This window comes from Equus przewalskii, chromosome 30 (assembly GCF_037783145.1).
Source record: "Equus przewalskii isolate Varuska chromosome 30, EquPr2, whole genome shotgun sequence".
NCBI classification, from domain to species: Eukaryota; Metazoa; Chordata; class Mammalia; order Perissodactyla; family Equidae; genus Equus; species Equus przewalskii.
This window is the reverse complement of record NC_091860.1, coordinates 16,699,057-16,843,235: the sequence shown is the minus strand read 5'-3', so window position 1 is coordinate 16,843,235 and position 144,179 is coordinate 16,699,057. Positions and strand designations below refer to the sequence as shown.

General features: G+C 37.7%; 2 protein-coding genes and 1 long non-coding RNA gene across 6 annotated transcripts; 2 read left to right on the top strand and 1 right to left on the bottom strand.

Annotated features, from left to right (window-relative positions):
- Positions 1-25,611: 25,611 nt before the first annotated feature.
- Positions 25,612-45,506, bottom strand: HACD1 (3-hydroxyacyl-CoA dehydratase 1). The gene is made up of 7 exons (XM_070601352.1): positions 45,202-45,506; positions 36,745-36,862; positions 36,555-36,573; positions 36,390-36,478; positions 33,604-33,725; positions 28,660-28,838; positions 25,612-25,788 (listed from the first exon to the last, which is right to left on the bottom strand). Exons 1-7 carry the CDS (start codon positions 45,456-45,458, stop codon positions 25,706-25,708), a joined length of 867 nt encoding a protein of 288 aa, XP_070457453.1. The 5' UTR covers positions 45,459-45,506; the 3' UTR covers positions 25,612-25,705.
- A 514-nt stretch (positions 45,507-46,020) lies between these two features.
- Positions 46,021-65,045, top strand: LOC139080506 (uncharacterized). The gene is made up of 3 exons (XR_011535063.1): positions 46,021-46,149; positions 53,235-53,312; positions 64,691-65,045. It is a non-coding gene; the product is annotated as an uncharacterized lncRNA (long non-coding RNA).
- Positions 65,046-65,579: 534 nt separating this feature from the next.
- Positions 65,580-140,188, top strand: STAM (signal transducing adaptor molecule). Of its 4 annotated transcripts, XM_070601350.1 has the most exons (16): positions 66,283-66,298; positions 83,584-83,668; positions 105,735-105,839; positions 105,915-106,219; positions 108,828-108,903; positions 108,985-109,080; positions 110,654-110,800; positions 115,435-115,525; positions 117,355-117,547; positions 118,773-118,867; positions 126,195-126,283; positions 128,153-128,240; positions 128,709-128,763; positions 129,317-129,470; positions 131,230-131,405; positions 138,868-140,188. In XM_070601350.1, exons 5-16 carry the CDS (start codon positions 108,853-108,855, stop codon positions 139,091-139,093), a joined length of 1,461 nt encoding a protein of 486 aa, XP_070457451.1. In that variant the 5' UTR covers positions 66,283-66,298; positions 83,584-83,668; positions 105,735-105,839; positions 105,915-106,219; positions 108,828-108,852; the 3' UTR covers positions 139,094-140,188. The 4 variants fall into 4 exon arrangements, with proteins under 4 accessions (XP_070457448.1, XP_070457450.1, XP_070457449.1 ...); XM_070601348.1 differs by lacking the exon at positions 105,915-106,219 and having other exon boundaries at positions 66,038-66,298; XM_070601347.1 differs by lacking the exons at positions 105,735-105,839; positions 105,915-106,219 and having other exon boundaries at positions 65,580-66,298.
- The last annotated feature ends 3,991 nt before the right edge of the window (positions 140,189-144,179 follow it).

Sequence of the window (144,179 nt, the reverse complement as noted above, 5' to 3'; positions counted from 1 at the left end):
CCCAAAATTTGTATGGGACCACAACAGACCTCTAACAGCTGAAACAATCTTCAGTAAGAAGGGCAAAGCTGGAGGAATCATAATTCCAGATTTCAGTCTATATTTCAAAGCTATAACAATCAAAACAATGTAGTATTTGCATAAAAACAGACACAAAGATCAACAGAACAGAATAGACAGCCCAGAAATAAACCCATGCATTTATGGTCAATTAATTTTCAACAAATGTGCCAAGAAGACACAATGGGGGAAGGATAGTTTCTGTGATAAACAGGATTGGGAAAACTGGGCAGCCACATGCAAAGGAATAAAACTGGACCCCCATCCTACATCATACACAAAAATCAACTCAAAGTAGATTAAAGCCGTAAACATAAGACCAAAACTGTAAAACCCCTAGAAAAAAACATAGAGGAAAGCTCCTTAACATTGGTCTTGGCAATAATTTTTTGGATTTGACACCAAAAAACAAAGGCAACAAAAGCAAAAATAAACAATAAACAATAAACAATTGGGACTACATCAAACTAAAAAATCTGCACAGAGCCAGACCTGATGGCCTAGTGGTTAAAGTTCAGCATGCTCCACTTTGGTGGCCCAAGTTTGGTTCCCAGGTGCTGAACAACACCACTTGCCTGTCAGTAGTCATACTGTGGCAGTGGCTCACATAGAAGAACTAGAAGGATTTACAACTAGAATATACAATTATGTACCGGAGCTTTGGGGAGGAAAAAAAAGAGGAAGATTGGCAACAGATGTGAGCTCAGAGCGAATCTTTCCCAGCCACAAGAAAGTCAGCACAGCAAAGGAAACTATCATTGAAACAAAAAGGCAATCTGTGGAATGAAAGGAAATATTAGCAAACCATATATCCAATAAGGGGTTAATATTCAAAATACGTAAGGAACTCACACAACACAATAGCAAATAAAAAACAAATAATCCGGTTAAAAAGGGGCAGAGGATGCAAATAGACATTTTTCCAAAGATGATATAAAAATCGCCAACAGGAATATGAAAAGATGCTCAACATTGCTAATTATCAGGGAAATGCAAACCAAAACCACAATGAGAAATCACCTCATATCTGTTAAAACATCTATTATCAAAAAGACCAGAGATGACAAATACTGGCAAGGATGTGCAGAAAAGGGAACCTTTGTGCACCGTTGATAGGAATGTAAATTGGAACGCTCACTACGGAAAACAGTACAGAGGTGCCTCAAAAAATTAAAAATAGAACTACCATACGCTCCAGCAATCCCACATCTGGGTATATATCCAACAGAATAAAATTGCTATACAAACACATATCTGTACTCCCATATTCATTGCAGTATTATTCACAATAGCCAAGATAGAGAAACAACCTAAGTGTCCACTGACAGATGAAAGGATAGAGATTTTGTGATACACACACACACACACACACACAAACACAATGGAATATTATTCAGCCTCGAAAAAGAGGAGAATTCTGCCATTTGCAACAACATTGATGAAACTGGAGGGCATTATGCCAAGTGAAATAAGCCAGATAGAAAAATACAAAAGCTAAATAATATCACTTATATGTGGAGTTTAAAAAAAAAGTTGTACTCAGAAACAGAAAGTAGAATGGTGGTTGCCCGGGGTTGGGGGTGAGGGAAATGGGGAGAGGTTGGTCAAAGGGTGTAAACTTTCACTTGTAAGAAGAGTAAGTTCTGAAGCTCTAATGTGTATCACGGTAAACTATAGTTGATAATGCTTTATGGTATAATTGAAATTTGCTAAGAGAGTTGATCTTAAGCATTTTTGCCAAAAATAAAAAGATAACTGTGTGAGGTGATGGATGTTAATTAACTTGATTGCTGGAATCTTTTCACAATGTATATGTATAACAAATCATCATGTTGCATGCTTTAACTATGTTATAATTTTTTTCACAATTATACCATAATAAAGCTGGGGGAAAAAACATGTTTCTCTACCACAGATACCAAGTATAAAAAATAAAGTTGTGTTTGTCTAATAGTATGAGTTGGGAATCATTCTCTCTTTCTCCTAATCTGCTATTTTTGATGTGGTAGCATATGTATATCAATTAGGTCAAATTGGATGACCACAGACATTTACCGTATCTCTACTGATTTTGATGTTTGTCTTCTTCTTTTATCCTTTTATCATCTTTATCTTCAGTAATACTGCTTGCCTTTATTTATTATGTTTTATCAGTATAGTCACACCAACTTTCTTTTGGTTATTGCTTGCCTACTATATCTTTTTCTGTCTTTTACTTTTATCCTACTTGTGTCTTTTTCTTTAAAGCATGTATCTTGTTATCAGTGGGATATTTTTACCCAGTCTGATAATCTTTATGTTTTAATTGGAGTGTTTGGTCTTTTTACATTTAGTGTAATATACTGATATCATTGAGTAAAAGTTTACTATGTTGCTATTTGTTTTCTATTTGTCCCATATGTTAATTTAGTCCAGGAGTTGGCAAACTTTCTCCATAAAGGACTAGATAGAAGTATTTTAGGCTTTGTGAGCCATGTATCTTTCTTGCAATTATTCAACTCTGATATTGTAGCACAAAATTATTAGCCATAGATGAAATGCAAACGAATGAGCAAAGGTATATTCCAATAAAACCTTACTTACACAAAGAGGGTGAGCCTGATTTGGCCCTCTGACCATAATTTGCCAACCCCTAATTTAGTCAGTTTTATTGTTGCTCCTTTGAATGCAATGTGTCTTTTTTTCCTCTGGCAGACTTTAAGATATTCTCTTTGGTTTAAGATACTCTCTGTGGTTGTCAACGGTTTGACTATTATGCACCTAGACATAATTTTCTTTATTTTAATTCTGTGGCGATTTGCTGAACTTCTTGAATCCATGGGTCAATATTTGTTTTTAATTGTAAAACAATTATTGACCTTTATCTCTTCAGGTATTGCTTTTGATCCCTTCTCTTCTCTCTTTCTCATTTACACGTTTTCTATTTTTGTGTCCCACTTCTCTATTTTTAAAACATTCTGCCCTTAAATTCATTTTCTTTCTCTTCATTTCAGTTTAGATATTTTCTGTTCATCTGCCTTCAGAGAAATAATTGTGTCTTCCTCTGTGCCAAGCCTTCTACTACATTCATGCAATGAGTTCTTAATCCTGGATTTTTTTTTTAAGTTCTGGACTCTACATTTGATTTTTTTTTTTTTGTACAGATGCCATTTCCTTGTTGAAATTCTCCATCTTTTATTCCATTTTGCCATCTTTTCCTCTATGTTCTTCAACATGTTAATCTCAGTTTTCTTAAAGTCCCTGACTGCTAATTCCAATTTCTGCATCATCCATGGGTCTCCTTCTGTTGTCTGTTTTTTCTCTTGATTGTTAGTCACATTTTCCCACCTCTTTGAATGGATTTTGTTTCAATTATATGCTAGAAATGGTGCATAAGAAAACCACAGGGACTAAAATTGACGTTATTATCCCCTAGGGAAGTTGCCTATTGGCACTTTCCTCTGTTAGGCAAATAGTGTGAAAGGAGCTGATCACCTCAGCTCAATCAGAAATGAGCTGATTTAGGGCTTGATTGAACCTTTACTTAGAGTCCATTCACCCTGGTTTTCAATTTAATTTCTTTTTTCAGGACCATCCTTCCACCAGGAATCTGTATTCTAAGCATCCTGAAAATGAAGGAGATTTCACTCTGTCTTTCTAGCCCAGCTCCTTGACCTCCTCTGCAAAAATCCTCCTGGTAAAAATAGCCACATGTTTGGGGTGCCTCTGTATCCCATTCTGTCGTGCCAGCCTATGTGGCCATCAGAAATTTCACTGGTTTCTTGTTCCACCAGTAGCATTTCTCCACCTAGGCCAAGCCAGATCTCCAGTCTTTGGCCACACTCAGCAGATGTCCCTCAGGGAGAAACTGGGTAGTGATCCCTGCTTACTAGGAAGGGCTCTTCCCTCTCTGAAATTTTATTTCATCTAGTCCAGCGTGGTCCCCAGATCAGCAGCATCTGGGAACTTGTTATAAATGAAAATTCCCTGACCCCAACTCATGCCTACTGAATCAGAAACTCTGCAGAATGGAACATGGAAGTCTGTTTCAACAAGCTCTCCAGATGATGCTGACACGTTGAAATTTGAGAATCATGGATCAGTACTCTTCATTTGATCAGCTCTCCAAGGTCTTTAAAAATACAATATTGGTAATTTCTCTGCTTTTCTCCCTAATTCTTATGGCAGGAGCCCTGATCTGCTGCTACTTACAACATCCCACCCAGAAGCAAAAGTTTCCCACACTTTTCCTTAATTGTTAGCAAGGTAAAAGACCAGAATATTGCTATTTGATAGCCAATATCACCTCCCTTTTCTTTGAGGGTACCAAAGTTTCCTTAGAAAATTGTATCATCAACCACATAGTTTGGGTGGTTTAAACTCATCTCCAGCTCCAGAAATGGGCTCTGATTGGCACAACTGATCAGATTAATTCCATCCATTCCATCCACTTGTCCATAGCAATTGGCTCAAGACACATAAACCCACCAAATCCAGTGATACCTGAGGGTTTCTGGAAGAGCAACATTTTCTCCACTTCTACTGGTTTTCATGAAGTGAGAACATAAGGTTTGAAGCTTGACTTCTTTTGACTAATAATGAGGAGCATGAAACTATTAGTGACCACTTTGTAAAGCCTGAGAATGCTGCCTACCCAAAGTGTACCTGAGAGGTGGGATCCAGATGACATTATTTGAGCCCTGAAGCAAGCCACTCCTGAATCCTACTCTATCTATGGAATTTTCATGTGCAAGTAGGATGACCAACCATCCTGGTTTGCCTAGGACTGAGGGGTTTCCCAGGAAGGGAGACTTTCAGTGCTAAAACATGCGAAGTGCTGGGCAAACTGGGGTGACTTAGTCTCCTTAGACGCAAGAGATTTTTAGAATTAATATATCTTTATATTTTATCATTGGGAATAAGATACAAATTGTCCCTACAAGAGAAGAGCAGAGACTTTTTTGTGATGTAGTTTTTCTCACTAGATTTTTCATTTCCTTTTTTTTCATCCAAACCTTTGGAAAGATGATGCATTCTAAATTTAAGTCACGACATTCCCATTTTCTGTTGCAAAATTGCTACATGGCTTTTAAGGAGACTAAACCATATAATATATTTATCCAATCCATTTATCAAAATGATGAATGAGGAGGAATGCATTTAAAACACATCGTGAACAGTTTTCTGGGAAAGTATTAAGTTCACTTCCCTAGGAAGTAATGAACTAAGGATGACAAAACTGAATTTAATACTAATAAATTTAATTTGCATAATGTCTTATAAAAATTGCTTTCAAAATACCTGAAGAAATGTTTGTGAAGCACATAGAGTAGTAGAAGCTGTGCCATTTGTTAAATTAAAGGTTAGGGAATACAATTCCAATTTTTATTCCGTTAGCCCATATGACTTAACCTTTATCTGTATTTGTATCCTTGGATGTTCAATAGGAATAATGTTAATGACCTACTGCATTTGGCCATGATAATGGAAAAACTAAGACCATTTCCTCTAAATCACAAGATGAATATAATTACTGTCTGATTAATAATGAATGACTCAGCCAGGTTGCTTTCCCTATGCTGACATCTCAGATTTCCAAGACTGCCTTGGAGGAGCCTTTTGAAACCTTAAAAGAAATAGCGCTATAACTCAAAAGTGTGAAGTTGCAAAACCCATTATTTTAAGAGCGTGATCCTAATACAGTAGCACAGAATAAACCTTACCTTTCCTTTTCTGTGACACAGCTGGTATCTCAGCTTTGACCGTGACTGTTAATTTAGTCTATGACTACTACGAGTCCAGCTGAGCCAAAGAAACTATAGTTCATTAAAATCCCTTTCTCAATTCAAATAACTGCCAACCATACAAGTTGTCCCTGCAATTAAGGAAATGTAAAGTGATCTCCCATAGAGAGGAGCGAAGTCAAGTCAGAAGCTAAGCCAACAAATGGCTTTCTCCTTACAGCTTCCCAGAAAAGCTTTGGCAGAGGACATGAACAGACCGTGAACTAGAATAAATAGATGAAGATTTATTTCTATCATGACTCTATATAATAACCACACAAAAAAAGGTTTTCCCTGTTTGTAGATTCTGGATTCTGTCCAGATTCCATACACTTCCAATAACTCTGCTGCAATCAAGTTTTATATTATTAAGAAATCTGGAGAGTCAACAATGTTCCCAACATCGGGTAGATCAAGTCTACACCACTTTAATTTTGAATTCCCTTCACTATAAATTCCAATAAGCCTCAGGCAGCTATAATTGTGTTTTTCAATGCTTTCTTATAACTGAACTATAAACTTCTTTGCACTTGAAGTAATTCTTTTTGTCTTTCAGCATAAGAAAATGTGAATTCTGCACACAAGGATGGCAGTATTTATTCAAAAAGTCATTTATCCCATGTTTTCCTTAAAAACAAAATTATTTTATTGAACACCGCCCTGCTATCCTCCTGATGGCATTTTGGTACATCCTTAATTTTAATTCTCCTCTATGTTGTTTGTGATTAGTTTTAGGGAAAATATGAGAACCAGAATTTAGTTCATTGCCATGAATGACTCATTTTGAAATGTTGTTTAAATCAGATTTTAATAACCAAATACAAAGTCACGCTCGTCAAGTCTGACAATTCAGAAGCTGCTTGGAATCTATGACGTCAATACAGAAATGTAGAATAATTATTGCCTGAACCCCAAACAATTTACCAGCTCACCAGTTCTATCTCAATCCGCCCATAATTTCTCACCATCTCCTTTTGTCATTCCTCACCTCTGCATCTTCCTGCCGTGGAAGGATACACATGTACTTATCCATTATTTGAGAGATTTACATCAACCTAAGAGGAAAATTGTATGCAGAAAACTAAGTGGTTGATTCCTTCTTTCATCACACACGCCATCCCTCATCTCTGTAATATCTTTCAACTACCTACTGGGCAGAAGTGACACAAAGATAAACTCATACACCAATGGAATAAAACACAAAGCCCCAAACAGATCCTAAGATATATGGATTTCTGTGGTTTCAAATAATAGAGAGAAACTATTAGAGCCACAAAGGACGATATAAACAGCATGTGTACACAGAAGCACTTGTGTCCATTCAGAAGGGGATGTGGGAAACCTACACTTACAAGAGACAAGAGAGAGGAAAAGAAATTACAGTGAAACCAATAGACAAAGATAAGTATCTCTACCGGATAAACAGCTCTTTCAAATTGATAAAGAGAACTTTGAGAATTCCATAGATGCAAACAATGAAAAAACATTTCTCTTAGTAATCAATATTAAGACAACTCTGGAGTACCATTATATACATTTCAGAAAACATTTTATAAATGCTGGTGGGGCCAGAATAAAAGGGTAAAGCTAATAGCACTGAAAATTAGTGTAAACTTCTGGAAAAGAACACAATGAAAAGAATGCATACAAAATTGTTAAAACATTTGTACTATCGAGCTCAGTAATGCAACTGATCAATATTTATTCTAAGGAAATAATTCAACAGAAGAAAAAGCTATCTGCTAAAATGTGTTCACTTCAGAATTATTTTTATAATAATGTAACTGTATAATTATAAGAAAACAATGTAACCCATGAAAATATTATCTGCTAGAAGTTGCTTACCATATTTCTAGAAGTGGAGAGGGAAAGCCAAATTAATATCCAAAAAAGAGAAATTATGTCAATAATACCAGTTCCATGAAATATGTTATAGCTATTTTAAATAACTATAATTGCTATACATAAATCTTAAAATACCAATAAAAATTATTTGTTTACAATATATTAAATTATAGAGTGGAATTATGCACTTTTTTCCCCTTCAAATTTTCTTTGATTTTTTAAAATAAAAATAGGGGGCTTTTTCTAAATAGGTGCCAATCCATAGTCACCTTATGGTGAAGCAAATTTGTAGTATGTCTATTTCCTTTGAGAAATAAGTAAGTTCCTCCCCAACTTGTTTCCCCTTCCTCTTGGGTACCAGCATCTTTAACAATTTGCTTTGGTTCTGTGGCTAAGTTTTGCCAACGGAACTGCCACATCTGGCCCATAAAATCTTCCCACATGTGAATCTGTGTGTCTCTGCTAGCTTGATATCGACAGGCACGTAGACCCAGGAAGCCATATGTGAAATATGGCACAACCATAGGACAGAAGGAGCCTGGGTCCCTGAGTCGCTGTATGGGGTGAGCTGCACACCAATCCACTTCTGAGTTTACCGTAAGCTCCTGAGACTTTGGGACATATTAGAACAGCTGGCTTTCCTCTGCTACCCTCTGACCTTCAGTCTGAGGATTTCTAATTGGCTTTAGCAAGGAATTTGTAGGAAACAAGCTGGAGCTCAGCTATTACCAAGTTAGGACTTGGTAGCTCCCATGCAGATAACCCTGATTCTATTCTTTCACTTCCAATAAAACCATTCCATCCTCTCATCTATCACCCCCCTTCTTTCTGTTTCGACTTTATTTTTTCACCTAAGCAAAAACTCATAATTTTGGTGTCAAATTATCATACCAATAAGCATTTGAAAAGACCCTATGCAACATAATATAGAAGGAGCATTATGGGTTGATTACTCTGCAGCCAATTAAACCAGGTGAGCATTTGGTGGACATAGGTCAACTGTCTAGCAGCTGAAGATCAAGCTAAGGAAAAGGAAGTCTGAGAGCTTATGGTCATGAGATGCATTCACATGCCACAATTTAGTCTCTGGGTCTCAGCTGACTCAAAGAATTTAAAAGTCAATGTGGTCACCAAAGCATTGCTTCCGAAAATTTCTAGGGTTCAAAGGTTTAGCGAAGAAGGCAAAGAAGAGTTTTCGAATTTCTTGCTACTACCACCAGACTGAATTGTCAGAGTTTATTCTCCTCAGTAGGGAGGGCAATGCTTAGAGGACACAGGCCAGCACTGGCTATCACATGCCCAAACAGATGTCGCAATGATCTTGGCACTCTTTCCAGCTAATTCTGAAGCCTCGGTACAGCCCTGGAGCAGCCACTAACACCCAGTCAATGGTAGGTGAGATGAGGGACTCCCATCTCCGCTCCAAAGGCTGGGAATTCTCTTTAAGGACCTCGCAGTTGTAGTTCAAGGCTACTTGCCCTCAGGCAGTGGAAGGGCCTTATGGAGCTGACAAGATGATTTAAATGCCCTGAAACAGGAGTAAAGAATCAGAAATATGAACTCTTGAAGAGAAAAAACAAGTATTTTATTCTCAAACTTAACCTATGATACTTGAGAGCTTTTTAGGAAAACTACTATTAAAAAGTAAAAGCGGAGCCAGCCCCACGGCCGAGTGGTTAAGTTCACATGCTCTGCATCAGCGGCCCAGGGTTTCACCGGTTCGGATCCAGGGAGCAGAACTAGCACCACTCATCAGGCCATGCTGAGATGGTGTCCCACATGCCACAACCAGAGGCACTCACAACCAGAATATACAACTAGGTACTGGGGGCTTTGGGGAGAAGAAGGAAAAAAAAAAACAAAATTTTTTTTTAAAAAAAGTAAAAATGCATTAAAAGTAAACTTTAATATGTCAACATACATGCATTGTCTGATGCTCTCTTCCGTATAGTCCCAATTCTGTCAGTGTGCCCTGATCAGAATGACCATACACATGTGTTTTGTACCTCCTCCTGCTTCATAATCTGGGCTCTGCCTATGCCTCCATCCTCAGCTTTCGTCTCTTCTCAGAGGCTACCTTGTGTACCACTATGCAGAACTACTTGGACTTTCCTAGCTCAACTTCCTCGGGAACTGTACGCCTCTGCTCAGGTTGCAGCTGCCTCGCCCCGGCTCGTCTTTTCCACTTCCGTGGAATCAACATCATCCTTCAAGACTCAGCTCCAGCCTGGCCTGCTCTGCGGGCTCTTCCCCGGGTTGGCTGCTCCTCCTCTGTGCTCCCACTGCATACTCCAAAGCACTTGGCACATGCATTTTTAATTACACGCTTGCAAGTTTGTTTTTCATTTTTAACAGACTATAAGCCCCTTGGGGGCAGGAACGACCTTTCATCTTTACATGCCCAGAGCACAGTGATGACATATAGATAGTTGTTCAATAAGTCTGTTGTATGATTGATTCAGTGAATTCTGCAGCTTAGAGCTGATTTGAAAAATGATGCCAAGGTCACTCATTAACCTAATCCCACACCACAAAGCTTCTTAGTTTGCTAGAATGCAGTCAAGTGGCGAGGTTACTGAGATGGTGGAGAGATTAGATTTGTTGAGACAAGGCATTTTCTGCCAATTACAATTTATAAATAATTTACCAGAAATTCCTAACAGGCTGCTTGTCTCTGCACATCAGATGCTATGTTATAGGCAAGTGTTGACAGTGGGAGCATCTAGTGCACACCTGTGAAATTCAGTCTTTCGTTGATAGAATTCATTCACTGACTTGTTCAATAAGTATTTCGATGCCTGCTCTATGTCAAGCTGTTCTAGGCATTGGAGACACAGCAATGAAAGAAAATAGAAAGACAAAAAAATAATAAGCCTGCCCTCATTGAGTTTACATTCTACATAGGGGGAGACACAAACTATATAGATATGTATTTTGTCAAGAATTATGAAAAAAATTAAGTTGGAGTGGATGTAGGACGCAGTCGAGGGAACAGGGTTACTGCTTCATTGGGTAGTCAGGGAAGGTCTCTCTGACAACTTGACATTTTGAGCAAAACGTCAAGAGAGGAGAGAACAGCAAGTGCTATGGCCCTGAGGCGGGAGTGTGGTTGGTGTTTTCCGGGAACAGCAAGGTACTAAGTGCTGCTGGCACAAAGTTGCAAAGGAAAGTAAGGTAGGAAGTGACTGCGGCCGTGGAGAAGAGGCACAGATTCCAGAGGGCTTTTAGGCTAAGGTGAGCACTTTGGCTTTTACTCTGAGTGAAGTGGGGAATTACTGGAAGGTTTTGAGACGAGGAATGACAGCATTTTACCTTCGTTTTGAAGATAACTGTGACTGCTGCGTTAAGAGCAGACTAAAGCGAGCCAGGGATGAATTGGAGAAAGTAGTTCGCAGACTGACATCATGATACAGGCTAACGAATATGGCGGCCAGACCCAGCCCAGTATCAGCAGCAGAGACATGAAACGTTTGTGTTCCGGATACATTCTGAAGGTCAAGCCCACGAATTATGAGTTATGAGAGAAATGATACATGAACGATGACTGCAAGGTGAGGGGAATAGTACGATCGACTTGCCATTCACTGGCATGTGGGATTCCATTAATGCGTATCTTTGGGGAAAATGTAGACCATGTCTTATTTTCTTTTCCTATTAGATGATAAGGTCATATTTATAACATATGCTTAAAAATTCTGAGGATTATTTGAAGGGGCACCTTTTCCTCATCCACTTCTCCCCAGTCATCACACCCTGAAGGCTTTTTCTCAACAACGTCTCACACGTCCATCCACCGTTACTTTCTCTCTCATGTTCCCTCCGTTAAGGCTCTCAGGACTTCTTGCTAGGAATAACGCAGAAGCGTCCTAACTGGTCTCCAGCCTTTGGTCTTTGACACCTCCAGTCTCTCCCACGAGATGAAAGCACAGGTGGAATTGTCCCCAGCACGTTCAAATCTCTCTGATGGCCTTTGTCTACCCGGTGAAGAAAGACCACGCCTCTCTGTGGGGCAAGAATCCACACAATGTGCTGTGTCAGCCTTGCCCCGTTTCTGTTGGATATGCTCCTGGCCTGTTCGTTTTATTAGTTAGCACTACTCCCTCTTCCAAATTCACCCCAACCGCCAACTCACTCCTCACTGTGCATGCTGGAATGTTCCCCATCCTTTCATATCCATCATTCCAATGAAGCTTTCAAGCTTCACGCAGGAGGAACTAATTTTTTCCTCCCCTTTGTGCCTCTGCTTAGGCATTCCGTATAGGTTATTTATGTATATATCTCTGTATGTTCTTTTGGGTGGCAGCCTACTGTATGGGAATGCAGAATTTGTTTGATTAAACACATCTCTACAGTGCTCAGCAGAGCACTGCTCGAAATAGATCCTCAATAAATATCCGCAATGGGTTTAAACAGCAAATTGCTGCTGCGATGAGAACAGTCTCGATATTGGGAAGAGATTTGCAGAAGTTTTGCTGGGTCCCCACCCACACATAACCGGTACACACACACATTATTTTTTAAATGCATTTTCTTTTATAGGCTATTGTTATTATGATACTCTGTTTAGAACAAAACTACCAAAACAACCTGAGTATTTTAAAGGTCATATTCAGAGACTCGCCATAAATATAAGCCTCTCTGGGGCAATATTTAGAAAACATTGTAAAATAAATGAGGTGTTTTGTTCCTCTGAGGCCAAGTATGTTTTCATTTTTGTGCGCAAATAAAAAAATATTGATTTTTCTTTTTCTTTCCTGAAAGAAAAAATTCTTTAAAACACACTGAGAAGCTGTTTGTGTGTTGCAGAAAACCAGATATCTAAGGGAACTGAAAGAGAGAAATTAGCACCGTGTCTCATAACTTACAGATATCTTAAGAGAAAGCTGGTGAATGTCGTGATTTGGGAACTTGAGGCAAGTCAGTCACTTTCCGCTCAATATCAAGAGCGCCTCCAGGACCCGCTTCACTGCCATATATTAACATTATTGATATAAATGTCTATTCCTACTAGATTGCTGCCCTCAGAGCCGCACTTCACTCCTATTAAAATTATTCGTATACATATATATTTCTTCAGATTATAAATTCCTTAAGGGTTATATTCCCTAAAGTTACTGGTATTTATAAATGTGCTTTTCCCCACTAGACTTTAAGTTCCCAGAGGGCAGGAACTGTCCTTTATTTATATTCCACCAGCTCTTACCATAGAACTTTGCACATAGCATTCACTCACCAAATGTTCGATTCATCTGGCCTCTTGGCTAAGTCTCCATTTGACCTTTGTTCTTTGCTAAAGGGCACTACAAGCTATCCCTGATTTAGAATCTTGTATAACTTGAATGTAGGTTCCACAATAGCAGTAGTTTACACAGTCGAGGTGTAAGCTTCCCAAGACTGACTCCTGTAGTCTAGCCTACCTGCACAGTGGCTCTGGGTGACAGTGTGTGGTCATGCAGGATGTGCACTGCACCACTCTATGGGGTCCCATCCACAATTTGGTCTCCGAGAATGGTGCCCGCGGGACTAGTGTGGTGTACAACTGCCCAGCTGTATTCAGCAGCCATGTGGCTGCTCCATGGTGGTACAGATCCATGCTCCTTTCTCCTATTGCTCCACTATCCCAAGGGAGTTCCAAGATGGCTCGCTGCCACCACAGCCACATTCCAGTAAAAGCACGCTTACTGGAAGGTGCATGTGTCACTTCCACTCACATTCCATTATTGAGAACTTAGTCATACAGCCATGCCTAGCTGGAAGGGAGACTGAAGAATATCTTTATTCCCAGAGCCAAGTCAAAACTCAAGGGTTCAACTACTATAAGAATGGAGAACAGACTTGGGGGACAATTCGAAGTCTCTATTACAGAGCAGAATGCCACCTTTCATTTTGTCACTTACATTTTGATTTCTGCAATCTTTGCTACAGCTATCATTTCTTCTTTATTCCTGATAACCAGGAAGACTTTGTTGCCTGAATTTCTGCAATAGCGTCTGTGAGTAATGACAGTTGTGTTTCTTTCTTCCTCATCCTTATACCTTCTCCCCCCATTATTTCACTAGCCAGGCTCTCCAGAACATTGAACTGAATGCATAATAGTGAATGTTTGTCTTGTTACAAGAAGGAAAGCATTCACTATATCACCCTTCAGTATGATATTTGCTATAGGCTCTTTGTAGATACTACTTATTAGATTAAGGAAATCTTTTTTCTCAATTTGAAGGAAAAGGCATCTATAAGCAAGAGTTTTTGAGAGAGAAAGTATCTTTGGGACCTCCAGCATCCCTCTTCTGAACCCTCTGAGACATCTTCAGATGCTTCGAGATTCAGTCTTCTCCGTTTTGGCTTCTCTATCAAGCAGACTCTTGCTTTCAGTCATTAGCGTGTAAATTCAAGCTATTTTATCTTCATCAGTGATAACAATGTTTCCGTGGTGTTTGTTTCATTCATTCATGTATTCTGTATCTTATTTTACAGAAGGTTTTAGAAGATTCATAAGGACTATACATTCAACTGGAAAAGTAGACATAGATGGTAATTAACCTCACAGAAAATACAGCTAGTGTGGAAAATCACCACCAAGGCATAGTTAACACATAAATGCATGCAGGTCATATCCTACAGTATGCTTAATTTGACCCTCACATTTTTCTGTGTTCTTTATCATAAGTTTTGCATTGACTCTAAGAAACAAGCCTATCAATTCCTCACAGAAAATTAAAACTTCCTAGCACTAGGATTTGAAAAAAAAAACTTCTTTTATCCTCTTCACATAGGTAATGTAGAGGCCAATATCCACAATTCTGAAAGAAGGGCAGAAGCAGAGTGCTTGGGACTGTTTATTGTAGTTTCCTCGAGGTAAACAGAGGGCATTATTCCAAAACAAAACTAACTAAACACAATTTTTCAAGCTACCCAAATATTTTGCACTCAGTAACCTGCTACCGATGCTCTTCCTTGAATCACGAGGGGTGGGGGGCGGGGGATAGGGCATTCACATTTTTTTTTAATATGAATTGTGCAGTGGATATTTTAGTTATAATTAATTCCTGGCAAAGGCTTACTTCCTGTGGCTGATTCATGATGGACATAAATGATTTGTCACTCTCCCTGTCAGGAGTGGCCTTATTTCCCCTCCCTTTGAGTCTAGGCTGGCCCTGAGCCTGCCTACACGACAGAATGTGCTGCAAGTGATGCTGGACCAGTCCTGGGTCTCACCTTTATGAGGACAGCTTCTCCTTCCTTCCTCTGGGGATGCAGCCTCTCAAAATCCAGCCAACCTGGAGAAGCCCAAGCCATACAGTCTGTGTACGGGAAAGCCAGCTGAGAGCCCCAGCTCAGCTCTCAAATGCCAGCCACGTGTATGAGTCATCGTGGATGCTCTGGCCCAATTGAGTCCTCAGGTGATTGCAGTCTCAGCCAAAAAAAAGCTTCATGGAGCAAAAAAGTGCCCAGCTGAGCCCCCAGTCAACTCTGAGGATGGTGAGAGAGAGTAAAATGACTATTGTTTCAAGCCACCACATTTTGGGGTGTTTTCTTAACTCAGTAATACATAATGAAAATACTTCTCATTCACATTTCAATCCACTGCAGGCAGTCTTGCTTCTGCCACTAACACGCCAAAGGATCTGTTCCGATCACATTCATAATTTAACAAATCATTGGGAAATGTAATTGGCATCTTCCCATTCTCACTGTACTGAAATTCCTGCTGCATTTGATTGCTGACCACTCCCTCTTTTTTTAAAAAAAAATATGGATAATACTTTCACATGGTTCAAAAGCTAGAAAGTTTCAAATTGTCATGAGTGAGAAATCTTCCCCCTCCATTTTTTCCCACACCAGGCAGTTCCACTCCCAACTCCACCCCCAATGGGTAAAAACTATCCTTATTTCCTCAGATCTCTTCCTAGAGTTTCTGTATATACACACAAATATGTTTCTCCTCTTCCCCCTTTTTAAATAAAACATGCATCCTATACACACTATTCTACCCTCTTGTTTTTTCCCCTATTAACAATATATCTTGGGGACTTTTAAATGTAGGAAACTCAATTTTAAAATTATATTCCTGGGCTGGCCCAGTGGCAAAGTCGTTGAGTTCACATGCTCCACTTCAGCAGCCCGTGGTTCACAGGTTCAGATCCTGGGCGCAGAGCTAGCACTGCTCATCAAGCCATGCTGTGGCAGCATCCCACATAAAATAGAGGAAGATTGGCACAGATGTTAGCCCAGCAACAATTTTCCTCAAGCAAAAAGAGGAAGATTAGCAATAAATGTTAGCTCAGCGTCAATCTCCCTCACCAAAAATAAACAAATAAATTATAAAATAAAATAAAATAACTTTCCTCCAAAATAAAAACTTCTACCATATTGCTAGTTCTAGGTTAAAATGCTGTTTGTCCCACTGAAGGATTTCTAGATAGACTGCAGAAAGGTAAGAAATTTTAGAACATAGGTGGCTCTCTTTCCTCTCTAGATTCATAAATGGCCAAATATGCCATTTCTAACTGATATTTACTCTTACAAGAAAACATAATCAATAAGTAGGTCATAAATGGATTTTTCCTATTTCACCTTGCAGTGTCAGTGCCTGACAATTAGCATGTTTGATTGTAATGTTAAGTGCCTGATATTAAGCTTTTGGTTGCCTAGGCATCCACTTCAAAGACATCCATTTTGAATATACACATTGCCAGCTACACAACTGGATAAAGAGCCAGGCCACCCCACCCATGAAGTTCCCCTTTTACAAAGCCCAGAGTGACCTAGAAAACTGACCATGAGTAACCCAGCTTTTCCCTTACCACGCTTTAATTCCCACTCTTATTGTTTTAAATTCACCAATAAAGAGTGAACTCTCGAAACCCTAGCCCTCCCACCCTTCAAACTCCAATAAGGCAGAAACGCTGGTCCATGTGCTTTCCTCTCTACCTTCAAGCTCATGTGTGGCCCCTCAGACGTGCTGTGTACCCTCCAGAACCTGTGAGTAATATACCTGATTTGTTCAAAGTTCCCTGACGGTTGTTGCTGAGGTTCATCTTGCAGTTATAACAAGAACCACAAGGGCCGGACCAGCCACATCACTGGCTCCTCCTTCCACAATCTTGGAAATGTCTGTGGGGCTCACACAAGTAGCACCAGCCCAGGGGAGTGTCGCCAGCATTCCTAGCCAACAGCACCACTATGGATGGGCTGAGACACAACACATACCTCCACCAAACAAATATTTCAATTTCAGAGTGAAAGTAGGTTCATACTTGTGTTTGAAGAGACACAGAGACAAGAATAGAGGAAAGAAGGGGAACTGAAACACACAAATCCCCTACACGTGTGACAAGTCCAAGAATCATTTCCTTTGTCTCATAATAGCAATTGTATATTCAGGTAACCTCAAAATGAAAAGTTTTCCTGACATACACCACAGACAGCACTCCACTTTGGTGAGCAGATGGTGGGGTCTTATTCAATGAACGCTGTTAGAATAATTTGAGATTCATGCAGGCAAAAGACAAATTAGATTCCTTCCTTACACCATAACACTCAAAATTTCAAATGAAGAGAGTTACACAAGCCATAAAAGAATAAGGAAATAAAAGAAAGTGTACTTAAGATTTTGAGGTCTCTAGGTCTTTTTAAGCAAAACATAAAATCAGGGACAAGATTGGCATATTTTATGCATAAAAGTTTAAATCTCCTATAAGAGAAAACCCATCATAAACAAAGCTAAACATACGTACTCAGTGGAAAGAAACATACATGACAAAGAATGCACATCAGTAACTTAAATATGCACTTACAAATCAATAAAAAAGACTAACAAGTCAACTCAGTAGTGGGCAAGTAATATGAAAGGGCAATTCATAGAAACCATGCAAATAACCAATATGAAAATATGTTCAATTTTAATAGTCAGGTAAATGAAAATTGGAAACTATTAAACGACTTACACTATTTAGTGCAAGAATACGAGGAAACAGGTGCTCCCATACCTTGCTGTTGGGATTGACTTGAAATAACTTTTTTGGAACATGATTTAGCAGCATCTACCGAAACTTAAAATGGGTGATCCCTTTCACCTAACAATTTTACACCTAGGAATCTCTCTCACATATACAAAGGTGCGCTGTGCTTGGTTGGGCCTGTTACTTCACCTCTCTGGGACTCATTGCTCATTGGTAAAATGTTTGTTATCATAGTAGGTACCTCATTTGGTTGTTAACTTTAAATGAGATAAATTAGCACATGGCCTGATACTCAATAAATTTCAATAAATGTCATATATTGATATTACTATTATCACTACCATTTTATTGAGCCATCTTTATGTAACTATAAATAATTATAAATTGCAAACAAAATGTCCATCTATGGAGAAGTATATACTACAAAACAGCATGCACACATATGTACACACACACATGATCCAAGCTGGGCAAGCAAAATCATATAAAATATGTATAGATTATTTCCATTTATTTAACAATCTGTGGGTGTATGGGGGGTGTGTGTGTGTGTGTAAAGGGAAAGAGAAAGAGTGAATTGGTGTTAATAAAGGGCTACAAAGATACCAGCTGCTATTAATGCCTGAAGTATTAGAACAGAGGGAGAAAGTGAAGAGAAACATACTTTTTAACCCTGTCATTCTGTACTTTTTGAATGCTGACCTTTTTGAACAGCTGCTGGAAGCTGCCATGCTCCCTCCAAACCAGTGAATTGACTCATCGGAAACCCCAACAGCTGGACCACATGACCTCAGTCAATTCTACCCAATTTGCTCTAGTTTTCCAGATTAGAAGTGATAGAAGATAATTTGTAACCTAGATTTTGCACACCATCTAGGATGATAAGAGATTTACAGCTAAATTTTTAAATGAGGACTTGAGATGAGCTTAAGTTTTTTTTGGAAAATTATCTTATTGCCAAAAATGGCAGATTAGTGAGGCATTTCTGAACAAAACTATTTCACCATATTCTGATTAAGGGACTCTTCATTTGATAAACCTATAAAACTTGTATATTCTTCAGTTAATACTATACAAATTATAAATAATATGCTGACAGGGGCTGCCTGGTGGCACAGCAGTGGTTAAGTTTGCACATTCCTCTTCGGCCGCCCGGGGTTTGATGTTTCGGATCCCGGGTGCAGACATGGCACCGCTTGGCAAGCCGCTGTGGTAGGTGTCCCATGTATGAAGTAGAGGAAGATGGGCACGAATGTTAGCTCAGGGCCAGTCTCCCTCAACAAAAAGAGGAAGTTGGGCAGTAGATGTTAGCTCAGGGCTAATCTTCCTCAAAACAGGGAAAAATAACAATAATAATATGCTGACAAAATAGAATTCTCTAAAAGGATCTCCTGTTGTAAAGATGGTGGTCACATCCCCTCAGTCCTGGGACTCCTGTCAGTGGATCAAAGCCCCTCACCTCCTTCCCAAGAAGCACTGCCAGGGGGCCTGGCTGGCTGGAAAATATTTGAAATACTCACAGCCTTCAGGGTACCACATGTATCCCAAAAGACATCAATTTATAGATAGCTCCTTTCCACTGTTCTATGAAATCCACCTACACCCTTCTACTTCTAGATAAGAAAAATAGCTAAATATAAGCAATCTTTTAGATAAAAATAGAAAATACACAGGGAAAGAAAATTTTACCAAAACAACTCTCCATGATATGAAATTCTACCCAAGAAATAAGTGGGTACGGTATGACTTCAGAAATTTCACCTGGCACAATATAGTTGTTATAAAACCATTAAAAGCAAATTGTCATTAATAACAACTAGCTATTATTTATATTCCAAGCTCTGTGTTGCACAAAGATGTCATCTCATTTGCAACTCAGACCACCTCTTAACCCATTTTACAGATGAGGACTCTGAAGCTTAAGAAAATGAAGTACTTTTCCCTAAATACAGCAGAGGTCTCACTCCCAGGCCCCAGTTTTTAACCATTACGCCTGTCATCATTCCACCCCTGAAAGTGGCTGACAAGACAATTTAAAAATATCTGTTATCAGAATCTAATCATCACATCCTAAAGTATTGTTTATAATTTTTCATTTTGTTAGTATTTGTCAAGAAATAAATCCATGTACTTTTTACCCCAAAGAAATATTTATAGCTTTAAATTAATCCATTTCATTCACTACAAGACCAGAATTGGCACTAAAAGAACTCAGTCTTAATTCCACAAAACTTTAAAATAAATGTGGTAATGACTTTTTTCTTCTTTTAATGTTTACCCAACCTTTTTTTTTTTTTGGCTGAAGAAAATTGGCCCTGAGCTAACAACTGTGCCAACCTTCCTCTACTTTATATGTAGGTCACCACCACAGCCTGGCCAACGAGTGGTGTAGGTCCCTGCCCAGGATCTGAATCCATGAACCCAGGCCACCAAAGCAGAGCACACCAAACTGTAACCGCTATGCCACAGGGCCAGCCCCAAAGAACATATTTTAAAGTAAGGAAACTCAATGAGTGTTTACAAAGTATATACGCACCGAAAGTTAATTACAGAAAATATTTAAAAAACACTTTTTCAAAAACTATCTGAATGCATTTACTTAATGCAGATAACTCCATAAGTATAATAAATAATTTGGAATTCTCCAAGCCCGAAATGCTTCATACCTATGAATGTGTACAACCTGTAAAATAATGAACATTTTCACAAAACAATTTTTAAAAGACTTTTTGCTGGCTCTGCTCATAACTAACTTTTGCTACCTATCACATCGTTAGTTCATACTATTACTACAGACAGTATCAACTCTTTAGCAAAGAAAAAAAATCTATCCTGAAATTCTGAACTTTCTGAAATTTTAATTTTCATTAAAAGATGTAATACATTTTTAAAGCTACAAAATCAGTTTCTATAAAAATTATCTCATATATGTTGATTTTGGAATTGAAATAAAAAAGTAATAGATTTTAGAGCAAATGCTTATGCATACAAGTCACAAATAAAGTCGCAGCTTTGAAAAAATTAATATTTGATGCTCAAAAATTACATTTTCCCAGCTGAAAACTTAGTCATTTTTTCTTCTCGAGTACACTTAACGTAAATTAATCCTTCCATTTCCTCAGTTCTTAAGATTAATTCCTGTTGAGTTTCAATAAAGTTCAGTTAAAGTTTAACTCAATAAAACCAGCTTCTGAACACATTAATTTAGCCAAAAACCTATTTTAGTCAACGGATGATTACATTGTAAATCATTCAGGCAAATTATAATTACTTTCTGTCATGCATACTTCTGAAAAACAGGAGCATATATGTTTTTCACAATCTTGAATATATTCCTAAGGGGGGGTGGTGTCTGAGTGTGGTTTATTTACCAAAAAAAAGCAAAGACTAGAAGTGTTAACAATACTACTAAATTAAAATCTTTTAACATAGTTGCTAACTAACGATGTCCGTTTATTGCATATCATTAGATTCAGTCCAACAGAAACACCTATTACTCCGGACTTTACTACTGTTATCTGTCTTACGCTCCACACCATGTAAGTGATTGGATAGATCAACTGGATGGCTATAAAATAATATATGCTTAAAAAACACACACCAAATGTCTTCCTACTTCATACTATGTAAATACCAAGTTTTCATTTGTATAAACGTAAACCTCTGATGTTCATTTTGATTAGAAACAGAGGGAGGATGTTGGAAATCTCACTTCTTCAGTTGCGTGGAACATGGCACTGGTCAGACGTCATCTCCCTCTGCGCCCTGAGGTTTCCCTATTGCAGCGCTTCTAAAAGCGGGTAGAACAACTATCCGGCCTGCAGCAGACTGCCGAGCACCTTGCTAAAAATGCGGACTTGTCAGCCCCATAGCCACCGATGCAAAATCTCTGCGGGAGGGACTCCAGGGTCCTGAGATGACTTAGAAAAGCTGTGGGCTGAAAAACCACGCTTCTACAGTCATTATCCTCAAAGGAAAACCACAAGGTGTTAAGTGGATTTAAGAATAATTTTTAATTTTCAAATTGTACACACTACATTAAAAAATATAGGGACAGGGCACTATCATAAATCAAGAAATAACATGTACTTTTACCGCCATCTCAATCTTGCATTATATATCATTTTAGTAAAGCAGAATAACATGGTAAGAGTATATAATAACATAGAACAAAATGCTGTAGTTAAGAATTTTCCAGCAAAACCAAAATATATTAATTACAGTTTTAGTCTAAGGGCATGAGAGTCAATATAAAGGTGAGTTGTTAATATGACTGGAAACTACAGGTGTCAAAAAAACTTAGTACTTTTTAAGCACTTAAAATGACATCGATATCGATCTTCATCTATCAGATCACAGGCATATTAATCAGGTAAAAACAATCCCAGTGCCTCACTTCAAAGCCAAACTCGAATGAATTAGAGCAAAAGGCCTTCTATTAGTAAAATATCTATGAAACCAAACATTTAAAAACAGAAACACTAAAACATCAAAGTTAATATCACCAGTAAATGGAACAAATCAATATTCCTGCCAGAGGGTGCATAAATTTAATCATGAAGAAACATCAAACGAAACCAAATTGAGAGACTGTCTGCAAAATAACTGGCCTGTACTGGTGAAAGAAAATGTCAAAGTCATGAAGCACGAAGAAAAACCAAGAAACTGTTTCAGACTAAAAGAGATGACAAGTAAAGGTGATGCCTGACTCTGGATGGATCTTGACCCACAACACATACGTGTTCAGAACATCCATGATGATTTGAATAAGGTCTGTAGTTTAGCTGAAGGTGTTCTATCAGTGCTAATTTCCTGATTTTCGTCATTGTATTGGGGTTATGTAAGAGAACATCCTTGTTCTTAGGAAATACACACTGAAGTAATTAGGGGTTAATGTTTTCAACTTATTCACAAATGGTTCACAAAATATTATGAATATATAGAGAATGCTAGAGAAAATGGTACAAAATGTTAACAAGTGGGGAATTCAAGTGAAGACTTTCTAGAATTCTTGCAGCTTTCCTGAAAGTCTGAAATTATTTCAAAACAAAAAGTAATATAAATACTTTTAAAAGCTTAGCAGGAACATAAAAAGAAAATCTAAAACTTTTAGAATACATTTTTAAGCTTCATATCTCAAGGAACTACTTATGTCTATTTAAGATGTTTTGTAAATTTAGACTAAAAATATGAACAAATTAAATTTTCAATTCCACTTACTGTCTTCACACTAGAAATTACAAAACTGTATTGTTCTTTTTATTCCATCAATTACATGTATATTCCAGATCTATATATAGGTTAATAGAAAATACCTCTACATTTTACACATTCCTTTGAAAAATATTTTGAATGTTGCTTCTTGTATTTTTCCTTCAGTATTGTGCCTTAATGATTTATTTTATCAGTTTCATATTTCTAATTGATTTTGTTTGTCTGAAAGTAGTTTTAGCATTTAGCAGTGCGCTGATATGCTTATACACACATAAGTAACAAAGAACCCTGCCTCATCAGATTACCAACGCACAATGTTTTGTCAAAGCACAGATAATTATTTCGCAATGTGATTCCCTAACCAATGTAACCTAGCAATTGTGTCAGAGGTTTCCTGTGTAGGGGAGAGACAGAGATGATTGGAGGAATATGTTAATTTCCTACAACAGTACCTGGCACACAGTAGGCATATATTTGGGGGGAGGAAAAAAAGGATGATTGCATGATTCCATATCACTTGCAATGTATCACTAGAAACCATGAGACAGTGGCATAATAATCAGATGCTTAAAAATCTAAAGATGCAAAAATAATGCTTCTGAGAACCTACAGATGCAAGTAACAAAAGCTTTTGGTGAAAATGACTTTTTTATATTTATTTGGGCATGCTTTTTTAATTAAGTTTTAACTATCAGGGATGTTGCTGTATTATTATCAAATTAAGACTGTGAAAAGTAAAAATAAAAAAAAATGCATGGTGTACATATTGTGTACTATATTGAGCTATAATGCTATGAAACATTTAAAACCAGAATTTTAAGGAATGTCACCAAATCCAATCGAAAGTTGCTAGCATCAACTTTCTTGATACATGTCTTTGAAATGCCAGAGTCTACAGGATTGAATTCAAGTTCTATTTGATGCAAGCCCTGACTCACCTACTGAGAGGAAAGACAGAGTGACTTGGGAAGAAATGCAAAAGATGCAGTCAAAGGGCACAGCATAGAGGACTTTCAAACACTCTCTCCTTTTAAAATCAAACCACCATTTAAGCACTTTATTCTCTACACAAGGACGGTTTAGAATTAGTTGAAATAGAAGATCCTGAAAATAAAGTGAATCTCCAGTTTAGGCGTACTTTGAGTATATTAATATAGGTCACTGAATAGTCTGATGCATTTTCGTTTTTACTAAAGTTAATCACAATTCCTACTTCGAGATATTCCACAACTTAGGGGAAAAAGGAGGGTTACAGATGCTGGAAGGGAGCGCAAGTTGAACTAATGCAAATTTCAGGAACAGGATTTAAAATATTTTTTATAAGACAGGCATCTAACAAGATAAATATGTGAACTTCTCACACTATGTTTGCAAAGGGAAAGGCTTCCTGAAAATTTCTTCCATACAAAAATGCAAGACGAAAATGGATCAAGCCGTGTAAGCGCAGATGAACATCAGCCTTTGAGAATTAGTAACCTAATACAGATGGCTCGCTAAAACATTCAGCTGCAGAGGAAATATTAAAATGTAATGTAATAAAAGAAATAGCACCTTTTAAAAGTCAAGTGATCTAAAAAGAAAGTGTGCAAAACTACTCTGAACTACAAATATCCACATGAAATAAGTTGAAAAGGAGGTGGTAACACAGAACAAGCAATTCTGAAAAGTGTAACGTTCCATGGTGACTGTAAATGCAAACAATACCGAACGTGTAAAGCCAAAATTACAGCCATATATGTATAGCAGGCACAAAGTTCCTTTTCTTTTAAAGTCACATATTTCACATTCTCTCTAAACTGGATCAGTCAAGCAGCATACCTTAATATAAGCAGGAAAATTTCTAAAGCACCTACTTAAGAAAGAAAGCAGAAAAATGCCTTCATTGCATCTTTCATTAAACATGTGGACAGGAGCTCTGCTATTCAATGGAATTCAGAATAAAATGAATCTGTTTCAGATAATATCCCAAAAGCTTTAGTTACCTAGGTACCACAATGGGATTATCATAACATGATTTCTATTGAATTTTTCCATGGTATAGAGCAGCCTTTCTCAGCCAGAGTTCTGAATATAACATTATGATCAGATCCAATGTTATTTTTTTTTACAAGGGAGGCAAAGGATATACTTATATTTTTTCTAATCTCTGAAACTCCTTCCTGTTGAAAAGGTTGTCCTTGAGTGGTTAATTCAAATAAAAATAAATTTGCTTAGGGGTATAGGTAATTTCAATGGCCTAGACATATGCTCAAAGAATATTTTACAATTCTGACATCTACTTGAATATTTTTGGTTTTTTATATGGCTACCTTACCTATATCAAAAGTGTTACCATAGCAAATTATGTCCATGCTTCCAAATTTATTAATCAAAAATGCTGCCTTATAACTTGAAAGAAATAGATCTTGGGTTCAAGAAATACCAATACATTATTAACAAGTTATCATAACTCTGTATTTACCTTCATTTATAAATACCACATAAATATCACTGGCAGGGATCATAATGTGAAATCATTAAACTAATTTCTAAATATTGATTTAAAAAGCTAGCGCATTCGCTGCAAAAGAATTTAGTGAAACTAAAAAAAACAAAAGTTTTCTTCCAAGTGATCTACCCAATTATTTTCTTAATGATCCTCATCTACCCAGGAGTTGATAATAAATACTTGCACAGTTCTTGTAGAAAACAGACCTAGTACAATGCAAAGACAAATATTGGCAAATACCATGTGTCTCAAGTTATATTTTAAGAAATAATACAATCCGTCATATTTCATGAAGTTGTTTATTCTTGTTATTAAAACTTGGACTCAAGTGATCCTGATTGTTCTGGAAAAAGCACCGTGTTTGTAGGGATCATTTAATCATCCTTTTCTACAATCACCTCTCCGTGAAGCACCTTTCTTCTTTGACGTAACATATGAAAATAGAGTTGTGGAAACACTTAACGGAAAAAAGAAAACAAAGAAAGATGAGTTATTGTTGGAAATTACTTACATTCAAAATCTCTTAAATGTGGCAAACTCTGAGAGCGAGCACATCATATACCACCACCATCCCCAAATATTTACAGAGCCCAGGGTAGGAGTACAAATGGAAGCCCATATACCATATACCTAAATATTTTAATGCCATAAACTGGTGGGGATTTTTTTTAGCAAACTTAAATATCTTGATAAATATACCTTCGTAATGACCTGGAAGGTCATGTTTGAATTCATAATTCTGCAACGCTTTGGAATACTGTGCCAGAACGTTCTAACACAAGGAAAGCTGCCCAGCCTGGCCCCTTCTCTCTGTTCTATCTGCCGTACTGTCCCATGAGTGGTCTCATGAACATACGTGGGGACACCCAAGCCCACACAACCCAGCTTCATCCACATGCCTCACAAATGGCTGCCCTTTGATCTCAGGGATGTGTACACTGGTGACATGGTTAACCCTCAGGAGAACAGATTGGGGAAGACAACTCTGCAGTCCCTAGATGCACCCATGCACCATTTGGGTAGCAAATTCCATGGCCCCAGGTTTCCAGAGTGTCATCTAGAAGGGAAGGGGGCCTGTGTGGAGGGTGATCAATGGAGGGCCAGAACAGGGCCCTCTAACACAGGACCCAGAGAAGCCCCTCTTGACTGGGTAAAAGGATAGTCTGTTACATATAAACACATAAATGTGTAGGTATTAGGTCAGTTAGACAAATGGTTTTCTGCTCTGTCAAATTTGGAGAATTATTTTGACCCAATTTGAACAAGTGCTTTAAATTATAGTGTAAATGTTGGTTGATGAATAAATTAACGTCAGCTATAAATAATATAAATGTAAAAAATCTCTCTGAAAATGATGAACAGAACAACCAAAATCAATGAACCTAATGACAAAACAAGCATTGACTATCTTGCTTGGGCAACTCTGGATAAGTCTTTCTAGAACTTAGCTCAAATGGAGCAAAAATGCACAGGAGATCTTGTTTTTTTAAATTTAGGTACTACCCATCTTGATAAATGTAACCACCACATGATACCTAGGGGCCTAAATATACTCAGCTCATATATACTTAAAGCTAGCTGACCGATTATTGTAAATACTTGTATAATATTCTGGGTAATTTAGTAGAAGTATGGGCTTGAGTTCAAATCCTGACCTTACTTATCAGCTGGGTGATTTTTAAGCAATTCACTTAACCTCTCTAACCTGTAATGTCCTCATTGATAAATGAGAACGAACAGCACTTCTTCTGAGTATTAAAATAAGTACTCAAAAATACGTATAATTAGCAAAGGATTTAATAAGCAAAGTAAAATTAGTTGTTATTACTGCTACTACTAACAATCAAGTGGAAAACATCCCCCTAGCTGACTTTCCTCCAGCAAGTGAGGCTCTCAGGTGACTGCCAGCCTGGTGAACTGAGAAGCTGCTACTGGCATAGGTAGAGTCTCCCAGGACACCTGAAAACACACAGTCAAAAGTTACTGGTTTGATGGTTTCAAACCATGATCTGCTGGGCCCTGGGTTTCCGTGGAGATGCCTCAATGGTCATGAGGAAGAGGGGGACCCAAGACCGGAACCTGCAACTATGATATGACAGACGCTGAAGCAAGGTCTGCCACTGCTCAAGGCATGTTGCCATTCACTAGATGCTGGGATACGCGGAGCGTATAAACAAGTGCAGTAGGTACACCACTCCTTAACCCTCCTGCACTGGTTCCAGGGGATAATCGGAGTAGTCAGGCTGAAAGGGTAGAAGATGAGAGGAATAAAATCACTATTTGATGGTCAAGTCAACTTTCATTTTGGAGAAGCTTAAAAGTCGGAGGCCTCAGGGCCACCCAGTGGCGCAGCGGTTAAGTTAGCGTGCTCGGCTTCGGCAGCCCAGGCTTCATCAGTTCAGATCCTGGGCATGGACCTACACACTGCTCATCAAGCCATGCTGTTCAGGCATCCCACATATAAAATGAGGAAGATGGGCAGAGATGTTAGCTCAGGGCTCATCTTCCTTGAAGCAAAAACAAAAGTTGGAGGCCTCAAGGGGCTGGTCAAGTTTTATGCTCATCCCCTTTAGATGAAATAGTTTATATGATGTCAAATGCAGATTTCACATTCTATAAACTTTTCTGATTTCCTTTTTTCCCCCACTGACATCAGAGTCTCTAATTTTACTGAGAAGGGTCAACAACAGCCTTACTTGACCTTGATATTTCCTGCTAGTGACTACCAAAATTTGACCTAAAAATATATCACTATTAGGGTCTAAACGAAGTGAGTAAAGCCTCATCAATTCACTGCAACTACTGAAAGATGAGGAGAAATCAGGGAAGAGGCGGAACTATTCAAAATACTTAAAGAAAACCAGCTTCATTATTTCCTAGTACACAGAACAATACACACAGACTAAAAAGTACTCTAGATGATTTTTCCAAATATATGCTTAATGAATAGATAGAAATGACCTGAAATTTTCTTGGATAAAATGTTTATATTCAGATCCATAATTCTAAATGCTTGCAAATAGTTCACTGATGCATGCTTTATTTTTCCTTTAAGAAATAAATCACACCAAACTTATTTTTAAGTGATTTTGAGAAGGCAATCTTCTGTGTATTAATTTACTTACCTCTTTTCTCATAACTAAGAAAAAAGTCTTTTTTGACTCACTCTTCAATTATTTCAAATTATGACTACATGAGGGATTGAATGCAGGTTCTGATGTCTCTGTAAGCTGTATTTCTCCTTGCTTATTAAACCAGCTATTACACTATCTTCCCAAAAACTTTCATAGCATACACTAAATCAAAGTATTAATAAATACACACTTACATGGTATATATGAGGCCATGGTTATAAGAAGAAAATAATAGTAGTCAAAAGAGACATTGTATTTATTAGGAAGTCTTATTGAAAACATTCCCGTTTTCTTCACATATGGTAAGGCAGCGTATATCGTAAGAAGTTCACCAGCAACTCCGACAGGATATAAGATGATAAAAAAAGTATATCTGGAGAAAGAAAAACCTCAGAGAATTATTTTTCTAGAATAACGACTGGATTTTATATCATGGTTCTTTTGCTACTACTGTATTTAAACTCAAAAATTCTCCTTCCTATACATATTTACAATAACCTCACATAAGGTGAATTTCTTTTTACTTCAATCATTTGCTTATTAATTTAATTATCATTCTTTTTTCTCATGGCAGTTTCTATTTTAAACAGCAAGATCTTAATAAAATAAATAGTCAATTTACTTTATAGAACTGAAATAACTGTATATATTTAAGAAGTGTATATGCAGTTTTTTAAGTACTGTAAAGTATGTAAGTATTGTTAATATTGCATTGTATTGTGAAGAATATGTAAGTATTGTAAGGTATTGTAAAGGAAACTTCTTTGACACCTGGAATCATAACTGATTTTTTTCCCTGCAGCTCATCACTGATTGATCAAATGCTGAGGTTTCAAAGACCAGTGATGATCCTATATTATATTTAAATCTTGAAATTACCACAGTAGTTGTCTGGGGGCGTCTGGAAAACCCTTTGTGGTTACTAATTAAAAGAGAATTACTATTTCAGAAAACTGCTAATACTACCTAAGGCATCAGTAACTACTAATGAATATATCCTCTAAAACTGCTTTCATAACAAAACAAGTAAGACAAGTTGCTTCCCGAATTCCCACTTTAAAGGAACAGCTTGCTTTAAATAGAGCTGAGGAAGTTCTATTTGAAATCCAAAATCACAGTGTGTTCATTTGGATCGTGGCAAGTTCTCTAACACAGAGGAGGCCAGGCACCTACAGTTTCAGGAACACTCTGCAAGTGTCTACTGGTCTCCAGCAAGAAGAACCTCATCGACCCAAAGTAAGGACATTTCTCCATTAAAAAAAAATCATTTTTCTCCAAGTCATTTAGTACATAATGGTAACTACAGAAAATTAACGTCAAAATTTTGGTGGGAAAAGAAAGAAATCAAATTAATCCATATTTCATTTAATCACTTTGTTGGCATTATGAAATACTTGTAAAGAAAAGTTAAATTTGTTGATATGGCAGAAGCTTGGAGACAACTTAAAAATCACCTTATTCCTGTACGCCAAGGACACACAGGATAAGACATAGTGGAGGGGGACAGAATTATTTGCCAAAATAGATTAACTGGGAAAGAAAGAAAAATGATCCTTTTACTGTCCCTGTTTACCTCTCCTTGCCTTGGGTATATCACCTGCTTTCTTACCAGTCTTCTGTAGTTACTTGTATATCATTTAAATCAATCTTTCCTAATCTTAATTTCCTATCTCAGGGGGCCAGCCCCACAGCTGGGCAGCTCTGCTTTGGGGGCTGGGGTTCACTGGTTCAGAGCCTAGGCACAGACCTACGCACCACTCATCAAGCCACGCTGTGGCAACATCCCAAACAGAAGAACTAGAATGACCTACAACTAGGATATGCAACTAGGTACTGAGGCTTTGGGGAGGAAAAAAAAATAAGAGGAAGACTGGCAACAGATGTTAGCTCAGGGCCAATCTTCCCCACTAAAAAACATACCTTAAAAAAATTTTTCTATCTCAATTTAAAATCACATAACTGAACATTTTACACTCCCTCTTCAAGTAAAACATTCAAACTAATCTTAATGGTTTTTTAGCTTTCTATCACTCTCAGAGATTTTTTGGTAGCATTGTTTTTTAAAAGAAAAAAAAATACCACTCCTAGAATAAATTAGTTTAAAGCCTTAAAGACAGCGATTATTTTTAGTGAAACGGGAACGAATTATATAATTTATTTGACTGTATTTGCACTTTAAAAAGATTGCATGTCACTAACTCTGAGTTTTGTTGGCATTCACAAAAAGCTATAATATTTATGTTTCCCTAACCGTCACCTAAAATTTTTTTGAAGGGAATGCATTTTTGAAATTCAAATGGAAAGCAATATGAAAATATAACAACATACGATTACCTATCCAGTGGACTTTTCTAGGAACACTTCTAACATATAAATAGAATCAAAGGAAATTCAAATCGTCACAGGAGGCCAACTATTTATAAACAAGAAGCCATTTCTAAAGTGAAGTTTTATTTGAGAACAATAGCTTCAACATTTGAACATAAAGGTAAATATGATTTTATGTTATTTATTGGAGTTGGCAAATATATACAGACGGTTGGGATCTTTAAGATATTTGATGTGAAATATAATTATTCTTGATTATGATTAACTGCCATGATGTATAATGCTAACAAGTGCATTTCTAAGTTGAAAGATTTTATAATACTTGTTTAATTTTAAGGCAATGGACAAAAGATTTCTAAACAGCAAATTTTAAGCATGCAATGGCAGTTTTTAACTTTTCCAGAAATTCAAAACATGCAAACGCATTCCACAAGGCAGACAAAGCATTAACCACCATTATATTCCAAAACAAATTTTATAAATACAGCACATGTAAAGAGACTATATTATGAATTAGTATGTTTAAAGGTGCTAGAGTTCCAGAAGACTGAGGTCATGCAAAACGGCAGTGAGATGCACTCCAGGACCAGAGTCTAGCTACATTCCAAACCACCCACCTGGTGAAAGGCTCAATCACTAAGTGAGTATGTTTTCAGGTACAATAAGAATAAAACCAACCAAACACATATAAATGGCAGTGCACCCTGCTTATGACAGACTGTATGTTTAAGCTCAAATTATAATTTTAAGGCATTTTATTATACACAGAACGGTAAGCCATGAATGTCTAAAAAGGAGCTAGAGAATATAGAAAAGTCTTAAAGAATATATATCACAAGAGTAATAATCCTTGTGCAGATTATAAGCAATGTAAAAGGTTTTTTTCTTTTTGGTTTATTTATATATTTTATTATATTAGAAAGTATAATATATGACTTATAAAAAAGTAATCACATAAGAAAAAGTGTTAGGTTTTGAATATATGGGATCAAAAACAAATCTGACACTAGCTAAGGATTATCCTCAAACAAGTTAGGAATGTATGAACATAAAAATCCAGTTTAAAAAAGAGAAATATGGATATTGCATTGTTTATAACATCTAAAAGCATTAGTTATAACATTAGCAACTGGAAACTAACTCCCAGCGACAGAGAACTGATTCAGTCACACTATGGAATATGGTGCAGCATTAAGAGTTGAAGAGCTGGATCTAAATGTACTTGTACTGATGGAAAAAAAAAAAAAAAAAAGAGGGGCCAGCCCGGTGGTACAACGGCTAAGTTTGCACCTTCTGCTTTGGTGGCCCGGGGTTCGCCAGTTCAGATCCCAGGTGCGGACCTACACACCACTTGTTGAGCCAGGCTGTGGCAGGTGTCCCACATATAAAGTAGAGGAAGATGGTCACAGATGTTAGCTCAGGGCCAGTCTTCCTCAGCAAAAAGAGGGGGATTGGCAGTAGATGTTAGTTCAGGGCTAATCTTCCTCAAAAAATTAAAAAAAAAAAAGAGAGCGCTCTAAGATAGAAACAAAAAGTATAATATCATCCATTTATGTCTTTAAAAACTCACATCCATGTGTTCACATGTTTGTTAATGTGAAAAACTCTGGCTGGTTAAACTCCAAACATTTTCCCTCCAGGATCAGGTAGGAGAACAAACAAGAACTTTCTGTGTTTATTCTATAGACTTCTGTACTGTTTGAGGTTTTCATAATGAAAACATACTATGTCCATAATTTAATGAAAAATTTAAGGAATGAAAACATTGTCGAGCCCTTTTATCCTACGTATATGGGACAGGCGTACACGGGGTAGACGTGTATGACACCGACGTATATGGGATGGATGTCTCCTACCCCAACCGTCTCCTTGCCCTTCTCACCACCTGGCATTTCGCATGCCTGTTAGTTTTTTTATCTTTTGTCTCCTCCATCTTGAGAGGACAGAGACTTTGTTGTGTTCATACCCGTGTCTCAGGTACACAGTAGGTGCACAGCGTATGTGATTGCTATTATTGTTATTGCAACTCTAAGTAGAGCAAAGAGAATGAAAGGAACGAATCTATGCTGGTCTGTGATTTGTTCTCTAAAGAGCAGTCTTGTTTCCATAATAAGTGCAAAACATCAGCTGCCCAAAGAACTCAAACTTCAAAAAGAATAGAGTACGGGGGGGTTTGGGGAGATAAAGCAGGAAAAAAAAAAGGAAGATTGGCAACAGTTGTCAGCCCAGGTGCCAATCCATAAAAAAAAAAAAAGAATAGAATTTCTTTTGCTTTAAAACTTGTTGCTTTAGGATAGATATACGTAGAAACCTTGAAATATAAATTCTGTCCACATTCCAAATAATATTATTGCAAATAAGTACGACTTTTAAAAATGTCTGTCTCTGCTACTAACACACACAAGAAAAGTTAACACTGTACATATAAGATACAAAAAATTGTGGACCCTGGATTGAATATTAAAATAATTTAAATCAATCAGACACAATGCCATGTTTTTGGCACAGAATTTAATATAATTCCAAAAATGTCTAATTTGCTTTAAAGAAAAATAAATGACCAATTTAGAGATTAAGGATACTCATATATCTGTCTTGCCTTGATTTCACTAAAAATATGTAGTAATGTGATTCCTCTCTGATCATTAAATTAAGTCTCTAGAACGCAAGTTATAACACCGCTAAGAACCAAGACAACAGCAGCCTGGCATCACGGGGCTAAGACACAAATTTAATTCTCTGGTGTTAGCTCAGCACACAAAATCCGCATGCACAGGACCGTGAGAAACTAAACTGCAAGACATCGCCACCTGGCCCATTTAATGAAGTATGGCAAGTGGTCGAGAAGACTGAATGTGTAGAAGGAATAGCGAGTGATCTCTGTCACAGTCCACGCGACCAGAAAGAGCACCACACTCTCCTCATTCTGGATCTGCAGAATCACAGAGAAATCCACAGTGCTGACTGAGTTTACCATTAAACTTATTTTTCTGTGAAGATATGTTATTGTAACTATTTACTATGTGTCTTTACTATAATGAAATGTTGGGGTTAGCAGGTGCAATACAGAAAACAATGCAGTCACCATTATATAATTCATTATAAACACACAACTTAAATACGTCCTAAGCACAGGGATGGTCAGATTTCTACTGGTTTCTCAGTCTCACCCTTCACTCCAGTCAATAACTCAGCCATCCCAGGGCAACATCACCCCCTCGAAACCAGTACAGGAACAGTCCGACCCTCCGCCTTTCTATCAGTCATCAGAACACGCCCATTCTACTGTGGCACTAACTCTTGAATCTGCCCACTTGTTTGGGTCTACTCCCACTATTTAATTAACCATCTCTGATCTACACTACTGTAACAGCCTCCTAAATGGTCTCTCCATGCTTTATTCTCTTCACAGGTGGAAGTGTTCTCTTAAAAGCAAACCAAAGAAACAAACAGAAATCAAATTGGAAGCAGCCAATCCTGTGATTTAAGCGCTTCATTGGTTCCCCATCACTCAACAGGAGAAAAGGATAAAATCCTACCACCAGAGCATATGTATTCAGGGTTCTCTACAATCCACGCTCAGAAATCTCTCCAATTTCATCTACAATCACTTGTCCGTCCCCGTCAGCACCACCTCCCCGCCTCCCCCCCCCCCACCCCGGTGACACTGAACTTCCCTTTATTTCTAGAAAATGCTCTGAATGCTTAGGTCTTTACATATGCTATTCCCTCTAATTAGAATGTTACTCCTTTATGACCTCCCACAGAAAACCCGTTCTCATCTTTTAAGATGCAGCTAAAAGATCACGCCTTCTGGAAAACTCTTCCCAAACCCATCCTCTCACTCTGAGCTGTTAATTGCTCATCTTCCTTGTTCTCACAGTACTTTGTTCATATCCGTATTACAACACTTGCCCATCTGTACTACAATTTCATATAAATAATTTAAAATAAATCCATTTCTATCTTCCTTCCTCAGGGGAGCCTTGCTTGACTCCCTAGGTCAGGCTAAGCCACCAGGCAGACTGCAATGCACACTGGTCTCTTGTTTCAGAGCACTAACACTAACATAAAATAACAATATTGGTGCAAACTCCTTGTTCAGCATCTCTGCCAACTGTAGGCTCCACAGGGCAGGAACCTTGGTTGTATTATTAAGAGCCAGATCCTCAGCACGGTGTTAGGCAGAGAACAAGTGTGCAATTAGTATCTGCTGTAAGACTCAACATCCGTGTGACTGCCCTCACTCCCCAACAGCCAGAACATTTGTAGCTGGGATGCCTTATTCATTTTTGTAAATCCAGAAATTAGCACAGTGCCAGGTGTATAGAACGCACTCAATAAAGCGTTGAATTAATTAACGAGTGGCGGACAGGCGTCAACAGGAAATCACCGTTGGAGAGAACCAATAAGAAGGCAGAGGCCCTCTGGAGGATAAAAGAGCAGATGGATCTCTCTCCTGTTGGGGACCAGCCACTCTCTAGCTTCTCTTAAATTCCTTTTCTTCAGTTATGTCTGGCCACCCTGCGTCTTTCTCGTTCCTCCGTCTTCAGATTCTCCATGGTCCTGGCCCAGCTACTATATTCATTCACTGTCTGGAATAGTCTCTTTTATTCTGTGAATGTTGGACTCCTGCTTTTAAACTCCTGGGCCATCTGAATAAAACACTTGGCCCTCCGCATGGCAGTGTCCACTGCTATCTGTAGGGCAGTCGCTGGTTAGAGACCAGGTGAATCAAGTAAGTTGAGTGAAAGATACTAGTCAAGAGGGCTAAAGTGTAGACTAGTAGAAGGGGCAGAAGGTCAGCAATCTGTCCCCACGCAGACGGGAGGCCAGCGAGTCTAGCAGGCAGTGGAAGGGCGGTTAGGTATCGCTCCCAGCAGAGAGGAGACAAGAAGGCATCTGAGGAATGGAAAGGAGGCCAGAGATCTGTCCTCACCTAGACAGAAGCCCCCGGAGGCTGTCAAGAAGGTCAGAAGGGCCCATCTGGGAAATGCTTCTGTCATGGTTTTAAAAGGCCCAATGACTTGACAAACAAGCACGGTGTTTGTTTGTCTAAAAGAGTTTAAGCCATTAATTAGATTCAGGTCTATCTCCTGTCATGCCTCAATAAATAACATGTTTATTTTTCCCTACGTTCCTTAACCCTTCTAACTTTTAAATTCATCTTCCCATCTGTTCGGATCTACAGAACTACATTTACTTTTTATGTCTGTTGCTACAATACTTAGTGCGAAATGAGGAAGATTAAACTGTTTATACTGACAATTTCAATTACATAACCAAACAGAATACTCATAACTGCAACAAAAAAAATTTTCAGTTAACTATTTGACAGAATATGAATATTAATCTTAAAAATTGGAAAACACCAGAGGAGAGTATATTGTGGATGTTAAGTGCCAATATTTGGTTTTGTGTGTGTTTCAAAATCATTCTACTAATACATTAAGTCAATGTACAATCATACTTAAATCCAAACCCAACTCTTTTTATCCATGGTTATGCTTCCTGAAATACACCAATGTTAATATTTTCGGTTCCGATTAATAAAAAAGCTTTCCTGTGGGCTTGAGAACATGTTCGTGTCACTTACTGGTTTTATACTGTGAGTAACGAGCCACACCATAAAGATTCTTGAACTCACTTGGACCCCAGCCACGAGCACAGAAGTAGGCACAATTCCTTAAAGAGAAAAACAAGTCAACCATGGCCAGAAACACAATTTACACCAAGAATAAAAATTAAATCAAAAACTCACCAATTAAACAGTGGACTATCTGTAAGCAAACAGAAAAAAATCACAAGTCAATAGCGTACAACATAGAATAAATGCCTGTTAACATTGGTTTTAAATGAGTCTGTAGGTGGTATGTAATCAGCAAAATAAGACATTTTGCTCAACAAATAAATACTACAATGATAGAAAAACAGCATCATTGAAAACTTACCTCAAGTAAGGCAAATGTCTGGAAAAATTTAAGTGTCTTCTGAATACTTCTATATAAACCTTTGTGTGTTCCTTTTTCCATATAAAAACGTACCATAGCAATAGCTAGAACCAACCACCTGGAAAAAATAAAAGTATTTTATAAAGTTCTATCAAGATGAACACCACTAATCTTCCTGAAAAGAAATGCCATAATTTATATAGTAGTAACATGTATGTTTTATTATGCTCTCAGTTCCTAGTTCTGTTTTAAAAACCCACAGGAAGAAATGAAAACATTATTTTTACACTGACTTTTCAAGAAGATGAGCAGAACCTATTCGAGACCAACAACAAACAAATGTCAAACCATGTCTGTCCACCGCATTTTTGGTTTCAGCAGATAAACTGACAGACTGAAGAAATCATATTTATGTACCAAAAATGAAGTTATTACAATGCATTTCATAATTATGTAAAGATTTCTTAAGGTAAAAAGCTGTGTGTGTATAAATATGTACTTTATAGAAACACAGAGTATATAATTATACGTAATTACAAGTAAAAGTCTTTAATAAGAATCAATTAATATTTTTATAATTTTCACTAAATAAAAACAATTGTTGTGCCACAGAAGGAATGCATATAGAAGGTTAGACATGGGCCTGCTTTCAAAGAGCATGTTTTAGAAAAAGAAAAAATGCCTAAGCCCTCCCTTTTCAACATACACATGCACATTAAATACAGATTCTGTTGTGAGTTAACGGTACTTCAAATACAAGCCACCCCGTGGAGCCCAGCTTTCTCACCCCACCACTCAGTCTCCAAGAGTCACTGATGAGAGGTCATTTTTTTCCAGTTTCCCTCACAATTACAAAAGCACTTGTAAGTTTAAAAAGTTGTGTCATCTGTAACTTTTCAAAATCTTTAATAATACACCCATGGAAATGAGTAGCTACCTCAGACTTCGAAAATCAGTGGTCTCCGAAGTGTCTACTTAAATGGATGTATGAATTATAAAATGATGAAATGATGATACAGTTGTAAGTTGGGAGAGAACACTCATAAAATAGGCGAATGGCTCAAAGATTCCTGCAAAGAAACTACTGAATGAATATGACAGAAGTGAGAGCTCAGGAGAACAGGAAGAAAATGGCAGAACGACATGTCTGCTCTGGGAACGTCAGCTCCTCCTCAGCACATGATGAGGGGAAGACAATGACTTTCTCATGAGATGTGACAAGAAGTCAGGTGAATGTCTGAAACTAGGATGAAGACCTTTGAAATGTGGAAATAATCATGATAATAACAACAACGATAACAGTAAGTATACTTTCAGGTGCTTTCAATGTTCCAGACTCTGTTCTATATGCATATTTAATCTATTAAGATTTGATCTGCACATAACCCTATGAGGCAGCGACAACTGTTATCCAATCTTACTCTTGTGGAAAGAGGCAGAAAGAGCTCCATAGTCAGCTGGGACCTCAAACCATGACTGAGCTCAGAGTCTATGCTGTACTGGTCTGGCTCTAAGTATATATTGTGCCTTGGGATATTAACTAATCATAGTAATTCATGTATTCAAATTATAAGTAATTTTAAAAGTTATATAGTGTTACACACAAATATTTTAACTGACAGTAGTGTGTCATCAAAAAGTTTGCCAGCCACTGTTTTCTGTGAGACAATCACCATGCAGAGACATCCAGCCACTTATCCTAAGTCGTAGAGGAAGTTAATGATTGAAGTCTTCTAACGCCTACGGATGCTCCCTTTCCACCTCACCATGGCTTTCCTGGATTCAACTGATGGTGTCCTCCCGCACGAGAGCCAACACCAAATTCTGTGCTGGGCTAATGTGGCAGTGCTAATCTGGATAATGTTTTAGGTACCTTCCGGGTTTAAAATGTTATGATTTCATTATCCTCAATTCCAAGTCCCTATACTACTTCTAAGAAGAAAACAAAAAGCTTAATAAAATGTTTTAATTCACATTTTCCATTCACTTGCCTTTTTTTAAGGCAAATCCAAATCAGATTTTTACAAAAGATCAATTTGAGCGATAATTATTAACCTACCAAAGAATTCATCAAAGAATTCATTTAGAAGGCAAGTTTTCTACATTTTTAAATAGGAGTATATAAAAATCTATGCATCATAACATTTTAACAAATTGCACCCTTGATCCATAGGTGGCAGTATTGTACCAACTGGTACAGTGTTATGATACTATCAATCACCAGCTTGTTCGAAATTAACACTCTGGCGTTAGAAAGGACCATGCAACCACCCATGCTAAGGAATCATCCGTTTTTCAGTAAATATGAGCAGTAGCTAATCTGAATTAATCTGCGCTCACTTCCTAAACCCACCATCACAAGGGGTGACAAAGTTTCTCGTACAGGCTCTACGTTTAACTAACTGGATTTCCTACATCCATAAGTTTAGTAAAACTGTGATTTAAAAAAAGATCCCCAATGCAGTTGGAGCTTCTGCAATTAGGAATTCTTTTCCAGAAAGTTCTGTTTTTAAAAAATATGCCAGAGCTATTAATTATTCAAATATAAGCCCAGATACACGCAGTCCTTGATAAAATACTCTGTTTGGAAAATATAAACATGTGCTCCATATGTAGAAGATTGCTTGCTTAACTCACTTATTTATTCATTCATTGCCAGGTTCTGTGCTATATGCTGGGGAATTAGAAACAGGACAGAATCCTGGCCTCAAGGAACTCTTAAATTACTAAGTGGAGACAAGAGATATATGTCATAACTTACTAAACACAGGGGCCTTCTCCTCAGGCCCCTACGGCTCCGATGACACTGAAACTCTTATCAAAGGAGGGGATCTTTCTTCCAGCTGTCTACTGGTGCTTCTTTTTCTCCTAAGATTTCTTGGAGACCACCTGCTCCCTGAAGAACTTGGTTATATACCTCCTTTTATAAATTTCAATAGTGCTTTTTAAATTTTTATTATAAATAACTTCTTATATATACAAAGGTATAGAGAATGGTATAATGAATCCCCATGTGCCCATTACCCAGCTTCACCCATTATCATTTTATGGACAATCCTGTTTCATCCAAACCTCTATTCACTTCTTTTCCCACCACCTCCCGTCCCCTGATTATTTTGAATCAAATCTCATACATCCTATAACATGATTCATAAACGCTTAGTTATGTATCTCTAAAAGAATTACTTTTTAAAAAATTATTTTCTTGAGGTCATAATAGTTTAGAACGCTGTAATTTCAGGTGTACATTATTATTTATCAGTTTCTGTATAGACTGCATTGTGCTCACCACCAACAATCTAATTTTTACCCGACACCATATATATGTGCCCCTTTACCCCATTCGCCCCCCGACCCCATCCCACAACCCCCTTCTGCTCTGGTAACCACTAATCTGTTCTCTAAAAGGATTACTTTTAATAAATATAACCGTAATACCACTATCCCATAAAAAATGTAACAGTAACTTCTTAAATCACAAAACATGGGATACAAATTTCTTCAATTGTCTCATAATTTTTTAAAATCATGATTGAAATAAGGTTCATACACTGCAATTAGTTGCCATGTCTTTTATGACTCTTTTAATCTATAGATTTTCCCTCCCTCTCTCCCTCCATCCATTCATCTCTCCTTCCCTCTCTTTCTAGTGCAATTTGTCATTGAAGACACCGAGTCGTCTGTAGTGCAGAGCTACCCTCAGTCTGGGTTGGCTAATCCGATACCCACATGTCATCTATTATGTTCTCTGTCCCCTGTATTTCCTGTAAACTGATAGTTCTGGGGGCTTGATTAGATCGATTCACGTCCAAGGGTAATTCATAGGCTGTGCTGTGTACTTCTCTAGGCAGCACATAGTTCCTGGCTGTCCCTCTTGTTTGTGATGTTAGCAGTCATTGATGATCACTGCCCAGATCCATTATTTCAGCAGCTATTGAAAACATTCTAATTTTATCGTTTCTTCTTTATCCCTCCTTTAACCATTTGGGGGCTTGAACCAGAGATGATCTTTGACTTTCTTACAATCCACACATTCATACATTGTTCACGTCTAAACTTCCTTTCCTAGACTAAATTGAGACTTTCGTTTAGCAGCCATTATGTGTTTCAACTCATTGCATATAGACATTCATGCCCATAGAGTTAGGCTGAACGGTTCATAAAACAAAAAAACCAGATAAACTGGACTTCCTTAAAATTAAGGCCTTCTGCTTTTTGAGAGGCACTGTGAAGAGCACGAAAAGAAAAGCCACAACTGGGAGAAAATATTTACAAATCACATATCTGATAAAGGACTTGTAGCCAGACTATATAAAGAATTCTCAAAACTCAATTGGAGAAAATCAAACAACTCCATCAAAAAAAAATGGGCAAAATCTGAACAGACACTATACCAAAAAAGATATACAACTGCCAAGTAAACGCATCAAAAGATGCTCAGTGTCATTAGTCACTAGGGAAATGGGAATTAAAATCACAATGAGAGAACACAATCCATCCACAAGAATGTCTGAAATTACGACTGACCACACCAAGTGTTGGTGAGGACGTGCAGCAAGTGGAACTCCCACTCAGTGCCCGAGGGAATGTAAAATGGCTCAACCACTTCGAAAACAGTTTGTCAGTTTCTTAAGAAATCAAGCATGTGACTACCATATGACCCAGCCATTCCACTCGTAGGTATCTACCCAAGAAAGATGAAAGCACATGACCCTACAAAGACTTGTACACAAATGCTCATCGTTTTGGCTGTCATAGCCCCAAATTGGAAAGAAATGGATCTGCTCTCCTCAGGAACAACATATATGGCTATTTCTGAACATTTTGGGAAATGCATATGCCTGAACCTTGGGTCCGATGCACTAACAATTTACACCATGTGTACTGGGAAAATATCTTAAATAGTTTCTCTTTCTGCACGAAGTGCATTTTTAAATTAACCACTAGGAATAGAAATTATCGTTTTTAAACATCCACTGTGTGTCAGGCACCTTGCTGAACACCTCATATCCATTACCTCTTTATTTCTTGTAATAATCTAGCAAAGTAGTTGTGTGGTTTCAATTTTACACATGAGAAAACTCATGGTCAGAGAGGTTAAGTAACTTATCTGAGGTCACCCAGCAAAAAGGGGTGAAATGTAATCTTTAATCAACACCTTCCTATACTGTTTACAGATTAAAATCCAAACAGCTTAGCAAGGCATTTAAGGCCCTGTGCAATAACAGCCCAGGCTACCCGTCCATCTTCTTTTCCCACCCTGCACTCCAGGACCATTTGTTGCATGTTTAGCAATGTCACACCTCTGTCCCCTAACTCATGTTGTTTGCATATTAAGTCCTATTAGGTCCTACTCATCCTTCAAAGCTCCGTTGAAATGCTATGATTCCCCTCATCCCCAGCGAAGCTTTCTCTGATTCTTCCTACCTGTCTGACCTGGCACCTCTGTAAGGCGCTTATTTCATCCCATCTTTCATTGCAATATACAAACGCCCCGAGCTACACTTCTTCAAGGACAGGGCCTAAAATATTTACCTTATATCTCTCACTTGACCTAGGACAATGCGCTTAATTCATACGGGCTCAAGAGGGTCTGCTGAAAAACAAAAAAAGAGAAATGCTCACTTCCCTAGTGAACAACCTATTATGAACAAGTACCATTAAAATCCTCACATCCTTTAAAGGTGTAATTCTACTCCCGGGAATTCATCCTAAGCAACTAATCCAACAGAAACAAATAAAACGTCATTAGGGGCATGATTAAATCCATTATTGTACATTGTAAACTCCATACACGCTTACGTAACCATGAAAGAGCGTAATTATAAAAACTACGTAGAAATATTCGGCAGAATATTAAGTGAAAGTGGAACAAAAAACAGAGCAGATACTATAACTACGATGGTCTATAATATGTACTCATTTGATAAATACTTATTTAGTGCTTCATGGAGCTTACACTATAATGTGGGGACCACAGACAATAAGTAACAAGACTAACTAGTAAAATTCATTGTACACTTATATGGCAATAAGTGGGATGGAGAAAAATAAACCAGGCGGAGGGGATAAGGAGCATCTGTGTGTGGGTTGCTATTTGAATGAAGATGGCCAGGGAAGGCCTTCCTGAGAACAGAGATTTGAGTGAAAATCTGAAGGCAGGTAGAGACTCATCCGAAAGATACTAAGGAAAAATGAAAGGTCGTGCTAAGCTTATAGGATTAGGCAAATTCTTTTTTACATTTATGTGAAAATTTTCTTAAATATTATCTTATTGTTTTCAAAACTATTATGAAAAATTAACACTCCAAAGTTCTGTTAAGAGAAAAACGAAACAAGCAAGTTAAATGAAAAGACTCTCAGCTAACTCTGTGCCATCCACACCATTAAACATCTCCAACCTTATCTGCCACTATTCAAGAAGTTTCCAATCAAATCAAGAGAATATGCCCCGCTTTCTTCCATCTCATGCCTATTTCCAGAATTTATCTCACTTGAAATATCTACCTTCTACACACGCAAACCCTATTCCTTCTTCAAATCTCAACACCTCTAAACAGCCTCCAAAGAGTTAGTTACACGGACTACTTCAATTTCATTTCAGTTACCCTTGCCATTAAACGGAGATGAAAATGACCAGAGACCTTCTCAAAATAGGCAAAGAGACAGACAAGTTTCAGATAAGCAGTAATTTGCTGGGGTAGGTAGGAAGGATAGGAACACAGTGTGAGAACACAAAGGAGAGAGCGCTTAATTCTGCTCCAGTCGGGTAGGAGACCCAGAAAACTTCCAAGGTTGGCTTGGTCAGAAGTCATAGGAGGAATATGGAGGATATTATACAAAGAGTGAATGGCCTCAGCAAAGATAGAAGAGAGCCCTGAAAATAAAAATGCTTGGTGCTTTGCGGGCATAGGGAGTTACAGGAGATTTCAAATGCAATAATTAGGGGAATCAAGGAGCATATTGCAAAGGGCCTTGCGTGACAGGCAGCCTAAATCCCGTCGATTACAGTGGACCAATGGGGAGTCACTGAAGACTTTAAACTGGAGTTTTGCATTGATTTTCACTTTTTAATAGGTAACATGGCCTTCAAAAGGGAGAGTGGACTGGAAAGGGAAGGGACAGCAGATCAGTTAATAAACAGCAGGTGTTCCCAAAATGTTTCTTAACGGGATGAGACTGTCACAGAGGAGAGAGCAGTCCTTCAGCCTCCACCGTATCTAAAGGCAGCAGCGCCTGGTGGGCACTCAACTGTTCTCCAGTTGCTTTGAATATATGTTTTCTCTTTCAAGATCATAAAATTTAGTAAAGCGGAAAGCCGGGGAGTCAGCACCGCGCTGGAGTCAGACTGTCTGGGCTGAAATCCAAATCTGACACTTGCTGCTTGTGTGATCTTAGGCAAGTTACCTAACCTCTGTGTGCCTCAGTTTCCTACCTATCAAGTGTAATATCACTGACCCCTCAAAGGACTGTAGAGGGCTAAAAACGAGATAGTACCTCTAAAGCAACCAACACAGAGCCTGGCACACAGTAAATCCTCAATAAATATTCTATTTTTCCTGAACTGTATTTGGCATTCAGATATACACTAAGCACAGAATAGTACTCAGTACTGTGTCATTTCTTAAATCTTTCTCAGTCACATTTTTCTATAAGCCCTGGAGAAAATTTAAGGTGTTAAACTTTTTCCCATTTTTACACAGGTTAACAATACTTCACCCAATCATGGGAAAATAACTTTCGGAAGAGGCAATGCAACTTAGCAACGGAAGAGCATTTTCCCAACAGGTTTTGAAAAGCAGTCCGCGCAGAAGTCACTCTGACAGCTCTCTGAAGAGCGACAGTCACTGTGTAACCTTAACTCGGAAGTCAGACTCAAAGCCAAAAATTAAAGTACAGGGTATCCAGAACGGAGCATGGGGCCATGAAGATGCTGGACACCAGGGCCTTGCTCCGACAAGGCAGGGTTTTAACGAAACCGTCCCAGGCAAGAAGCTCTAGGGCGCACGACTGCTTTAAAACGATCGTGGGGACAGATCAGTTCAGAGAACTGTGCCCGGCGCTCGGCAGCACCAGGAAGCGCCCTCCAGGGGCGGCGGCCGAGGACGCGGGATCGGGCTCCCTCGGGCTCGGGGGCGCCCGGACCCCGGCGCGTCTTCAACAGCAGCAGCAACCAGCCGCGCCCCGGGCGCCCGGGCCGCCGCCGCCTCCCCCGCAGGTCGGCCCCGCATTCCTGCCCGGGTCTATACTTAACCTCCGGCCCGCGCCCCGGGCCGCCGCGCCACGCCGGGCACCGTATTAGGCAATGCCCCGCGAGCAGGGCCCGGCCCCCCCGCCCGCCCCATTCACCCCGCCGGCAGCCGCTCCTCCCCCACGGCCCGCGCCCACCCGCCGGCGCCCCGAGCGCGAAGGGTCGGGGGACGGCGGCGCCCGGAGGGCCCTCGGGGGCGCACGTACCCCGCGGTCATGGCGATGTTGTAGAAGGTGAGCCAGGCGGTGGCCACCCAGCCGCGGCGCCTCCGCTTGCCGGCGGCCTCCCTCTCCTCGCCGGCCTCCGAGGCGCCGCCGTTGCTGCCGTCCTCCTCGCTGGACGCCATGGTGGCCGCGGTCCCGGGGGAGGTGGCAGACAGGGGAAGGGGAGTGGGCGGGGGCCCGGCCGAGCGCGCCGCCGAAGCGCCGCCGCCCGCTGCCGCCGCCTCGGTCAGGCGCCCCATGTGCCGCGCGCAGGGGGCTCGGCGCCGCCGCCCGGACGCCGGCCGCGGGGGAGGAGCGCGCGCCCCCGGCCGCCGCCCCGCCCGCCCCCGGCCCTCGGGAGCGCGCGCCGCCCGGGGACCCGGCCGCCGGCCCGGGCGCGGGGAGCGGGGACCCGGAGCCCCGCGTGCGATTTCAAGGCGGCGGTGCGATTTCCGCTCCTACGGAAAACTGCTGGCCTCGCTAGCTGGGCGAGCCTCCCGTTAGGGACGCCCGGTGCCCCGGCCGCGTGCGCCTGGCTGGTGCAGGGAGTTGGGACAGACGGAACACACCTGGACGTGGCGTGGCCCTGCCCCGCCCAGCCTTTTCTTAAGTCGTTTCTGGATGCGGAGACAGGTGGTGGGATCTTCCCGCCAAAGACTCATTCTTAGAAACTTCTGGGGAAGAAGCGCCCTCTTCACCCTGTTTCACTTTTACAGGCCAGAGGGGCATGGGGCGAGGGGGCGGGGGGAGGACAATAGGATTATCCCCGTTGTATAGGTTCCAGTGGAGCCCGTGTTCTAAGGGCATTGATTTCAGTGCAGCGCAGAATGTTCGATGTTAGACGGAAGCTGGAGGAAAGAGGACATGACAAGATGCGAAAGGAGAAAAGTTTGAACAGATATACGCAATCTACAGATATAAAGCTAACAAAAACCCTTTCCCGCAGGAAAGGTAGTACCCCACTGTTCTCCACTCTCTTTTCTCTTTTTTCTCTTCCTCCAGATACCCATGCTTTCTCCTAATAGCTGTTTCCCGTTAAAGCACACAGTTAAGGCAGGCTCTGGAATCAGATTACTGAAATTCAAACCTCAGATTCCTGACTCCGCCAGTCTTATTAGCTGTGTGAACTTGGGCAACTAAAGCTTTCTATGCCTAAGTTTCCTCAATGGAGTTAATTTTAAAAACCTACGTTATGAGGTTGTTGTGAGATTTAAGTGAAGTCATTCGTGTAAAACACGTACAGGCCTGAAACTGAGTTACCCGAAATCAGCGTGTTAGCACTGTTCTGGCAACCCGGATCTCCCTTGATCCAGCAAAGAAATTCTGCGCAAGCCAACGAAAGCGATCTGCTTGTTAGGCCGTTGTCCTGGAACCGGAGCCTGGCCACGGCCGGGGGACGACCACTGGACGACCACAAAGACACGAGTGCGGGAGCTCCTCGGAGTATGGAGTCATCCCCATGCGGACTAGAGGGTGGGAGAGCTCACCAAAGGGGAAAAAGGAACACATGGTCCTTGCGGGTCCGGATCCGGGCTCAGGGCACCTGGCCCAGACGGCGCTACCACCTGATCCAGCGAACTTAATTTTGAGGAAGGCATTCCAGTCGGGGGGGGGGGGGGGGGGAGTCCTGAGACGCGCCTGGGAAAGAAAGAATGGCTGAAAATTGTGCAGATTTGATGAAAACTATGAACCGCTGTTTTAAAAAGGCATTTAAATTGGCAAGGAAGAAGTGAAACTATTTATTTGCAAATGACATTGTACAATTAGAAAATCCAAAGGAATCCACAAAATAGCTACTAGAACCAGTTGCAGAAGACAAGGTCAGTGTAATAAAAGTTCATCGTTTTCTGCCTATGAGAAAAGAACAGCTGGAAATTGAAATTTAAGATAAAACCATATAATGTTCATTGGCATCCGAAAACATGAAATATAGAGGCATAAATTTAACAAAACGTGTCCAAGACCTGTACGCTGAAAACTGTAAATCACTAAGAGACACTAAAGATCTAAATAAATAGCTATTCCATGTTCATGAATTGGAAGACTCGATGTTGTTAAAATATCAGTTCTCCCCAAATCCCAGCAGAATATTTTTTTTCATTTGCCAAGTAAGTAAGATTTATACAGAAATGCATATGAAAGCAAAGTGGGAGCACATCCATACCTGTTTTCAAGACTAAATGTAAAACTATGGTTTTCGAGATGGTGTGGTGGGCATAAGGATAGACACATGGACCAATGAAACAGAATAGAGTCCAGACCTATGTGTATATGGTCAACTGAGTTTCAACAAAGATGCCAGGGTAAGACTTTTCAACAAACAGTGCTGAAACAACTGGCTATCCACATTAAAAAAATGGACTTGATCCTCGCCTTACACCATAGACAATACTAATATATAGACAAATATTAACTTGATATGGATCATAGACCTAAACATAAGGTCTAAAATTGTAAAACCTGTAGAAGAAAACATCAGAATCTTTGTGACCTTGGGGAAGGGAAAGATTTCTTAGGTACAATGACAAAAAGAAAACATTCATCATAAAAGAAAGGAAAAGACAGAGGGAACTTCAGCAAAATGTAAAACTTCTGGGGGTCTGCCTAGTGGCACAGTGAAGTTCACACACTCTGCTTTGGCGGCACGGAATTTGCTGGTTCAGATCCCCAGCATGGACCTACACACCGTTTATCAAGCCATGCTGTGGCAGGCATCCCACATAAAGTGGAGGAAGATGGGCACAGATGTTAGCTCAGGGCCAGTCTTCCTCAGCAAAAAGAGGAAGATTGGCAGTGGATGTTAGCTCAGGGCTAATCTTCCTCAAAAAAAAAGAAAAAATGTAAAACTTCTGTTCTCTCAAAGGCAGCATTAAAAAAGTGAAAAATTCACAATACGTGTATCTGACAAGGAACTTTATCTAGCGTACGTAAAGAATCCTTACAACTCAATGATAAAACAACCTGATTTTTAAAAATCAGCAAAAGATTCAAATAGACACTTCACAAAGAAGATACGCAAATAGCAATAGCACATGCAAAGGTACTGAATCTTATTAGAGAAATGCAAATTGAATCCACAGTGAGATATCATTACATCTAATATTTTAAAATGTTGGCAAGGAAGTGGAACAAGTGGCATTCTTATACGTGGCTAAAGAGAATACCGCTTTGGAAAACAATTTGGCAATTTCTTAAAAAGATCAACATATGCTTGCTTACCACATGACCCAGCAATTTCATTCCTAGGTATTTAACCAAGAGAACGAAAATAGGTCCACACAAAGAATTGGACACAAGTGTTCACTGCAGCTTTATTCATAGTAACCTCAAACTGAAAATAGTCTATGTGTCCATCAACATGTGAATGGATGAAGAATTTGTAGTATATTCATACTGGAATATTACTCAGTAGTGAAAGGAACAAACTACTGTACATGCAACATGAATGAATCTCATAAACTTTATGCTGAGCCAAAGAAGATGGACACAAAAGATTCCAGAGGGTGTGATTACATTTGTATGAAACTCTAGAAAAAGAAAATCTAATCCATAGTGACAAAAACAGAGAAGTTGTTGCCTGGGGCTGGGGATGTGCGTGGAGACAATAGACTGGAAATAGACACAGGAATTTTGGGGGGCAATGTAAATGTTCTATTTGTTGATTTAGGTCTTACACGGGTATATCCATTTGTCAAAACTCATTATACTAAACACAGAAAATGGATGCATTTCTTTGTTTAAAAATTATTACTTAGAGTTGATATTAAAATGTCATGAACAGTAAATATTTTAAGTGTAAAATTTATAATATTAGTGATATATTTCGCATAAAACCCAAATATTGTGACAGAATGGATTTGTATATTGCAGTTAATGATTTCTCTTCCAATTATTTTTTAAAAAACATTGAATGTGACATGAGGTGTAACTCATTTTTACAATGACTATGTTTTTTACAAAGTTCAATGTAACATTTTAAAAAATATCCTAGGAATAAATAACATGCCACAGACTTGTAAACCTGTCTCTTTAAAAAGTGAAGAATTTACTATACAAATAGTTGATACCAAAATGAATGAAAAATGGGGCCTGTCCTCATGAAGCTAACAGTGCTTTACGGTGGATAAGAAAATCATACAAATACGTGTCTTCCAAGATATGTTAGTAACATACCATCATTCATGTGCCAGGCACTTCAGCTGATTTAATCCACACAACGCTCTTTACAGGTGGCTATTATTATGCACATTTTCCCAATAAAATAATTGAAGTGTGGAGAAGTTAAGTAACTAGCCCAAGATCACAAGCTAATAAGTAGTGATCTTGAAATTCTGCCTGACTCCAAAGTCCAAAGTCTATTGTCAACCACAGGGTAAAATAAATTTGAAAAGTCGGGGCTGGCCTGGGGACCAAGAGCTTAAGTTTGTGCACTTCACTTAGGTGGCTGGGGGTTCGCTGGTCCGGATCCTGGGCGCACCACTCATCAAGCCATGGTGTGGCAGCATCCCAGATAGAGGAACTAGAATGACCTACAACTAGGATATACACCTATGTACTGGGGCTTTGGGGAGAAAAAAAAAGAAAATAGGAAGATTGGCAACAGATGTTAGCTCAAGGCCACTCTCCTCACCTAAAAAAAAAAGAAAAGAAAAGTGAATCGCAAAGTGCAACGGGGGTTTGAGAGCTGTCAGAAGATGTAACTTGTTTGGAGGATCCATAAAGTTTCATGCAAGAAATCCCTTTTGAATACTTGAAGAATGAGTATGATTCTGACAGATTTTGAGAGGCTATTGCAGGCTAAGGGCTCTTCATGAACATTAGGGCAGGAAAAACCAAGAAGCTTGAGGAAAAGCAAATTGTGCAGTTTAACCAAATCTTGGAAGTATTAGGAGAAAGCTAGAATAGAAACATCTTGAGAACCACTCTATTTTAAAAGGCAGCCGTGAGCTTCCAAAGACTTGTGAGGACAAAAATCATGTTAAAGGAATCTCATTCCAAAGGTTAGTTTGGCAGCAGTGTTGAATGGATTGCCTTGAGGGGATGCAGAAAATGAGATCAGTTGTCATCTAGGAGAGAAGTAATAAAGGACAGAGCTAGGTTGGTGGTCAGTTTCAGAGTGAAGAGGGGAATAAATAAGGAGAAATCTTGAGACACAACAGAGTCAGAATAAGGTTTTTGTTTATTTGCTGAAACGAAGGTGCCACAAGGTAGGGAAAGATGGATTTCCTCTGTGAGATGGGCTATTTTGTGAAGCAAGATCCCTGTGATTTTGGGAGAGTAAGGGATAGAGAAGATAGATGGAGGAATTAGGTTTCGAAAAGAGAAAAAGACACTTGTTTCTGAGACAGGAATAAAGGATATGGAGATACAGATATTTTGAGGTAGGGAGAAGAAAGTTCAAGTAGGCAGCCTGATTGAAAGTAAGGTGTCCTGAAAGCAAAGAAAGTTTGGAACAGCATTTTGCATGCAACCTTTTTTGACTTTTTGAATCATCTTATTATTTTATCAATCTACAGATTAGTCCTTGCCTTTAGGATAAAAACTGACCACTTAGCTTGCCTTTGGAGCTCTCTACTACAACCTGAGCCCACGGGAGCCCGTTGGACCTCATCTCTTCTTAAGTAGTGTCACCGAAATACAACGATGCAACCAAGTAAACTGTCCGCAGTCCATAAACCGATCGGGATAGCCTTTAGTCCAAATCTCCATTCTTTTCACCCCTCCCAAATAGCTATTTTCCCTTGTTTCTTGTCTGTATAAATCTCATTCTCCTTCAAGGCTGCATTAACTGCCAACTCTTTCAAAGAGGCTTTCCCTGACCACTTCCGCTCGTATTGATCCTTTTTCTTCCCCAGCTCCAATAGTTTGTACTGATAGTGTGTCATTCATTTTAGCAGTTAATTATGTATTGTCTTTTGCTTTTACTTAACTTCCACTTGTGTATGTTTTGTCTGTGAGGAAGAATTGCATATCAGAAATCATGAACTTGGCCAGCCCCATTGGCCTAGTGGTTAAGTTCAGCACACTCCACTTCAGCAGCCTGGTTTGGGTTCCGCCAGGGTGTGGACCTACACCACTCATCAGTGGCCATGCTGTGGCCACAACTCACATACAAAAAAGGGGAAGGCTGGCAACAGATGTTAGCTCAGGACAAATCTTCCTTAGGGTAAAAAAAAAAAAAAAAAGGAAGAAATCATGAACCATATTTTAAAAAATGTTTCTCAAAGGCCAATTAATGTTTTGCAGTTTTTGATAGCTTTATTGAGTATAATTGACATACAGTAAACCACATGTATTTAAAGTATACAATTTAATAAATTTTGACATATGTATCAACTGTGAAATGTTCACCAGTCAAAATAGTGAACATATCTGTCATCCCAAAAAGTTTCCCTGTACTCCTTTTTAATCCCTCCCTCCTACCCTGCCCCACCCCACCATGTCCCCAGTCAACCCCTGGTCAGCTTTCCATCACTCCAGATTAGTTTGTGTTTTCAATAATTTTATGTGAATAAAGTCATACATGATGTACTCTTCTCTGTCAGGCTTATTTCATTCAGGATAATTATTTTGAGCAGGTCCGGCCTCGTGGGCATGGGATCTGTACAGTCCCACAGCACCCGTGCGTCAAAGGGCCCAGCACTTGGGTTAGTGCTCTATTGTCACTGTTTTGAAATTCTTAATAATTTACAAACAAAGGGACCCGTATTTTCATTTTTTCACTGTGTCCTGAATTAGAGATTCATCCATGCTGTGGTGTGTGTCAATAATTCATTCTCCTTTCTTGCTAAGCAGTATTTCATGGTATACCACAATTTGTTTATCCACTCATGTTTAGACATTTGGGTTTTTTCCAGGTGCAAATAAAGCATCTATGAACATTTATTGACAAGTCTTTGTATGGAGATATGCTTTCATTTTTCTTAGGTAAATAATTAGGAGCAGAATGGCTGAGTCACATGGTAGCTGTAGGCTAACTTTTTAAGAAACTGCTGAAATGTTTTCCAGTGCGGTTGTACCATTTTATAGTCCCACTAGCTATATAAGAGAATTTCAGTTGCTCCACATCCTAGACAAACTTCGTGTGGTCAGTCTTTGAAATTTCGGATACACTAATAGGTGTGTTGTACTATCTCATTGTGGTTTTAATTTTCACTTCCCTAACGAGTATTGATGCTGAGGTGCTTTGCATGTGCTTATTTGTCGATTGTATATATTCTTTGCTATAGAGGCCGTTTGAATCTATTGCCCATTTTCTTAGTGGGCCAACTGAATTATTATTATTAAACATTGAGAGTACTTTATATATTCTGAATACGAGTCCTTTATCAGATATATGATTTACAAATATTTTCTCCAAGTTGTGGGTTGCTTTTCATTCTCTTGATTGTGTCTTTCAGAGCAGAAGGTCTTAATTTTGATGAAGTTCTATTTATCAGTTTTTTTCTTTGATAGATTGTGTTTTCAGGTGTCATACCTAAGAATCTTTGCCCAACTCCAAGGTCACAGAAGATTTTGTCCAATTTTCTTGTCAAAGATTAATAGTTTGAAGTTCTACATTTAGGCCCATAACCCATTTTGACTTAATTTTTGTATATTGTGTGAGATATGGATTGAAGTTCATATTTTTGCTCATAGATATCCAAGTGTTCCAGCACCATTTGTTGAAAACTGTTTTCTCTGCTGAATTGCTTTTATACCTCTGTCATATATGTATGGATGTATTTCTGAAATGTCTATTCTGTTCCATTAATGTAGCCATCTCTCTTTACGCCAGTACCATACTCTCTGGATTATCATAGCTTTACAACAAATTTTGAATAGGGTTAGTATTTTGTGTCAGTGGTAGCATTAGTGACAGTGGTAGTGACGTTAGTGATCTGTAATACATGTTTTTAGCATGTTGTAATAAAACTTGACTAGGCTTGGTCTGGTTATTTCAACAGGATAAGAGTAACGATATACTAACAGGAAGCGGAGGTGTTCATTGAAAAGAAAAAGCAATTTAAAATTTTAACCAGTTTTTCTATTTGTAGGTATTACAATAGGAAGAAATATGAGAGAGAAGAAAGCTAGTGGATTCTGGAGGAGAGTATTTATGAAATGCAGCAAAAGTGAGTAATGCAAGTACAATTAAAGGCAAATACAAGCAAAGGGAAGGAGAACTGAAATGTGAAGGGTGAGAAACCGCTAAACACAGAGGTACCAATCTGGAAAATGATAAATTGAGCACTGTGGTTTGGAAGGAATATTGGAATTAATTTAATCTTTTATTGACGTGAAAACTGAGGCACAGTGATATCTTTACTTAGAGCTTATCTAAACTCTCCTCTAGAACAGAATCAACCACACAAATTTTGTTCTAGGCTGACAGTTGAAAGTCGAGTCTGTAAGTAAAATCCTTCTGCTCTATAGGCATATTATTATAAATAAGAATGTCATTCCTGAAGAACCATTTCATACCTTACAGAATTGATTATGAAAATGAAACAAAACATACACGTGTTACTGTAAACATTACTTATGTTAGACTAAACAATATAAGAAGTAGTATTTTAAAGGTTTTATTTTTCCTTTTTCTCCCCAAAGCCCCCTGGCACATAGTTGTATAGTCTTAGTTGTGGGTCCTTCTAGTTGTGGCATGTGGGACGCAGCCTCAGCATGGCTTAATGAGCGGTGCCATGCCCGCGCCCAGGATCCGAACCGGTGAAACCCTGGGCCGCTGAAGCAGAGCACGTGAACTTAACCACTCAGCCAAGGGGCCGGCCCCAGAAGTAGTATTTTAAATGCTTCTTTTGGAAACATTTTCTACATAGGCACAGATACAGTACAAGGAACTTTTGAATGAAGATGTCTTTTTTTTTTTTTTTTTAAGATTTTATTTTATTTTTTCCTTTTTCTCCCCAAAGCCCCCCCGTACATAGTTGTGTAGTCTTCGTTGTGGGTTCTTCTAGTTGTGGCATGTGGGACGCTGCCTCAGCGTGGTCTGATGAGCAGGCCATGTCCGCGCCCAGGATTCGAACTAACGAAACACTGGGCCGCCTGCAGCGGAGCGCGCGAACTTAACCACTCGGCCACGGGGCCAGCCCCAAGATGTCGTTTTTCTTCTCGTAAAACTTTCCTGCAGTAAGCAGACACACTTTTCATGGTGCCCAGAAATTGTAAACTACCTTCACACTTGGAGTCATCTGTTTTGAAAATCTGTGGTTTTTTTAATATTCACAAGAGCCTCTGAAGAGGCTTTGAATGGTAAATGCTGGGGAGGAGCAGATTCCTCGGTGAGGTCTTCATTTTCAAAGAGCCTCCAAGATACACCAGCTGCAAACTGAGTCAGCGGAATCTCCATAAACCCCAGCCATCTGGTGAGTTTTGCTAATCCAGCTAGCCAGTCTTTGGCAGTTATTAGGTTAAAGGAAATATATGATCTTTATAATAAGAAAGGGGGCAAAAATGGAGGTCAGAAATTGAGCCATAATAAATCATGGGAGTTTATGTTTATTATAAAACTGTTGTTTGTTATGAAAAGGCTATTCACAGACTCTAGCATTATACAGATTGGTGCAATCTGCTCAAAAAAAGATGTTAAACCACGTTAGTCAGAAGATGTAGCTGTTCCAGAATTATCTGTTGGGAGAGGTTGGGGAGGTGGGGCAATATGTTTTGCTGGGGAATGGGCTGTTTTTTTTGAAGCACTTTTTACCTTCTCTCATATTTTTAAGCAATCATCTAAAATTTTTCACCAAAACTATAAATTGTTGCAAAAGATATAACTTCTGGTGATTTTTAACAGCTTTATTGAGGTATAATTGACATACAATAATCTGCACATATTTAAAATGTACAATTTGATAAGTATTAGCATATATATACATCCATGAAATGATCATCACTATCACAATAATTAAGATAGCCCATTACCAACCCACCCCCAATTTCCTTATACCCCTTTGGAATCCCCAAGGAATCTTGAAGTTAGTCTTAAACTTAATTTTGTTAAAAGTTTTTAACAAGAAATTACATTTCTTCAATGGAAATAGAGCTATTCAGATTAACTATTTTTTTCATGAGCTTTAGTAGTTTGTGCCTTGAAGGAATTTGCCATTTCCCTAAGTTATCCAATTTATAAATATATATAAAAGTTGATCATAATATTCCCTTATTCTCTCTTTAATATCTGTAGCATCTATAGTGATGTCACTTCTCTCATTCCTGAAATTGGTAATTTGTATCTTTTCTCTTTTTTTCTCATCAGTCTAACATAGTTTTATCAATTTTATTGATCTCAAAAGACTAGCTTTTAGTTTCATTGATTTTCTCTATTGTTTCCCTGTTTTCTTTTTCATTGATTTCCTCTCCAATGTTTATTATTCCTTTTTTCTGTGTACTTTGGGTTTCATTTGTTATTTTTTCCCTCCATTCTTCAAATGAAAGCTAAGATCATTAATTTGAGACCTGTCTTCTTTTCTAGTATTTGTGCTATATTATATTATAAACATCCCTCTAAAAACTGTTTTAACTTCTTCCCACAAGTTTGAATATGTTATGTTTTCATTTTTGTTCCATTCAAAATACTTTCTAATTTCCATTTTTATTTACCAATGGGTTATTTAGAAGTGTGTTCATAGTTATTTATTTATATTGAAGAATAATTGACATATAATGTCCTATTAGTTTCAGGTATACATCACAGTGATTTGATATTTACATACAATATAACATGTTCAACACGATAAGTCTAGTTACCATGTGTCACCATACAAAGTTATTACAATATTATTGACTACTCCTTATGCTGTATACTATGTCCCTGTGACTTATTTATTTTATGACTGGAAGTTTGTACCTCTTAATCCCTGTCACCATTTCCCCTGCCCCCAACTGTTTCCCACTCTGGTAACCACCAGTCTGATTCCTATGTCTATGAGTCTGTTTCTTTTTTGTTTCGCGTGTTGGAAGTGTGTTCTTTAGTTTCCAAATATTTGGGGACTTTCAAATATCCTTCTGTTATTCAATTCAATTCCATTGTAGTCAGAGAACACACTTTGTATAAGTCTTTAATCCTTTCAAATGTATTGAAATTTGTTTTATGGCCCAGAATATAATCTATCTTGATTAAAATGTATGTGCACTTGAAAAGAATGTGTGTTCAGCTTTTATTGGATGTAGTATTCTATCAATTGCGATTAAGTCAAGTTGGTTGATAGTATTGTTCAACTCTTCTACAGCCTTACTGATTTTCTGTCCACTTATTCTATCACTATTGAACAGGAGAGTTGAAATTTCCAACTATAATCGAGGAGTTGTCTATTTTTCCTTGAAGTTCTGTCAGCTTTTGTTTCATGTTCTTTGAAGCTCTGTTATTATACACAAAACTATATGGGTTTGTCATATTCTCTTGATTATTTGACCCCTTTTTCATCATCAAGTGACATTCTGTATCTCTGGTAATAGTCTTTGAGCTCAAACCACTTTGTTTGATGTTAATATAGCTATTCGAGCTTTCTTTGGGTTAGTATTAGCATGATATAGCCTTGTGTACCATGATATAGTCTTATATTTAAAGTCAGTTTCTTGTAGATGGCATGGAAATTTTTGATTGTATGTCAGACATCTTGTCAGGTGATGGATATTTTTTGAGCTTCAATGTGACAGTGGGTATTCTTGTACTGCTGCTTATCATAGAGAAAAATATCATTTTCTTTCATTATTGAGTAAGACGGTAGCTTTCAGTTTTTTAAAGATGCCCTTTGTCAGGTTGAGAAAGGTCTCATTTATTCCTAGTTTGCTAAGAGTTTTTATCACAAAGGCTTTGGAATTTTGTCAAATATTTTTCTGCACTTGTTGAGATTAGCATATGGTTTTTCTTTTATTTTCTGTTAATGTGGTGAACTGTATTGATTGATCTTCACATGCTAAAGTAACTTTGTATTCTTGGGATAAACTCTACTTGGTCATGATGTATTATTCTTTTTATATGTTGCTGTAAATTTCTAATTTTAAAGGATTATTATATTTATGTTGATGAAGGATATTGTTTGAAGTTTTCTTGTAATGTCTTTGTTTGATTTTGGTATCAGGGTAATGTTGGTCTCATAAAATGAGTAGGAAATTGTTCCCTCCAGGTATATTTTCTAAAAGATTTTGTGTAAGATTGATATTATTCCTTCCTTACATGTTTGCTTGAATTAACTAATGAATTCATGGGCCTGGAGATTTTTGTGGAATGTTTTTAACTAAGAATTTAATTTCTGTTATTGATATATGTCTTTTCAGGTTTTCTGTTTCTTCTTGACCCAGTTGTGGTCATTTCTGTCTTTCAAGGATTCTTTTCCATTTCACCTATGTTGTCAAATTTATTGGTGTAAAGTTTTTTAAAACAATATTCCTTTATGAATGTTTTGATTTAATATAATTTAATTCCTATAAAGTTTTAATTACAGAATCTGTAGTCACATTGCTTCTTTCATTCCAAATACTGGTAATTTGTGTCTTCCATCTTTATTTTTTGATCTAGGTAGAGTTTTATCAATTTTATTGATCTTTTAAAAATATTAAATTTTGGTTTTATTGATCTTTTCTATTGTTTGTGTTTTATTTCATTGATTTCTGGTCTTATATATTATTTCCCTTTTTTCTACTTATTTTGAATTCTTTTTCTATCTTCTTAAAGTAGTTTAGCTCCTTAATATTAGATCTTTCCTTTTTTTTGCTGAGGAACAGTTGTCCTGAGCTAACATCTGCTGCCAATCCTCTTCTTTTTGTATGTGAGCTGCCACCACAGCATAGCCACTGACAGATGAGTGGTGTAGGTCTGCACCTGGGAACTGAACCACGGCTGCAGAAGCAGAGCACACCGAAATTAACCACTAGGCCACAGGGGCTGGCACAGAACTTTCTTTTCTAATATCTAATGCTTGAATGCTCTTCTAAGCATTAGTTTAATTGCATCTCACAAAAATATTTTCTAATTTTTCTTATGATTATTCTTTGACACATAGGTTATTTAGAAGTGTATTATTTAATCTTTACATATATTGGAATTTTCCAGATATCTTTCTGTTATTGGTTATTGATATTTCTAAATCAATTCTATTTTAGTGAAGGAAAAAAAATCTGTATGATTCTTATTCTTTAAATTATATTGAATTGTTTTAAGGCCCAGCATTGTCTATCTTTGTTAATGTTCTGTGTCCACGTGATGAGAATATTTATCTTGCGGTGTTTGGGTAGGCCATCGTGAATGTCAATTAGGTCAAGCTGCTTGGTAGTGTTCTTTGAATCTTCCATGTAATTAATGATTTACTTGTTCTATCTTTACCTGAAAGAGGAGTGTTGAAATAGGCAACAAAAATTATGGATGTATCTATTTCTGCTTTCATTTCTGTAAGTTTTTGCTTCCTTTTTTTCAAGCTCTGTCATTAGGTTGATACACATTTAATGTTATGTCTTCTTGGTGAATTGATCCCTTTTTATCATTATGAATGTCATTCATTATCCCTGGGAAGTGTCTTTATTTTTTAGTTTATTTTACTTGATATTAATATAGCCAGAAGCTTTCTTTAAGTTTTTCATAATCTATCTTTTTCCATCCATTTACTTTTAGCCTATCTTTGTCTTTATTTTTAAAATAAGTTTTTAAAACACGTCAAAAAGTTGAATCTTGCCTTTTTTAAAATCCAGTTTGACAATCTCTACCTTCTAATTGGAGTATTTAGACCTTTTGTATTTAATGTAATTATTAATATGGTTGGATTTAAATCTGTCATTTTACTCTATTTGTCCCATCTGTTCTTTTTCTTGTTGTCCTCTTTTACTGCCTTCTTTGGAATGATATTAATTATTAAAAATTTTCATTTATTTCTACCATTGCCTATCTATAGCCCTTCATTTGATTTTCTTTTAGGGGGTTATTGCTCTAGGGCTTGTATGCATTTTTAACTTAGCAGTCTACTTTCAAATAGTATTTATACTACTTTGTGTATGATGTAAGAACTCTTCCAACACTCTATTTCTATTTTTCTCCTCCTATCTTTTGTGCTAGTGTTTTCCTATATTTCACTTCTACCTATTATCCCATAATAGTTATTTCTGTTGACAAAGAAATTTAAAAATGAGTAGAAATGTCTTTTATATGTACTCTCACATGACCATTCTGATGCTCTTCATTTCTTTATGTAGATTCATATCGTAGATACCATACTCCTTTCACCTGATTTTTTTTTATCTGTTTTAATATTTCTCTTTGTGTAGGTCTGCTGGCAATGAGGGTTTTTTGTTTGTTTATTTGTTTTGGTATGTAATTCTTTATTTCACCTTCATTTTTGAAAGATATTTTTACTGATAGGGCATTCTAGGTTGAAAATTTTTAAATTTCAGCACTGCTTCACTTTTTCTTAAATATTGCATAGTTTAATTAGAAGTTTACTGTAATTCTTAGCTTTATTCCTCTATACATGTGTCTTTTTGTTTTCCAGATGCTTTTAAGATTTTGTCTTTATCACTGACTTTCAGCAACTTGATCATGTGGTAGCTTGGTGTCATTCTTAAACTGTTGTTGTTGATTATGTTTGGTGTTCACTTACATTCTCAGATCTGTGGGAATAGAATTTTCATTCAATTTGGGAAAATTTGGGCATTAAAAAAGACTTTTTCTCCCCCGCCCGTTTTTTTTTTTGGTGAGGAAGATTCACCCTGAGCTAACATCTGGTGCCAATCTTCCTCTTTTTTTTTTTTCCTTCCCCAAAGCCCCAGTACATAGTCTTATATCCCAGTTGTAAGTCCTTATAGTTCTTCTATGAGGGATGCCACCACAGCATGGTTGATGAGTGGTGTATAGGTCTGCACCCAGGACCTGAACCAGTGAAACCCAGGCTGCCAAAGCAGAGTGCACAAACTTAACCACTATGCCACCAGCCTGGCCCCTGTTGCTACATCTTCAGGTTCATTTATCTTTTCTTCTGCAGTGTCTAATGTGTTAATCCTGTTTAGTGAAAATTTCATTTTAGATCTATTTTCATCTCTAGAATTTCCATTTGCTTCTTTTTGATATCTTTTATTTCTCTCCTCATTATGTTCATCTTTTTGTAAATCTTTGAGCGTATTGACCATAGTTATGGTAGTTCTTTAAACATTCTTCAGTCATCTTTTAATTGCCCTACTGGTTATTGGTCACATCTTCCTGCCCCTTCACGTGTGCATACTTTTTACTGGAATGTAGCCATTGTAGAATTTTACATTTTGAGTGCTGTGTTTTGGAGGGGAGGAGTATTCCTTTGAAGTTTCATACTTCGTTCTGCCCTTCATTTAAGTTATGTGTTACCAGTCTTGATCCTTTCAAGATCTACTTTTTAAGCTTTTTTGAGCAGATCTACAGTACCTTCTGTCTCAGGTAATACCTACTACCAAGACATTACCCTTTGGGGCTGTTTACTAAACACCCAGTGTATTCAATTCGGTCTCTTCCCTCTGGCTTTGAGAATTCAAGTGATTCCCAGACTTGTATGAATGCGTGGAATTTTTCAGATTTTGGTTCCTTGAAAATAGCTCTTTCTCTGAAAATTCTTTACCCAGACTTGTAGAGCTTTATACCACCCACGACAAGATTAGCATTGAGCTAGTCTCAAGGGAACGCCTCTGCAGATTCTGGAGCCGTTTCTCTGCATAGCACCATCCTGGTATTCAGTCCTCCAAATTCTAGCCCTTTGGCCTCCCCAAACTCTGACTTTTCTCTCTTCAACACAATAAACCCTTTTGGGTTTTTGTGGGTTTCCCCTCCTTGGGTCACAGTCCAGAAACTGACTCTAGGCAGAAAGCTGTGGAAATCATAGAGTTCACTGCATATGTTTCCTTTCTTCTCGGGATCAGGGTCTAATGCTCTGTTGTCCCATGTTTGAAATCAGTTGTTTCACATATTTTATCCAGTGTTCAAGTTGGTTATGGTGAAAAGATAAGTCTGGATCCTGTTACTCCCTCATAGCTGGTAAAAGAAGTATGCCATTTTAATCATGATGTATTTTATATCTTTACTACACTTAATAAACATTTGTAGAACACCTACTGTGGAAAGCCTGGAAATAGAGATGAGTCACAGACTAATGCTATACAAACTCATAAAAAATTACAATATTGTGGTAGCTTTCAAATATGGCCCCCCAAACACTCCTTCCATCAAAAGGCAGGTTTTATTTCCTCTCCCCTTGAGTGTAGACGCTCCAACTGCTTGTCCAATAGAATATGACTGAAATGATGCTGTGCCCATTTCCCAGCTCAGGTCTTAAGAAACTGGCAGTTTCCTCTTCCTGTCTCTTGGAATACTCAGTGGAATATGTGGGGAGGAACCAAGCAGACACATAGTAGGTCCTACATAGTTCTAGCTGACAGACCTAATGACCCAGCCAACTGTCAGCATCTATTGGCAGATGTGAAAGGGTGCAAGCTTTCAAATGATTGCAGCCCTAGGTGTAAAGTCATCCCAGCCTTTGAGCCACCCCTGCTCACACTGTGTGGAAGACAGGCAAGCTGTGCCTGTGGAGCGATGACCAAATTTCTGATTTCTAAGAAAAGAAATGATTATTGTTGCCCTAAGACACTAAGCTTGGGGTGGTTTTTACGTAGTAAAAGCCACCTGGAACAAATATAAGACCAGCAAGTGTGTGATAGAGGAGGCCAATAATCAATTACTTAACAATATTTATTGCGTGCCTATTACTGGTCAGGAACTAAGTCAGGAAAGGCGCTGGGGAAGTGAAATCTGAGTGGAGGTTTAGAGAAGGCATAGGATCTAAACAGAATCAGAGCAGGAAAGACAGAAAGAGTTGCTTGTTTGAAGACATGGAAAGTATGGGGGCATCACAAAGACTACAGTAGAAGGTATGAAAAGAGTGTGAAGAGATGAGGTACTCAGGGACCCATTCAGTAAGATGTAATACTAAAGAATTAGGATCTAATCCTGAAGGCAGGAGACTACTCTGCACACTTGTAATCATAAGATTAATTTTTTATTTAATGCCGGTGTTCCTCATAGGCTATACTCCAAAAAAGGTTATCCCTGATAGAGCTTTGTTTGTTTTTTCTCTGCTTGAGGATGACTGTTGCTGAGCTAACATCTGTGCCAATCTTCCTCTATTTTGTACGTGGGACGCTGCCACAGCCTGGCTTGATGAGTGGTGTGTAGGTCTGCGTGCATATTCCAAACCCGAGAATCCCGGGTTGCAGAAGCCAAGTGCGTGAACCTAACGACTATGCCACCGGGCCGGCCCTCACATACAGCTTTGATCCCTATATTTCCAGCGTACAGAATGGCACCTGGCACACGAGTTAATAAATATGTATTGAACGAGTGACTGAAGAACCATATGGGAATTTCAAAGGAATGCCATAATCAGATTTGTGTGTTAGAAAAGTCATTTCAGCAGGGGTGTGGAGAATGGTTTGGAGATGGGTAAGTGTATTAGTCAGCTTGGGCTCCCATTACAAACTATCATAGACTAAGTGGCTTAAACAATATAAATTTATTTATTTATTATTATTTCTTTTGGTGAGGAAGATTCACCCTGAGCTAACATCCCTTGCCAATCCTCCTTTTTTTAATTTTTTGCTTGAGGAAGACTAGCCCTGAGCTAACATCTGTGCCAATGTTCCTCTACTTTATGTATGGGATGTCTCCACAGCATGGCTGATGAGTGGAATAGATCTGCACCTGGGATCTGAACCCGTGAACCCGGGCCACCAAAGTGGAGTGCAGGGAACTTTAACCTCTTGGCCTCAGGGCTGGTCCCCAGAAATGTGTTTATTTACAGTTCTGGAGGCTGGAAGTCCCAGATCAGGGTGCTAGCATGATAAGGTTCTGGCGGGAGCTCTCTTCCTGGCTTGCAGACGTAGCTGCCTTCTCGCTGTGTCCTCACGTGGCAGACAGAAGAGAAAGACAGCAATTTCTCCAGTGTGTGCTCTTACAAGGGCACTAATCCCATCGAAAGGGCCCCATTCTCAGACCTCATCTAAACCTAATAATCTAATTATCTACCAAATACTATCTCCAAATACTACCACATTGGGGGTCAGAGCTTCAGCATATGAATTTTGGGGGGGACACAACACAGTCCATAGCAGTAGGGAAGGGGAAAAACACAGTAGGAGGCAAGCGTAATAATTCATCTAAGAGATGATGAGCATGAAGACTAAAGGAGTGTCAATAACCTTCCTAGGATACTCCTTTTCCTAACCCTTAAAATTATAGATTTTTCCTGGAGTAACTCCATTTGCATGTTGCTATCTGTTTTTTTTTTAAATGTAGAAGAATTTTCAAAATCAAACCAAAAAAAAGGGACTTAACATTTTAAAATTAACCATAGAATTTAGTAAACACGTAATATTACAGAAACATTTCAATGTGAAATTCATACATATTCTCTACGTTTTAAAAACTATAGTACTACTAAAAGTGAAATTCCTGCAGTGTCAATGTTTTAAGGGATAATAAAATTAACTCAAAATACAAACTCATTTCACTTTCTATATTTGGCTTTTATGTTAAACATAACAATAATATTAAAAATTTTACTCTTTAAAAATGTTTATTATGTATAGCATATTAATTATAAATCCCCAAATAGCTAAAGTCATTCTTCTAGATCAGAATACATGCACAATTCTAACAAGACTTATAGATGTCACTCATTCATTATTCCTAATGCTCACATATTGATGATCCGGGCTTGAACAATTTATCACTAGCTTATTTGTGGTAACAGAATAATTCAGTCTCATTAGTGAAGCACAAAGCACATCCAAACGCATTTTCATAAATATCTGGCTCTGATACAGGGCAATTATGATAATGTGCTCCAGACACAGCTCAAGACTTTAGTTGGACAAGTTGGAACCCGATTCTGTCAGTCCAGTAATCAAGAACCGGTTTTTGAGAGAGAAGGTTCTGCTTCACATATCAATAGTGATGTTTTGGAAAACTTTTATACTTGTCATAATGAAACATAAGCAAGCTTTGGGTATTGACTCCTCAAAATGTTAAGAACCAGTGATACTAACATAGCACATTTTTTGCATTGTTGTTTTAACTTTTTTCTGCTTTTGAAAGAAATATAGACTCATCATTAAAATATTTGGAAAACATAAAATGCATAAAGAATAAAAAATCATCCCAAGTCTTACCACTCAGAGATAATCATATTATAATATTTTCATGTATTTCCTTTCAGACTTTTAAAATTTGGGGCATTTTGTAATTTGACATGGTTTTTTAACCTGCTTTTTAAAACTTATGTATTTAGAAGTCTTTCTAAATAAATATAGATCTATATTATCGACCTTTAATAGCTGTGGAGTTTTTATATTGTGTGTACTATAATTTACTTAACCAATACTAATTATGATTGCGTACACTTATTTAGTGCTTACTGTATGCTAGGCACTAAGGGCTTCACTTATATTAATCCACTTGATCCTTACAACCCTATTATTATTCCTTTTTTTACAGATGGGAAAACTGAGGCACCAAGAGATGAAGAAACTTGTCCAATCTCTTAATGTTGGACATTTTAGTGGTTAACAATGCTCTGATATGATAAACAATGTTGCCATGAATCTCTGTTAATTTTCTTAAAGAATGTCTTTAGGATAAACACCAAAAAGTAGAATTGCTGGGTCCAAAAGTGTTCACATTTTTAAAAGCTTTTGTTGCATACTTTCAAATTTTGCTTTAGGAAGACTATATTAATTTATGCTCCATTCAACAACGTAAGTTTACGGTGCCCTACGTCCCTGATTCTTATCTTTGAATGACAAAAATGTATCTAAATGCTACATTAAATTGCATTTTTCGCTTTTACAAATGGGACTTGATTCTTAATGGATTTTCGTCAGCACCCTTTCTATACCACGATATTAATCCTGCTGTGGACATGTGGTAAATATTTGCTTACATGCTACATTCGGAAGCGCTCTAATTTGGTTGTAAGTTACGTAATTTTAACTTACGTGCAAGATACTCTCCCTAAGTTTGTTCCAAGGGGGACGCAAAATCTCTAGTAGATGCTCCTTAAAATTTCTACATGATATAGAGAATATTTTTATTTGCTAAATGAACTTATAAAATTACTAAATAATCATTTTAAGTTGGTAGGGATCACTCCACTTTTTAGCTTTCTTTTTTCGCTCGGTTTCGGGGGCTGTCGTAGACATTCTTGGGCTGTGAAACTTACTTGCCCAGCACAACGGCGTCGGGACTGCACAGTTAGTCAGTGCTAACCCCCGCCCAGCCAAAAGTGCTTTCGACAGGGATTCTGAAGCTGGGCGCTCGGGGCCTCGGGCAGGTGCCAGCGTTACCTCCGCCACTGCGAGGGAGCCGCGCGCAGACACTCCCCTCCGCAGGGATCCGGGCCAAGACGGCCAGCTCACATGACTTTATCCCAGCAAGTTTCTCATCACCTCCGACAGCGAACTGAGCGCACAGCCTTTTTACATAGATGACCCCAAATGAAGGAATTTCCATCCTTCTCCAGAGGGACTACAAAGTTATGACAACTGACGGTGGGAGGTGAAGAGGGGACTTTCGCTCAACCCAAACGCGACCCTCCTTCTTTCTCCTGTCTCTCTGATTCACTCCTGGGATCGCTAGTCGGCTTCGGTGCGCCTGGAGGACCCCGTCCTCCGGAGATTCCTGGCCAAGGCAAAAGCAGGAAACGCAGCCATTCCTCCCACTTTCCTGTATGACTAATCAAAAGACGAGCCAGGCAGGGGGGGAGCTTTCGTGGTGCCTGTTTTGGCGGGGAAGGTTCTGGGCCGGTTCTGGGCAGGCAGCGCCGAGGTCGCCTAGATTCCCGACAGGCTCCACTCGGGGGCTTTTCGGCTCCTTCGCTGTTGCCGCCGCCGCCGCCGCCGCCGTACCGCGGTTGCTGGGGGTCCGGGAGAGGAGCAGCTGTCGCGGCTCTTGTAGGGTCCGTCTCGGTTGCTGTTTTTGCCCAAGGAGTTTTCCTTCCTGGGTCGCACCCTGACTCCCGTGGTGTCGAGGGGGAGTCCCTGCGGACACCTGGGCACGCAGTGGAGATGCCTCTCTTCACCACCAATCCCTTCGATCAGGATGTGGGTAAGTGCCTTGCCGCTCCCTGTCCCCTCGCCCTGGGACCGCAAGTCCATTCTGCCCTCTCTCTGCGAACGTTCTGGACCCCTGGCCGGCGTCAAGCTCTTCCCCATTCTGGAGTCTGCTTCCTTAAGAGTTTGGTGGAGGTTGGGGACTTAGCGCATCCTCTTGGAAAGGAATGGGACTCAGAGGGCCTGCGAAATGGGCCTTAAGCAAGGGCTGTGGGTTTTGGAAGAACTGCTTAAAGCGTTGATGTAGAGGGCCTCGGAGGGACAGCCGGTGTGGCATCTGGTGCTGGGACACGGCTTCTGTAAAGAACAGCGCTGACGGCTGGGGAGTATCTCGGTTAGCGTAGGATTATGAGCCCTGTAATAAAGTGTTTCCCTGGATAAATGTTAAGTGTCTAGAACTAGGAGGATGTTGCAGGTTAAATTGCTTAAAGGACTTTGAAATCGTTTTTGTAACTGTAACGGGAGAAGAGAGCTTCTGGTTGGTTAAGGGTTGACTCAAAAATGTTGGGAGAGATGAAAATGGAATATTTAGCAACAACCGAAGCCGAATCGAGGCCGTGAGCCATTGGGCCGCCTTCCTTAGGCTAGGTCTTTGTATTTTAAGAAGTGTGGATGAGGACTTTGAATTTGCAAATGCTAATTTGTTTTGGATCTGAAATGCTATTTTTTTGGTTTTCTGAATCATTGGTTTTAGGTACTGATCATACCAATTAAGCAGGTTAGCTTTTTGTTTCTTTCTTTCTGGTGTGAGGGTAATGATGACAGGAGTTTGTGTTTCCAGGGAGAGAATTTGGGGATGATTTGAATGCACTTAGGAACTACCTTGGCACACAAGTGTGGAATGAAAGCAAGATAAATACCGTGTCTGATTACTATAGTAGAGAAATATAAGGACAGCTTAGTGGAGTTGTTTTATATATCTTTGTGTATTTTAATTGTGCAAGGTGGGTGTTGAATTTGGCTTTTTAACTCTTCCTTATAGCATGTCACTGAAGCTTGGAGGTTTGGGTTAATAGTAGAAAAGGGTTCATTCCTACCTCTGCCACTGCCTCACTCAGAGTGAAATCATGGGCAAGTTCCTAAGCTGAGTCCCAATGCCCTCATCTTTAGAGAGGGGGAAAAGCACAATCTGTGATTCAGTGAAATAATATGTGGAGAGAGCCTATTACAGTGCCTTTATATAATAGGCACATACTAAATGATAGCTTTTTTTGGGTTCCGGTTTAAGTGACTATCCTGAATCTTAGCAGTGGATGGAACTTTAGCTATCACCAATAATACCCAGTAAATAATTAATTGGAAAATTACATTTAATTTCATAAGCACTTAGCACACGCTATTTACAGGACACTGCTCAGAGAATTAAGAGATAGAGTGATGAATAAGACATCATTGCTGCTCTCAGGCAGTTTTACAATTTATTACATTAATTTCTAGGGCAAATTCTTAAAACAATTTAAATGTGCTTCTTTGGTTTCCAGCAACTTTATCTAGTTTTTGTGGTCATAATAATCTAGCTTCCAACTATCCAATCACCTTTCTATCCTGCTGACTTTTTGACCGCCCGTTTTCGTTGGATTCAGATAAATATCTTAATGTCAAACCCTTTCCCAGTACTATACCACCCGGTTCAAACAGGCTCCTTTTTACCTTTATACTTTTGCTTCTCTTATGTCTTCTATCTTTCTACATGTCCTCATGATTAAAGGCCAACTCAGAATCCCAACTCGTTATACCTGAATCATTTCCTGATTACTCTAGTTTAGGGTTTCTCAGTAGCTATGCTATTGGCAGTTTGGACCAGATCAATGTCTTTATTGTGGGGGCCTATCTTGTGCAATGTAGGGTGTTGAGCAGCATCTGGGACCTCTACCCATTAGATGCCAGTGGCATCCCCTCCCAACCCCCAGTCATGATTTAAAAAGTTTCCAGACATTGCTAAATGTCCCCTGGGGGCACAAAAGAGCTCCTGGTTGAGAACCAGTGCCCTAGCTTACCGTAATCTCCACCCTTTTCAAAACTCCTGCAACATTTTTTGTCTTTATCAATTATTTAGCTTTAATGATAGTTATATCCTGCATTATGGTCCTTAATTATTTTATTGGTTGCTGAATAGTAGGTGCTTAATAAATGTGTGTTGAATTGAGAATGTGTCAGTTGAGCTTGCTAGACACTAAGCTTCTTGAGTGTAGGGATGTTGTTTTGCTCCAGAAAAGCTTACTATTTAAATTTAGTCAGATTTTGGTATTTGGATCAATTCTCTCCTCATGATCCATGTATCAAAATATCATGAAAGTGTATCTAAGAAGGCCCATCAGACTCCCGGTAAATAATCCTTGGACAGAGTCCAGTAGACTCCCATGTCTAACTTTTTACTAGGATGGCGTGTAAAATATGGTACATAGAATACATTTAACAATATTCCTTTTCACCTTGTCTGTCAATGAGTATGTCAGTGTTGTTAAAGTACTCCCACTAACTCACTTGATATAGTTATCACTTAACATTAGTGCTTCTCAAAATTGTCTTCAGGGCCAGCTCCAGTGGCCTAGTGGTTAATTTCCGTGCACTCCACTTTGGTAGCCTTGTTTTGGTTCCAGGCCACAGACATACACCTCTCATCAGTGGCCATGCTGTGGTGGCGGCCCACATACAGAATAGAGGAAGATTTGCTACAGATGTTAGCTCAGGGTGAATCTTCCTCAAGCAAAAAGAAGATTGGTGATGAATGTTAGTTCAGGGCGAATCTTCCTCAGCAAAAAAAAAAAAAAAAAAACAAAGTCTTCAGCTTTATTCGTAAACTGAAACAGTGAATCAGAAATCTACTAACTGGTTTATGTATTATAACATTCCACATAAAGAGGCAAAATACTGGTGATCGCTTTTCCCTTGAAGAAACGTCTACACATGTTATGAGAATGTGAGCTCCGTGAGGACAGGGATTTTTATTTGTTTTGTTCATTACTATATCCCCAGTGTGTAGACCAGCATCTGGCACTAATAAACATTCAGTAAACATTTCTTGAATAAATGAATTTCATTTTGGATGTTACACTTCTTGCTAAGCTCAACTCTTAAATTCTAAAGATAACTCATTCCATCAAGCTTTTCTTTCAAAGTCCCTAGTGACTTCCATCTTGCCAAATCCAACGGTCAGTTCTGAGCCCATTTCTTTGTTGATCTCTTAGCATTCCTCTTTGATGTACTTTATTCATTTGGTTTCCAGGACACCAGACTTTTTCTAATTTTCTCCTTGGCTCTTTTTTAGTCTTTTTGGCTTCTCCTTTTTGTGACTTCCAAGTGTTGACTTGAGCCCCAGCCTCAGTTCTAGAACTTCTTTGACAAGTTTTTCCCTTGGAGTCTTAGGAGGCAATTTAGTTTAGTGTTAAAGATTCAGACTGGAGCTGCACTGCCTGAATTTAATTCTCGGGTATGCTGCCTACCAGCAGTGTGACTTTGGGCTAGTTGCTTACTCTGTGCCTCAGTTTCCTTATCTTTAATATGGGATATAGAGATAGTAATAGTTCTTAGTTTCTTTCCCCAGACCTGCTCATTTCTTCATGCTGGCCTATTTCAGTAGGTTGCACCATTATTTCCTGTCACTCAACTTTCGTGTCTAGGAGTCATCATTGATTCTTTTTTTTCCATCACATTCCAAACCCATTCTGTCAGCAAGATCTTTTGGCCCTAATTTAAAAATATAACCAGAATCTCACACTTGTCCTTACCTTACCACTGCTATCTTACTCCAGTCATTGTTATCTCTTTCATAGACTGTGGCAAGAGCCTTCTAGTAGGCTTCTTTGCTACCACTGTTGCCCCTTACAATCAGTTCTCATCTACAAAGGTCAGTGATCTTTTAAAAATCTTAGATACTGGCACTTACCTGCTCAGAACCCTCCAGTAGTTTCCTGTCCTGCTCCCAGGAAATGCACATTCCTTATTGTGACCCACAGCTGGCCCCTGGCCCCTTCCTATGTCTCTGATATAGTTGGGATCTCCACACACTCTCTCATGCTGAGCCTCTTGGGTCTGAACGCTCCGGCTCGTTCCTGCCTCCAGATCTACATTGTGCTGTTTTCTTTGCCTGGGATCTTCCTCCCTCAGGTGTTTGAAGGTCTTGATGCCCATCACACCCTTCAAGACTGGTCACATGAGTTTCTAAGAGAGGCTTTCCCTACGTTCTGTAAAAAATAGCCATCTTTATCCCCTCACTCTGTTTCTTTGTTCCATTTTATTTTTTTTTTAATAGTACTCAACTACCTGATTGATTGTCTCCTGTGTGGAAAATAAACTCCACAAGGATGAGAACTTTTCATTTCTATCCCTGGTACCTTGGGGGCAGTGCCTGGTACAGTGGAGCACTCAATAAGTATTTATCAAACAATGAATTATAGATATTTTTCTAGATCTCCAGTCTTGTATTTCTGCTTGGTGTTCCCTTGTCACCTAAAAATCAGTCTATCAGAAAACTGAATTTACCTTTCGAGTCTGATTCTTCCTTCATTAGATGGTAATTTTGTAATGTTCTAGTTATCTTGATTTGAAACCCGAGAGGCGTCTTTGAGTCATTATCCTGCCTCTGCTAAGTCATCATGTCTTTGTCTTTACAATAGTACATTTGCCTTCCTAGTCAGACTGCTTTGGGCCAGGCCGGTTCATATCCTACAGGCTTGGACATGTTTTTCTTCTATTAGCTAGTCCAGTCAGTATCATAAACCTTCAAAGCGTTAGGTCATATTCTCCTGCAGTATGGTGTGATGGAAGGACTTTGGGCTTTGGGTTTAAATGGCAGCTGCAGCATTTACTGTTAGTAAATAGGCAAAATACGGACACAGGCAAGTACAGAACCCCTCTGAGTTCCCTTTCCACCTTTGTAAACAGGACTAGAAGTATCTACCTCATGGAGTTGCTATGAGGAATACTTATAGACACACGGGACTTTCTGACTCTTTACTGGGGTTGAATATGCTTCAAATTCAGCATGTTCGAAATCGTATTCATACTTTTCTTCTCAAGTATGCTTTTCCTCTATTCTGATGACTGGTGCCTCAGCTGACTTAGTCACATATATCAAGAACCTGGGAGTCATTCTTGACTTTTGTAGTTGTAATTTTCTACATTCCAGACAACACATATATACTGTCTCCTGTGTGCCAGGCGCTCTGAACATGCCCTTGAGGGTTCTGGTGTTGCTTTAGTGTATATGCTTTGTCTTCCTAATAGCTCTTAAATCCGTTCATCTGTCCCTCCATTCATGCCTCCCATCCTTTCTGTTCTCATGGCCACTGCTAGGGCAGGTTTAGGTCACTGCTCTCTTAGATTATTAGTATGGCAGCCTCTAACTGTTATCCCTGCCTGCAGTCTGTCCCCGGTCGTTTTCCAGGTGGCTGTTAATGATATTTCTAAAATGTAAAGGTAATCATATGGCTCCTCTGATTAAAATATTGCAGCGAATCTAGAGCTTTTACAGGAATTTGAACTTTTCAGCATGGCATGTAAGACCTTTTAGCATTCGGCACCTTTTTACCTCTTCAGCCCCACCTTCCACCATTTTCCTCAAGGCACATTTCCTTGTTGCTTCTATACTACTGCTTTTTCAGGTGCGCATCCTCTGGCCTGACATATCCTTCTCTTCTTTAGTCTTCGTTAGGGTCGTTTTTAGGAGATGGTGCATGTAAAGCACTTAGTACATACCTACCATACAGGAAGCAATGGCTGCATTGTAGCTCCTCTTACAGTAAAGTTAGAAACAGATGTGGACCTTTTGGAGTCTCCTCAGATTCTAAGGGGTGGAATCAGTCACTGTAAAAACATACTCAGGAGAGATGTGACAGACAGTTCAGAGTGCAGTTCTTACAGGTCTGATGTCCCCTGGTTTCCGAAATTGTACTTTCTGTTTCTTCGGTTTCTCTTTTACTTCTCCTGGAAGCTGTTCTTTCTAATGCTTTTAGGTTTCCGTTTATATTTTGTTCTCTTCTCTGAGAGCTTCCATCCCTTCCTTTGCCGCCTGCTTCTCTTCCTGGGTTAGTAGAGCTTCAGGTTGCTTTTCTTTGTAGATGCAATTTCCAGTGGTCAGGAGCAACAGAGACATGAGGTGAAACGTTTTTGAAAAAACTGATTCCCGTAATCTCGAAAAGAAGGTAATTTCTTTAAGATTTACTTTCTCCGTTGGCCATTTTTGCTGAACTGCTGCATCTCCAAGCTGACTGAATGACAATCTTTTTCCTATAGCCTGAAACTGATGGGCAGTCATCCTGTCGGCGCTTCTCACCTCCCCAAATCTTTGACAGTCATAAATCTTGAGAAAATCAAAAGTAGCCACTTAACAGAAAAAAGTTCTCCAGTCCTTTGAGAGGACTATTGAAATTCAAATGAGGCTCTGTGTGTGATTTTCTGGGTACTGCTAGGCAAATATCTCAATCTCCTCCTTTTAAGTATTAGGGTAAGGATAATCTGAGGATAAAATGAGATCATTATGAAGCTTTGAATTCTTTAGAAGCAAATCTGTATTATTTTTGCTTGTCCCTTCAGTTTCTCACACACTCTATTTTTGTCTTAGAAAATAAAGTTTTGATTTTATTTGCTCTTCACAAAACCACATTGAACCACTAGTAGTAGTTTATATTCTTCTGATTTAAAAAAATATCTGTTGTTTTATAACTGAGAAGAATTGTGCTACTGCTCTTGTGGATCTGGAGGCAGCATCGATAAATAATGTGAAGAATTTTAGAGTTCTGAAATGGGTTGCATTTCCCATGTGTATGTATAGGTTTGAGCCAGATACTGATCCTGTTTGTGCATAGGAAAGTAAAGAAGGTAATTCATGAGTGTTTAGCATGATATCTGCTGATGGCTATGCCAGACCACCTGAGTATGCCTTCATTCAGGAACTGTAAGATCATGCTTAGTTATGATAATAAGCAGTTTACATATGATCGGACATAAGCTGTCATTTCTAGTGAACTATTAACTTTTTAATGTTTTAATAAGCTTAGCTGTTATACTTTTAAATAAGGTGATAAGTTTTAAGATAAAACTGTGTTCCTTTAAAAAGAAAAAGCACTATGTTTTTAAAAAGTCTGCTTGGCTACCAGTCAGTAAAGATGATTAATTAATTATTTAAATGTACTACCAGATCAAAGTGATGACTTGTCTTGCTTTTCTAAGATGAACTAAATGTTAGACCGGAGGACATGGTTCAGGATGACTCCTTTGGTCTTGGGCTTCAGAGGGGTTAGGGGGTCTATGGGGCAGGGCTCTGGGACTCTTCAATTAGAGCTGTTCTACTTGGATTTCCTTTACGTGTTGGGTTTCTTTTAAGCTAAGATTTTCTTATAAAAGGGAGTGTTGAATAGTAAAGAATTTGACTGGTCTTTACCTTGTTTCCTGGGAGGGAGCCTCTAAATCCTTGGAATTTCCTAAGTGATAGGAGCATCTTTCTTACTCATGGTAGGCTCCTGGGACAGTACCTTAGTTTATGCTAATAAGATGACTCAACACGGGGGCTCCAGAAAGACTAACCTTGTGATTAGATGGTTGGGGCTTTGAGTCACATGATACCAGCCAGATCTCCAGGGATGGGGAGGAGGCCAGAGATTGAGTTCCAGGAGGTGGCCATTCATTCATTCCATCATACTTTCATAATGAAACCTCAGTAAAAACTTTGGTCGGGGAAGCTCGGTTGAGCTTACTGGTTGGGGATGCACAGTGATGTGCCAGGAGGGTGATGTGTCCTGAGGGCACAGAAGCTTTGCATTTGGGATCCTCCCAGACCTAGCCCTGCTGCACATGTCTTCATTGGCTAGTTCAGATTTGTGTCTTTGATGATAAAACTGTAATTATAGGGCCGGCCCAGTGGCGTGACGGTTAAGTGCACACATTCCGCTTCAGCAGTCTGGAGTTTGCTGGTTCGGATTCTGGGTGCAGACATGGCACCACTTCGCAAGCCATGCTGTGGTAGGCGTCCCTCATATAAAGTAGAGGAAGATGGGCATGGGTGTTAGCTCAGGGCCAGTCTTCCTCAGCAAAATGAGGAGGATTGGCAGCAGATGTTAGCTTGGGGCTAATCTTCCTCAAAAAAACAAAAACAAAAAAACCCCACTGTAATTATAAGTGTTTTCCTGAGTTCTGAGTTTCCAGAGCTGTTATAGTGGATTATTGAACTGAAGGGGTAGTGGGAACCCTGAATTTGTAGCCGCTTGGTCAGAAGTGCATGTTGCCTACGAACCCCAGAGCTTGTTTCTTGTGTCTGAAGTGAGGGGAGACTTGTGGAGTTCTCTGTTCTCAGCCTGGGAAGTCTGCGCTAACTCTGGGTGGTAAACAGCAGAATTACATTGTGGAGAGTTTCTGTATTGAAAAGTAAAATCTGAAAACCATTGAAGTAGATGTTATTAAAGCTCTGTGTGTTTCTCTGACTTTTATGGGTTCATATGGTTGTGCTACTAGGTTTAGTATTTATTGAGCACTTAGGCTGAGAGCATGAATATTGAAAGAATTACCAAAGTAGAAACTGTTATTACTTTTCAAGGGATTTACAATATATTATGGAACTTGAACAGTGACAGGTAGATTTGACTCGGTTATCCTCGTGGCATACCCCCCAGCCAGAACAAATTAAAGTGTTTCAACATTTGCTAAGTAACCCATTTAGTTGCCAGAGTAGTGTTTGTTTCTCATTATGTTTTCTTGCGTACCATTTTTACATATTGGCAGTAGATTCCTTTTTTCTAAAAATCAAGCTCTGATCAGATTATTTTCTTGCTCAGAACTTTCTTGGCTCTCTGATGTTTCTTGAACTAATATAAGCGCCTCATTTTGTATTTTAGGTCTTAAGAGTAGTTCCAACCTTTCACAAAGTAGTCTCTATTTCAGCCAGCCTAGATTCTTCATTATACTTTTATATATTATACTACGTTATACTTTTCTTCTGTTCTCATAACCTTACTTTTTATTCACTTAACAGAAACAAGAGTTTATTATTAATGCACACAGTATATGTAAGTCAAATCATTATGCTCTACTCCTTAAGCTTATACAATGCTACATCCCAATTTTATCTCTATAAAACGAGATTAAAAAAGAAAACATTTTGATATTCCTAATAAGAGTCAGCAAAAGTTGACTCAGTGGAAATAATGACTCTTAAAACTTAACATAGCGGAATCTGTAGTCTCTTCTGTCTCTCTGTCTCTTCTGTCTTAGTTTCTCAGGCTTTCCTAATACTCCTTTAGTCTCCCTCCAGGTCTTTACCTCTTTTTCAGCTTGCTTCAGGCTTTTCATTTTTTCTGTGACTTTTTTTTAATCTCATATTTAAGTTCTATCTGCTGGTTTCATTTCCTTTTTGAGTCTAAGCTACTTCAGATAAGGCCTGGCACAGACTAGAAACTTATTCCATTTTTTTGAATATATGTTGTTGAATATTTTTTTGTTGAATATTTTTTGTTGAATATTTGTTGAATATCTGCCTAAATTTTGTAATTTCCTGCAGTTACATCACTTTATCAAGATCTAAGATGTTTTGGACATTTGTATTAATTCTTAGACAAGGAGTTTGTTTGTGTGAGTAAGCTGCTTTTGTTATCTTTCATTTTAGAAGATGGTAGGGTGACCAGGTCTGCGTACCCTACCTACCACTGCCTATACCGTATTAGATACTTATTCTAGTTCTCAGGTGGCAGTGACTAATTGGTAGGTGTTGCCGTGTCCCTGAAGGCCATGATATAGATCAGGTATTGTAAGCCTACCAAGAATTTGGACAGAATTGGCTGCTTTCTATCTTTTGCTCTTAAACTGGCTATGACCCACCTCCAGCTCTCAGTAGTAGGTCAGCATGGGGAAATGAGTGTTGTCTGTTGAACCAGGCAGCAGGGCCTTGAGGGGAAGACAGGAGCAGGAATTTCACTGTCACATCACCAAGACCCACCATTACAGGTCAGAATCGTGGTATGGATCAGGCCTCCCAGCTTCAAACCGTGGCAATATTAGCGAGGATCTTGGTGGTGCTGTCCTTCAACAGACGTGTTCCCTGAGTTAGTGCTTTGGTCAAGGCGGGTTACCTTCCACTTTTATATAGCTTTCGTTTCAGAAGATAATAATGATTTCTTTTTGAAGTTCTTTTCTTCCTATGTAGACTCTTGTTTCTTCTAAGTTGCTTTCTTCTGTTTTTTTTTTTTTCTCCTGTATTTGTTTGTTTTGTTTGTCTTTTCCTTCATCTTCCATTGTTAGAAGATTTTCTCCGATAGCTGATGGTCCTGGGTTGTCTGCCCATGATTAACACTAGAGAAATAGAAAGCATCTGGGAAGCTTTGGTCATGTGGTTGTCCTTACTGACTTTGAACTTCACTATGGGTCGATCTGGTGTACCGTTTACCGTGGAACCTCTCTCCACCCCTCTGTATCACTGTCTTGAGTGTCTTTAGGTCTTTCCTCTTGGGCTGACCTGGAGTCCCCAGGGAATAGTCTTCTAATCTCTCTGAGGGTGAAGATATGACTGAGGGGAGAGGGTAGAATAGGATAATTTCTGGGAGGGCAGGTATTTGGTGGAGACCCCAAGACCACCCCCCAGTTCTAGGATTCACCAGGACTCACAGGATTCAACAGATACTCTTACTTAAAGCTATGATTTGTTACAGTGAAAGGACCCAAAAGGCAATCAGCAAAGTGACAAGGCGCATGGGGTGAAGTCTGGGAAAACCAGGCACAAGCTTCCCAGGGTCCTCTCCTAATGAAGCCACACAGGACGCACTTAATCTCCCCAGCAGGGAGTTGTGATGACATGTGTGAAATCTTGCAACCAGGGATGTTTGTTGGAGACTCAGTGCCCGGGGTTGTTGTCGGGAGCTGGTCATGTGGGCAGACTCTGCCTGTCACCCTACCCACACTCCAGCCTCCCAAAAGGGAAAGCAGGTATTCAGCATAAACCATATAGTTTGTACAGCCAGTTTAGGGATAGTGAGCCAGTCTTCTCAGTTGTGAGAATGGTGGGAACCCTCCCGAAATCAAGTTTCCACACACCAGGCAATGCTTATAAGTAGGCCTTTTAAAGGATAGCAGTCAGGCCTCTGTGCTCGTTTCTGCACAGCAGGTATCAGCATTCATGCAGTTGCTTAATTCCTTTATTTATTAATTTTTAAAAGTGGGCTTTATTTTTTAGAACAGTTTTAGATTCACAGAAAAGTTAAGCAGCACGTACAGAAATTTCACGTATATTTCCTGCCCCCACATATGCACAACCTCCCCCACTATCAACATCCTGCACTGGAGTGGTATACTTGTTACAGTCGTGAACCTACATACACTCACCATCATCACCCAAAGTTCATAGCTTGCGTTAGTGTTCATTCTTGGTGTTATATGTTCTAAGGGTTTTGACAAATATATAATGACACCTACCTACTACTATAGTATACACCATAGTTTCACTGCCCTATACATTCTCTGTGCTCCGCCTGTTTATCTCGCCCTCCCCTCGACCCCTGGCAATCACTGATTCTTTTACTCTCTCCATAGTTGTGCCTTTTATAGAATGTCATATAGTTAGACACATGCATTATGTAGCCTTTTCAGCTTGGCTTCTTTCACTTAAGAATATGCATTTATAGTTTATCTGTCTTTTCATGGCTTGCTAGCACATTTCATTTTAGCCCTAAATCATATTTCATTGTCCTGATGTATCACAATTTATCCATTCACCTACGGAAGGACATCTTGGTTGCTTCCAAGTTTTGGCAATTATGGATAAAGCTGCTACAAACATCCCTGTGCAGGTTTTTGTGTAGACATGTTTTCTACTCCTTTGAGTAAATACCGAGTAGCGCATTTGCTAGGTTGTATGGTAGGATGGTTTTATAAGACACTGCCAAACTGTCGTCCAAAGTGCCTGTACCATTTTGCATTCCCACCAGCAGTGACTGAGAGTTGCTGTTCCTCTGTATCCTCGCCAGCATTTGGTGATGTCAGTGTTTTGAATTTTGGCCATTCTAGTAGGTGTGTAGTGGTATCTGGTTGTTGTTTCAATTTGTAATTCCCTGATGACATATGATTTGGAGCATCTTTTCATATATTTATTTGCCATCTGTAGATCTTTTTTGGTGAGTTGCCTATTCAGGTCTTTTGCCCATTTTTTAATTGGATTGTTCATTTTCTTATTGTTGAGTTTTAAAGAGTTCCTTGTATGTTTTGGATAACAGTCCTTTATCAGATAGGTGTTTTGCAAATATTTTTCCCAGTCTGTTGTTTATCTTCGCATTTTCTTTACAGTGTTTTTCATACAGCAGAAATTTTTGATTTTAATGAAGTCCAGATTATCAGTTATTTCTTTCATGGCTCATGTCTGTGGTGTTATATCTAAAAAGTTGTTGCCATACCCCAGGTCATCTAGATTTTATCCTGTGTTATCGTCTACGAGTTTTACAGTTTGTCCTTTACATTTAGATCTGTGATCCATTTTGGGTTAGTTTTTGTGGGGGTCCTAAGAGCTATGTCCAGATTTATTTTTTGCATGTGGATGTCCAGTTCTTCCAGCACCGTTTGTTGAAAACACTGTCTTTACTCCATTGTATTGCCTTTGATCCTTTGTCAAAGATGAGTTGACTTTATTTGTGTGTGTATGTTTCTGGGCTTTCTATTTTGTTCCATTGATCTGTTTGTCTCTTCTTTCACCACTACCATATTGTCCTGATTACTGTAGCTGTAGAGTAAGTCTTGACGTTTGGAAGTGTCAGTCCTCCAGTTTATTCTTCTCCTTCAGTATTGTGTTAGCTATTCTGGGTCTTTTGACTTTTCATGTAAACTTTAGAGTCAGTTTGTTGATATCTACAAAATAACTTGCTGAGATTTTGACTGGGATTGCGTTGAATCTATAGATCAAGTTGGGAAGAACTGATATCTTGACAATATTGAATCTTATTCATGAACATGGCATCTCTCTCAATTTATTTAGTTCTTTGATTTTTTTCATCAGAGTTTTGTAGTTTTCCTCATATGTATTTTGTTAGATTTATAAAGTATTCCATTTTTTTGTGTGCTAATGAAAATGGTATTTTTTTTAAAATTTAAAATCCCACTTGTTTATTGCTGGTATATAGGAAAGCAGTTGATTTTTGTATGTTAAACTTGTATCTTACAACCTTGCTATAATCACTTATTAGTTCCAGGAGTTTTTTTAATTGACTCTTTTGGATTTTCTACAGAGATGAGTATGTTATCTGCAAACAAAGACAGTTTTATTTCTTTTATCTTAATCTGTATACCTTTTAAATCCTTTTCTTGTAGAAGTTTATGTTAGCGATTTTAAGTTTTTTCCTGATGTGTTCATTCAGTGCTATAAATTTCCCACTAAGCACTGATTTCAACTACATTTCACAAATTTTGATAGGTTGTACTTTTATTTTTATTTAGATCAAAAGATTTTAAAATTTCTCTGGAGATTTCTTCTTTGACCCATGTATTATTTAGAAGTGTGTTATTTAATGTCATGAATTTTAGGATTTTCCAGTTATCTTTTTTGTTAATGATTTCTAGTTTAACTCCTTTGTGGCCTGTGAGCAGACACTGTAGGATTTCTAGTCCTTTAAATTTGTTGTGGTGCGTTTTATGGTCCAGAATGGGGTCTCTTGTAGTGAATGTTTCATGTGAGCTTGAGAAGAATGTGTATTCTGCTGTTTTTGGATGAAATAGTCTGTAGATGCTTATTATTTCTAGTTGATTCATGTGTTGTTAAGTTCAGCTATGTCCTTACTGATTTTCTGCCTACTGGATTTGTCTGTTTCTGATGCAGTGATGTTGAAGTCTCCAACCTATTTCTCTTTGCAGTACTCTTACTTTTTGTCTCAGTTATTTTGACACTCTCTAGTTAGGTGCATACGTATTAAGGATTGTTATGTCTTCTTGGAGAATTGACCCCGTTACCATTATGTAATGTCTCTATCTCTGATAACTTCCCTTGCTCTGAAGTCAGCTCTGTTTGAAATTAATAGAGCTACTCCCACTTTCTTTTGATTAGTGTTAGGATGGTATATCTTCCATCCATTTACTTTTAATCTATATGTGTCTTTATATTTAAAGTAAGTTTCTTGTAGACAACACACAGTTGGATCTTGTTTTTTGATCACTCTGAGGATTTGTGTATTTAGACCATTAGCATTTAAAGTGATTGTTGTTGGATTAATATCTATCATACCTGTTACAGTTTTCTAGTTGTAGCCCTTATTCTTTGTTTCTGTTTTTTCTGCCTTTTGTGGTTTTAATTGAGCGTTTTATATGTTTGCATTTTCTCTCTTTTTAGTATATCAATTGTACTTCTTTTTTGTTGTTATTTTTAGTGGTTGCCCTAGAGTTTGCTGTATACATTTATAACTAGTCTAAATCCATTTTCAAATAAGGTTTTACTACTTCACTGGTAGTGCAAGTACCTTATAATAACACGATATTCCTAATTCCTCTCTTCTGTCGCAGGTATGCTGTCATTCATTTCACTAATACTTAAGTGCATATATATATGTATACACACACATATGTATCTCCTGTATCATTTTCCTCTCTCTGAAGAACTTCTTTTAACCTCTCTTGCAAGGCGGGTCTACTGGCAACAAATTCCTTCAATGTTTCTTTGTTTGAGAAAGTATTTCTCCTTTCCTTTTGAAGAGTAATTTCACAGTGTACATAATCCTAGGGTGTGGTTCTTTTCTCTCCACATGGTTCCACTCCATTCTCTCTTTGCGTGGTTTCTGAGATGTTGGATGTAGTTCTTATGTTTACTCCTGTACAGGTAAGGTGTTTTTTTTCCTGCTGGCTTCTTTTTCTATTTTTTCTTTCTTTTTGATTTTCTGCAGTTTGACTATGATATGGCTAGGTGTAGTTTTTTGATGTTTACTGTGCTTGGTGTTCTTGGGGCTTCCTGGACCTGTGGTTTGGTTTCTTACATTAATTTGGGGCAGATTCTCAGTCATTTTTGCTTCAAATATTTTGTCTGTTTTTTTCTCTCTTTCTTCTCCTCTGTATTCCAGTTATGCCTATGTTACACCTTCTGTAGTTTTTCACAGTTCTTTGATAATCTGTTCCAGCTTTTTCCCCCCAGTCATTTCTTCTCTTTGCTTTTCAGTTTTGGAAGTTTCTGTTGACATATCCTCAAGCTCAGAGATTCATTCCTCAGCCGTGTCCAGTCTACTGATGAGCCCGTCAAAGGCATTCATTTCTCCTGTACTACTTTTGATCTCTAGTATTTCTGTTTGATTCTTTTATAGGATTTCTGTCTCTCTGCTTATCTTGTCTGTTCTTGCATGTTGTCTCCTTTTTACATTAGAGTTCTTAGCATATTAATCATAGTTTTTAGAATTCCTGGTCTGGTAATTCCAACATCCCTGCCATGTCTGAGCCTGGTTCTGATGCTTGCCCTGTCTCTTCAGCCTGGTTTTTTGCCTTATAGTCTGGCTTGCTGAAAGCTAGGCACAGTGTACTAGATAAAAGGAATACCAGCCTTTTGTGAAGTGTTGGCAAGGTGTTGAGAGGAGAAGCTTCTCTAGTCCAGTGCTTAGGTCTCAGTCTTTGAGGGAGTCTCTGCCCCTGGGGTGCCAGTTTCTTGTGTGCTGCTCAGATTTTCCCCGTCTTAGGTGGGACCGGATGGCTAGAGTGGGCTGGAGTTGGATATTCCTCTTCTCCCACATGGAAGGCCAGAGCAGACTGGAATTGGGCGTTTCCCTGATGCCAGGTGGGTTCATCTCTGACAAAACCCTTGTTGGTTAGGTGCTGGTAAAATAATTTATCTTGAGAGTAAGTCTTGTTAAGAAGAGAATGCTCTGGTGTATTTCAAAATGATTACTTTTCCCCTTCCCCTACTGGGAAAATAGGGAAAATTTTCTCTGATATTCACCTTGAGAATCTGGGAGAACTCATGAAAATAAAACTCAGAAAGTGTGGGGGCTCTCCTATGTCTGGGCTTCTGTGGAGTTTTAACTCTCAGACTTGTGCACACTTAGCCTCCAGTAGTTTGTCAATCGCGGTGTAGATTTTCTTACTCTGGTACCGGTTCCTGGTTTCTGCTCTAAGTTGTAATTCTATGTATCCACCTGTCTGTCTCTCTCATTTTGGGGATGGTGGTTTGCCCCGTGACCCTACTTCTGAGGGATCTAAGAAGAGTTGTTGATTTTTTACTTTGTTCAGCATTTTACTCGTTAGGGTGGAGTGATAACTTCCAAGGTCCTTACATGCCCGACTGGAAACCAGAAGTAATTCCTTATTTTTGGTGCCTGTGTCTCAGTTATGCCTCTTGTCTCATCTAGAAGAACTTTGCTTTACCTGCAGAAAAGAAACCTTCACTCATCTGCTCAGGTAGGGGAGAGGTGGTTACTAGAGCCCTTGAGTAAGAGAGGTAAAGTAGGGACCTGCCTACATTTCAAACAGCATGAACCCATTCTGCCTGACTTAAGGCTTCTTTCTTCACTCTCAATTGCGGACATTCCTTCTGCTCCCAGTACTTGAATTTTCTGAGAATTCAGTGGTGTAAATCAGCCTCGTTCTTAAGCTTTTTTTCTTACTGCCAATATGTGATTCACTCTTTTGGGGTCTTATAAGTAGGTTACCAGGTATCTATATTGTTATATAGATTTTGAGATATTGTTGCTATTATCTCTTACTGTGTTTTCCTTGTCCTTGTGTGTTTGTTTTAAAAAATCCTTTTGTTATAATTAAGAGAGGGAGCTGAATTCGATGATTGGGTTCAATTTGCCATACCTCTGTTGATGTTTTTAATTTGTCGAGTTTTTCCTTAGGGAAAATATTCAGTTAAAACTTGGTTTTCTTTTGTTCAATTTCCCCCTCCCCCTTCTCAGAAACCCAAATCAACAAAACTGGAAATTAATTAATTTAATTACCTGAAGCATTTTGATAGAGATCTGTGCCTAGTCATGTTCCATCACTAGCAAGTAAAGCTAAGAATCGTTTGATAATGAAATCATTTCTTATTTTAGACCTTCTATGTGCAGAAAGGGGTAGACCTGTATATAATTTTTTTTAATAAAGAAAAATCAATGACCTGTTTTTTGTACTAAGTAACAAGCGACTACAGTGTGAACTATAAATGTAATTGTGATGGGTGGTAAAAGTGCCCCTTGCCCCTTTTGAAGATGGACTTGGACATCTCATTGACCAGACTGCTGGCAACTGTTCTGATTTGTTGTTGATACTTGATTATACTACAGTTTGGTAATTCGAATGTGATCAAATTACCCCTTAAAATTTTTTTAAAATAATGTTTCTGCAATTTCTTTTCATAATACACAGAGAAAGCAACCAGTGAGATGAATACTGCTGAGGATTGGGGCCTCATTTTGGATATTTGTGATAAAGTTGGTCAATCTCGCACTGGGTAAGTGTTGCGAAGTTTCAGAGGATTTTTATTCATCCTTCCTTTTTATTAACACGAATAAAACAAGAATTAAAAGGTAAAGCATATTAAAGTTACAATTTAGTTTAAAAAGAGAATGGTTTTGCTAGCAAGATTTAAAGAATCATTTCATTTAAGTTATTCCTTGTAACCAGTTACGGGTAACAGTATTACAACTTTAGTTAATCACCCGTGTCCTTATTTGCCTCCTGAAATCTAACTTTTTCCACTGATTTTTAAAGTCATCAGCGATTTCTCAGTTACCAAGTTTTTGTGGTTATTTCTGAGTTCCTTGTCACATCTGCAACATTCTACCCAACTAATCAGTGACTATTGAAAGAGAGAGAGTTTTAGGGAACCAGAATCTTAAACTTTTTGGCGTACAGATTTTATTGGTAATAACAGAGCTTTCTAAACACTGTCGCGAGTAGATTAACCTGCTATACACATTAATGGTTCCTTGGTTCTTGGGCTAATAACATCTGGTTATTAGCCTCATTTGCCCCTTTGTGCCACACAAATACTGTCTTATTTATATACTTTCATGTGAGAAAATGTTAGGGAGCGCTGCTGTGTTATACTTGATTGTTCCGGCGGTAATCTCAGGCCTCTGACGGTGCCTTCTTTGCTCTTCTTCCTTCCCTTCTAAATATAGATAGTTCCTTGAACTTGTTTTGATACATTTTTTCCTAATACTTTTCTCTTTTCTAATAATTTTTCTTTTGAAATCTCACAACTTCCAGATACCTTTATATGGGTGACATCTGTATTTTCAGCTCTGATTTTTCTTACCGAAGCACTGGTCCTGCAGACTTAGTGTCATTTCTGGATATCACACTATATAAACCTTAATCTCACCATTTGGAAACCTGAACTCATGTCTGTTTTTGCTTTAAACCTACTTTTTCCCTTCATTCCCTGTCTCTGTTAATGACAAGATTGCTCTTTCATTTGAGGTTAAACCTCAGCGTCACCTCCACATTTATTTTGTTTCTAAATTCTGTCAATCTGCCTCTATAATCCGTCTCAAGATGTTGATGTTATGAAGTCCCCTTAGTTAAGTTCTTGAACGTTGCCCAAACAGGCAGGGGCTGTTTGTCTGCAGGGCCTTTCTACCCTCCACTAGTCCTTTCTGGCTTCTGACATGCTCCCCCGTCAAGTTCCCAAGAATGAGCCCTCAAATGTGGCCTCATTCCCTTTGCTGTCTTTACATTTCAGTACGCTAAGTTCTTTCTGACTCTGTTAGTTCCTTAATTCCTTAAGTTAGTTCCTTAATTTAATTGAATGTTGAGTGGTCTGCCTCTTTTTGATTGAGTACTGTGTGCTGCATATCTATTCCTTTTTCTCTATTTCTGTTGGCCTCACCTTACTTGAGACTAGTAATGCCTAGACTAGTGAATTAACCTTCTGTCATTTCTTCCATTCCCATCTCTTTTCTGTCCAGTTCTTATATCCAGTTGCTTTATAACAACTCTGACCATGTTACTCCCCTACCTTCTGTACTGAAGTCTAACCTCCTTAGTCCTCAGAATCATGTATTTTCCTTTTACTTCTCTCATACGTAGCATTCTTTGCAATTCAAGCATTTGAGTTGTCAGTGCTTTTGTACTTTAGTTTACTGCTTTTGGTCACTATTTTCCCTCAGCATGGAATATTTTCTTCTCCAATTTTGCTATCTCTGTGTCTCATATCCTTCCACACTCAATATAGATACCATTTCTTCCACAAAGCCTTTCTTTATGCCCTTTACTGAAAATCATTTTATGATCTTCTGAATCCTTAAAGCCTCTATCAAAACCATTCTTAGTTGTGTTATGTCTTGTATTACAGTAATTCATATCTATCTAGTAGACTTAGATTTGTAGAATGAAAGGTTCATGAACTTTTTCTGAACGGTGGAAAGAAGCAAATAGCTTAGTGGTTGGGAGCATGGACTCTGGAGTCATACAGCCTGGGTTCGACCTAGCTTTCACTACTTAGCGGAGTCACAATCCGTGAGTAACTTTTCTAATTTGCTACATAAGAACGAAAGTAGTATCTTTTTCATAGGGGGCATGTTGTGAGTATGAGATTAGTTTATATATATATAAACATATATATGGTGTTTATAATAGTACCCGGCATGTGGCTAAGTGGGTGCAACTCTGCCTCTTTTTGATTAAAGTCATATTTCTGACAGTTTGTTGACTGGGTATCAACCTAGCTCCATCCCTGTATATTTGGAGATAACACTTTTATCTCGCATTCCAGTTGCAAAGTCCCTCTTTTCACTCTGTCAGTTTTCTTTTTATCTTCACTTTGATATTCTTCATGTTGTAAATACTTTTTATAATAATTTGATGAGTTGCTTGAAATGAAAAGACAAACTCTCTTTCATTACTAGAAATATTCCATATTTTTCTGGTTAATAAATTTGTAGCCCATCTGAAATTCTGTATGATGTATAATGTAGACAAAGAGATCAATTTGTTTTTCTTCGTGGTAACATTATACTAGAAACATTTATTGGTTATTCTTTTCCTTATTTTTTACTTGTGATAACTTTTAAGATCTACTCTCTTAGCAAATTTCAAATATACAAGATAGTACTAACTGTACTCACCATGCTGTACATTACATCCTCAGAACTTATTTATGTAACAACTGGAATTTTGTACTTTTTGACCACTGTCACCCATTTTATCCACCCCCACCTCCCTGGCAACCATTAATCTGTTCTCTGTTTCTATGAGTTCAGTTTTATTAGATTTCATGTTTAGTGAAATCATAGAGTATTTCTCCTTCTCTGTCTGACTTATTTGGCTTAGCGTAATGCCCTCACGGTCCATCCATGTTGTCCTCATATACTTAAAATGTACTAAACCATGGCTTTAAAGAACTATTTTCTGGGGTGGCCTGGTGGCATAGTGGTTAAGTTCACACACTCTGCTTCAGTGGCCTGGGGTTTGCGGGTTTGGATCCCAGGCATGGACCACTACACCACTCATCAAGCCATGCTGTGACGGCATCCCACATACAAACTAGAGGAAGATTGGCATGGATGTTTGCTCAGGGACAATCTTCCTCAAGCAAAAAGGAGGATTGGCAACAGATGTTAGCTCAGTACCAATCTTCCTCAACAAAGAAACCCGAAAACAAACAAAAAAACTATTTTCTGTTTGTCTCTTTTTTGTTTTTATCTAGTATCAATAGGTTCTGATACATGCTCATGTTTTATTTTTTCAAATTTATTTTGGACAGCATACTCTCTTTCAGCATATTCCTTAATATTTCCGTTATCCTTTGGGGATTTTAATTGACATTATGCTAAAGCCATGAATTTACTTAGGAAGTATTTTTAACTTCGGTAATTTAAATAATGAGGGGTGGTCTATTTGTCCTTTTAATCAATATTTTTTCTTTTCCTCTTTCCTTCTCTTTCTTCCACTTATTTTTCCCTCCCTTAATAGTTCTTGCTCTCTAGTTTCTTTAAATCCTCATTAATTTCCAAGCATTTATTTATGTAAATGCGATATCTCTTTATAGCTCTTCTTAATAAAGAATTGCTTGAAAAAGATTAAATAATAAAGATAATATTCTAGTATTACTGAGGTTTTTTAAAAAATGTAAAACTCTCAATATTTGCTCATGTGTGAGATTTCTCTTTAAGAATAATGTTTTATATACATAGTCAGTTATGTTTTTACTTTGTTGCTGTACCTTGATAATTTCCTAATAGGAAATAGTAAGCATCAGGGCCACATTATGACTTTCATGGGCTCTTGGCACTTTTGCCTTCATGAGTCCCTTTCTTCATAAGAAAACATTATTGTTTTTATTGTAATTTTATAATTATTTTATGACTGCATTGTTATAAAGACAAGTATATTATTATACATTAAAACATTTTCTTCGACCTTAAAGTTCATTTTTGTCTTCTGATTTTAAAAGAAACTAAAACATTCTTGTGGGCCCCTAAAATTATTGTGAGCCCTAGGTGTTGTGCCTATGTGCCTAAGGATAAGTATTACAGAATTAGAATGTGTATTCTCAGATCAACTTAGTAATAGAAAATTATTAAGGTTCTTTTTAGGCGAGTAGTAAACTGTGGCCTACTTCTGGTGGAGTTCCTGTATGTCATTTGTTTGTTTATTTTTGTGGTAAAATATATGTAACATAGAATTGACCACTTTAACCATTTTTAACTGTACAGTGTGTGGCATTCAGTACGTTCACATTGTTGTGGGATCATCACCATTATCCGTCTTCAGAACTTTTCATCATCCTCAACTCAACTCTGCACCTATTGAATAACTTCCCATTCCCTCCTTCCTCAGCACCTGGCAACCACTTATAGTTTGTCTTTAATCTTTTAAATCATTTTATTATAAGTGTATATGGAAAACTTACTCAGCTGTGGTTTATGTTATCTAGGAACCAAGATACATGTGTTTAGATAGGGATTGCAGATGAAAGCATAAGAATATTGAAACGATATTGTAGGTTGTCAGTGACATATTCTAGACACCGGGTGTGCTTTAGAGAAGGCTGACACGTACTTAGTGTGAGAGGGGAAAGGGGATCTGAGTTTCTCTGAGGCAAATTTAGATAGGGTATGTTGAAGTAGAGGGACGCTATGGATTGGAATGCAATTCCTAAGCTTATTTGTATACTAGGCAACAGTCCAGGTTTTTTAGAAAAGCTTTCCCATTTAATGTGTTAATGTGTTAATCTGTAATTTTATAAAGTGTACAGATCTAGTTAAGAGAGTGGATTTAGGGATGGTGGAGGGAACTTTGGGGGAAGCATTTCTCTTTCAGTAAGATTTGTTTTTTTAGCAAAATGATTTGTAACCAGCAATATATTGTCGAATTATTTAGTGCATAAGTAAAATAATTTGTATTAGTTTGTCTTTCTTCCCTAAGAACCCTAAGAAATAATGTTTAAAATCCTTTTGGCCTTTTCTTTTTCTTCTTCTTGTTTTATTTTTTTGGTAAAAGTCATCTGTTTTAGAGTTGTGGTAGTTAGGAAACGATTCTCAAGTTTTAAGGGGAAAAAAAGGGCCATTATTGTGAAATTTCATTTAGTCAGAACTTTGACCCAGACACACGGCTCCCAGTGGTGTTTTGAAAAATCCCCCTTTGGTAAAAAAAAAAAAAAAAAAAAAACCCTTAAAAAAAATCTTATTGTTCTGTTCCTTAAACTTATGTTCTTTAAATCTGTTCTTTAAACATATGTATGTGTGTATTTATGTTTATTGATTTAAAGAAATACACTTATATAAAACATGTACTTTTAAAAATAGATATTCACAAGGCTCAAAAACTAAAACAAGTTAAATAGATTAACGTTGACAAATCTGACTCTGGTCCCTGTTTTCCTCTTCCATTCTCTGTAGATTACCACTTTGTTTCTTTTGTATCTTTCTGTTGTTTCTTTACACAAATGTGAATATATTTCCCCCGTTCATAGACCATAAGCAGACTGTATACACTATTCTACATTTGTAATTACTTAATTAGTTCCTTAATGTATCCTGTCAGCCTTAGAAATCTATTTCTTTTAATGTCTGTTAGTATTGTGGTGGTTTTCAAATTGATAAATTTAGACATTATTTTCTACTTTAACATCAGTTTTGATTAGTGGCATATAGAATATGTAACACACTTTAATAATTATTAATTAAAATTATTTATTAATTTCAAATAGTTATGTCAATCTCAGGAAACTTAGTAGCTGTAATTCCTATTTGCTTCATATAGGTTATAGGTTTTTCTTTTTAAGCCTGAAATGTTTGAATATGCTGGACTTAAAACTTCAAAAAACATTCTGAAAATTTTTTTCTGACTTCCTGAGATATTCACATGATGTTTAGTGTGTGGCTCCAGTGTATGAGTAAGTACTGAAAAATGCCTAGCCAGTGAGGTCATGTGATGGACTGAAAAGTCTCTGTTTAGAATCAAGGGAACTTTCAGAGTGATAGTAGCAGTTTTCTTTAACATGTCTTAACATAATAAATAGCTTTTGTCTGTTAATTTTGAGTGATTTCTTTATAGTCTCATATGTAAAAAGTAGATGTTGAGGATAGGTAAATCTTTGATTTATTCAAACATAACTAGAAGGATAAAATGATAATTATTACTGATATTTTGTGAAAAATATAAATATAAGCCTTTGGGAAAGAGTTTGTTAAAAATATTTTTCATTGGCTTTGTATTGTCTTGTCCTGAACCTGGGCTGTGACTATTTCTGACCTTCAATTGGAGATTGATAGACTAGTTCCTGATTTGTTTTTTTTTTTAAGGGAAAAGTAATCTCTGACCTAGACATCTTACGTTGGAAGGGCAGCACCAGGTAGAGGAACAGATCTCTTCCAATATGTATTTTGTTATAATCACATCCTCAATTTATAGGCCTTAATTTTGAAAGTCTTTTAAGAGTAATAGCCAACACTTATTGACTGCTTATTTTTTGCCAGGTCTTATTTAAGTGTCTTATAAACATTTTATTTATCACAGCAGCTCTAGATACTGTAGGTTTTTCCAGTTGACAGACGAGAATCTGATTCATATTTAGGATTCTTTAATGTAATTTAAATTAGGGGAAGAATTCCAACAGGAATAAAACTACAGGATTTTTTTCGTAAAGCATGGTCTTGATTTCCATGACTCTTTCACTTTCTTTCTTTCTTTTTTTTTAAACATTTTATTTTGTTTTTTTTTGAGGAAGATTAGCCCTGAGCTAACATCCGCCACCAATCCTCCTCTTTTTGCTGAGAAAGCCTGGCTCTGAGCTAACATCCATGTCCATCTTCCTCCACTTTATATTTAGGACGCCTACCACAGCGTGGCTTGCCAAGCGGTGCCATGTCTGCATGCGGGATCTGAACCTGTGAACCCTTAGCTGCCGAAGCAGAATGTGGCACACTTAAGCGCTGCGCCACTGACCCAGCCCCTCACTTTCTTAACATCGCAGAATTTCTGTCATTGGTTTCATTCTCTTTGTAGCAGTCATTTTTCTGTTTATTTGACAAACACTTAGAACTAGCTGGGTATCATGCTTTGTGTATACAGTGATGAATAAAGCAAGCACTGCCTTTGCCATCAGTTGTGATGACAGTCTACTAGTGGAAGATCGAAATAAACGGATAAACAGATAATGGGCTAAGAAGATAGCAGAGTGCTTTAGTGGAGAATGAAAAGGGAGGCCTATTTAGATTTTTCAGAGATGGACTGGTGTGAGGGAGTAACGTTTATGCTATGATTTTAAAGTTGGGAAGAAACAAAGAGCTGAAAGCAGAGGTCCCAGGCAGAGGGAATAGTATCTGCATGAAAGCAGCAAGGTAGAGAACACTTGGTGCTTCCTAAGAACTTTAAAGATAGAGAATAACTGGAGCAGGGGTGAGTTACCCTAAATGAGCACAGAGTCGGGTATGTGAAAGAGTGAGTGAGTTAGAAAGATGGAACGTGAAGGTTGGAATGTTTGAAATTGAGATTATGGAGGGTTTTCAGTTGTTGATAATGACGTGGTCTAGCATGTGACCATGCCACTTATTAATAAGGTGAGATAGAAGTTGAAAAGCCAAGATGTTGGAAGCATCACTTAGATAGTTTTTAACATCTCTGAGAATTAAGATAGGAGTAGTGTTGGAGAGAGTGGCAGTGAGCCAGGAGTTAAAATCGTTGAGAAATGAGGGGACAATTGAAGTTTTTGTAAATGAACTGCAACTGGAAGATAGTCTGACATGATCAGAACTGGACTGTTTGAGGAAAGAGGGAGGGAGAATGATTTAGAAGTAGCAAAGAGAGCAAAGAGGACCCATACCTCATTTAGTAGGTTCAAGAGCCCGGGAAGGACAAAAAGTTACCACTTGATGGAGCCAGCCCCGTGTCTTAGTGGTTATGTTCTGCACGCTCCACTTTGGCGGCCCGGGTTTGGATCCCAGCTACAGATCTATGCCACTTGTTGGTGGCCATGTTATGGTGGCAACCCACATACAAAATAGGGGAAGATTGGCCCAGATGTTAGCTCTGGGCCAATCTTCCTCAAGCAAAAAGAGATTGGCAACAGATGTTGGCTCAGGGCAAATCTTCCTCAGGAGGAAAAAAAAGCTACCCCTTGAGGTGACTGCAGGAGAAATAGTATCCTCCATGGAGAGCAAGTTTCTGTAGAGCAAAAGGTCCAAAGATAGGGGCTTTTGTTGATAATGGGCTGTGACTTCTAGAGGATACAGCAGAAAGGTTTCAGAAGTTAGGGAGTAATGGATATGCAGAGCTGTTTGATGATGGAAAGGAGCTTCTTTTAGGGACTGGTGAAAACAAGAATAACAGGCATATGGTCTCGAGTTCTCAATTATTGGATAGGTGAAGAAGCTTGAGGTGGAATAGTCTTACGTCAAGTCAAAGGCTCACTCATATGCTTTACTGGGTTGAATGACTTTTTTGTGTGTTGAAGAGCTGTTTGTGTTTTCCTTCCCGTGAACTCTCTGTGCATATCCTTTCCTCATTTCTAGGAGTCCTTGATCTATTAAGGGCATATCTTGTCTGTAATATGAGTTGCATACATATATTTTTTTTCATTATTCTTTTGACTTTGCTATGTTGTTTGATTTTCCATTTAGGAGTTTCTGATTTTTATATGGTTGAATTTATCAGTCTTTTCTTATGGTTTATAGAATATTGAGTTATACAGGTCTTTCCTTCTCCGAGGTTTTAGTGGAATTGTCTGATGTTTTCTTTATGGTTTCATTTTTCGTTTTATAATGAATAGAATTTTTTTAATACAATTTTAGATTTACAGAAAAATTGAGCAGATAGTATAAAGAATTCCATATTACCCATCCCACCCCTTGTATACATCTTACATTAACATCTTACATTGTGATTATTAACATCTTACATTATTAACACCTTACATTAATGTGGTACATATGCTACAAGTAGTGAACCAGTATTGATACATTGTTATTAACTAACTAAAGTTTGTAGCTTACGTTAAGGCTCACTCTGTGTTGTACAGTTTTATGGGTTTTGACAGATCCATAATGACATGTGTCTGTCATTACACAGCAATAATTTTACTGTGTGATTACGCAGTATGGTGTCACCATCCTGAAAATGTCCTGTGCTCAACCTATTTGTCCCTCTTCCTCTCTCTCAACCTCTGAAACCACTAAGTTTTTTACTGTTTCTATAATTTTGCCTTTTCCAAAATGTCATAATTGGGATCATATACTATGTAGCCTTTTCAGACTGACTTCTCTTATTTAGCAAAATGCATTTACACTTCATATATGTATTTTCATGGCTTAATAGCTCTTTTTCTTTCTTTCTTTTTTTTTTTTTTTGGTGGGGAAGATTGTCCCTGAGCTAATAACATCTGTTGCCAATCTTCCTCTTTTTGCTTGAGGAAGATTATCCCTGAGTTAACATTTGTGCCAGTCTCCCTCTATTTTGTATGTGGGATGCCGCCGCAGCATGGCTTGATGAGCCATGTGTAGGTCTGCACCTGGGATCCAAACCTGCGAACCCTGGGCTGCTGAAGCGACGCACATGAACTCAACCACTATGCCACCTGGCTGGCCTGATAGCTTGTTTTTAAAAAAATTCTGAATAATGTTTCGTTATATGGATGTGCTGTAGTCTGTTTCTCCATTCACCTATTAAAGGACGTCTTGATAGTTTCTAGTTTTTGGTGAGTGTGAATAAAGCTGCTATAAAATATGTTCATGTGCAGGCTTTTTGTGGACATAGGTTTTCACCTCAATTGGGTAAATGCCTAGGAGCATGGTTGCTGAATCAAATGGTGAGACTATGTTTAGCTTTGAAAGAAACCACCGAACTATTTTTCAAAGTCTGTACCTGTGGTTTGGGTTTTTACACTTAAGTCTTTGATCTATTTGGAATCCATCCCGTTATTTAGTATGAAGTGTAACTCTAACTTTATTCTTTTCTGTTTGGCTACCCAAAAATTTCAACACCACTTACTGAATAGTCTATTATTTTCCTTCTGATTTGAAGTACTACTTTTGTATGTTACATTCCCCTATGTATTGAAATCTGGTTTTTGAACTTTCTCTTTTGTCCTGTCGGTATTGTCTATTCATGTCTTGCTACCACATGGTTTTAATTATTAAAACTTTTAATACATTTTAATATTTGGCAGGGCTAGTTTTCCTCATTTTTTTTTCCAGAGTTTTTCTGTATCCTCTTGTCCCTCTCTACTGTCCCAGATAAATTTTGGGATTGGCTTGACTAGTTTAAAAACAAAACTGTTTCTTTTTAAGTTCGCTTAGTTTTAAATTAATAAATGTCATTATGATATTAAATCTTCCTATCCAAGAACATAGCTTATCTTTCTGTTTATATCCTTTAGTAGTGTTATAAAGTTTTCCTCTTATAAGTCTTGTACATTTTTGCTTAAGTTTCTTATAATGTATTTTATCCTTTTTTGCTGCTATTTTGGTGGAGTCTTTCTTTAGCTGGTTGTTTAATGGGAAATTTCTTTTTTCAAAGGTAAACTGTATTATAACATCTGTCAATCCTGAAAGGAATGATCCACTGTAAGGGGAAAGTTGAGATGATGATTCAGGAGAAAGTTTCACTAGGGAGTAGAGACGGCATCTGATTAGATCTGATGTTTCCATCTTTACTTGCCCTAGACAATGATTTTGCTTGTATTTTACTGTGATTTTTAAAACACTGTATTTTACAGAATGAGACCTACAGAATCCAAATCCTAGTGACTGTAGAGATTGTTTCACAGATGAGGAAACTAAAGCCCTGAGATTTTTTTTTTTGGCAGTAGGTTAGCCCTGAGCTAATAGCTGCCACCAGTCCTCCTCTTTCTGCTGAGGAAGACTGGCCTCGAGCTGACATCCGTCCCCATCTTGCTCTACTTTATATGTGGGACACCTGCCACAGCATGGCTTGACAAGTGGTGTATAGGTCCACACCCAGCATCCGAACTGGCGAACCCTCGGCTGCCAAAGCAGAACGTGTGAACTTAACCCCTGCACCACTGGGCTGGCCCCAAGCCTTGAGATTTTAATGTGACTTATCCAAAAGTAGTAGCAGAGGCAATAGCAGAAGTCAGGTTTCTTGACTCCCAATTTTATGTTTTTTCTCACTTTTCTACTGCATCCTTAAGTGCCTGTAATGAACAGTTATTTGAAAGTTAAAATCATGAATCAAGACATGCTAATTTTGTATTGAAGTTTTTAGTGATTCCTCTCTCTCCCATGCATTATGTTACATTGTGTTTTGTTTGACTGAAATAATACTTTAGTGTTATATACTCTGGAATTCAAAATATCATCGTACTGAATTTAAGTGTGCAATGGATATTTTCTACCCTTCCATTAATCCTCAATATTTGGTATGTAGAAGTTCAGTTTACCCTCTTTTCTGATGAAGTCCTTCAGGATCGTGAGCTTGTTCTTCAAATAGCCAAAAAACATCATTTGTGTACTATATTCATGTTTCATCGATTATCTCATAAGGAATGCGTACTTTATAAGCTCAAAATTGAGAATTTGATGTCGTACTCAGTGTTTTGCCCTTCCCCCCTCGTGTTTTATGTAGTGTATATTACAGTTCAAATAGCATTTTTAATATGCCATTGATTATACAGTTACTCATTTCAGTTCTGATTTCTTTCATATTTTATATTAGAGTTTCCTTACAGTTAGTGTAATGCCTTTGTACTTTTGAAAGCCATCCTCTTAAATTAGACTCCCCTCAGTATTCAAAGACAGCTTATCTTATCTCTTAATTTAAAAAAAAATAATTTACTTCAGCAAAGATTTGAGTTCCCATATCTTTTAGTGTGTGCCTGCTAGATACTAGCATACTAAGACCTCTAAAAGCTATGCAGACACACACACCCTCCCACGTCCACAATATAGTTATACATAAATCCTTGAATGGTAAGATGTAGTAAGTCATTTTCTTATAGCATGTAAGATGAAAATGTTAACTTTAAATCACTCTGAAACAGCTTTGAAAGCTAAAGTTGTAAAAGTAACTTGATAGAAGAAGACATGTTTTTGCTTTCTAGAACTGACATTGTTGAGTGTCTCTAAAACTCCCTGACACGATTCTAGGAGTATTGTCATAAAATGCTGATAAGGAAGCATTAGAATCCCCTTTTGCAGGTGAAGTCTGTCAAGCTTTAAATCCTTTTCTCCTGCATCACAGAGCTGCTCTTATCTGGCAGTGGTTCTCAGCTCGGGTGGTATTGCACTATTAGGAATGGTTTTGGTTGCCACAATGACAGGGTTACTGCTGACATTGATTAAGTGGGGACCAGGGATGTGATACACCGGATAGTTTTACTCTGAGAAGAATTTTTCTGTCCTGAACACCCACTAGTGCCCCTATTTAGAAACATACTGCTAGCATCTTTACTTTTGCAGTCCTACTTCATAGGTGATTAGAGGTTAACTATGCGAGCAGTTTCATTAACTGTGCTTTAAATTATTTTATATATATATATGTAAAATATATATATATTTACTGTTTTTCTTTTATATTTTCTCTCCTTTAAGGAAAATGTCCTGTTATTCTTCTGTCAGGCCCCATGAGGGGGATAATGAAGAGGTGGTATCCTCATTTTGAAAAGTTGATTGATCTAGAAACAGCGATTGATTTAGTAATAGTGGCAATAATTAGAATTTAAATTTACTTTCTTTTCAATGGTAATAATTTCTTTAAGAGTATAAAACCTTGTTATCACAGTTTAACCTAGTATTTTTATGATACAAAAGTACTTTTCAAATGAGATGTAGAGATGAGACATAAGTGAAGAGACCTTTTAAAAATGTTATAAAGCATAATATGTCACAGATTCTGACTCCTTTATCCAACAAAACTGTTAAATATTTTTGGCTTTCTCCTTATATATTAATGGAAAGATCTTTTCAGGTAATCTCACTAACTGGTGACTAGAGAGTAAAGTTGAGCTATTTATCTGTCATAACTGTACAACATACCTGTAAGTTAGGTAGACGTTTATAAATAATGTGGTAACAACTTTGGAAATTTACTTGGGGCTATTCAAAGAGATTTGAAATTTCTTTATTCTTTGAAAAGGGAATTGCAGGAATGCAAAATTAGTTTTAGTTCTGCTTGATCCTCTGACTCGATTTGAGCTGTATCCTATACATTCATTGAATTTAACTGTGTTCTTTTGCAGCCCCCTCAAATGTTGTCAGATGTTGTTTTTCCTAAAAACTTGTCCTTCCTATCCATTTAGTGAGCTTCTGTGTGCTGTATCACAGTTACGGTTCCCGTTTCTCTTAATAGAGTCTGAATATCTTACTGCACTGGGTGCCGTTCTTGCTCAGAGTATGCATATTTTAAACAGCATGGCCCTATATGCAAGTCAGATTCTTCAGCTGGTGCTCAAAATAATAAGTTTGCTTTAATAATTGAGGAAAAGTTGCATACTGAGCATAACTGAGAGATGGCAGAGTATGTTCTCCAACAGCTAACTCTCTAATCAAGGAAGATTGATTAACTGCAATTTCTGCCTTGCACTCTGGCTTTTGGAAACAAACCCCAGGAAATGGTACTATTCCGTTCCATTTACAACGGTGCGCTTTGTGCTATGGTCATTTATCACATGGTAAGTTAGGAGTAATGGAGACTTATTTTGGGGTTGGAAAACTGGGAAAGGTGAGAGATAATTCTCCTTTCCCTTAACCTTGTCTTTTTGTTTTCCCGTCTCAAAATAAGGAAAAGAGAGGATATGTTTTAAAATGCCAAAAATGAGGTTTTGAGAAGGTTTTTGAGAGACATGAGGATGTGACTACACCTTATAAAGGTAGGTGGTAGAAACCGTTGGCAGACGGCTCTAAATGCGTGTGCAGATTTTATCTCAGCGTGTATTTTTACAAAATACCTCAGCTGTGCTTATTGCCATCAGTCTCTTTCCTTACATCCCGTGATCCTCCCAGCACTGTTTATTGTGCATTGTTCCCTAATCATGATCTTCTTAGAATTCTTAAGAAATACATTTTATGAAAGCGTGTACATTTTCCGCATAGGAAACAAACTCAGTGGAAGATATGCAGAAATTGGTAACAAATAGAGCTTTATAAGGACGATTATTCAATTATTCTAAATACTAATTATTGTACAACACTGAAAAGTAATGTTTTCCATATTTAGCTCAATAACTTTTCATTGAGTATCAGCCATGTTGAAGGCACTATTCTAGACAACATTCAGAATGAAAATGTTTTACTTTCATTCACGGGAGAGTAACAGTAGTTGCTAAATAATTCTTATTTTTTTCTCTCAGATTTCAGTTGAAAGTAGGGAGCCAAGGATGAGCAATATAGCGTGGGACCCTGTTGTCAGGAACCCTCAAGATGGGGATATAAAACAGTTAAGGAAATTTTGTTAAAATTTTATTTTTAAAAAAAGATGAAAAGAAAACCCAGACAATTCTAAATAATAGAGGTTAATATTATTTAAAGCTAACAGCAGTCAGCACACTGTTAGAGGCGATTCTAGTTACCTATTGCTACATAACACATCCTGCTAAGACGTAGTGGCTTAAAAGAGCAATTTGTTATTATCTCACGGTTCTATGGGTTAACAACTGGGCCCTTCTTGCTTGGGGTCTCTCATGAAGTTGCAGTCTGGTAATGGCCAGGACTGGAGTCATCTGAAGGCCTGACTGGGATGGATGCTCAATATGGCTGGCAGTTGATGACAGGCCATCAGCTAGGACCTCAGCTGGAGTTATCAGTTGAAACACTAAGGCCTCTGCATGTGCCTTGACTTTCGTGCAGAATGGTGGCTTGAATCCCAGAGGGAGCATTGTTCTAAGAGACCTAGGTGTACTCCACTTGGCTTGTTAATGAACTGTAAGTCTCAGAATGTCACTTCTACGACATTCTCTTGGTCAAGCACATCACTGAGGTCAGTCCAGATTCAAGGGGAGAGTAGTCAGAGTTCACCTCTTGATGAGAAGCGGCAGGGTTACAGCATAGAAGAGCATGTGAGAAGGGAGTTATTATTGTGCTTATCTTAAATACATAATTTGCCACAGAGGCCTTGAAGTGCCACATAGTTCTATAAGTGTTGAATCAGAACTTTGGACTAGATAACAAAGCAATGAAATATGTCATTAGAACAAAAAAATGGGCTTTAATAAACCAAATAGTAAATTCCATTTTTATTACTTGAAACAGTCATTAAGAACTTCAATGGCAAAATGTGATGTAAGAGTTCCTTTATTTTTTTCATCTGTCAGTTATTTATGACTTTTTACATGGGAAAAAATTATTCTGTGTTGAAAAAGTTCTACCCATTTGTACATATTTGTAAATAGGAAGAGCTAACATACGAAATCTTAACTAACTGGGTAGTCACGAAGATTAGTCATTGACCTTTCATGGTTTTGTTTTATATACATGACTTGATGAAACTTTTAGTTTGTGAAAATTCGTAAAAGCCAAATTGAAGATGACAGCATAACATCAGTTAAGGAAAGTGTTATCAACAGAGTAATTTGCTACCTGTTGAATATTTTTTGTGTCATTGTAATTTACATGGAGAAGGTGATTCACTCTGACAGTACTGGTGACCGAATTGGATTAATTACATGGATCAATAGCCTTTAGCACTGGTATAAACATATAGCACTCTGTGCAGGGAACTCTTGCTTTCTGGGTACTTTTCCAATAAGATGAATGAGCAAGAATGAGTTTTCTTTTTTGTGTGTGAGGAAGATTGGCCCTGAGCTAACATCTGTTACCAATCTTCTCTTTTTTTTTTTTGCTTGAGTAAGATTAACCCTGAGCTAACATCTGTACCAGTCTTCCTCTACTTTTCGTATGTGGGATGCCTCCACAGTATGGCTGATGGGTGAAGTATGTTCACACCCGGGATCTGAACTTGCAAACCCTGGGCCACCGAAGTGGAGCACGTGGAACTTTAACCACTCTCCCACAGGGCTGGCCCACAAGAATGAGTTTTCTTAATTCGTGGTTAGATCGAAGGAGTGACTGCTGATAAAATTCATTTAAAAAATATCCTTTCCAGAATTGCCTCCAGAGCTCAAGTTCGGCAGAGTCTGTTTCATAGGGGAAACTGGAAAAGTCTACAGTGCAAATGAAAGCCCAGTAGCTTGGCTCTGTGATATTTGTGTCTGAAGATTGAGGAGGGTTCATAGCTTAATTTTCATTTACCTTCCTGCATGAGGTAGCTTATTTTTAGTAGTCGTGACTTCATCTAGAAACTGAATGACTGAGAGTGCTGTGATGGGAGGGGCGTGGGAGTAGAGAGGATTTAATAGAGCACAGCCCCCTCTTCTAGCTCTGGCTTTTTTTGAAACCCACAGTACGGTTTGTTGAGATGGATTGGAGATACTCCTGCATGGTGAAATTGACTTTGATGCTTTAGTTCATTAGCGCTGGCATATGCCAAGGCAGCTATGCACATTCCTGAAAAGGCTGTTCTACGGTTTGAGAAAAAGATACTAGAAGCCACAACTACTGCCTTTTTCTTCTTACCCTCTTATACAGCACATGCCCCAGATCTGTGCATACAAAGGTGATGTTGTAGATGAACATAGTTTTCCCTGGGATGACCATACGTCCAGTCTGCTTTGGATGGTTTCGCTTTCTGCCCGCTGTTCTAGTGCTATGCCCAGTGAGCGCTCCCTTGCACTCTCAGAAGGGCACCTGTTAGATGATAAAGTATGCAGACGCTGTGTCTGTAGTCAGCTTTCATCTGTCATTGAGAAGATAATAGCCGTAGTATACCTACTTTAAATTCGCTTTTAACGCTTAAACCTTTTTAAAAAGACTTTTAACCATAATCTTTCATTAAATTATAAGATTTAATAATAAAAGATAGATTTAACTTCACTTTTACGTCTGTGTTTTCCTTCTCATCTTGTGGAAATATTGAAGACCTGAATTAAAAAATGCAGAGTGAAATGAGATAGTTAATACAAGATTTTTGTGGGTCACTTCTGTTGTTGAATAGTGCCAGTTTTATACGCAGTTCTGAAGGGATTTTTTAAAGCTTACCCTATTATATCTAAAAAGATACCGCGGTCTTAGCATACATTAAGTGTTCATCAACACTTAAAAACATTATAATTGGCTTTTTATGGCATTATCCGTTTTATGGTGCAATAGCCCACTTTGTTTTGGTGTCAGAGAGATCTTTGCCTTGGTTTTTAAAATTGGCTGTGGTGAAACATTCAAACAACATAGAAATGAATGAAATAAAAGTAAAAGTTCCATTTCAAAGCCCCTTTCCTCACTCTCTTTTCCAAAAGTCACCACAGTTTAGAAGATTATTTTCTAAAATGTTTGCTCACTGAGCTGAATCATCTTTGGATCATTATTTTTTAATGATTTTAATTTTAGTATTCAGATAATTCTTTTTATGTTTGGCCTTTACCACTGCACTGATAATTTTGTGTTTTTATATGCCAACATGGTTTTCACAACTGCAAAAATTAGCATGGGGGTCACAGATTCTGGCCCCTCAAAAAGTCCAACTGTGAAAAAGACAAAATCTAAATAATAGTGTTATAGTATATTGTTTCTTCAGTCTAATAATGTTGCTATCAGAGGCTTTTAATATCATGCAAAATTAATAGAAAAAGAGCTTGAGAATCATAAGAGCTGAATACTTGACATATAATAGGTATTCAATAAATATACATTTTTTTCTCTTTTCTCCATGGTCTTTAGGGTGGAAAGGTTCCCAACAGGCAATGAAACATTCTTAGAAACAGAAATTCTATTTTTTATTCTAATTTGTCCTTATTAAAAAGGATTTTTTTCTGTTTATCACAGTGCTTAGTAATTGCATTTTACGTTCTTAAAGAAATTTTTTAAGATAACTATGCTTACGGGCCAGTTTTTCCAGAGCTTGTTGGAGTTCAAATCACTTGATAATGTTTTTTCTTTCATGTGTTTCTGTGTGTCTGTGTGTCCACTATATGTTTCCAAAACTTTTCTCTCATCCCAAACAGGAACTCTGTATGTATTAAATAATAACTCTTCATTCCGCTTCCTCATAGCCACTGGTGACTTCTGTTCTACTTTCTGTCTCCATGAATTTGCTTGTTTTAGGTATCTCATATAAATGGAATTGTACAATATTTATCCTTTTGTGTTTGGCTTATTTCACTCGGCATGTTTTCATGGTCCATCTATGTTGTGTCATGTGTCAGAATTTCATTCCTTTAGGCTAAATAGTATTCCATTGTATTTTGCTTAGCCATTCATCTGTTGATGGACATTGGCTATTGTGAATAATACTGCTGTGAGTATGGATGTACAAATATTTGCTTAAACCCCTGCTTTCAGTTCTTTTGGGAATATACATAGAAGTGGAATTACTGCATCATATGGTCATTTTATGTTTAAATATTTGAGGAACTACCACACTTTTCCACAGCGGCCGCACCGTTTTACATTCCCACCAGCAATGCATAAGGATTCCGATTTTCACATCCCCAACACTGTGGTATTTTCCTCTCTTTTTCTTAAAATAATAGCCGTCCTAATGGGTGTAAAGTGGTATCTCATCGTGGTTTGATTTACATTTCTCTAGTGATTTGTGATATTGAGCATCTTTTCATGTGCTTATTGGCGACATTTATCTTCTTTGGAGAAGTGTCTTGTTGAAGACATTTTTGAATTGGGTTGCTTTTTGTTGTTGCTTTTTGTTTTTGAGGAGTTCTTTTTATTTTCTGGATATCAATTCCTTATCAGATACATCAATTGCAAACATTTTCTTCTATTCTGTGGGTTGTCTTTTCACTATTGATGGTGTCCCTTGGTGTGCAAAAGTTTTAAATTTTGATGAAGTCGAGTTTATGTATGTTTTTCTTTAGTGAAGAACTGATGGTAATTCTGCATTAAACATTTGGTAGAATTCACCAGTTGAAGGCATCTGGTCCTGGGATTTTCTTTGTGGAAAGTTTTTTAGATTAGTAATTCACTCCTTTTATTTGTTTTACAGGTCTATTCAGATTTCTGTTTTTTCTTAGTCATTTTCAACAGTGGAATTTGTCCATTTCATCTAGGTTATTTAGTTGGTGTAAAATTGTTCATAGTGATTTTTTAAAAATCCTTTTTATTTCAACAAATTGGGAGTGATGTTCCTCCTTTCTTTTCTGATTTTAATAATGAGTCGTCTTTCTTTCTTGGTTGGTCTAACTAATTAAAGGTTTGTCTATTCTTTTTTGCTGAGGCAGCTTTGCCTGAGCTAACATCCATTGCCAATCTTCCTCATTTTGTATGTGAGCCACCGCCACAGCATGGCCACTGACGGACAAGTGGTGTAGGTCTGCACCCAGGAGGTGAACCTGGGCCGCTGAAGCAGAGCGTGCCAAAGTTAACCACTAGGCCACCGGAGCTGGCCCTTTCAATTTTGTTGGTTGTTTTAAAGAAGAAACTTTCAGTTTCATTGTTTTTTCTCTGTTGTTTTTCTGTTCTCTATTTCTTTTATCTCCTCTTTAATCCTTATTATTTCTTTTTTTCCTGCTTGCTTTGGGTTTAGTTTGCTCTTGTTTTTCTAGTTTCTGGGGGTTTTTTGAGGAAGATTAGCCTTGAGCTAACATCTGCCACCAATCCTCCTCTTTTTGCTGAGGAAGACTGGCCCTGAGCTAACATCCATGCCCATCTTCCTCTACTTTATATGTGGGACACCTGCCACAGCATGGCTTGACAAGCAGTGTGCATAGGTCCACACCCAGGATCTGAACCGGCCAACCCCAGGCTGCTGAAGTGGAATGTGCGAACTTAACTGCTGTGCCACTGGGCCAGCCCCCTTTTTCTAGTTTCTTAAAGTGAAAGTTTGGATTATTAATTTGAGATCTTTCTTCTTCTTTTAAAATATGTGTTTACAAGTAATTTTCTTCTAAGCACCGCTTTTACTGCATCTCATAAATTTTGATGTGTTGTATTTTCCTTTTCATTAATCTCAAAGTATTTTCTCATTTCCCTGTGATTTTTTTTTCTTTGACCCATTGGTTATTTAGGAGTGTGTTGTTTAATTTGTGAACTTGCCAAATTTCCTTATATTATTGATTTTTAATTTCATTCCATTGTGGTTGAAGAATATGGTTTCTATGATTTCTGTCCTTTTACATTTATAGAGATTTATTTTTTGGTCTAACATATTGTTTATCCTTTATAGTGTTCCATCTGCACTTGAGAAGAATGTGTATTCTGCTGTTTTTGGGTGGAGCATTATATAGATGTTGATAATGTTTTATAATAATATTAAGTAAAATATTTGTCATTTCAATCTGATGAATTAATATCTTGAGGCTATCTTCCTTTGACTAATATAAAGAGCTCCCAGCTTATGTTATCTTAACTCATTGCAAGGCAGTTCTGTGGTCAGAATGTATGTAGAGTATTTAAGAGCCAGCCACAACTGGGTTTGAATCTTGTTTGTACCAGTTACTATCTGATAACTGGTATCCTGGGCAAGGAACTGAACTTCTCTAAGACTTAGCTTACCGTGAATGTTTTGAATACTGAATGAGTCCCTTGCTTGTCAGTAAAATTTTGAGAACCTAGATACATAGGTGTTCCATAGGTTGAAGTTATTTCTGTGACTATTATTGTTAATTGTGTAGCATCCCTATGAAATACATGTTTGCCACATGCATGGTCTGCTTATAAAAAAAAGTTTTACTGAGACGTAATTTATTCCCAATAAAATGCATGCCTTGTAAATGTACAGTTTGGTAATTTGATGAGTTTTGACACTATATATATACTATGTAAGCACCACCTCAATTGAGAGAGGGGGTATTTAATCACTCCCAAAAGTTCCCTCTGCCCTAAGCAACTACTAGTCTGTTTTCTGTCATTATAAATTTTCCTTTTCTAGAATTTCTTAAGATGAAATTGTGTAGTATGTATTCTCATGTCTAGCATAGGATATGATTTTGAGATAAATCCAGGTTTTTGTGTCTATCAGTAGTTTGTTCTATTTATTGTCAAGAGATACTCCATTGTATGGATATGTTACAATTTGTTTATCTACGTACCTGTTGATGGCCGTTTGTATTGTATCCAGTTTTCAGTTGATATGAAGAGAGCTGCTGTGAGAATTCTGGTGCAGAATACTTGGTAGTGTGCTTTTATTTTCATTTCCTTAAGTGAACTTTGTTTTAGTGATTTCATTTGATGTGAGAGTTATTTAGCTATGTGGTGTTTAATTTCCAAGTATTTGGGGATTTTCTTGCTATCATTTTGTTATTAATTTGTAGTTTAATTCTGTCGTGATTAAAGAATGTACTTTGTATGATTTTAGTCCTTTTGAATTTGTCAACATTTATTTTGTAGCCTGGAATGTGATTTATCTTGGTGAATTTTCCATGCAGTTGAAAATGTCTACTCTGCCATATGTGGGTGGAATGTTCAATAAGGTCAAGTTGCATGATAGTGTTCAATTATTCTGTATCCATACTTTTTTTGGAGTTTTATTTGTACTGTCACATTATTGATAGGACTATGTTGAAGTTTCCAGTAGATTTGGCTGCTTTCCCTCTCGTTTCTATCAGTGTTTCCTTTATATATTTTGAAGTTCTGTTGTTGGGTCCATACACATTTTAAATTGTTATGTTTTCATAGAGAAGTAATCCTGCCATTATTATGGAATGTCCTTCTTTATCACTGTTAGCATTTCTTGTTTGAAAACTACTGAAGCTATTTGACTTTCTTTTGATTAATATTTATATGGTGTATCTTTTCCTATCTTATTTCTTTTAATCGGTCTTTAAATTTAAAGTAGATTTCTTATAGACAGTTAATATACAGTATATACTTGGTTCCTGCTTTTGTATCCAATCTGACAATCTCTGTCTTTTAATTGGAGTGTTAGGCTATTTACATGTAATGTAATTATTAATATAGTTGGATTTAAAGCTACCGTTTTGCTGGAAGTTTTCCTTATGTCTTATCTATTCTTTGCTCCTTTTTCTTTTTTTCTCCATTTTCCTTGCTTGCTTTTGGATTGAGTTATTTTTTATGATTATATAATTATCTTCATTTTTGGCTTATAACTTACAGGTCAAAGAGGCATTACAAGAGCAACTGGAAAATATTTTCAGTGATATGAAAGCAAAAATACAATATATCAAAACTTGTAGGATGTAGCTACAGCAATCCATAAAGGTAAATTTGTAGCATTAAATGCTTATATTAGAAGAAGAAATACCACATATCAGTGATATAAGTTTCTATCTTAAGAAACAAGAACAAACTCAAAGGAGCAAAAGGCGGGAAATAATAAAAATCACGGCAGAGATCTATGAAGTTGAAAAAAAGAAAAACAACAGAGAAACATCAAAAGTAAAGCTGTTCTTTTGCAAAAAAATCAAGTAAGATTTATCCTAGGCATGCAAGACTGGTTTGGCACTTGAAAATCAAGCAGTGTAATTCACCGTTTCAAAAGACTAAAGAAAAATACCATATGATCCTCTCAATAAATGAAGAAGATGCCTTTGAAAGAGTTCAACAGCCATTAAAAACTTTCATTAATCTAAGAATTAAAGGTAATTTCCTCAGCCTGATAAAAGGCATCTACAAAAAAACTGTGTATTTAAAATCATGGCAATTGTTTGGTAGAATTCACCAGTGAAGTTATCTGGACCCAGAATTTGCTTTGTTGGAACTCATTATGAGTCCTGCAATACATCAGTACCAAAAACAGAGATATTAGAAGATGGCAAAACCACAGACTCGTTATGTATAAAGGTGCAAAAATCCTCAACAACATTATAATAAATCAAATCTAATAATGTATAAAAATGATAGTGTATTATGACCAAGTGTGGTTATTTAGAACTTGGAAAATCTCCAGCTTTCTTTATGTTACTCATTTGTAGTATACTTTATCATAAATTTTACCTAACAACATACTGTGTATCTTTTCAATTTTTAAAAAAATTAATTTGTTTTTATGGTTCAAAATATAGTCTGTCTTGGTGAACATACTGTGTGCACTTAAAAAGAATATATGTTTTACTATTTTAGAATGGAGTGTTCTATAAATGTCATTTACATTAGGTTGGTTCATGGCATTATTCAGGTCTCCTATATCCTTACTGATTTTCTGTCTACTCATTTTATCAAGTTCTGAGAAAGGAATGAAATCTCCAACTATAATTGTGGGTTTGTCTTTTTCTCTTTTTAGTTTTATCAGTTTTCGCTTCATGTATTTTGAAGCTCTCTTGTTAGATAAGAATTGTTTAGAATTTAGAATTGTTATGTCTAACATAAGAATTGTTATGTCACATTTAGAATTATGTCTAACATAAGGAGAATTGATCTCCTATTGTTATATAATTTCTGTCTTTATCCCTGGTAATGTTACCTATTCTGAAGTGCACTTTGATATTAATATAACTGCTCCAGCTTTCTTGTGGTTCATACTTGTGTGATGTATCTTTTTCCTCCTATCCTTTTACTTTTAGGTTACATATGTCATTATATTTAAGCCAAGTTTCTTGTAGATAGCATTTAGGTGGGTCCTGGTTTATTTTAAATCCAATCTACCCATCCCTGTCTTTTATTTGGTGTGTTTACATTATTTGCATTTAATATAACTGTTGATATGGTTGGATCAAAATATTAAAATCTGCTGTTTTTCTAGGTGATTTCTGTTTAACTTTTGTCTGTTTTTTTATTTCCATTTGTCCTTTACATATCAATTGAATATATTTTATGATTTTCTTTTATTTCCATTTCTCCTTTAAAAATATTTTTACCAATGGCCCTGTATTAAATTTTTGTAGTCTTTTTTTTCTCTCTGTACTTAAGTTCCTGTACTTTAAGCATGTCTTCAAGTTTACTGATCTTCATTCTTACCTGATTAATTCCATCCAACTAATTTTTCATTTTATATATTTTTCATTTCTGGAAGTTTTATCTGGTTCTTTGTTATATTCCATTTTTTCCCTCATTATGTTGGTGATTTCTTGTATGTCCTGAGCATACTTAAAATAACTTTAAAAAGTCCTTGACTGCTAATTTCATCATCTCTGTCATTTTTGCATTTTCAATTGATTGATTTTTCTCCTAGTTATAGTATCTAGAAACTTTTGATTGAATGCTTAATATTGTGAATTTTATATTGTTGAGTGACAGGTTTTGTTGTATTCCTGTTAAAGTGTATTGGACTTTATTCTGTTGGAAGTTAATTTACACTTGGATCAACTTTATTCTTCTGTGGCTTGTTTCTGAGTTCTTATAGGATGAACTTAGAGTAGTCTTTTGGGATAGTTTCGCCCCATTACCAAGGCCTACACCTTCTAGTGTATCCACTGAAGGCTCTGGATGTTCCACGAGGACTTGCCACTTTGCCATGAGCTCTGAAAACTGTGTGAGCTTGGGGAACTCTTCAGCATACAGCTGTCAGTCACTTTTTGCCCAGCCTTGTGGAGTTTGTAACTTAAGCACGTGTGGGTTTTTCCACAATAGGCCTAAGTGGACTCTTGTGTAGGTATCCGGCACTCTTTCTTCCTATAGCTCCTTCTACTCTGTCCTACAGCTTCTGGCCCCCACAGCCTTCCTGAATTCCAGTTTCTGTCCCCTCAGCTCAGTGAGATCACTTCTCTTCCAGGGATCACCTACTCTGCACTGAGATCCAGAAATTGCCTTTAGGCACAAAGCCTGTACTACTGATATCTGGAAAGTGCCGCTAGGTAGAAAGTTGAGACAAATGTCTGGTTTATTGCTTGTATTCCTTCTTAGAGACCATCATTCAGCACTGCTGTGATCTAATCTCCCAAACAGTTACCTCAATATATATTTTAAATATATTTTTCAGTTTTTTACTTTACAGCAGGAATGTAAGTCTGGTTCCAGCTATTCCATCATGATTGGAAGTGGAAGTCTTGGTCTACCATTTTAATTCCAAAACTTTTTTTCACCCAGAATTAACCCCAAATACCTAATATAATTGCTAAGGAACAGTCTGTCAATTCTTTTTGAAAAATTTAAAGGAACTTGTTAGTGTACAGTTTTTCAATTGTTTCATTAACAAAAATTAGACTTCTCTACCATATTCTCCATTTTGTATACTAGTTTATTGCCTACTAAGTTAAGGGGGAAAAAAGCTGGATGTACTACTAATTGATTGTTACATTTTTCATTTTTCAGACCTAAAGACTGTCTTCGGTCTGTTATGAAGAGGGTGAACCATAAAGATCCTCATGTTGCTATGCAAGCGCTGACTGTGAGTGATTTCATTTGAAGTTCTGTCACAAAAATATCTGTGCAAATTGAGCTCTTTTAACTTCTGATTCTATGCTTTTAGCTTCTAGGAGCATGTGTATCAAACTGTGGCAAAATTTTTCATTTAGAAGTATGTTCAAGAGATTTTGCTAGTGAAGTAAGCAACGTATTAAACAAGGTAAGGAAAATTATTTACAGAAATGAATTGACGATCTTCTTTCTTTATGTATTTTATTGTTGAATTCTTCACATTTTAAATCACAAGGGTCTATTTTGTGCTTTTTTTTTTAACCCTTTCTAAGTTATGTCTATTCAATATATAAGTAAATGTTATGTTTCATTGAAGAGACTACAAATTTACCTACTTCAAGTGTTGGTTTCTTTCAAGCCAAATTAGAGTATATTTAATCTCTTTTCTTCTTCTTTCCTTTCATATGATAAGGAAATAAGTGTACTTCTCTATCAGGTTAAATAATACCAGTCCCTTTTAGGCACAGTTTTTGTAGCCACAGAAGTATTTTCCTGATATAGAACTATTCAGAAATACTGCCAAAATGTGGCACTGTTGAGTTTTCGCCTTGGCATGAATAAGGCCACTACCTGCCCTTTGCAGGATGTTAATACTATACTGTCTACTTAAGTAAATGTAGAATAAAGAATTCAAATTCTGCAATTCAAGGAATTTTAAAAATTGAAGTTACTAATTAATATGTGAGTTTTCCCAGTAAAAATCTGTCCATTCTAAAGGTAATTATTTCTCACTTTTTTGAGGGGGGATAATTATATATCAAGAAAAAATTTTAAAGTGATAAAAGGGAAAATGCCTCATAGTTTTTGGAAAAAATGAGTATTTCCAGGTTTTAATAGAAAACAGTATAGAAATGAGATAAGAATTTAAAATTCTATACTTCTTTTCAAGCATTGTGATTATGTGATAATTCTTTTCTGATTCTGCCTCATTCAGTTATATTTAGGTATTTTCTACTAATTAATAACCATCCTTTTAATGTCTTGAATGTCCATCAAAATGTACAACTGTTTATGAAGAGCTAGTAATGTCATGTTTTCTATAATTTAATTGAAGATGAGGTACTGAAACTGGTATTTAATAGTGTGAACAACTGTTTTGAAAAGCAAACAGCTACATATACGAGAAAGGACTTCTTTTTATTTTACAGTGAATGTATTGGTTTTATACTTAAGGGGGAGATGTTATTATGAAGAAATTAAGTTTCCTGGAATATTAACATGAATAGACCTCAAATTAGGCCTCAGATAGTTAAACAACTTGGGAAAAATACACAGTCACGCATGTTAGAAGTGAGTAATTAGGAATAAAGGAACCATACCATTTATTCTCTTTCCAACTTACTTTTTTATTGGCCTGTGAAAAACCAAGTAAAACAGACTATTTTTCTTTGTCTTCCTCATGTACAAAGCTTGCTTAGTTGCAAAATACTCTGGTCAGGACTTTCTGACCTCCAAAATAAGTTATTACATATTTGATCTGTTTTAATTTGATATGAGGTGTGTATGATGGTATCTTCTCTTGTTTCTCATAGTGTGAAAATACAATTAGTTTGTTTCTAGTAACCAACTATATTTTCTTATGTATCATCTATAGCGAGGGGTTATTTGTGATTCAGAAAGAAATCTACAACACTTGATAATTTTTATATTTAAGTTATCCTTATTAAATCATTAACCAAGAAGTTAGTACTTTTTAATTAACATTTTTCTCTGTTTTTTAGGGTCACCCTAAAGTGTGTGAAAAATTAAAGGCTCTTATGGTTGAATGGACCGATGAATTTAAGAATGATCCACAGCTTAGTCTAATATCAGCAATGATTAAGAACCTTAAGGAACAAGGAGTTACGTTTCCAGCTATCGGCTCTCAGGTATTTTGTAAAGTTGTGGCTACAGTTTGTGTCTCTAAAGTAGCCATGTTTATTTGAATTTTTTTTTCCTCCAAACCCAGGTAGGTTTTACTACTCCAGAGAAATTATTATTAATAATCTTACATTCAAAGGTGCCAAAAAAATATAGTGGAATATTAACGTGTTCCAACTTCTACTTTCCCACTGTTTCTCCTCTATAAATGAATTAGTGTAACATTTTGCAATTTTTAAATTTTTTATATAATTTTAATAATATAGACAAAATTGCATTATTATATCAGGTAATACTGACAATCTTGTTAAATGCTTTTAATGCTATAATTTACTTACAAAGAATGACAGCTCAAAAATCAGGATATTCTTAAAATTTAAGGATGAATTTAGAGGTTCTTTTGATTATAAAATTTATATATACCTGTATTAAAAATGGGAAGGAGATATAAGGGAGTCAAGGGGAAGAGAAGCACGTGAAACATCTTTTCCCTTAACAAGAGCTGACTAGTGCATAAGTCTTTGTCCTTTCTCTAATAAATATGATTGATTGAAAGACTTGACTTCTCTTTTCCGAAAAAAATTATTTATATAATGAGATAAATATCTAATTTATGTCATATAGAAGAAATGCAAGGCTATCTCTTTTATTCTTTTTCTATTCTGGGTAACCTTTAGCATGCCCAACTCATCAAGGGGGCTTAAACTGTGTAGTAATTTCCCATACTGCCTTTCCCTACTGAATGGATCAGGGTGGAATATGATGAGTTGTGTGAAAGGACAAGCAGAAAACTCTCAGCTGTGGAGGACTCAAGTTCAGGGTTTTGACCGCTCCACGGAATCGTGTAGTGACTCATCCAGACTTATCTAGACTTTCTTCCAAGGTACTTCTAGTTTATCTGAGTACTCTTGACATGTGAAGACCCAGAAGTATATTTGGGAGGTGAAGGAAGGAAAGGATATTTTTCTTCTTAATTGATATCGTTTTACAATGATAAATTATGTCTTTGAGGGGCCGGCCCCATCCCCAAATGATTAAGTTCACATGCTCTGCTTCAGTGGCCCAGGGTGTGGATCCTGGGCACGGACATGGCACCACTCATTGGGCCATGTTGAGGTGGCGTCCCACATGCCACAACTAGAAGGACCCACAACTAGAATATACAACTATGTACTGGGGGATTTGGGGAGGAAAAAAAAATTATGTTTTTGAGAAGTATTCATTCATAATTGATAGCTGGCTTTTACTACTCTCAGAATAATTTCTAGAATCTGTATAATTAAGGAATAATTTTATGCAGAATGATCCAAGATATTTTATAATAATTTCCTTGACAACAGAAACAATGTTTAATTATCAGAGAACCAAAGAGTGTAGATGCTTAGTGGAATTGCAGTTTCTATACTCTGAGAACCTGTTCTAAAGCTTGTTACTTAAATTGTGGTTCGTTGACCATCATCACCACCACCTAAGAAGCTTGTTAGAAATGCAGCATCTCAGGTGCCACTCCAGACCTATGGATTCATCATCTCCATTTTAACAAGATCCTGGCTGATTCTGGATGCACATTAAAGTTTGAGAAGCACTGCTCTTGAGTACGGCTTTCAGTGCAAGTGAAAACTGCATTTCAGTCCACAAAGGGACTTATTCCTATAAGAGGAGGAAGAAGAATTAATGATCTGACACGTAGCTTTGTTCAATTAACCTAGAATCTCAGATAATTGTGGGAACAACTTTAGGGATTCTCTAATCTAATCCCCTCATTTTACAGATGAGGAAACTGAGGGACGCAGAATGGTTAAGTGACTTGCCCAGGGCCACAGCTAGTAGTGACAGAGCTGGAACTAGAACACAGGCCTGCTGACTCACAGTTCAGTGTTCTTTTCACTACATGATCCTGCTTCGTGTGATAGAGAGGTTAGTGGATATGTGTCTGTCCAGACTAGGCTTCCAAGGACAAGAAGTGGAGCCAACACTGGCAAGGGCATTTGTTGCTTGATTGGCATAGAAGTTATGTTACTGTCCTGTTCAAAAGATTTAGGACATAGATCAGCAATAGTAAAGTTGAGTTGCTTCTCTTCCTTTCAGCTAGATGTTGTAAAATATGTGATACCTAATTTTGTTATAGTTGCTATCTTTCAGCCACAAGAAATATATAAAACGCATGTAAAGTAAAATATGATGAGCTGGAATGGTGATTATTTTTATAGTAGTTTCTGAAAAGCTTATCATTGAAAACTGTGTTTGTAAAGAGCTTCAAGTTTAATGAAAAAAACGCATCATCTAGGATCAACTGCAGAAGTCCCTCTAGATTTTAAAGTCACTTAGTTGCTTTAGTCATTACTACATTTTCATCAGTCTAGGTCTTTGTTAGCATACTTAACAAAAGCCTCTGAAAATATAAGGATCTTTTAAGTATATTTTTTCATTCAAGTACGGAAGCAAATAATATAAAAATATGAAGAGAAGTCATACATTAGTCACCAACTTGTGCTGCTGTGCTTCCTTTGGTACTAACTTTAGACAGAGAGAGAAAAGTAACGTTAGCACTGCTGCTGTATTTGACTCGCTAATAAGGCAAGTGTCATTGCCACACTTGGAACCTGATAATAGAAAGAACTTTGAAAAGTGTGCAGTGCGGGAATGTAGGGCTGAATATAGCTTGTTTCTGTACTTCCTTCTTGACTGCTAGAGATTCCTTCACAGACCACAAAAGATCAATATGTCTATTTTGTGAAATTCAGCAAGTTATGAAGAAAATTTCATATGTAAAGAAAAAGGTTACCTCTGACCAAACATGCCTTCAATTTTCAGAGGTGCATGATGATTGAAACATTGTCTAAAGAAGATTACAACTAGAGGGGGATCAGTGTTGAGGGTGCTTAAAGATCTATTCCGTGAACTACAAACAGCTTTTCTCTAATCAGCTTTTCTAAAAATAAATGCCTTGTGCATTTGTTTGACAATTTAAAATATACTAAGTGAAGAATATAGAACTGTATTTTACTATGATGTTGAACATTTTGCCTTTAATTTGCTCAACAATCATTTTTTGATTGCTTGTAATATTTAGGCTCAAATACCCTCAAGGAGCATATAGTCTGGTTGTGGAGACAGACGTGTAAGCAGATAATTATAATAGAAGCTGAGATTTATTGCTTGCCTTTATGTGCCAGGCACTGTTCTAAGTGCTGAACATGTGGTAATTAGAATATTTTTTAGAATTATGGTTTTTTTTTACTGGTTGCTCTGGAATTACAGTATCCATTTGTAACTTTTCACTATCTGTTTTGAGTTAATGTTGTATTATTTCATGCCAGTGTAGAAAGCTTGCAGCTGTATGTGGTTTCTTGACTCCCTGCTTCAGCACCCTTTATGCTGTAGTTGTCACATGTATGACATACCTTACCTCTATATACATTGTAAATCCCAGGAGACAGTGTTATGCTTTTTGTTTTAAACCCTGAATGACCCCCTTCCTGTCTGACTTTGGAAGCTACATGTGTTAATTTAATCCTCTCGATATACTGTATGATGTGTAGGTGCTCTCATTCTCATTTGTAGATGAGGAACTTGAGGTGCAAAGAGGTTAACGTACCCAAGGTTATACATTAGAAAGTGGTGGATCTTGGATTTGAACCCATGTTTTCCTGACTCTGCAACTTGCATTCTTACCAACCCATTTCATAGAACCTTGTTTGAAAGTGTTAGGAGAGGAACACAGAAGAAGGAATGCTTAATTAAGGGATTTAGGAATGTTTCCTTGAGAAAATGGTGCTTTAGCTGTTTACTGACTAGTGAGTTGAAACTCAATAGGAAAAAATGTGGATGGAGCAAAAGGAGCCCGAGAGGAGGACATTATAAGTAGAAGCAAACGTGTGTCAGAGGTGGGAAAGTACCAGTATATATACATATGTGGTAACTGATAGAATGATTGAAAAATGAGGCTGGTTAGATAGGCTGGAGTCTGATTTGCCTTGATTGCCATGCGGAAACTAAGAGGCCTAGAAGCTTGTAATTCCGTAAGCGTGAATCAGTTTATGTATTTATTTACTTATATACTACCTTATTTACAAAATATGTTTAAGCTGGACAGTAATATATTGTCAGAGTTAATGACTTGTATTTTGGTTTACAAAATAGTCTAGTCTTATGAGCATTTATATTATTAGATATAAATCTAGGTTCCTAAAGATAACATCCTGACTTTTGATCTGCAAGGAAGCGATAAAGTATAACTCTTGAATAGATACTTTAAACTTTCAAAAACTATTTGTTTTTAAAATAGTCATCTCTTTCCCTCTCTCAACTCCTTTTCTGGTTTTAGAATTTTTCTAAAAGTTTTTAAATCTCCTCTGGTTTTTCTTCTCTTGTTTGCATCCTGTCTGCTTTTAGTTGAACTGCTTTTCACAAATCTGAGAGTGTGGTTAGGCTGCCTGCCCTGTCATGCAGTTACTCTCAGTCTGTCTTCTCCAGTTCTAACTCTTCTCCTCCTTTCAAAGTGGAGGCTGCTCCAGTTTGAATTTCTTTCTTTTTCCAAAGTCTGTGGTCGATTGATGAGAAAGTCTTGCAAGTTCTTAGATTAGGTTGGTAGGAAGATTGAGAACAACCCTCCGATGGTGTGTTCCTTTTTTTCTGTTAGGCTGCAGAACAAGCGAAAGCAAGCCCAGCTCTGGTAGCCAAGGATCCTGGTGCTGTGGCTAACAAAAAAGAAGAAGAAGATTTAGCAAAAGGTACGTTTTTAAGTCCCTGATGGTGAGAAGATAAAAGTCTGTTACTTAATATTTTTATCCTTGAGATATTTAAAAATAAAAGAATAGGACTTCATAGCTAAAGCTGAACTCTACTTCGTTCCCCTCCACAGTTTGATTTCTTTCCTCTCCTCTTCCAAGGCAGCTACTATCATATGTGTCCTTTCAGTCTATGGTTTTATAATATTTTTACTATACTATCTATACTGTATATCCATAAACAAAACCAAATACTTTTGTGTCCAACAGAGTCTTTTTTCGTAAATGGTATACTCCAGGTGCCATCTACAACTTGGTTTTTTTGCGCAGCAGTATGTTTGAGATCTATTGATAATGAGACACATAAATCAAGTTTATTTGTTTTAACTGCTGTATAATATTCCCATGCACTAATAATAAATATATGCTGTAATTTATCTATCCTCCCACTGATGGACATTGGGGTTTTCTAATTTTTTTTTTTACTTTAACAAGTATGCTGCATTGAGTATTGTTGTATGTGTTTTCTTGTATGTGTGTACGTATATATATATATGTGTGTGTGACTATTTTGTGTGACTAACAGTGGTATTGTTGACTCATGGGGTAGGTACCTCTTTAACTTTGCTAAATAGTTGTATTATTTCCTCTTCCATCAGCAATGTAGGAAAGCTCTTATTATTATTATTTTTAATCTCTAGACAACATTTGGTTATTTTCAGAGTTTATTTTTTTGTGAATCTGGTAGGTTCAAAATGATGTCCAATTATTTTAACTTTTCTTTCCTATATTACTAGTGAGGTTTAATCTGTTTTTGTACATTTATTAGCCGTTCTGATTGTCTTTCTTTTTCTACTGTCGTTTTTTTAAAGAAAAAATAATATATAGAAAGTCTTTATTTCGGATGTTAATCTTTTGCCTGTTATATCTCTTGTAGATATGTGCTTTTGGTTTTTGGCTTATACTTTAACTTTGATAATGGTGTATTTTATTAAACAGAAGTTTTACATTTTGATATCAAAATTTTTGCTTTTCTGTTATGAATTTTGCTTTTTTATGTCTTAAGATATTTTCCCCTATCCTTAGATGCTAAAAGATATTTTCCTGTATTTTCTTACGAGAGTTTTAAAGTTTTGTTTTCCCATTAGGTTTTATCGATCTGGAACAGAGGTGGAAAGGAAAAAGAGGTTACAAGTTGAGTTGAAAGCAGGGTAAATCAGTCTGTTAAGATTACATTGCCAAACCTGAGTGACACATGTGATGGCCTGCACTGGGGGAGGAGATAGAGGAGACATATTTGAAATCTGTTTTGGGGATTCTGTTAGGAGGCACTTTACTGTGGTTATTTCCACATTTCAGTTCTTTGAGTATGTAAGAGTTACCTTTGGAGCAATAAAATACAGATGCTGACTTTGAGGCTCTGATTTAGTAAGAGGCTGGAGATTCTTGACTTCCCAGATGATTTTGATGATTATTTTGCAAACTGAAGCTATAGAAATACATTGAAAATATGAAAGAAAATATAAAATATCTGCAGCTAAATTTTAAAAAATGGATCTAAGAGTTTATATCGTTTTATTATCTGGAATAATTTGTTGTATCCATTGAGTAAAAATAGTCGTCATGCTGTTCAGTTTTTGTGTTTATTTATTTTTTAAACTTTCAGTTGTGAATGAATGAAGAGAATTGATGAAATGGTTTTTGTTCAGTATAGGGTATGTCCTAGTCCAGCTATGCTGTTGAAAGAAGAACACCTTCAGATATCTTTTTCTACTCCTTTGGATTATTGGATATATTAACAGTTTTGTTCTTTTGAACCCATTATTTTCCAGCTATTGAGTTGTCCCTGAAGGAACAAAGGCAGCAGTCAACCACCGTGTCCAGCCTGTATCCGAGCACATCCAATCTCTTAACTAATCACCACCACGAAGGCCGAAAAGTTCGTGCCATATATGACTTTGAAGCTGCTGAAGATAATGAACTTACTTTTAAAGCTGGAGAAATTATTACCATTCTTGATGACAGGTGATGCTTACTATTAAATTAAACATTCTTATGAAAATATATAACTTACTACTTTTGTGTTTCATGTTATTCCTGTTGAATGCCTTTACCAAATGTAATAAAAAAAAATATTGGCACAGATATATTCTCTGTATTACACTTGGTTGCTTTGCTTGTGTCGTACTGTCTAGATTCTTATTTTGTAGTTTAATTCCTTTTTATCTATTATTTAGTTTTTATTTGTTTTGGAGGCCTAGTTTATTTATTTTTGGTTTCATCTAATAATGTATGTTGTTAAATTAGTAAAAAAGTTAAGATTTTAGAAAATATGCTGAATACGTCTGTGTATTTATGGAATTTGTAAGAAACACATAATATATTGAATTTACTTATTTACAGAGAATAGTATATCTGTGTGGAACAAATTCATTTTACATGGAATTATATACCTTTACCTAATCATAGGGGAGGTGATACAGTGCATTGGTTTTTTTTACTATGTAGCTTTATGTTTACTTGATAAAGAAGTACTGAAATTTGTAAGTGGTTTTAAAAAATAATTCAAATAGATTTAAGATTATTTCTATAGTATCTCAGTTATAGTCTAATATATTTTCTTGAGTGGAAGAAAATGCAGTAAAGTTTGAGTTGGTTAGTTGGAAATTGCACAAAACGTTGGTCATTCATTTAGGAAATGTTTATTGAGAGCTTGCTAGCTTTCCTTGTCCTAGGCACTGAGGATACAGTGGTGAACATGGGTGTACACCTGAGAGTGTGTTCCTTGTGAACGTTTTATGCTATAAATGGTGTCATCTGTAATATGTGTTCTCCTGTGGGGGGAAAATTTGCTGATATGTATGAGAAAGAGCACTGATTTAGGAATGGAGATGTGAATTAAGAGTCTACTATGTACTTATTACAAAGGATTCTTAGACTGGAGTCCATGGACCACCTGAGGTTGACTGTTTTTAAGTGTGGGGACCCCTTTTTCTGGGAGAGAGTTCAGAGCCGTATATTAGATCCTCAGAGTGTTCACCAGGCTTCCAAAAGATAAAGGACTCTGTGTTTAATAGCTTATCTTCTCCAAGGCCTCACCTCTTATTTGTAATAACAATACATTTTTTTCCTCCTTTATGGATCTGTTGTGGGATTCAAATCTGGTAATAATGTAAGTTAAACACTGTAAAAGGTAAAGATTTATAGAAATAATCTATTATAGGAAAGCGTTCTTTTTTGTTCCTCATAGTGATCCCAACTGGTGGAAAGGTGAAACCCATCAAGGCATGGGGTTATTTCCCTCTAATTTTGTGACTGCTGATCTCACTGCTGAACCAGAAATGAGTAAGTATTTTCTAATCTGTCAGTGGATGATAATCCATAATCCTCTTTTAATGAAAGTTGAGTAAATTCACCTTTCTGGAGCAGGGATTCTCAGATGTCAGTGCCTCCAAGGTAAAATTGCTGCTCTTTGGTCAGTAGATTATTTACCAGAAATCATCTAATTATCTAAGAATTGAAATCATCTGTCTACCAAGATTATTTTTAGACAGACTATGGACTTTTCTTTAAAAAAAGAGAGCGATATATATGTATGTGTATATGTGTATCATTGTAAAAATGCAGATTAAGAAGTGTTCTGGAGTTTATGCATTATATATTTTCATTATCATCGGTTGATTTCTTCAGTGATCAATGGTTGTTCAATAGCATGTTGTTTAGTCTCCACATATTTCTGACTTTCCCAGTTTTGTTCTTGTGATTGATTTCTAGCTTCATAGCATTGGTGTCAGAAAAGATGGTTGGGATGATTTCAATCTTCTTAAATTTATTGAGGCTTGCCTTGTTTCCCAACATATGGTCTATATTTGAGAATGATCCATGTGCACTTGAGAAGAATGTGTATTCTGCTGTTTTTGGATGGAATGCTCTCTGTATATCTATTAAGACCATCTGATCAAGTGTTTCATTTAAATCTACTATTTCCTTCTTGACTTTTTGTCTGGATGATCTGTCCATTGATGTAAGTGAGGTGTTGAGCTCCCCTACTATTATTGTGTTGCTGTTAATTTCTCCCTTTAGGTCTATTAATAATTGCTTTATGTACTTTGGTGCCCCTGTGTTACACACATATATTTTAATAAGTGTTATGTCCTCTTAGTGGAGTGTCCTTTTATCATTATATACTGCCCCTCTGTCCTTCATTGTCCTTTTTAACTTGAAGTCTGCTTTGTCTGATAGAAGTATGACAACACGTTCTTTCTTTTGTTGGCCATTAGCTTGGAGTATTGTCTTCCATCCCTTCACACTGAGCCTATGTTTGTCTTTGGAGCTGAGGTATGTTTCCTGGAGGCAGCATATTGTTGGGTCTTGTTTTTTAATCCATCCAGCTACTCTCTGTGTTTTGATCAGAGAATTCAATCCATTTACATTTAGAGTGATTATTGATATATGAGGGCTTAATGCTGCCATTTTATCTCTTGTTTTCTGGTTGTTCTATGTTTCCATTGTTTCTCTTCCTTTGTATTTCTGACTGCCATTTCATTTTGGTGCTTTTCTGAGGGGCATCCCTCAGTTTTCTCTCTTTTTGTGAATTGTGCCTCTGCTCTGACTTTTTGTTTAGTGATTACCATGAGGATTGTGTGAAAGATATTGGAGATGAGATAGTCCATTTCCTCATAGCGTCTCATCTCCGTTAACCTAAGCAGGGTCCTTCCCGTTCCTCTCCCCTTCTGAATGATTGCTGTTACAAATTGTTCTGTTTTTAATTTTGTGAGTTTGTAACTAAGTTGAAGTGTTTATCATTACTTTTGATGCTTTCTTTCCCTTTCTCTTTTAAGTTGTAATTGAGTCTTTGCCTCCCTGTTCTGGTAGAGAGCTGCAGGTTTCTGATCAAGTCTGTCTATTTATCTCTTTGCTCAGGCTTCATAGACTTTTGCCTTTTTGTTGCTGGGGTGAGGACATCTCTGTTTCTTGTAGGGGAGATCTGGTGGCGATGAACTCTCTCCGCTTTTGTTTATCTGGGAAAGCTTTTATTTCTCCATCGTATCTGAAGGAAAATTTTGCTGGATAGAATATTCTTGGCTGAAAGTTTTTGTCCTTCAGTATTTTGAATGTATCATTCCATTCTTTCCTAGCCTGTAGGGTTTCTGCCAAGAAATCCACTGAAAGCCTGATAGTGGTTCCTTTGTAGGTTATTTTCTTCTGCCTTGCTGCTCCTAATATTTTTTCTTTGTCATTAACTTTTGCCATTTTTACTGTTATATTCCTTGGAGAAAGTCTTTTAGCATTGGTGAAGTTGGGCATTCTGTTAGCTTCATTTACTTGTAAATCCGGAACCATCCCCAGGTTTGGGAAGTTCTCAGCAATTATTTCTTTGAATAAACCTCTCTGCTACTTTCTCCCCCCTTCTCCCTCTGGAATACCTGTAATCCTGATGTTGCTTTTCCTAATTAAGTTGGATATTTCTCAAAGAATTCCTTCATTTTTTAAAAATCTTAGTTCTGTCTCCTCCACCTGTAAAATTTCTACATTTTTATCCTCCAAAAGACTAATTCTTTCTTCCATAAGACCAGTTATATTTCTTAATGATTCTAGGTTATTTTTTATCTCATTAATTGTGTTTTTCATATCCAAAATTTTTGCTTGATTTTTTTTTTTTATAGTTTCAGTCTCTTTGGTGAAGAGATTCATTTTATTGCTGAGCTTCTTGGCTCGTCCTTCTGTGTTTTCTTGTAAGTCGTTGAGTTTCCTTATGACGGCTATTTTGAATTCTCTGTCATTTAGGTCGTAAATTTCTGTGTCTTCAGGGTTGGTTTTTGGAGAATTGTCGTTTTTGTTCTGGCCTGAATTGTTGCTGCAGTTTCTCATGGTGCTTGACGAGTTAATCTCTTGTCGGGGCATTTGTGGTATTCTTAGGACACAGATTCTACCTTTTACCCCTGGGGGAAGCAGGAACAGAGTTTCTGGCCCCACCCTGTCTGCTGGAAGCTGTAGGGTTTTGAGTGCTTGCCCCAGCCTGAGGTGCTTTCAGATGCTTGTGTTGACTGTCCTTGGTAGGTGGGGCTTCCTTTCTGGACTGAGCTAGGGCCACTCTTTGGTCTCTCAGGGGCACTATGGGCTCCCCCTCCCTGCCAGGAAAGTGATCACCAGCAGGCTCAAAGCTACCCCTGCCTCTTCCCACAGCCACCCAGGACATGTCCCTCTTGCGGGGCTCAGCAGCACTACGAGCACTTGTGCACAGTCCTGGGCTATGTTTGCCCCGGCTGTGGATCTGCTGCAGTCTCTGCTTGAGGTCCGTGGGGCTGCTGTGCTTGGCAGGCGGGGCCTCCACTCTGGGCTAGGGCCACTCCTTGGCACCTCAGCGGCACTATGGGCTCTCCCTCCCCACCAGGAAGGTGAACCAAGCCAGCTCAAAGCTGCTGTGCCTCTTCCCGCAGCTGCCCGGACACATTCCCTCTTTGGAGGCTCAGCTGCACTATGAGCGTGTGTGGGCCTGGGCTGTGTTTGCCCCAGCATGTAGATCTGCTGCCATCTCTGCTTGAGGTTTCAGACTGCTGTGCTTGGCAGGTGGGGCTTCCTTCCTGGGACCTGAGCTAGGGCTGTTCCTTGGCCACACAGGGGCACAGTGAGTTCCTATCCCTGTCAGGAAAGTGAACCAGGTGGGCTCAATGCTGCTGCTGCCTTTACCCACAGCTTCTTGGGACACGTTCCGTCTTTTGGGGCTCAGCAGCACTATGAGTGCTTGCTTGGGCCTGGGGTGTGCTTGCCCCAGTGTGTTGATCAGTTGCGGTCTCTGTTTACAGTCTGTGGGGCCGCTGTGTTTGGTAGGTGGGGCTTCCTCATCAGACTGAGCTAGGGCTGCTCCTTGGTGGCACAGGGATATGGTGGGCTCCCTCTCCTCGCTGGGAGAGCGATCATGAGCTCAGGCCAACGGGTACCACTTCCTATGGTCACCCTGGTGTGTGTTCCCACTTTTGGGGCACTTGCACCAGGCTGGAAAGCATTCATGTGCATGCATAGGGCTACCAGGGGAGAGCAGGGCAGGCTCACCTATCTCTGCCACTTCCTAGGCGCCAGTCCATCCACCCTCAGGTGTACCAGTTGTCTGTGTCTCTCAGGTGTCCTGTAGTGCTGGGTGGGCTTCCTCCATTGGTCAGTGAATGTCCATTTAGTTGTAGTTCAACAGGGGAAGAGACAAAGGGAACAGCTGACTCGGCCATGTTGCTGATGTCACTCCATCATCAGCTGATAAAAGTATAACAAATGAAGTGTAACCCCAAAGAGAATTTGTTTTTTTCTGCTTGAGGAAGATTGGCCCTGAGCTAACACCTGTGCCAATCTTCCTCTATTTTGTATATGGGATGCCTCCTCAGCCTGGCTGATGAGTGGAGTAGGTCCACACCTTGGATCTGAACCTGCGAACCCTGGGCCATGGAAGTAGAGCGTGTGAAACTTTAACCACTTGACCATGAGGCCAGCCCCTTGAAACCATTTCTTTAGTGTCTAGCCCCAAACTTGGAAGCATTGGCCTCTGAACAGCGTAATGGATTTCCTAAGTCCTCATGTAAGATATACAGAAGGTGTCGTAACTAAGCATATAAACGGTGTTTTGTTTGATTTCCAAACCTTTGCTGACCAGGAGAAATAAACTAGAGTGGGCCAAAGAGGGAAAGTGATATTACTGGCAGGCATACTGCTTGCAAGAGATGTAATTTCCAGGAGCTTATCAAAACATTTGTAGACAATTCACTATATTTATACGTAATAATGCATTTTAATGCATCTTCATAATGATGAACTTGAGTCATCAAGATTGTCATAATCTCCCTCTATTTAAGAAAACAGAACTATGTTCTAGTCTAGAAAGATTTCTATTAGCAATTGAAATGTTTAGAATTTTAAGAGTTTTTGTATATAAGTTGGTAAGCTACGGTTATCTGGCAAAATTTCTCATCTCATCTCGTCTTTCTATAACGTCAGGTAGAAGGAATCAAAGAAACTTATAAACCACAAGATGCTTAGATCTTTTTTAGTTTACAAGAATTTTAAGAAAAAGGTATTTGTGTTTTATATCTTTTTATTTTCAACAGCACCCAGTACTGAATATTATCCAGAATACAAACTACATAAATATTTATACAATAAATGTTATGTGTGTGTATGTTAATGATAAGATCCTCTTTTTTAAAAACAGAAGAAAATTCTCTTTCAAAAGAAGGCTTTAACAACAAACCAGACATTACAGATCTCTGCTAAAACAATGCCCTCTCATAGTTATTGCCTGGTTGTCTTGTGTCACTTTTATAGAGACAGATTCCTGATACCCGTTCGTTTAATAGAGTTCTTTTTTGTTAGAACTTAAAAAAAACATGTTATAGAAATTTGTTTACATGGCACTGCGTAGTGTGCCAACTTTTAACCTTGGCTGATGGTAGTGTTTCTTTGGGTTTTTTTGCGGGGGGAGTGTTGGATTTTTTTCCTGAATCAGCTGGTGGAAAGGAGAGAATTTTCTTGGACTTCTGTTGAAGATGAGACCCAAGATCTCATGTAGATCATGTAACCATCTCATCTTTTTTCTCATCATATAGCAATGCTCTGTAAATGAGTATTCTAGCTCTTCTCATGTGTTTCACCCTGTACCACCTAAAAGAGAAACAGGAGCGTCAGAGCTTATGTAACGGAGTTACAATTCTCAAGCTTGGAAGACAAGTGCTATCATGATCCTCATGGCATCATTCTTTAAGACGAAACAGAAGTCCACTTCACTCAGTGTGTGAAGTAGAAGTACCTGCCCTGCTTAGCTTGTTTTTGTTTTGTAGATGCAGTAAGATACTGTGAAAGCACTGTATCTTTTATATATATATATAAATAATATTTTATATGTGTATATACACACACACACATAGATGCATATATAGTATTAGTGTTAGTATTCTCTCTTTCTAATACTAATAGTATTAGTATTTCTCTATGAGAAGAAGCACTGCAAACTTGTGCATGGTCAGCTCTTAGGATGTGAAGTCTACCCTGTGTTCTCTTACGTGTAGCAGCCAATGCAGTCCCATCCTACATTTCTACTTGTTAAAAGCTCAAGGTATAAAACGCCAAAGTATCTATAGCAGGTGTCTCTTTTTCCCCCATGAGAAAATAAAATCAACTGAAACTTTTTGTATGTAGAATTTTGCTTTATGGTGACTTGAATGGGATAAATATGTTCCTTATGTTGGAAATTAAACTATTTCCATTTTATACAGAAGCACACAACACAGAATATGGAAGCAATAGGACTTCTTGTTCTCAGGGTAAAATCACAGGCCAGATTCTAGTAGTGTGGGCCAGTAGAGCTAGACAGAGTGGCTTTCAAATCCAGGCTCTGCTGTCTGTTAGTTTTCTCCCATGCAAGAGTTTATAATCTTTTTAAGCCACTGTTAACCTCCTTTATAAAATGGGCATATCTCGAGCCAGGCCCAGTGGCCTAGTGGTTAAGTTTGGCACGCTCTACTTTGGTGGCCTGGGTGCGGTTCCCAGGTGCAGACCTACGCCACTCATCAGTGGCCACACTGTGGCGCTGGCTCATATACAAAATAAAGGAAGATTGGCAACAGATGTTAGCTCAGGGTGACTCTTCCTCAGCCAAAAAAAAAAAAAAAAAGGGCATATCTTACAGGATTCTATTGAAGATTCATTAGGGGAAATGTGATATTCCATTAAGCAGATTTAATAGTTTAGTAAATGTTATTTCCCTTCCTTAATTCTGTCCCCTTCCCATCCCCCTTTCCATCTTTATTCTTAATATTTTTATGAATACTGATTGGCCACATTGATACAAGGATGAAGAATCCAGAAAGGAAATTCATTCCTTTAAAGCTCTGTGTGTCTCTCCATTATTATTTTGGAGAAGGTTAATTGCTATGTTAATCACAACCTTATATTTACTAGTTAATTTGAGTTACTAGTTATATAATTTGAGTTACTAGTTATATTGAATGTTTTTTAAAGATTGCTTTGTTGAGCAAGAGAAATATGTGCTTCTGGTCCGTGGTTGGCAGATCCCTTAATAACTGCTTTTTCATTGTGAAGAATAACGTAACTAAAAAGTAAAATTTTACAGTTTAGTGGAGAATTCAGATCCCTGACAAGGCTACTTGTAAAGTTCTCCACTGCCCTGGATGTTGTTCTGTTGATAAAAAGTTTGAGTGGTGTGCTGGAGACCATATAGCTAATTTTCTAATTCATTACGTTGTAATAGCACAGTCTATCAAACGAGACTTTTCTTTGAAAAAACTGGTAATTTAAAAAGGATTTATTTTCAATTGCAGAGTTCATTTATCGATTGTAAAACTTTGCTTTTTGTCCACTAATTTACTAAATTCTCACATATAGTAGGTGATTAATCTTTGTTTCAGAAATATGCCTCTCATTTTTAGTGAAATATCTTTTATGGGAAATGTAAAATCTTGAGAAGAGACACTTAAGAAATCTTGACAGAGTTCATAAAGTAATGTTCTGTCATTATTGCCTAAATCTGCACCTAATTATTCTTTACATAGAGTCTCTCAGCTTGAAGGGAATATAAGAAAAACCCAAATTTTCTCTTGAAACTTAAAGTGCTTTAAAATAGAATTTTAAATTTATTATAAGGAAAAGATAAATGTTACCTGTTTTACAGTTAAAACGGAGAAAAAGACGGTACAATTTAGCGATGATGTTCAGGTGGAAACAATAGAGCCCGAGCCGGAGCAAGCCTTTATTGATGAAGTAAGTGATTTCCTCCAAGAGAGCAGCTCCTGCTTGGCATTGAAGTTGAAATACTTTTCTTGTCTTCTTTAAAAAAATCGGTTACTTGATTAATGCGTGCATTTTGTTGTTAGAAAAATTCTAACAATAAAGACAAAGCAAAGTTTCCTTGAAACTTCCTCTCTAGTCCCATTCTTACCATGTCAGTACATATAGTTGTGCTTTATTATTTTAAATTCCTGCTTGATATCCCACAGAGTGGATTTATCATGATTTAATTATTCTATTGTTGGATGCTTAGGTTATTCCCAGTTTTTTGTTGTTTTTTTTCTATTACAAACACTATTGTAGTGAGATTTTTGTTGGATATATTTTAAAAGAAGGTGTGACTTTTATTTTTAAAATGTCACTATTTAATGCTCTGTTTATAAAGGTTAAAGTTATAACCTTTATAATATTTTAAACTTATGATGAAAAATGAGGTGTACTCTTCAAAGTATGTGAAGGGATTTACAGATTTGTAGCCTTCCTTTGGGGAGCCAGAGCTGCACGTTTGCAGCGTCCTCTTCGAGAGCGGACTGTAGAAGACTGCACTGAGAGCCAGGGGGCCCCCTGCCTCAGGGAACGTCCCGTTTGGCCGATTGCGTTACAGAAGAAAGTGCGTGTGGAGTCAGACTAGTGGTCTTATTTCTCTGAGAGTAGATCGTTTCAGATGGGGTGTAGTTTTCTGTAAACAAAGCAAAAATTATCCACATGTTAGTTGACACTAACTCTCATTTTACCCCCCGCTTTTTTTGCTGTAGGCAAACTTTTCTGACATGTGCCTTCTTTTTTAGAGTATTTAAAATGAAAATTGTGAATCTTCTATGTTGAAAAGTAGTATCCATTTCAAAATATAAGATTTTTTTGACTTAGAAGAGTTTTTTGTATACTTGTGTCACTTTCACTCTCTAGTGATTAATTCATCTTAAACTATTCTCCTTCTCTACAGAATATAGAGTTTTGTTTTGGTTTAAATAGCTACTTTGCATAGAATTGGTAGTCTTTAAATTATTTACCACATGTACCTTTATTTAGTAGCATGACCACATAAGAACTACACATAGAAAAAAGTTTGTAATTCTACAGTAGTATTCTTTGGTACATGAGATCTATATTTTGATTTTTAAAAACTTACATATAAATACATGTATACTTATGTAATGTATGGATGTATTTGTGTAATGATGGCTTCGTTAGTTTTCACTGGTCTTAGAACAAAAGAGACTGAAATAGGTCTGAGTCGTTGCTTTGAGATGCCTTCCAGCCTTTCCCACATAGGAGAATGGAGAAACCACAAATCCTCCTCCTCCTTTTTATGACAAATTGAAACATGGGTGGAAAGGAAATGTAGAATAAATCTTTTCAGCCCCACTTAAAGGAGAACAGCTGTAATATAGCTTAGCTTTGCCTTGCTAAACAGCTGCTGTGCTCACCATGGTGGAGAAGTAATGACCGAGTTGTTAGTCATGAGTAATGCCGTCTTGAGAGAGAAGTTACACCTGTCAGCATGGCAGGGCGGCAGCTGCTCCACAACAAAGTGACACAGAAATCCACTAGCATGACATAAGAGATTGAAGAGCTCACATGTTGTGAGTTTAAATGTGGCTCTGTTTCTTCTCATGTAAGAGAATGTCTGCTAACAGTTTCAAAAATAAGTAGGAAGAGCTTTCAAGGCTCTAGCTTCATGTGGTACTAAAGAGAATTCATAGATACTAAATATACAAAAGCAAAATTGGAGTCTCTATACCTATGAATTACAAAAGTTTGCTATCCATTATCTAATAATGAAGTGAGAACACGTTGTATAATGATTTGTTGCTTTTTGTATTAACTATTTAATTCCTATAGGATAAAATGGACCAATTGCTGCACATGTTGCAAAGTACAGATCCCAGTGATAATCAACCAGATCTTCCAGAGTTACTGCATCTTGAAGGTGAACCTTCTTTTCCAGTTACCTTGCAAATAAAAAATAATTAGAGGCATATCTAGTGTTCTATTCTAGAATGGTTTTATATTTAAGTAAAATTGAGAATGATATAAAAATGTTAACATTTCTCACTCTTCTATGACCCAGTCTCACATTTATATGCAGTTTAATCCTTTGGTAGAATTCAAATTCTTATACTTTTCTATCCAAATTAAGTATTTTATTCAACATTTTAGAATGTTTTAAAATGAAAACTTATATTTAAAAAATTTTGAGATCAAAACAATCAATCTAAAGTATTAATTTTCTAAATACCCAAGAAAATAAATCTTGGGTTCTCTGGGCTAAGGTTAATTAATATAATTTTTGTTACTCCAAATTAGAGCTTTTATTTCTTAAATTATATGAATTTCATCAAAGATTTGCTTTCTTTTGCTGCATTTTCTTACATTTCTTCAAATCTTGTCATCTTAGCAATGTGTCACCAGATGGGACCTCTCATTGACGAAAAGCTGGAAGATATTGACAGGTAAAGGAACATGTGCTGTATCTACATTGCGTACCTTCTTTCTTGAAGTTTGACCCTAAACTGCCTACTGAGGTAGAGCTGCCATTGTATTTTGTTTTGTTTCTAAGCTGTGTCAAAGGAACCAGTTCTCATTCACTTCTTTTCTGCTAGATGTGGGAATTAGAATTAGACCCTTCTGTCCTTTTCTTTTTTTTCAAAGTGAGGATTTATGTCACCTTCAGTATATAAGTCTCTTTTAAAAATAAGGGTTAACTGTTGTAATCATGTTTGCTCTAAGTGGCATTGCCACAACCCACAAATGACCCCTCTGTTCTTAACTAGGGAAACCTAGATATTTCAAATACAATGAGCTAGAGTTCTCCCAGCACAGCACCCAAACCTTGAACAGTTTTGTTTGCCTTGAAACTAAAATACAGGATATTTTCTGTCATCAGATTAAATTTTTAATAATGTCTACTTATAGCACTTTTTGCTATCTTTAGGTATCTTATTATTTAGAACATTTTATCATTTAAATAGCAGTTACATTTCAAATTATTGTATAATATTTCAGAAAACATTCAGAACTCTCAGAACTTAATGTTAAGGTGATGGAGGCACTTTCATTGTATACCAAGTTAATGAATGAAGATCCAATGTATTCCATGTATGCAAAATTACAGAGTCAGCAGTATTATGTGCAGTCATCTGGGGTTTCTGGTTCTCAGGTAAGCTTTTAAAAACTCAAGTATATCATTTTAAATTCTCAAATGTATTTGAGGTTATTTGAAATAGCTGTGTTTTTCTAAAATGTCAAGCTTTCTAAGAGTAATGTTTAGAGTAAAAATAAAGTTTAAAATAATCTTTTACTTAACAAGTAAATGTATAATATACTAATTATACCAGTAGTTCTTATTTTAAAAAAACTTTTTCTGCAGGGGTGTGCATCAGAATCACCCACCAAGCTTTTTAAAAAAATGCAGATGCTTTTTAAAAAAATACAGATATTTCGGTCTCACCACAGACCTGTTGAATCACAATCTTCAGGAAGGAGGCCCAAATATCTGTATATTTTTAAAGCTTCATATGTAATTACCTGGTTAAGAACTGCAATTTTTGTCTGAGTGAAATTTCTGATTATTGCTAAATTCTGAGTATCTGTAGTTTTCGGTTTTATAGTGAGCCGCCTTAATCTGGATTTTTCCCCCTTCTTTACATGAGAATGCTTGTAGTGCAGTTTTCCCTGTACTCACCCCAAGCAACAGTTTCAAGAGCCTCTTTCCCACACACTCAGTAGGTTCAGGGTATGGGGAGTAATTAGCCGGGCACTCCATTTTATCCATGGAAAGTGGTGCAGACTTTGTGCAGATTAATGTTTTTTTAGCGTGGTCCATTTCCCCTGAAATGAGGGGCCAAAACCTTGGAGATGAAAAGTCAAGCCTGAGAACCTTGGGGCTAGGTGGCACCTCCTCATGGGTGTTGATACTAGTTTGAGCCAAAAAAACAGACAAAGAAACCCTTCATGTTCAGTTTACATAGTACAAAAAAAATTGCACGTGTAAGGACTGGAAAGCTGTGTTAATAATAAAGACCTTTTGTTTTCTGATGTATGGTGAGTCTCTATGGCTTACCAGAATGGCTAAGATGATTGTCTTGTCTCCTGACGATTGTGTTGCTATCTTAACTGTTGGTAAGAGTCTTACTACATAGACAGTGGAGTTCTCTTTTCACACGTGAAATGGAAAGATCTAATGAATACTACAGAAGATTACAACACTGTGTATGTTTAAGATTTGAGGCATTTAAGACTTCCATCTCTTTAGATTAAAACAAGTATAGTTTTTAGATGCAGGAGTAGTCAAGGGCCAAATCCGACTTCCTACATAATTTTTTTTAAATAAAATTTTACTGGAACACAACCGTTCTCATCTGTTTATGCATTCTTTCTGGATGTTTTCTGTATGGGCGGAGTTCAGTAGTTGTGGCAGAGACATATGGCCCACAAAGCCTAAAATATTTACTGTCTGGACTTTTTACAAAAAAGTTTGCTGACCCCTGCTTTAGAAAGTTTCAATAAACTGTAGTTTAGGAAATACAAATTCTATCTATAAGCAATTGCCATCTATTGATGTAAAACAATGAATTAAAGACACTTCTTAAACATCCTTTGGGGTTCCTTTTAGGGAAGTCTTTAAAATATCAACATGGGAAGAGAGATTCTATTAGTATGAAGTTTCAAGGTAAGTTTCTTTACTGCTGTTTGGAGATGAACATGAGTTTAGCTGATGTTTATGTAGGAACAAAAATCATCAGGAGCCCACTTCACTGAAAAGTGCTTTTTAAAAGGCTGTTAACAGAAGTAACTTTAAAAAAAGGGTAGAGATGTAGTTGTTGTTCTTTTTGTAACTGAATGCCTCTACAAAGAGTGTTTGAAATGCCTATTAAAATCGTGGAGGACCTAATATGCTTTATCATGACCTGGTCTAGGTGTATCCGGGGCCGCCTCAGAGTGGTGCTTACCTGGTTGCAGGGAATGCACAGATGAGCCATCTCCCGAGCTACAGTCTGCCCCCGGAGCAGCTTTCTTCTCTCACCCAAGGCGCAGTTCCACCGTCTGCAAACCCAGCCCTTCCCAGTCAGCAGACTCAGGCTTCGTACCCGAAGTAATTTGATTCCTGACTCTTGTTCATAGTTAGTGCTGTTAAAACTCCGAAGTGCCCCCATCGTATCTAACTATAAGAACTGGAGAAGAAAAACCGGGGGAAGATGTTATCGCTGATCCCAGATGGTCAGCCCTGCTTAGTGTGATGTGTGGGGTCTGCAGGAACCCCTGCAGTGTTGCCATCCTAGCCAGCTAGCCAGGCCTCTGTCTTACTGACTCATTGAACTGCTGAATTCTGGTGTTAGCTGTGTATGTTTTATATTCCTATCGTAATTTGTTTTTGTTTTTATTTGTCTATGATGATATTTGCTAAGGATTTTAATGAAACAAGTTTGATAACTATAATTTATTTTCTACAAATTTCATATAAAATCAAATTTTTTTGTTATTGTTTTAAAATGTTTAGTTCTGGGCTGTCTCTTAGACAGATATTCTCTTCTTCTTGCCCAGTGTTGGGATTTAGTATATATGACAGCAAGATAAACCATTTGAACAGAGGTGGTGCAGGAAGCCATATGCCCCTGTGGCTCGTGGGGCAAGTAGCTGACTGTGAAATGATGGGCCCATTGTTTTGGTCATTTGCTTATAATGCCCCCTGTCATGTCTTTAAATGATTATATTTATATACTATATAATTTAAAATTTTGTTAATACCTTTTCTGCTTCAGTGGGAATCTAAGCTGAAGTCTTTCCTTTGAAGTGAATGAGAGATAGGCTGTAAGAGTTCACTGGTGTGTAATTCTAAAAGTCGTGATATTCTGACTCACAACAGAAGTTTCTTTGTGGCATGGGTACAATTCCTAGAAACCTTTCCATCAGTGTTCCAGTTGCCCACAAGTACTCCTGTACTGTACTATTGTCTTATTCATCCTCAAAAGAGTCACACTCTGGGCATGCTTGGGGATTTTCAAACCTTGTCTTGTGGTCACATCTAGTATTCTGAAGTGACCTTAGAAGGAGGGTAATGGGGAGGCCCATTATAGGCATCAGAACACAGGACACTCCCTACTGGGTTATAGAGCTTAGGACAAATTTTAGGTGTAGCTCTTTCTGTCCCAGGACTTTTTTTTTTGTTTAGTTGAAATTTGGTGAAAGTATATACCCTTACGTGGAAAATAAGCACATCGGCAGGGAGCAGCTGTTCTTAGAAGAGTAACGTGCTGCTTTGAAACTAGATACAAAGTGAGTAGATGCGGGGGTTGTTGAGAAGTCAGCTGGTGTGCATGAGTTATGTAGGAAGCCAGTCCTCTCTTACTGTCACTTGCTGCTCTGGCTCCTTTGTTCCTGGAGGTTACTTGGAACCGTTCTTGGTTGAAGGCCTTGAGAAATTATCCTTGTATGTGAGATAACCTGTTGGTAGGTGCTTCAGCCATGATGTGCTGTAGAGCGGTAGCACCGTGTTGCTGTTTGCTGGGGGTGGCTCTGTCTGCTTCTGCAGTCAGGGTGTGAAATCTCCGGTGCTGGGCCTGGGGCCTGACTCGACTCTGATATGCTGTAGCTATTAATGTCACCTCTCAAAAACACATGTAGATTTCAACAGTGATTTTGTAGAGCATTTCCTTGAAATATTTAGCTCTCTTTGCTGGCTAATTCCTATTTATACTTTAGTTCTTAGCTTTGTCTCTTCTAAAACACCTGTCTTGCCTTCCCACCTCTCCAACACTCTTCCTCCTCTGTTTCTGGCACAGGACCCCAGCACACCATGTTCTGTCTTATAATCGCCTTTGGACTTGTCTGTATCCTCACTAAACTCTCATATCTTGCGGAGCTGAGTCTCTTTCACTTTTATATCTACACTGTGTAGCACAGAGTTTTACACCTGGTAGAAACTCAGTAAATATTTGATAAATAAATGTTTAAATGTTGATAAGAATTTGAAGTGCTATGTTAGGCCAGTGAGAGAGGTTTTTTAATTCCTTGCAAAGGCTTTGAGGCAATTTTTAAAAAGGTAAATAAATGTGTAGCATATATTTATAAATATGTAAGAACAAGTGTGTGTGTGCTTGTGTATTTAAATGAGGAAATGGCTGGCAAAGCAAGTGGATGACAGATGTGGAAGGAGCAGGAACTGGACTTAGAAGTATACCTGATAGAGGTGTCCTGCACGTTTGACGCAAGCTTTCTAATTGTAAATCAAGGTCAATGATGAAATGTTCTTTTCTTTCTGTTTTTAATAGGCACTTTTTTGGTACCCTGTCAGTTAATATCGAGGAGGCAATTTCGTACACTTTTACATATAGTTTTGGTTCTGGGGTATCACTTTTCCAGACTTCTGTCACCCTAGGATGATCTCACTGATAACTGAAGAAGGTGGTACTGAAGCAGTTTCTAAACCTGCCTGTAGTGATGGTGGCAGTGATATACTAAGCTGACCAAAGCTATGTACATATTTGTCCATTATTTCACTTTATTTCTGTTAAACAGCTCTTTATTGAACATTTAGTCTGCTCCAGACACTATGCTAGACACTTGACAATAAAGGGTGATGTAGAGCTTTTTTTTACTTCCAGCTTTATTGAGATATAAGTGACATAAAATTGTATAAGTTTAAGGTGTACAACCTATTGATTTGATACATTTATTTTTTTTCCCTCTTTTTGAGGAAGATTAGCCCTGAGCTAACATCTGCTGCCAATCCTCCGCTTTTTGCTGAGGAAGACTGGCCCTGAGCTAACATCCGTGCCCATCTTCCTCTACTTTATATGTGGGACGCCTGCCATAGCACGGCTTGGCAACCAGTGCTGTGTTTGCACCCGGGATCCGAACCAGTGAACCCTGGGCCGCCGAAGTGGAACGTGCAAACTTAACCGCTGCGCCACCGGGCCGGCCCTGATTTGATACATTTAGTATTGTAAAATGATTACTATCATAGCATTAGCTATGACTTTCAGTGATCACATAGTTACTATTTCTTTTTTGTGGTGAAAACATTGATTTCCCCTCTTAGCAACATTCAAGTATATGATACGGTGTTATTAACTGTAATCACCATGCTGTGCATTAGATCCCAGACTTGTTCGTCTCATAACTGGAAGTTTGTACCCTTTGTCCAGTAGCTCCCCGTTTCCTCTGCTCCCTGACCCCTGATAACCGCCACTCTACTCTCTGTCTGTCTGAGTTTGACTTTTTTAGATTCCTCATATAAGTGAGATCATAAAGCCCTGAAGTCTCATCCAAGTTGTGGCAAATGTCAAGGTTTCCTTCTTTCTCATGGCTAAATAATATTCCATCATGTGTGTATACTACATCTTCTTTATTAATTCATTGATGGACTCTTAAATTGTTTCCATATCTTGGCTATTGTGAGTAATACTGCAGTGAACGTGGGAGTGCAGATATCTCTACGAGATCCTGATTTCAGTTCCTTTGGATATATACGCAGAAGTCACATTGCTGGATCACATGGTAGTTCTATTTTTATTTTGTTAAGGAACCTCCAAAATGTTTTCCATAGTGACTGACTGTACCAATTTCTATGCCCACCAGTAGCACACAAGTGTCCCCTTTTCTCCACATCCTCACCAGCACTTATCTCTTGTCTTTTTTTTTTTTTTTTGAGGAAGATAGCCCCGAGCTAACTACTGCCAGTCCTTTTTTTTGCTGAGGAAGCCTGGCCCTGAGCTAACATCCGTCCCCATCTTCCTCTACTTTATATGTGGGACGTCTCCCACAGCATGGCGTGCCAAGCGATGCCATGTCTGCACCCGGGATCCAAACGGGCGAACCCCGGGCCGCCGAGAAGCAGAACGCTGCACCACCGGGCCGGCCCACTTGTCTTTTTGATAATGGCCATTCTAACAAGTGTGAGGTGATATCTCATTGTGCTTTTGATCGGCATTTCCCTGATAGTGATGTTGAACACCTTTTCATGTACCTCTTGGCCATCTGTTTGTCTTCTTTGGAAAACTGTGTATTCAGTTCTTGCTGTTTTTTAATAAGGTTGTTAGGTTTTTTGCTATTGAGTTGTGTGAATTCTTTATATATTTTAGATATTAACCCCTTATCAAATATATGATTGCAAATACTTTCTCCCATTCCATAGGTTGCCTGTTCATTTTGTTGATAGTTTCTTTTGCTGTGCAGAAGCTTTTTAGTTTCATGTGGTCCCGCTTGTTTACTTTTTGCTTTCGTTGCTTGTGCTTTTGCTTTTGCTGTCATATCCAGAAAATTGCTGCCAAGGCCAACGTCAAGGAACTTTTCCCCTGTGTTTTCTTCTAGGAGTTTTACAGTTTCTGGTCTTAAGTTTAATCCATTTCAAGTTCATTGTTGTGAGTGGTGTAAGACAGGGATCCAGTTTCATTCTTCTGCAGGTGCTTTTCCACTTCTCCCAGCACCATTTATGGAAAGGCTGTCTTTTCCCTCTTGACTAGTCTTGGCTCCCCAGTCATATATTGGTTGACCATTGATTTCGAGTTTCTTAGCTGTAAGGTACTTACTGGCTAGTAGAGGCAAACATACAAAAAATATGTAATTACAGCATAAGTTACTAATAAAGGTATATGCAGGGTGTCTTAGAAGCCTCAGGGTTCAGGGAAGGTTTCCAAGAAAATATGCTCAAGCTATTATTCTTAGCCTAGAGGAAGAAAAGGAAAGATTTTCTGTCGTGAGCAAAGACGTAGTATGACATGGCATGGTACCCATGGAATGAGTAAAATGGGGAGTTGTGAAAAACGCATAGTACATGTTGGGCATTACCAGCAGTACAGTGTTAGTAAAGGGTTAAACTCTGTGGTGGGAGAGGTGAGAGACACTTGGGGTTATTGACAAGGATAATGAATAGTCCTGGATATTGTGTTAAGGAGCTTGGGTCTTACCTGGGAAAGCCCATAAAGAACTGTAAATGGCAATAGGATAGATGGATTCATAGCAGATAGGTTAGAAAGCAGGAGATGATGTATATTAGGCAAGAGATGATTACTGTCTAACTGCAAGATATAATGATAGAGATGGGAAAAGAGTTATTTAGGAGATTAGCAAATTATTGCTAAGGCTGACGAGGTGGGGAGATAGTGCAGAGCAGAGGTATGAGAGAGAAGTATTGAGTGAATTGCTGGGCTTTGCTCTTGGGCAACTGGGTAGATGGTGGACCTGTAAGTTGAGAAAAGGGATATAGTACAAAGTGGGAATGATTACAGTAATAGCTAACATTTATGGGATGTTTAGTAAGCACCAGGCACTGTGCCATATGCTGTACATGTTTTAACTCATTTACTCTAATAACGTATGAAGTAGGTATACGATTATCCCCATTTTATAAATGAGGAAACTGAAGCAGGGAGGGAGGACTAAGACCCCACTTAGCTAAGATACAAAGCCAGGCATTTGGCTCAACATTATATTATAGCATTATGGTGGTCCTTACTGATGGAAATAATAGCATGAAATCTGACTTCTTGTAATATTTTGTGTCGCACAACACGACATATGGAATGGTAATGGGTGATGATGCCTTTAAGCGTTACTTAAGTGGTTGCATCAGTGAGTGGAATGCAGCAGTAAATGACTATCTGTATATTATAATAATGAGTGTTTAATTTGTGCAGAGTACAAGAGCATTGAATTTACCAACAATTGATTTATAAACAATCTAGCAATTGAAGAAAAATTTAGAAATAGGCGGTAGTTTGAAAATATTGGGCAATTGCCCATTGACTAGCTTATTTTAACACATTTTTAATAGAAATGTGGGAGAAAATTTCGATGTTAAAGCTCCTGATATTTCTCTTTATATAGCTCATCTTGTCTCTTACACATAATAGAAACTTAATATCAGGGTGGGAATGGGAAAAGAGGAGGCAGGGATGTGAATAAAGGTAACTCTGAAGGATTTTTTTTGTTTTGGTGGAATAGGAGCTGTGCACAAGTGGAGGGTGCCTTGGATGGGAGCAGTTAAGTCGATCAGTTACAGCAGGAGGGAAGGCGGACTGTGTGAAGGGTGTAGGTACAGATGGCTGATAAGTGTGGTGGTGGGGGTAGATGGAAGGTCGCTCTTAATCGCGTCTGTGTTTTCAGGGAAATAAGAGAAACAAGGTTATCAGGCTTTCATCTCCCCTCGTCTACCAGAACTGTTCCTGTCAGGCACCAGTGATTTGCATATTGCCAGATCCGGTGCCCACTTCCTTTGTGAAATACTTTCTTCACTTGGCTGTGACCGTTCTCTCTTAGTTTTCCTTATGCCTTACTGCTACTCTGCAGTCTTCTTTGCCTAGTCCCTCTTTATCTTCCAGACTTCTCGAACTGGGGCTCGAAATATGAACTAATTTTTTCTCTGTTTTCAGTCACTACCAGGGGATTTCGTTCAGGCCCATGATTCTTTACACCACGTGTATGCTGATGACTCCTAAGTCTGTGTTTTTAGTCCTGACCTCTCCGCCGGACTCAAGACTTGAATAACTGATGCCTATTCATTCTCTTTCCTTGTGAATCTCCTGTGTATCTCACTTGACATGTCCAAAATTGTACTTTGATTCTCCCTCTCCAGATCTACTCCAGTCCTTATCTGTAGTCTTTTCCTTTTCAGTGAATGGCCACTCTACCAGTGATTTCCACCAGTTACTCTGTTCTAAAACCTCAGGCATTCTTGACCACCCTGCCTATTAGCAAATTTTGAAAGCACTGCCTTCAAAATGTGATGCTTTCCTCCCCTCTCCCCCATGTTCACTGTGGCTCCAGCCGCCTCTTAGCTTTCACCTGGACGATTGTAGCAGCCCCCAGGTGGGTATCCTTGTCTCTGTCCTTGGCCCGGAGTGAGCCTGCTAAAACCTGAGTGAAATCACATCACTCTTCTGTCCAAAGCCAACCAGTGGCTTTCCATCTCACTCACGTGGAGCCAGAATCCTTGTTCTGGTGTACAAGGCACTATATGTGGAAGGACCCTCTCCCCATTAATTCTGCCACTTTATTTTATGTCACTCTTTCCTTTGCTCACTCTGCTTCAGCCGTCGTGGCCTCCTTGCTGCTCCTTGAACATGCCTGGCATTTCTTTTCTCAAAGGCTTCTGTACTTGGCTGTTCTCTTTGCCTGAAATACCTTTTTCGTAGATGATTGATTTGGCTCCCTCCCTCACTTAAATGTCTCTGCTTAAATGTTGCCTTATCTGAGACACCTTCCCCCACCTTCCTGTGTGGACTGGAATCCCTTGTCCCAGGAGCTCTTGGTTCTCCTACTACGCTGTATGTTTCTTCAGACCAGTTATTACCTCTTGACATCTTATAAACTTGTTAATCATCTTTTTTTTCCTGTTAGAATGTAATCTCCAAGACAGTAGGGACTTTTTTTCCTTCCTTCTTTATGGTATCCTAGTGCCTAAAATAACAATGTTTGGCACATTGTAGATATTTAATAAGTATTTATGGAATGGGTTGCATGAATGAATGAATGTTTATTGAATGACTTTCCTGTTTATCTCTAAATGGCTACATAAGGCAATATTTATCTAATTGAGTGTTTTTTCCCCTCCACAGTGCACTGGTCAGTTCTGTTCAAGGAACTACATATCCCAGCCAGGCTTCAGTATATAGTCCTCCTCCGTCTGCTGCTGCTGCTGATGTCCCTATCTACCAGAACGCAGGAACTAATATGTCCCAGGTGCCAAACTATAACTTAACATCATCAGCGCTGCCTCAGCCTGGAGGCAGTCAGCAGCCACCTCAGCTACAGCAAGCATATTCTCAGAAGGCTCTGCTATAGGACTTGGGATTCCTCCTTGTGGCAAAGATCTGCTAAATGCCGCTGACGATGTTACGAGATTCTTTAGTATCTTAAGATTTGTTTATCCTCAGCGTATAGGAATTTATCTTGGTCAGCAAGTTCCAATGTTCAAGAAGGTAGAACTCTCTTCAATTTGCACTGACTTTTTAGAGGTTCTCCCCTCCCCCTTCCCCGGAGGAATGAAACTACTTACAACATTTAATTCCTTTCATAATATGAAAGAATTGATACAAGATTATTTGTCTCGTAAAATTACCTGGTCTGCAAAAAGTCAAACTACAAAAACTGTTGTGACAAATGTTATGTACATATATTGGTGTGTAACTTCATGAGTGGCCATTTTGAATCACAATGGTGATCATGTGAATATATTTAACACTGTTAAATTAATTTACATTGCTATTTTATTTTAATCATGAACAACTACCATATTTCATAATGTTTTGTGTAAATTTAAGATAATTACACTATCCTTTTAAACTGCAAGAGAACAAAGCTTTAGCATATTTACGTGAAGGCATTGTGTTGTCCATGTTTCAGTTCCACATTAAACTGAACCTTCCTTTGACTAATTGTGAGCTGAACATATGTATATGTCCTTCTGTAGCCTCTGCATCCTACTAGCTGTCATCACACCAGCGTACAGTAGCTAAATTTTTGGTGCAATTACAGCAAATGATGGTGTTCCCCTTTAAACTTTACATTTTGGCATGATATTTCAGAATATTTTGGGACCATGAGACAAAATTAAGTAAGATCACGTTCTTTATATCTTATTTTTAAAGAGATAATGTTGATTTACTTTTTCCTAGTTGAAGATAGTAATTAGATTTCTAAGCTGTATACTGTGTTTCTTGGTGGCAGTGACACCAAAGATAGAGGCAATGGATAGAAATTTTTAAACTGGAAAGAAAACATGAATTACACTACATTTTCAAAGTCTTGTAATTATTTACAATATAAACAAAATTTGATTCATCTGTCTTACCCCACTACTAGTCTTTTAAATATGTCCTTAACACTTTGTATCCTTAATTCTTCATTAAAACGGATATAAGTAGATGTTTCAAAGTATCTATGTTCCTGGCTTGACAGTTTGTATTTTTCTTCTTATCTTTCACACTGGACTTTTGGGCTGCTCTCGCTCTCTTTTAAAGTTCTCATGGAATTATTTTGGCTTCCTCTTCAGGAGTACTTTTGACTGAGTGCTTTGCTTTTCGTCCTTATGAAGTATGTTTTCCACTGACATTTTAATCTTTTAATATATTAACAACTTCCCTAGTTGTGCTATACTGTTATTTAACACTATTATTTAAATAATTGGAAAATTGAATTGAGCATCATATTAAAAGAATTGATTTATTTACAGGTTTCACATCATAAATGAAAATTTAATTTGTATTTTCTAAAACTATTGTAGTCACGTAGCTTCTTTCTTTCCTTTTTGACAAATGATTCCATCTTTGGCAAGTAATCTTAATGGTGACTAATTTCTTGGGGTCAAATTGAAAGCACTGTCTTCAACTAAGTGTTTGGCCTTAGTCTTAGGTTTTCCTGAGTTTAGAGTATGTGACCCTCAAAGAGTAATTTTAAAATTTGGATTCAAACTTTACATTAAAAAAATTTGTAATGTGTTATTTTTTGATAAACATTGTCAAACAGATTGTAATCTTTTCCATTACAATTTGAGTGTTCTATTGTAACTGATATACTTTTCCCCAAGTCATATTATATTTTTCTTTCTCTTTTGATAAATTCCTGTTTACCAATGGCAAATGATCATTTTGCCATTTTATTTTGATTCCTTCATGCTGTGAAGTCAATTACATATTCTCTAGTATGCTTTTTGCCCTGTAAAAGTCAAAGAATGGTGAAATGAAAAAAAAGCTACCTTTCTTACTATGCATATATAGTTTTCTTTACTTATTACATTACTAGGCTTATAAAGGTTTAAATGATGAACACTTAAAACTGATACTATGTTATTTTGTGCTTTTCATTTACTAGGTATAAAAATACCAGATGGAAAAATTCCGATGAAAAGTAACCATTGGGTTTTCCATGTTTCAGATGACATGGCAAGGACAGAATTAGGAAAGGATCAGTTAGGAGCACAAATGATTTTGTTCTGAAACCAGTGTATGTATTGCACTTTCAAAAAATCTTTCTTTAAAATATAGCTATCCCTTTTTTAAAGAGTAGAATTATTTATAAAATGAACTAACTATAATATGAATTTCTGTGAAGCAAATTTTGCTTCTCAGTTTATTTCCTTTGGAAAGTTTGACTGTATATCCATAAACCAGTGACATCTAAATGGAAAAATTCATTCCAGTTACTATCTAGCATAAATAGCCGAGAGACCCCACAGCCAATTGGATCTGATCATATATCAATGCCCTAGACCTACTTGGAGTAATACGTAGTATGAATTACTGTGATTTTACAGTCTTTTGTAACTCTGTGGCTCCTCTTCACTATTAGCTATGTCTCCTACTCAGTGAGGGACCTTTTAGGTGGCTAGAGATTCCCTTCTTTATATTAAAAACTTCTGGAACTTTGTGTCTATACATCTTTTTTTTTTTTTTAGGAAGGTTAGCTAACATCTGCTGCCAATCCTTCTCTTTTTGCTGAGGAAGACTGGCCCTGAGTCAACATCCATGCCCATCCTCCTCTACTTTATATGTGGGACGCCTGTCACAGCATGGCTTGCCAAGCAGTGCCATGTCTGCACCCGGGATCTGAACCAGTGAACCCCGGGCTGCCAAAGCAGAACGTGTGAACTTAACTGCTGTGCCACCGGGCTGGCCCCCTATACATCTTAATTTTTGTATTTAAAATGCTTAATAGACCACTAGCATTCTTGTCTGATAGATATAGTTTTCATATATGACATATGTATAGTTCAGCTTAAAAACATTTTTAGTCTAAAGCTTCAAGTTTATATAGAACATATTAATGTCCTATATGATAAACTATGCAACTATAATAACTATATAAATTATTTTTTAAATGAACTCCATTGATTTAATTGGTCAAATTTTCATCTATTCAATACATTAAAATCAGTTTTCTTTTTCTCATCTATTTTCTTGGTTTACTTACCAGTTCTAAGAAGTATCTTCCTATTATATCACTTTTATAAAATTTCATAGCAAAAGTTTAGTTTAAATTTTTCACTCTTGTATCATTTTCTGATTTATTTTTATTTTTATTTTTTGTTGATTAACTGCTCGTGCCCCTTAGAATAAAATATATAGAAGAAACTTACCTAAATGCTTTCTCAAAGGGCTTATGTTCAGCTGTCTTTTATTTTAGAATCATGGTTCAATGAAGTGTTTTTGTCAAGTGTCTAGATTATTTTCTATACTATTTATGTTGACATGCCCCCTGGTTGTTAAGCAAAGCTGTCTGACTTTTATGTATTTTTTTTAAGTATAATCTCCCTTTGAAATTATAAGAGTAGTTTTTTTCCCTGAAGTTTTCCTTGCTTCAACAGTATTTTTTCCTGATGATATTCCAGAGCATTTTAAATCTCAGTATTTAACATCTTAGATTTCCTTGCTGGAGAAAACTTGACATTTTTTTGGTGATGACTTCTGGTCATACTGTATTTTGCTGATTTTCTGAGTCTCTAGCTCATGGTACTACTTCCCACTCCCATCATTGTCTATCTGCTGCTTCTTTTAGGCTCATAGAATTTCTGATAAGGATTGCATATTAAATTATTGAGAGTCAGTAAGCCGTGTATAAAAAGCAAAAGGGACTAGTTTTAGTGATTTTTTGGTGGTCAGAGACTTTAAAAAAAGTTATGTCTATTGTAGTATCTACAGTTTTTGATTTGATACCCTCAGTAGTAGCAAAAATTTTTGAGTATATAGCCCCAAGATATGTATGTATATGTGTTTACAAATTGTACAAATTCTACTGTAGTAATATATATTGTACATAATGAAATGTACCAAATAATAGAAATTCTAATGTTTTCGTCCCGTATCTCTGGTTCTTGTAATCAATGCCCTAGGATGTGTATACTTGATTTGGAGACCTCTGTTTTAGGGGTTAAGATTAAACACAGGGAGTAGGATATTACTAAGTTTGCCCCTTGAAATAAGTATATGATACTACAAGTGATGCTTTTCCCAACAACTTTTTATGTTGAGGATTTTCAGACATACAGAAAGATTGACAGACTAATACATTGAATACCCAAATACTCTTTGTCTGGATTCACTAATCATCAAATTTTGTCACATTTTGCTTTCTTTCTTTAGGTTGTTTATGTACATTTTTATGTGTCTCAGTGTGTCTATACATGTATACACACACATACTTTACTGTGTGAATAGACAAGTCACAGACATTGTAAACTATACTCCTAGGTATTTCATCATGTATCTTGTACAAATGAGTACATTCTCCTACATAACCTAAACCTTTATCATATATAGGAAAATTAATGATAATTCTGTAATATCATTGTTATCAAATGTTCCCCAACCTGTATTTTATAGATATATATTTTTTTAAATTCGGGAACATATATCACATATTTTATATCCTCTTATCCTCTTAATCTGGATTAATCCGCTTGTGTTTCTTTTCCTCCATGACATTGGCTTTTTAAGGATCTATGCCAGTTGTCTTGTAGACCGTCCCACATTCTGGGTTTATCTCTTCTTTCTTTATGGTGTTATTTAGCTTGATGCTCTATTCTCATTTTAGTACTCTTTATTACTATTTAATCCTAAAATAATTACAATCAGAACCATATGATTTATGATTAGAAGTAATGAATCTAAATTTTTCAGGCTCGTGTCAGAAAGCTGTACACTACAAATGAGCGTTGCTAACTTTGAAGTGTAGTTACTCTGTGTAGCAGACTCTATACTCAGGCCATTGATGCTACCAGAGTTCGGTACAGTTTTATGATCTTCATTTTGAACGGCATTCAGAGTCACTGAAGAAAATTTGTGCTTTTAAGAAACATAGGTAACCCCTATTTTCCCCTATTCAAACCAAAATTAGCTTTTCTCCAGCTTATTCATCCACTTGATTCACTCTG

Coding starts and splice junctions, on each gene's coding strand:
- HACD1 (XM_070601352.1), bottom strand. CDS start 45,458: ATGGGGCGCCTGACCGAGGCGGCGGCAGCGGGCGGCGGCGCTTCGGCG. Junction 33,726..36,389: donor TTACTCACAGTATAAAACCA/GTAAGTGACACG, acceptor GTGATTCTGCAG/ATCCAGAATGAGGAGAGTGT. Junction 28,839..33,603: donor TACTTCATTAAATGGGCCAG/GTGGCGATGTCT, acceptor TTCTTTCTCCAG/ATATACTTTTTTTATCATCT.
- STAM (XM_070601347.1), top strand. CDS start 66,259: ATGCCTCTCTTCACCACCAATCCCTTCGATCAGGATGTGG. Junction 108,904..108,984: donor TTGCTATGCAAGCGCTGACT/GTGAGTGATTTC, acceptor CTATGCTTTTAG/CTTCTAGGAGCATGTGTATC. Junction 110,801..115,434: donor TTCCAGCTATCGGCTCTCAG/GTATTTTGTAAA, acceptor TTTTTCTGTTAG/GCTGCAGAACAAGCGAAAGC.